The sequence below is a fragment of the Pan paniscus genome, chromosome 1, assembly GCF_029289425.2.
Source record: "Pan paniscus chromosome 1, NHGRI_mPanPan1-v2.0_pri, whole genome shotgun sequence".
Classification (NCBI taxonomy): Eukaryota; Metazoa; Chordata; class Mammalia; order Primates; family Hominidae; genus Pan; species Pan paniscus.
In genome coordinates, this window is record NC_073249.2 from 209,706,254 (window position 1) to 209,841,541 (window position 135,288).

A 135,288-nucleotide genomic window follows, 5' to 3' on the forward strand; every position below is an offset into this window, starting at 1 on the left:
ATTGTTTCCCACCAACATGCAGAGAGGTAGAGGCTTTTTATCAGTCTTTAAAAAAAATGAAAGTCTCCTTTCTTGTCTTTTCAGATAATGTACAACGGCCAGCCAATTACCAAAATGGCCTGTGGGGCTGAATTCAGTATGATAATGGACTGCAAAGGAAACCTCTATTCCTTTGGGTGCCCTGAATATGGTCAGCTGGGTATGGAAGTACATTTTTTAAAAGCTTTGTAATCTAACTGTATATATTCAGAACTAGAGATCAGTGTGGGGCTGCACACACGTGTTAGAAATGTGGGTAATTGATCTCAGATAATAGCCTTTGTCCGTTAAGTGGATCTCATGTTCAGCAGAACAGCGCGTCCTCATTCACAGGATTATGGAGTATTGCAACACTGCCTCAATGGAAAAGTTGGGACTGGAGTCCGACAAAAGATTTCTTTTTTTCTGATTGGGGAATTCATTTATATAAAGGGATTTCAAAGTTAAAAAAAAAAAATCAGACCACCTTCATTCAATTTCACATTTAAAGATTATGCCTTTATTGAAAATGAGAAAATTACGCAAAATGAACGTTGTTCTGGAAACCCTGGCCTGGGCGATTATTTCGGGTTGCCACGTGAGGAGCCCTGGTGGACCCCCTCCCCGTGCGTCATCCCTAGCCAGAATCTAGTTGTCCAGAAACTTGTTTCTTCGATCTCATTGGTGGAAAAGGAGAATTCAGGCATCAGTTCTCAGTTAGTGGGGGGAGTGTCTTCCGACCTGATGGTCTCCGTTCTCCTTCCGGTCGGACCCTAAGTGCGGTTCCCTGAAGTGCGCTTCCCGGTTGTGGCTCTGCCTCCACTCCAGCCCCTCTGGGGAGGCCTCCGCGAGGTGTGGCGCGGGCGCCCTCTGCTGGCCGCGCGCGCTCCTGCAGCCGCAGCGCCTGGCAGATGGAAAAGGTAAAAATAGCGCCGAGCCCGCTGGCCTTAGCCTCGGGGAACAGTGACTTTGTGAAACTAAATATACTTCAAGTCAGAAGTGAATAAGAGAGAACAGCCCCTTACGCACATTTCACATTTCGCGTTGGTTGCCGGGGCGGAGCCCGAGACAGTTGGAGAGCGGTTTCCATGGCCACAGCCCTGCTGCGGTGCCCAGCAGCGGTCCGCTTCCTGCCACGTGCGCGCTCCTGCTGCCTTGGCCTCCCCTCTGCAGCCCGGCAAGTCGATTTTCCGTCAGGAAGCATGACATGCTGTTGGTGATAAAAACGGCTCACTTTCATGGAGCAGTGACTGTGTGTGCCAGGCACCATGTAAGCACTTTGTACAAATTCGCAAGTGCTCAGTTACACTCAACTTGCAGGTAGTTTGGAAATCGGCTTGATTTGTAGCTACAGAATCGCTTATTCTCAGCGTATTACTTGCTTTAAGGCAGGTGTTTGTTTCGTTGTCCAAATCCAGATAGATCACTTTTAGAATGAACCTAAATCCAACTATGGCCGTGTCTCATCCACACACACTCATGCCTTGTGCCCCCTTTTTTGCAGTGCACTGAACTGGGCTGGGCAACGCCAAGATAAGAAAGACGGAGTCTCCCTCTATCACCCGGGCTGGAGTGCAGTGGTGTGATCTCAGTTCACTGCAACCTCCACCTCCTTGGTTCAAGCAATTCTCCTGCCTCAGTCTCCCGAGTAGTTGGGACTACAGGCGCCCGCTGCCACACCCAGCTAACTTTTTTTGTATTTTTAGTAGAGACGGGGTTTCACCATGTTGACCAGGCTGGTCTCAAACGCTTGATCTCAAGTGATCTACCCGCCTCGGCCTCCCAAAGTGTTGGGATTACAGGCATGAGCCACCGTGCCCAGCCATGCCATTTAACTTTATTTTAAAGAGCTGTCACCCCTCTAGAGGGACAGGGAAGCCCGCTGTTCGATGTTTTCTGGAGTAGCTTCTGTCCTGTACTTCTGGAGAAAGCAGATGTGTGCAGCTCTTTAAAGGAGGTGGAAAAAGCAGTCACCAAATGTGCCTCCTCTCCTGTCTGGGAGTTGTGTCTGTTCAGTATCCACTGTGTCGATAGCAAATAAAAGGACTCTAATCATTTGTTGACTGCCTTGCTGAAACCTTGTCCAGAAGAGTGCAAGTGTTTAAAAATACCATTTTTGTGAGAAAAGTAATGACATATCCGGAAGCGCATTCTATTTACTATGATGCTCTTACATTCATCGTAGCCTAGAAGGTGGGGGAATTTCTTAGTGGGGACCCTCAGACTTTTATTGTTTTTTTTGATACGGAGTCTTGCTCTGTCACCAGGCTAGAGTGCAGTGGCGTGATCTCGGGTCACTGCACCCTCCGCCTCCCGGGTTCAAGCAATTCTCCTGCCTCAGCCTCCTGAGTAGCTGGGACTACAGGCGTGCGCCACCACACCTGGCTAATTTTTGTATTTTTGGTAGAGACGGGGTTTCACCATGTTGGCCAGGATGGTCTCAATCTCTTGACCTCGTGATCCGCCGACCTCAGCCTCCCAAAGTGCTGGGATTACAGGCGTGAGCCACCGCGCCCGGCCAAGACCCTCAGACTCTTAAATGGACAGATGTTCCACTGGAAGGGATTATGTCAACAGTAGAGAACTGCTGTCATAAGACAGTGATAGTGAGCAGAGACCATGCCACCGCACTCCAGCCTGGGCGACAGAGCGAGACTCCGTCTCAAAAAAAAAAAAAAAAAAAATAGAACCTGCTTATGAGATGAGTGTTATAAGGCGCCCTGTAAACAAGCCCAGGAGTTTTATTGTGTGTAGCGTAGTTGTGATTCCAGGGTGCAGTTGCTCCTTGGTAACCTGGGGGATTGCTTCCAGTGCCCCCTGTGGTTACCAAGATCTTAAGATGCTCAAGTACCTTATATAAAATGGCATAGTATTTGCATGTAACCTATATACTTAAAATCATCTCTAGATTACTTCAGTACCTAATGTGATGTAAATGTTATGTAAGTAGTTCTACTGTATGGTCTTACTTGTATTGTTTGTATTATCTTTTTTTTTTTCCTTGTTTCCTCCTCCCCTCAGATATTTTTGGACCACAGTTGGTTGAACCTGTGGCCATGGAAGGCTGACTGTATTTAAATAGCACAGTGCTCAAAAACACACATACCAATAAGGGCTGAGGTGCACACCAGCGTGCCATATGGAGGGGGATTAGCCACAAGCCGGGGGCTAGTTTACAAACTGATAACAACAAATTTTTTTGTTTGTTTTTTTTGGAGACAGAATCTTGTTCTGTCGCCCAGGCTGGAGTGCAGTGGCATGATCTCTGCTCACTGCAACCTCCACCTCCCAGGTTCAAGCGATTCTTCTGCCTCAGCCTTCCCAAGTAGCTGGACTATAGGCGCCCACCACCACGCCCAGCTAATCTTTGTTTGTTTGTTTTTGTTTTTTTAAGTAGAGACAGGCCTTCACTGTGTTGGCCAGGCTGGTCTCAAACACCTCACTTCAGGTGATCCACCCACCTCGGCCTCCCAACGTGCTGGGATTCCAGGCGTGACCCACCATGCCCAACCAAACTGATGATCACAGTGTGGGAACAGGAGCAGTTTAAAACTATCAACTACTTAGCAGCCCTGCTGCTGCAGGTGGCTGCAGGAGCTTGGGTGTCTGGCGTGTTCACAGGACTGGAGCAGCCGGGCTCCTGGTGTGTGGTGTGCTGAGCTGGGTCTTTGCGAACCAGTCCCTGGGTCATTCAGAGTGTGGGAATTGCAGGCTTTAGCCACCCATAACCATACGTTTAGGTTACTGGTAATTCATAAAAACAGAGGCCTGGGATTGCGTGTGGAGCTTTTCTGTCTATTCTTGGCCTTTCAGGGGCTCCTTGTGGTCCCTCCAGTGGGGTAGAGATCTTACTTGATAGACCATTCCTTGATCAGCAGCTTCAACTTTTTTGACTGCAACCCATTGTACAAAATAAGTTTTCTTTTGCAACCCAATCTGAACATATAATACCTTACCTGGAATTGTTGTAACATGGTGCCATTATTATGTGTAGAGTATTCTTTGTCATTCTGTTCTATTCGTTTTTAAAAAATAACTGGTCTTAGCTCACAAAATTGATTTCACTGATCCACTCACTGTGCTGTGCCTCCGATTGGAAATGCTGCCTTTGTTGACCAACGTGTGCTGGTCTAAGGCCCAGAAGGGCCAGACTGGGGTGCTGCCGGGGCTCACTACAGACTCCGTGTGAGCACTGATGCGTCCCTTGTGCTTGTGCTGCTGCTGATGGCCGGCTCTGTGGTCTCTACAGGACACAACTCAGATGGGAAGTTCATCGCCCGAGCACAGCGGATAGAGTACGACTGTGAACTAGTTCCCCGGCGAGTGGCCATCTTCATTGAGAAGACGAAAGATGGACAGATTCTGCCTGTACCAAACGTGGTTGTACGAGACGTGGCCTGTGGCGCTAACCACACGGTGAGGCTCGGCTTTTCTCACTTCCTGAGAGTCGCACCAGGATGGAGGGGGTGTTTATGCTCAAGTTTCCTGACGCTTGGCTTTGGCTAGGAACTGATCCCAGGTAGACATCTGCTTGCTTCTTCAAGAGGGCTTTGCACCTTGGCCAAAGGGTCCTTGGTCCCAGGGCAGGGTTCCCTGTCACTGCCTCCTATGTTAACTTCTCCCGTGATTTAAATAGACACATCTTAAACACGTAGATGTTTTGCCGCCCTCACCTGCACCTTAAGGTAAGCACTTTCTGCTTTTGGCTTTTATCTAACATAACATCACAGACATCTTTCCAGGTCAGTAGATGGTGCCTCATACTGGGGATGTGAGTCGTTTTTAATCAGTAGGTTGTCCCCCCAACCCTTTTTTTTTTGGAGACAGTTTTGCTCTTGTTGCCCAGGCTGGAGTGCAATGGCGTGATCTCGGCTCACCACAGCTTCCACCTCCCAGGTTCAAGCAATTCTCCTGCCTCAGCCTCCCGAGTAGCTGGGATTACAGGCATGCGCCACCATGCCCCGGCTAGTTTTGTATTTTCAGTAGAGACAGGGTTTCTCCATGTTGGTCAGGCTGGTCTCAAACTCCTGACCTCAGGTGATCTGCCCACCTCGGCCTCTCAAAGTGCTGGGATTACAGGTGTGAGCCACCGCGCCTGGCCTAGGTTGTTTCTTTAAAGGTCACTTTAGATAAACTGCAGTGCAATCTTTTGTTTGTGTATCTTTTTTTTTTTTTTTTTTTATTTGAGGCGGAGTTTCACTTTTTCACCCAGGCTGGAATGCAGTGTTGAGATCTCAACTCACTGCAACCTCTGTCTTCCTGTTTCAAGCTATTCTCCTGCCTCAGCCTCCTGAGTAGCTGGGATTAGAGGCACCTGCCACCATTCCTGGCTAATTTTGTATTTTTAGTAGAGATGGGGTTTCACCATGTTGGCCAGGCTGGTCTCAAACTCCTGACCTCGTGATCCACCTGCCTCGGCCTCCCAAAGTGCTGGGATTACAGGTGTGAGCCACCGTGCCCGGCTGTTAGTGTATCTTTTAATTTTAATGGCCTTCCTGTGGTTCTTCTGTCTGAGAATGCCTAGGAGTCTCTTTGTTCTATGCTTTGTTGAAAAAGCCTGGGCTAGGATTCCAGAGATCAAGTTGGTCCTCCCCACTGAGTGGTCTCAGCTCACCACCTCCTTCCCTTGGAATCTTCTTGCCGATGAAGAATGCCCAGGGAATTGGGCTAGGACTAGGGTAGGAGATTTCAGTTCGTGCAAGTCCAAAAACTGATTTGTTTTGTCTGATGTAGTCAGGGGAAATAAAGTTGGCTCTTGTTTAGGGCCTTATAGGTCAAGTTTTTTAGTAAGTTGTAGATTCACATGGTTTAGACATGAAACATCAAAGAACTGAATTGGCATGTCAGAAGATGGGAAAACGAGACTGAAGAAGATAAATCTTAAACACTTGAAGTGTCTCTGAGTTCATTTCATCAGTGACCAGGTACAGGTTACCTCTGTACCTGTGGGTGAGGGAAGTCTAAAGAAAAACCCAGGCCGGGCGCAGTGGTTCATGTTTGTAATCACAGGACTTTGGGAGGCCAAGGTGGGCAGATCATTTGAGACCAGTCTGAGCAACATGGTGAGACCCCCATCTCTACAAAAAAAACCACAAAAATCAGCTGGGCATGGTGGTGCACACCCAAGTCCTAGCGACTTGGGAGGCTGAGGTAGGAGAATCACTTGAGCCCAGGAGGTGGAGGTTGTGGTGAGCCGTGATCGTGCCATTGCATTCCAGCCTAGGTAACAGAGCACGAGACCCTCTCGAGGGGGGGAAAAAAAACGAAAAATCCAGGAACAGGTAGGCCTTTTCTCTTCTGTTCTTTCTGCAATTGAATCTGTTTTTTTTGTTTTTTTGTTTTTTTTTGAGATGGAGTCTCATTCTGTCACCCAGGCTGGAGTGCAGTGACACTATCTCGGCTCACTGCAGCCTCCGCCTCCCAGGTTCAAGAGATTCTCCTGTCTCAGCCTCCTGAGTAGCTGGGATTACAGGTGCACACCACTGTGCCCAGCTAATTTTTTTGTATTTTAGTAGAGATGGGTTTCACCATGTTGCCCAGGCTGGTCTTGAATTCCTGAGTTCAGGCAATCCACCTGCCTCGGCCTCCCAACGTGCTAGGATTACAGGCATGAGCCACTGCGCCTGGCTGAATCTCTGTTGTAATGGGAATCAAATGATTGCTGAACTCTCAGGAGACATAGCCCTGTTGCTTCCGATTAAGGAAAGGGTTAAGACTTGTCACTTAAATAAATAGCACAAAACAGGATTGGAAAATGGAGTCCCTGGCGGAGAAAATAGCAAACTGGGCTTATTGAATGCATGCCATTTTGCTACACTTGCTCCTGTTGCCTCCTCCCCCACTGCTGGAGGCGGGAGGTAGAGGATCTTTCTGCTGGAGGCAGGCAAAGGATATTTCTTTGGTTTTTGGAGACAGGGTTTCACCATGTTGGCCAGGCTGGTTTCAAACTCCTGACCTCAAGTGATCCACCCGCCTTGGCCTCCCAAAGTGTTGGGATTAGATGTGAACCACCGTGCCCAGCTGGTAGGGGATCTTGAATGTTGCTGTTCCTTTGCCCTTAGCATTTGCACCAGGTTGTCTGCACAGAAACGATGACCCCTCTTGTTGCCTGTTGGAAGTCTGTTTGTTCCAACCCTGTGTTTTCTTTCCTTGCAGCTGGTCCTGGACTCCCAGAAGCGAGTCTTCTCCTGGGGCTTCGGTGGCTATGGCCGGCTGGGCCACGCAGAGCAGAAGGATGAGATGGTCCCCCGCCTGGTGAAGCTGTTTGACTTCCCTGGGCGTGGGGCTTCCCAGATCTATGCTGGTTACACCTGCTCCTTTGCTGTCAGTGAAGTGGGTTAGTGATCTCTGCCCCCTGGCTTATCAGTGCTCTGGTGCGGAACCGTGTAGCCATTGTCCTGTCCCTAGACCACGAACCCCAATTCTCTTTACCTCCCAGTGTTCTTTATTTTTTTGAGACAGGAACTCGTTGTGTTGTCCAGGCTGGTGTCGAACTCCTGGGCTCAAGCAGTCCTACCATCATAGCGTCCTGAGTAGCTGGGACTGCACGGGCACGCTACCACGCCCGGCTCCAGTTATCTTTTAGACAGAACACTTGTTTGCCATCCCGTCCTCTTTTCACCCTGATAATACTGAAGATGAGACTCAGCTCTCGATGTCTGGTCACGCTGGGAACATGTTTTGTCTTCCCTCAGGTGGTCTGTTTTTCTGGGGGGCCACCAACACCTCCCGTGAATCTACCATGTACCCAAAAGCAGTGCAGGACCTCTGTGGCTGGAGAATCCGGAGCCTGGCTTGTGGGTAGGTGGCCGCATCTCCTGTGGGTATGAGGTCTCTTCCTTTCTTGGGGGTGTCAGACACACCCATGGGGTGCCCCTCCCTGATAGGGCTCTGTTTCTGCTGCCTGTTGGGCTGTCCTCAGCAGGCCATCTGACACACTGAATCCCAGAGTCCGGGGGTACAGGAGGGGAGAGGGCCCATTCGCTGCTAGAACAGATGGCTGTTCCCTGTCTTGTGGGAAGAAAGTCATTTTGAAGGTTTCTGTTCAAAGAAATACACAAGCAGAGCTTGATGTGTTCCTACGCTGCAGGTTGAAAATTATACGTAGTTGGAAACATAGTAGGACTTGAGTTGCTCTGACACTGGGAAGACGACATTGTCTTGGCAGCAGTGGTTTGTAGTTAATTTCAGGACACCTGTTGAGTTAGCTAGCACTTCTTGCTGAGGAGTTGGATTTATCAGCTGGCAGGTGTGGGTGGAACAGTATGAGGGGCCTCTGTCGGCGTGGCTTTAATCTGTTGAAGCCTCTAGCCCTGCCCAAATCATTATGCATGAAGGCTGCTCCCTCTGGAACAGGCTTTCACTCTATCCTGATCTGGTCTCCTCTTCCCAAAGCGACCTCCCACTGAGAGAGAGCTGTGCAGGATGCACAGCAAGGTCCCTTGCCTTTGGCCCCTAGGCCTGTCTAAGGGCTTTGTTGTTTTGTTGAAGCGTTGAGTGGCCTGCATGGAACAATCTTAGGGTTGAGGAGAAACCTGTTGGCCCTGTTATTGTGTTTGCTACTTGGAATGAGTACGCCAAGGGAAAAGTGGCAGCTCACACTCATGCCCTTGAGCCATAGCTGCGTGGGTCCAGGTCTGGGGCTGCTGGCCCTGCAGTGACATCCTGCCTGTTTGCAGGAAGAGCAGCATCATTGTGGCCGCCGACGAGAGCACTATCAGCTGGGGTCCGTCACCGACCTTTGGGGAACTGGTAAGCTGTCACCTGTGCGGGTCAGGGGAAGTGGAGCCAGTCAGGGTGGCTCATGGCCTTTGGGTTCTCTCCACCTGTCTCCCAAAACACACAGAAGAAAAACATTTGGGATTTCCCCCTTGTTGTATTAAGGTTTGCAACACAATTGAGTCCCATGAGTTTTCAAGGACAATTCTGTGCTAGTCAGATAATTCTGAGTCATCTCTGCACATTTGTAAACTCTGAAAATTGGGACTTTTCAGATCCAGTTTCCCCTTGCATTTTGTAAACCACAGTTGGGTTATGGGAGGAAAAGGGCCTGTTTGTTCCCTCTCCCCTGGAGGCCTAAGTCAGTGGGAAACACAGTTGTGGGTGATTTGGGGACATTCTTCATTTTTCCAAATTGAGTTTAAACCTGTGTTTCTGTTGTTAATACCAGTTACTTGAGCGATGAGGTTAGAACTCATGGCCCTCAATTTCACACACGTGGCCTTCCGCAAACAAATGTCTTTCATTCTTAGGTCCTGGTGCTAGGTGAGTCTTCTTTTTTTTTTTTTTTTGAGATGGAGTTTCTCTGTCACCCAGGCTGGAGTGCAGTGGCGCGATCTTGGCTCACTGCACCCTCTGTCTCCCAGCTTCAGCCTCCTGAGTAGCTGGGACTATAGGCGTTTGCCACCACGCCCAGCTAATTTTTGTATTTTTGGTAGAGATGGGGTTTCAGCATGTTGGCCAGGCTGTCTTGAACTCCTGACCTTAGGTGATCCACCCGCCTCAACCTCCCAAAGTGCTGGGATTACAGGCGTGAGCCACCGCACCCGGCCAAGGCGGGTCTTTGAGTTTTTGTTAGGAAGACTAGCTTGGCTGTGGAGTGCATCCTGATCTGCTTACACTAGTCACGGTTTGATTCTCCGCTTAACTCTTGGTGGTCTTAGTTTTAGTCCCTTATTTCTTGTTAGAAGCACAGTCTGTCTCCCTCTCCTGCACTCTTGTGGTTGCAAGGTACTCTTGTGGTTGATGGAGAGGAGGGGAAGGAAGGGCATTCCTTGGTCTCTTGAGCTGTGGCTGGGATGGATGGTGAATGCACCTTTTTCTTGGGGCTCTGCACACCCTTGGAGTCTGGCTCAGATGCTCTGGTGGCCCGATTTGAAACATTGACAGGAAAGAGACAGAGCCTGGCCCAGTTTCTACAGATAGTTCTTAGAGGAGGAAGGATGTTTTCTGGGGCCTATCAGAAATAGACTTTGACCTTCTAAATATAAATTTTGAAGCTAGAGGGGAGCAAGGGAGACTTTTTGGGGAGCTTCTCAAGGGTGAGAAGTTGGCCTGGCACCTTGGAGGGAACATCTACTGTGTGGGAAGGCCCGAGGTGGGGCCTGGCAGGAGATGAAACCAGGGACATGTGGGCAGGCCTGGGCTGGGGAGGGAGGGTCCTCCTCTCCCGCCCTGTGGGACCCTCTGTTTTACCTGAGCCAGGGCCTTCAACCTTTCAATCGCCCAGCTCCACACCTTTGCACAAGACTCCCCCTTAGCTGCGCCAATTCGTCCAGTTCCTTCTACCTCTGGGAGGGAAACTGGTTCTCTGGTGCTATTGCTAATAGTCTCCCTGTCACGCTTAAGCCCTTTTATTTTGTTTTGTTTTGTTTTGGATGGTGATTATTCCACTCTGGATGGTGGAGGCATCAAGGGCATTTGGTCAGCCCGTGTTCTTGGTCGCTTTGGTCCTGAAGGGCTGCAGTTGCCATTCTTCCTGCACTCGTGGTGTCATCTCTTGTCACCAGTGCCATACTCCCCAGAAGGGACTTGTGCACACAGAAGTCCTGCAGGCTAGAGTTGGGCACCTTGGTCTTCCTTAGGTTAAGCGCTAGTCGCCTGCTGGCGGCACCTTTTGTGGATAAACTTGGATGATTCCACCTGGCCCTTGTGTGCAAGGGTGGCCGGGCTTGTCATGGGCCAGAGGGCATCATCACTGGCTTCTGGTTAGTGGGGGCCAGGAAATGTTGCCGTGATTCCCCACTTGTGGACTGAGCCACATGGATCCCCGATTGCGAACATCTTGTTTGCTTCGCCAGGGCTACGGGGACCACAAGCCCAAGTCTTCCACTGCAGCCCAGGAGGTGAAGACTCTGGATGGCATTTTCTCAGAGCAGGTGAGTGGGGGCAGCTGTGCCAGCTCGGGGACATGTCCGTGCCCAGTGGTATGTCACTCCTCATGATTTTGATCATCGCAGTCTGTTTGAGTTGTCTTGTTTACCATCTCAGCTGGCTTTCCTGGTGTCTCACGCTAAGATTTGTTTGAGAGGTAACAATCATCTGCAGGAGAGAGTGCACAGGGTTGCTGGCCAGGCTGGGTGGCTGTCCTCACCCTTGATGACAGATGGCACCAACTGGCCGCAGCAGATCCACTCTCGGGCGAGCACATCGCTCGCGTCTCCATCACACCCAGGACTCAGATCCACTGGGCTGGAGGCAGGTCCGCAGGTCCGCAGGTCCACGGAGTAGAGGCTGCGTGGCTGCAGGAGTCAGATGGCGGGGTGAGGCCCCTGCGGCTCAGTCAGCCAACCTGCTGGCCCTGTCTGCCAAGACACAGAGAGGGGTGGTGCACCTCACCCAGGCAGGATTGTGAGCCAGAGAAGAGGGGGGATGGAAGTGGAGCTGGAGCCATGTCCCCACCTGTCCCTGCTGATAAGAGGTGGCCCAGTGGGCTTCCTTCCAGCTGGGTCTCCCAGGGCAGCCTGGAAGGCTCTGATTGGCAGAGCATTGGTGGCAGTCACATGGAAACTAGCTGTCTTGGGCAGAGGGGCTTTTTGCAGTTTTCAAGGGCACTCTTGTTTTTCTCCATGCTGACCCGCTTTAGCAGCCCAGTTTCCAGAGTCTCTTCAACGCATTAATGAGCCCAGGCGCCTCAGGCACACCCAACGCTGATTTGTCCCCCCAGGTCGCCATGGGCTACTCACACTCCTTGGTGATAGCAAGAGATGAAAGTGAGACTGAGAAAGAGAAGATCAAGAAACTGCCAGAATACAACCCCCGAACCCTCTGATGCTCCCGGAGACGACTCCGACTCCACACCTCTCGCGGCAGCTGTCATTTCCATGTGCACTGGGACGGGAAGTCAAACGAGGAATTTAAAAAAGCAAAAGTTGACCGAAGGTGCATTTTTGTTTAGACTCCCTGAGGTTCCGTTTTACACATGATCCAACGTTAACTACCTTTTTTTCTGTATGCTTTCCAAAGTCCCTTTTTTTTCCCTTAATGTTGAATTAAAATACTTGCTCATAGTTGATTTACCATTCCTACAAAAGAGGCAGAAACTTTGAGCAATCTAGGTTTTTTTTTTTTAAGTTTTTTCTTTCTTCCTCTCCTGAATACACTCCCCAAAACACCCCTTTCCAGTTACAATTAGCATCGTGATCCAAGCAGATGCCACATGGAAGAGGAATCGCCATTTACTCAGAAAGAATGTCCCTTACAGGAACCGGCAGCAGCTAGGCAAAGTCACCGGCCCGCCTCCATCCAAAATCACGCTCGCGTGCTTCGGAAGCATCCGGGTCACTCCTTCTCCGCTTTTTCTTGCAGATGGGCCTAGGCCGGTGTCGGTTCTGTTTCTCCCCCTGGCTGCCTGTACGCCCACATCCTTCTGGCTGCGACATTATAGAATCGGCCGTGTCCCCCCTGGTGGGGGATTGGGGATCTGTGTTTAGCCATTTATATCTACTTTAGCTGTTAAAGAGGTCCAAATGAAAATCAGGTGATTGTGGAACCATGGGGACTTGGGGGTGGGGCAGAGGTGGGAACATTTGTATCAGTTGAGTCAGCTTGGTGGCTCCCTGTGGAGCCAGGGCTGAGCCTTGTCACACGCACTCGCCAATTATGAGATGGATCAGCCAGCAGTCAAGTGCATTCTCCAGTCCTTGCAAGAAGGATCAGCCCTTTCTGTGCCAGCCTCGATCGCCTTGTGCTTTGGTCTCTTTTTCTCCCCCGCCTGGATCCTGCCTTGCGCGGGCCGTCCTGTTGCTGAGACTCGGGGTACCGCTCTGCTGACCCAGCTCCCTTTAGTCACGTTTGCTTGGCTCTGGTACCAAATAGTTGGGATTACCGAAGAGTCCCCTTCCTTGCGTGTCAGCACGGATGCTGTGACTGCCACCTGCGTCCCCGTCAAGTGCCCGTGCCCGAGCTTGCCGCCGTGTGTGCTGCGCTGAGTGAGTTATGAGGTGCCTTTCCCGGAACCCTCCTCTCGCCTGGACCCAAGAGAGGCGACAGCTGTGGCTGGGGCTCTTGGTTTCCAGAGGGTCTGGACTGGTTTGGGTGCTTTAAAATAGATATTTAGTTCAGTGGTGCTTATGGGGGAGATGGGACTAGAACTTAAGTGTGAGACTTGGGTGGATGGGAAAGTTAAATATTGGTCTCTTCAAGTTTTTTTTTTTTCTTTTGCTATTGTTACCACTTGTCACTGTCTCCATGTTAAAATGCCAAAAATGATCTAGTTGTTGTTGCTTTTTTCCCTATTTTCCACCCCAGTCGCTCCTTACCGTGACTCCTGCCCTTGGAGGGCATGTAGCAGTGTCTGTCCTGCCAGTCCCAAGGCCCTGTGGGAGGAGACTGGCCTGCATCTCTCTAAGACTTAGTCTGACGCCACGCGCATCTCTTGTTCTGTGTTCAATCAGTAGTCCAGGGGAGAAGCTTCTGCTACTTCAGAGCTTTGCTAAACTAACCTAATTTGTCCAAATCACCCCAAAACCACCATCTCTGACTTAAGCTTCCATGCGACAGCCTGATCCGTTTCCCTGGACAGGTCTCTTTCCTGGAATGCAGCCCAGGCACCTGTGCTCCTGGCACCCTTGAGGTCTCTCCTTTGAGTCGTGGTCACCGAGAGGGTTGAGGACGCAGCACCCGAGGTCCCAGCCTTTGCAGGAGCCTCCCTGGGCTTAGCTGGACTTAGATCTTCGGTGGCCTCATGTAAACCTGGCAGCCAGCTCTTCTAGAACCCTAGCCCAGGGACTGGAGCAGGAAAGGGACCTTCAAAGTGAAGACTGCCTTGACCCGCAGCTCCTTCTGGCTTAGGTTGAAAAATGGGTTAAATCCTTTAAAACAAGGAGTTGTGGGGGAAGGGTGCCGTGCACTCCTAGAGAAAGGTACACAGTTGCCCGGTTGGGAATGTGCTTGGCGCTGACCCTGCGGGCATCTGACTGGTCTTCCAGCTCAGGAAAAAGAATTTGAAAGAGGCTTAGCGTGAAGGGGAATCAAAGAGGAGGTTGTGATTTGGTCGAAGGTGCCTGGTTTAGTGCTGTAATTGTCTTATTATTTTTTTTTATATATATATTTCTTGGAGTAAACATTTTAAATAAACAACATCATTGTCTACTGTCTTGGATTTTGCATTTCTTTTTCGGTTGGAACGGAGCTCTGTTTTTCTTAACTCCTTGTATGTGTACCTCCTAAGCCCTGGCACCCACAGAAGGTGGTGCCAGGAGACAGGTGACCCCAGGGGAGCTTCCAGGTTTAAACTGCACTGGTTGAAGTGAGTGGATCCCCCAACTCTGCCCCATGAAATGCTAGGGGAGTGGGACAGAGTCAGTACCTCAGTTGTCCAATTCAGAAGTGGAGTTCTTCGCATTTTCACTGGGGCTTTGAGAGGAAAAAATAAGTCATGGGAGGCATCCAGCATGGTGACTGCATGTGCACCCACTCCCCAGACTTCAGCAGGGGGCTCTGGTCAGGCCCCGGCCGTGGCTTCAGGCCAGTGCTGCTCTGTGCAGGCATTGTGGCCAACTGCCCACCAGAGGGCACCAGGAGGCTGGTCGTAGGTTCAGAGACCACGGACACTCTCCCTTCTAGGCTGCTGCTGAGTCTATACTGGGCAGAGTCCTAGACCAGACCCTTGCACAGGACACCGGCTCCCTGCAGCCGCAAAGGTGCCTGGGATCCCTGGAACCTCGAGTGCTGGCCACCTTGTGTTGACTGGCTGAATAGTGTCCAGACCAGCCCCTCCTGGCAGGCATTGGCCCAGTTTGGGAGAGGAGGAAACTGTCTCCCATGGCCTGTTAGCTGCAGAAGGAGCATGTGCACTGTTGCAGGACAGTCCAAATGTAAAACACGGTGTTTCCCCATCTCCCCCCTTGGCAGCTTGGAGCTTCCCATCAGATGCTCCTGCCCTGGAAGAGCCCCTGTGGGCAGGGAAGCCACTGCTGGGGCAGTGTCCCGGCTGACACACTGGCTGTCATGTATTGGGCACATGCTGCAAATTGAGTGTCGTGTGTCTCGCCCCTGACTCCTGCAGTCCACTCCGACAGTCTTTTTTGAGACTGAGTTTCTTTCACCCAGGCTGGAGTGCAGTGGCATAATCGCAGCTCACTGCAACCTCTGCCTCCTGGGTTCAAGCGATTCTCCTGCCTCAGCCTCCTGAGTAGCTGGGATTACAGGTGTCCACCACATGCCTGGCTAATTTTTGTATTTTTAGTAGAGATGGGGGTTTCACCATGTTGTCCAGGCTGGTCCCGAACTCCTGACCTCGTGATCCTCCCACCTTGGCCGCCTCCCAAAGTGCTGGGATTACAGGCATGAGCCACCGCGCTCGGTCTTGTATTTTTGAGATGGAGCTTTGCTCTGTCGCCCAGGCTGGAGTGCAGTGGTGTGATCTCTGCTTACTGCAACCTCTGCCTCCTGGGTTCAAGCAATTCTGCCTCGGCCTCCTGAGTAGCTGGGATTACAGGCAAGTGCCACCATGCCCTGCTAATTTTTGTATTTTTAGTAGAGACGGGGTTTCACCATGTTGGCCAGGCTGGTCTCAAACTGACCTCAAGTGATCTGCCCGCTTCAGCCTCCCAAAGTGCTGGGATTACAGGCGTGAGCCACCGTGCCCAGCCACACAGACAGTCTTGAAGGGAAGGCTGTTTTTTATTCCTGTGTTATAGAGGATAGTGGGGTGCAGAGAGAAAATGGCTTTGGCTGAGGGACACAGTGGGGCGGGTAGGAAGACCTGTGCCTGGAACCACAAAGATCCTAGTAACAAAGATGGCCTCCCCTGCTCCCCCAGCCTGCCCCTGGCTGAGGACAGGGAGCCCATGTGACCTGTGACCACCCTGGAGGGGCTGTCTTGAGAGCTTCGAGAACATCAGGAGACCTTCACCTGCCCTTCCAGGGGCAGCGTAGGTGGCCAATACAGAGCAGCTGGGGCCCGCCAGGCCTGTGGCTGGGGGATGGGAGAAGCCTCCTGAAGTCGGGGGGCAGAGAAGGCAGGCTCCCCACGGGGGGCTCTGGAGGTTTTTTTTTTTTTTTAATGTCCCCCAGGCTGGAGTGCAGTGTCACAATCTTGGCTCCCCGCAACCTCCTCCTCCCAGGTTCAAGTAATTCTCCTGCCTCAGTCTCCTGAATAGCTAAGATTACAGGCACAGGCCACCACACCCGGCTAATTTCTTTGTATTTTTAGTAGAGATGAGGTTTCACCATGTTGACCAGACTGGTCTTGAATTCTTGAACTCAGGTGATTCGTCCCACTACCTCGGCCTCCTGAAGTGCTAGGATTACAGGCATGAGCCACCGTGCCCGGCCTTTGGCTCTGGGGTTTTCTCACCTGCAAAGCTGCTGCCTCCTGCTACTGTCCTGCCCCGTCAAGCCAGCAGCCTTGCTGGCCAATGTCCTCCACACTAAGCGGCTCCTTAGGCTCCCAGGGAAGAGTGAAAAGGGCTGGAAGGATGGCGAATGGGGACTTGCCGGTTCCTACCCAGCCCTGCTTTGCCCCGAACACCTGCCCCAGCCCCACATTGAAGGGCGGGGACCTGCGGGAGCGTCACGCGGGATGGCCAAGCTGGAGGGTCTCAGGATCCAGCTTAGCTGGTGTTCACACCAGACAGTAGCAATGGAGCCCACTCTCCAGACTGGGAGGACTCAGTAGGCAGGGATGCAGGGATGCAGGGATGCAGGGATGCAGGGATGCAGGGAGGAGGGAAGGGGAGACAGGAACAGCCCCTTCAAGGCTTTGGAAGGGAAATGGGGGTCGCCCCCTGCTAAGAGCATTCTGGGCACTGAAGCAGCCTGGAGGGGAGAGGACTCGGTGCCTCTAAAGAACTAAAAGATGGCCTGTTGCAGGTTGGGAGGCACATGGGAGGGTTGGAATCTCCAAAACCTTCAGCTGCCCCCACACTGGGTCCCCAGCACTCTCCCACCCACCCCCCACCCTGCCAGCATTTCCTGTGATTTTTGTTCTTTTTTTTGAGACGAAGTCTCACTCTGTTGCCCAGGCTGGAGTGCGGTGGCATGATCTTGGAGCCTCTGCCTCCTGGGTTCAAGTGATTCTCTCAACTCAGCCACTCAGCCTCCCAGGTAGCTGGGATTACAGGTGCATGCCACAACGCCCCGACTAATTTTTGCATTTTTAGTAGAGACGGGGTTTCCCCATGTTGGCCAGGCTGGCCTTGAAGCCCTGGCCTCAAATGATCCACCTGCCTCAGCCTCCCAAAGTGCTGGGATTGCAGGCATGAGCCACTGCGCCTGGCCCCGTGTCTGCTATGCAGGCAATGGAGGGTTTTGTTTACTTCTACAGAGATGTGGTCTCCCAGCCTTCAGGAATGAGAGGTGCCACGTGTCTTTCTAGGGCTTTATGTAAATAACTCCAGTCCTCAGAACAACCTTGAGACAGGCACAACTCTTACCCACTTGCGCTGGTGAGGAAACTGAGGCACAGAGCCCACTTAGCTTGTTTTCTTGCCTTTGACCAGTACAGGGAGCATTTCCTCTCCTTCCCTACAGCAGTAGTGCAAGCATGGCGCCAAATGACCACTGACCTTTGCAGGGGAACACAGTGGGGAGGGATGGGGACTGGGGCCTGTTGGAGCACATCTTTGTCTAGAGGATGTGGCCAGTGAGTCTTCAGCCTCGGGCCCAGTGTGGTCAGGTCTAAAGACTTGGCAGCAGGAGCTGGAAATCCAGACTTTGAGTAAATTGTCAGTGCCTAACTTCTTAGAGACGTTTATAACACTGTGCAAGCCAAGTACACCCAGCTCTCTGCTGCAGGTGTCTGCTAACAGCCAGGGCTGGGAGGGTGCTTCTCCAGGTGCTATCAGGATGGTGCTGCCTAGGAGGTAACAGGAGAGAAGGGTGTCAAGCTGCCAAGATTTCCTGCAGGACCCTTAGGCAGGTGGGGCGGGAGGGGCCCAGGGCTGACTTGAAAAGCTCTGGATGAGGGTCTAGTTAGGGTCAGAGGAGGGACCAATTCATCCACCCTAAGGCAGCCCTTGGCAGAGGTGGGCAAGTTCCCTGGGAAAAGCCCATGGGGGTGGAAGAGTGGACCTTTTGTCCCCTTTCTGGCCCTAGGGCTTTCCTCTCCCCTTTTTCCCTAGAGATGGAGCCCCAGCCCTTGGGGTCCAGAGTCCTCTATTTCTTTTGGCTTTTCTAGACTATCTGAAAATGCAGATGAGCTCATCCATCCCTCCCCATATTTGAAGGCCTGGTCTGTGTCAGTCCCAGGCTGGTATAGGGGTCAGAGCCATGAATACAACAAGAGGTCTCTAGTGTAGTCCATAAACTCTGCACCACCATGGGCAGGTTAACAAGATGTTGTAAGATGTCCTGGGGTAGCTGGCACACCAGGGCGCAGCTCTTAGATAAAGACCCACATCTGATCCAGAGACCAGCCCTGCTGCCCCAACCCTGGCTTCTGCCTCGCTTCCTTAGGATGACCCTCCTCCACTGCCCCAGCAGCTGGCAGAGGCTGGCCAGGTCCTGCCTGCTGCCCACAGAGCCCCAGGTGTTAGGAAGGGGGCTAGTTTGAGGCCCAGCTCTGCCTTCAACTCCCTGTGGGACATGGACACAGGGCTCCCTTCTCAGGTTCTACCCTGAGGATTAGAGTGTCCTAGAGTCATCATCATCCAGGAGGAGCAGGGTGGGAGCCACAGCGCCAGTTAAAGCTTAACAGCATCCCTGTACCATTAACACAGGGGTGGTCAGATGGGAATACGTGGCTTTGGGCCCTGGAGGGGACATTTCAGGCTGAGGGTCAGCCCAGGTCCACCCCTGCTGTGCCTTCTCAAAGAGGCCACACCTACAGACCCAAGGAGACCAGAGCCTCCACTTGCCGAGGCCAGCTGCCTGCCGTGCATGGCACCACCCCCACCGTGGGCCTGCCCCCTCCAGGTCCTACCTACCAGTCCCAAGGGGGAGGCCCTCGACCTTCCTCTAGCCTGGGCCCTGGACTCTAGACCCAGCTTGTCCCAGTTGCTTAAACCAGAGCAGCATTTGGATAATCTTAAATCCATTTGGATAATCTAAGTCCATTTGGATAAGTCCAACCACTTCCTGCCACAGACATAATTTAGAGATGAGGGGAAGGACAGCAACTGATGTGGCCAAGTCTCTCCCCCCACACAAGCAGGCCAGCATGGCCATAGGTATCTCAGCTCAGCCTTGTCCTCAGTTGTCACTCATCCCCTCCCCAAACAAGGAGGTCACTGCCAAGATGCATTCACACCCACCAGCCCTTTATTGGCTATTTAGTAAACGTCACTTGGCTGAACACTTTTGCATCTTTTCCCCACAGGGGTTCAAGCTGGCGGCATTTGCCATCCTACTGGGTCCGAGGGTCGGTCGGGGCAGACAGGGAAGAAAGGGTTCTGTTGCCTGGACTCTCCAGCCTCCTCTACTGGGCAAAGAATCATGCTGTTGCATGGTGACAGTGGGCCATCCATGCTGGGGCAGAGCTGGCAGCTCCAGGGCCCGGGTCTAAGGTACCATCTTCCACCATTTGAAGGCAAAGGGCACCCGGCGGATGTTGGCACAGGCACAGATGTCTCCGACCTCTGTCAGGTAACAGTCAAAGTCATTGATGAAGGTGCACTTGAAGCCCAGGGGCTCCAGCAAGCAGCAAATCTTTTCTTCCAGGCAGCAGGTCCCCTTGATTTGGGGCCCAAAAGGCTTGGGGATCCCCAGGTTCTTGCCCATCACAATCATCCGCAACTGTTAGAAAGACAGGGTGGGTGAGGCCCGGACAGGGATCAGAGGCCTGAAAGCCAGCCGCTCACCTGCCTCTCTGCGGTCAGGCCAGACCAGGCATAGCAGGCAGGCAGCCGCCTCCTCCAGGTCAGTGAAACCCAGCTCACTTTTGCTTAGCCCTACAATGGCTGTTTCTCAACAGCCAGATAAAATCCTGCCTGGCCAAGGTCTGGGATTGTCAACTTCTCTAGTTTCTATGTTTCGATTATTCTGGCCTCTTATCATCTGGATACAACACATGGCTGCTGCCTCCACTGGAACACTCTCCCCACCCCCGCTTTGTCAGTTGACTGCTGCACATCTTTTGTATCTCAACTCCTCCTCAAAGCAGCTTCTTACCGTTACTCACCCCTGCCAGACTACACTGAGCTGATCAAGTTAGAAGACACCCATGTACAAGTGGAGCATGCAGGGCCTGTGTCCCTAGGACCCAGGGAAGAGGTCAGCAAGTGTTTAGAGAATTGGGGCACTCAAATGCCTCAGTTCGTTTTACACACCTATATAAGGGGTCAGTTGTTACATGAGAAAGTTCAGATGTGAGCCACAGTCGGCATAGGCTTGGTGAAGCCAGGACCTCTTGTACTCACAGCCCCACTCTTGACTATAACTTCTGGTTTAGAATAAGTAGGAACAGAATTAAAAAAAAAAAAAAAAAAACCAAAAAAAAACCAGTTTTGCTTTTGTTGCCCAGGCTGGAGTGCAACAGGGTGATCTCAGCTCACTGCAACCTCCACCTCCCGGGTTCAAGTGATTCTCCTGCCTCAGCCTCCTGAGTAGCTGGGATGACAGGCATGCACCACTACACCTGGCTAACTTTGTGTTTTTGGTAAAGACAGAGTTTCTCCATGTTAGGCTTGTCTCGCAGTCCTGACCTCAGGTGATCTGGCTGCCTGGGCCTCCCAAAGTGCTGGGATTACAGGTGTGAGACACCACGCCCAGCCCCAGAATGTTTTTTTTTTTTTTTTTTTTTGGTTTGGTTTATCAGACAAGGTCTTGGTTTGTTACCCAGGCTAGAGTGCAGTGGCTCATTGCAGCCTCCACCTCCGGGGCTCAAGAAATTGTCCTGCCTCAGCCTCCTGAGTGGCTGAGACTACAGGCATGTGGCACCACACCCAGCATTTGTTTTTTTTTGTTTTGTTTTTTTGGGAGAGAGTCTTGCTCTGTTGCCCAGGCTGGAGTCCAGTGGTGCGATCTTGGCTCACTACAACCTCCGCCTCCTGGGTTCAAGGGATCCTCCTGCCTCAGCCTCTGATTAGCTGGGATTATAGGCATGCACCCACCACACCCAGCTAGTTTTTTGTATTCTTACTAGAGAGAGTTTCAACTATGTTGGCCGGGCTGGTCTCGAACTTCAGACTTCAAGCGATCCACCCACCTCAGCCTCCCAAAGTGCTGAGATTACAGGCATGAGCCACTGTGCCCTGGCCCCAGCTTTTTTTTTTCTTTTCTTTTTTTTAAAGTTGCAGGGTCTCACTATGTTGCCCTAGCTGGTCTCCAACTCCTGAGTTCAAGTGATCGTCCCACCTCAGCCTCCCAACGTACTAGAACTACAGGTGAGCCACCACGACCAGCCAAGCAGAATAAATATTAGAGACGGAGTTTCAGTCTCGTTGCCCAGGCTGGAGTGCAATGGAGTGATCTAGGCTCAATGCAACCTCTGTCTCCCGGGTTCAAGCAATTCTCCTGTCTCTGCCTCCTGAGGAGCTGGGATTACAGGCATGTGCTACCACACCCAACTAATTTTGTATTTTTAAGAGACAGGGTTTCTTCATGTTGGTCAGGCTGGTCTCAAACTCCCGACCTCAGGTGATCCACCTGCCTCGGCCTCCCAAAGTGTTGGGATTACAGGCATGAGCCACTGCACCTGGCCTAGAATGTTATTTTAAGGGCTGATGTACCTCCATGTATCAGACACTGCTGCCCTGGACCCTGGAGATAGCGGACAGGAAGACCCACCCTGAGGTAGCTTGCTCAAGGCCTCGCTGCTGGCAGATGTGCGGCAACCTCGACTCTGGGTTGCATAGCACCCCATCCGAAGTGGGCCTCACAGGTTCATCCTTTTAGACTGGGGGCGCAGCTCACTGAGGCTCCTAAAGCACCTGGCCCAGGGCCTGGCCCATAGTAACTGCCTGGGGAACCTCCAAGCCTTCAGGCCCTGTACACTTGCTCTCTGGGTGGGGCGTCCCTAACCGAGATGGGGGAGAAGGGGTCTCCCTCCCATTTCCTCATAGGTACCATTATCTGCTGTCCACCATCTCTGCAGTCCAGCACAGTGAGGTGGCAGCCAGTGTTGCCTGGACAGGCCCTCCCCCACCCAGGGATGCCCAGTCGCCCCTCACCAGGTCAGGGAAGTATGGCCTCGCGAAGGACCTCTTGGGCTGCTGGTCAGAGGGGATGTTAGTCAGCTTCTCCAAGCAGAACAGCTGGGGAATCTCGATGATGTCCTGTTCCACCAGGCCCAGCTCCGTCTTCAGGATGTCACGGTTCAGGTGAATGCACTTCTGTGGGGGGGGTGGGGGTGGGGGCGGGGGAGCAAGGAGAGCTCATCAGGAATTAAAACCAGTTTCCTTCCATACTGAAGGTAGGTGATGGCCTGACACCACTACCATCCCCATCACTTGCTGTGTGCCAGGAGCCTCACACTTCATACCAGCCTTACGAAGTGGGCAGTTCCCTTTTCACATGGGGAAGTAGGGTCTCAGGAATAGCCTAGTCTTTAGTCCAGGATCCCATGGCTAGACAGCGTCTGGCACTTCTCAACCCAGACCAGCTGAGCCCAGTACCCGGGCATCTCCCTAGGTCTTGAAATAGGCCTCAGACATAACCCAACACACCTGTCTCCCTAGGTCTTGAAATAGGCTTCAGACACATACCCAACACACCTAAGCTGTCGCCAGGGGCTGGGAGATGCTGTCTTAGCCCCATGCCTGGCTGGCACCCACCCTGCTATGCCAGGGGGGCTGTTCTTGCAAAACAGGGTACCCATGCACTGTGCAGGGCATAGAACATTCCTTGGGAACATTCCTGGGAATGTTAAGGACCCAGTGAGAGAAGCAGTTTTGCTGACCATGCAACCTCAGCCAAGAAATTACCCTTCTCTGGGCCTAAGCTTCTCCTTCTACAAGCTGGGGAGACTCTGCTTCTTATAGCCAATGATTCACTTCTAAGATCTCTGAAGTTTGGTGACCCTGAACACCATCCTCGGGACTGCTGTGATGGGCCACTTCATCCAGAAAGCATTGAGTAGTCCCTCGTCTGAGTCTGATACTCAGCTTCTCGGAAGTGAGGAGCTGGCTTCTTCAAGGAGGCTGCTGAGCTATGTCATTTTCCGGGAAATGGACCCCAGGCAGCTTGAGTATAATGAGCAACACATGAACTTGGGAGTTCAGACTCATTTCCCCAAATGATTGTCCTGGGCTAGCGGTTTTACTGTGTGCCTCACTACCCTCATATGTAAGAGGTGTTTTACTTTATAGGGCTATCTGCAGGGTTTGTAGTGAGGTATCTCGCACAATGCTTGGGCCATCATTGGTTCTCAGCTAGGAACCTGGATAATCAGGGCTTTCCCAGCTTGGGGGAAAAGATCCAGCTGCATAGTCATAGCAAAGTAAACTCCCTCTGACAGTATCTGCAAGTAGTATCTGTCAACGGTCCCGACATGCCATGGCGCTCCTTCCTGCCCCTGTCCCACCCTGGGTCCTCAGCCATCTGACACCATAGAAAGCTGTGTTACCCACTTCCAGCCCTCTTCCAAGCATAAAGGTACATCGTGCTGTGTTTGACTCCAGAGACCTAACTCCTTACTCCTCTAGTCTCCCTACATTGGCATATGGCCAGCTCTAGCCCCAGAGCTGGGCCTGTATCAAGACCTGGAAGAAAGGGTGGTGGGCAGCTGCCCCCCCAACCCTTCACCCCTCAGGAGGGGTGGGTGGAAACCTTCCTGCAAGACCTGCGGCACCAGCTCTTTCTTGGGGATGGCCCCCTTCATGCTGGTCCTACCTCCACGTATTCATTCTGCTTCTTCAGGCTTTCATCAGCCAGAAGTTGGTCGATGGTTTTGGCTTCCCTTCCTGTAGGAAGAAGTGAGCAGCAAGCCTGCTGGTCAGGGAATGGCAGCACTGCCCAGAGCTGGGCACACTCGGGCCAGGCCCAGCCACCTGGGTGCATTCCTGGGCCAGTGACCATGGCGAGAAGACTGGCCTGTCTCCAGGGATCACACCCTCAGGTCCAATATCTTCCTTCTGGGGACTGACCAGGGTCTACACCAGAACTCCCAGGCAGGACTTACTGCCACTGGCCACTCTGTCCCCAGCATGAGGGGGAATAGCCTGTGCCAGGCTGAGAGACACAGCCTAGAGCTTCTTAAGATGACTTCAGGCCCTACTCCCCTTAGGCCAATACAACCTGGCATCTTCTGCCTGTAACCCTCTCCAGGTTACATTACCTTTGTTCCTCAATTGCCTGATCTTTGGGACAGGGATGCCCAATTCACTTGCCAGCTCTGAGGTGACAGTCTTTGTCATGTGGTTCATGCTCAGCAGATGTCACCTTCCATGGTGCTTCTATGACCAGGAGTTCCCGGGCCCCAACCCCAAAGACTGAGTACCCAGGAGGTGTGGAGCAGGGTGGAAATTCTACATTTTTAACAAGCTCCCAGGTGCGCTGGCCCTCAGATAACACTTTGGGTATTGAGGGTCTAGAAAAACCTAATACCCCCAAGCCCCTTTCTGGGTTCCTACAGCCTTTATTATTTTTTGAGATGGAGTCTTGCTCTGTGGCCCAGGCTGGAGTGCAATGGCACGATCTCAGCTCACCGCAACCTCCACCTCCCAGGTTAAAGCGATTCCCCTGCCTCAGCCTCCCGAGTAGCTGAGATTACAGGCATGCACCACCATGCCCAGCTAATTTTCGTATCTTTAGTAGAGATGGGCTTTCATCATGTTGGCCAGGCTGGTCTCGAACTTTTGGCCTCAGGTGATCTGCCCGCCTCAGCCTCCCAAAGTGCTGGGGTTACAGGTGTGAGCCACCATGCCCAGCCCACTCCCACAGCCTTTAGATCAGAAGTGCAATGGCACCAGCCACACCACCTCTGCTTGTCCACCTGTGTGTTTCCTTAATGTAACCAGGAGACCCACAAAGTCCCAGTCCCTAGATACTTAATCCAACATGCCCTGAATAAATCCAGGCACTAGCATTGTTAACACCCATTTTCCCCCCACTTGGGGCCACCTATGTACTAAGTGAGTCCCCTTCAAATACATCCAAACAGCCTCTAGGCCATCCCAGAACATCTGGTCTACTTGTGTTGTAGTACCACTAGAGCAGCCCAGAAATAAGACGTTCTAATATGGCAATTCCAACAGCTTTTGTGCTTCCCTGGCATCCTTTACACCAAGCGTGACAGAATGGCTATGTAGAAAGGACCCCTGGAAAAAGACCCCAGTTCTGTTCTGTGGAAAGGGAGTTCCCTTACCATTAGACAGGAGCTGATCTGCTCTAAGCTCATCAAACAGAAGAGCGTCGCCATAGCCTTCCTTCTGTTTCTCTCGGAACAGTTTATAGCAGGCACTGGGGCTGGCCAGGAGCAGCAGGAAGCCCTGGGAAACAGAACTGGGGTCAGAAGCTAGCTTTCTCAGCTGGACATGGTGGCTCATATCTGTAATCCCAGCACTTTGGAGGCCGAGGCAGGCAGATCCTCTGAGGTCAGAAGTTCGAGACCAGCCTGGCCAACATAGTGAAATTCCATCTCTACTAAAAATACAAAAATGAGCCAGGTGTGGTGGCATGTGTCTGTAATCCCAGCTACTCAGGAGGCTGAGGCAGGAGAATTGCTTGAGTCCGGGAGGCAGTGGTTGCAGTGAGCGGAGATCACGCCACTGCACTCCAGCCTGGGTGACAGAGCAAGACTCTCAAAAAACAAACAAACAAAAAAAAACAAGAAAAAGCCAGCTTTCTCTCCAGAATCTTCCAAGATTCCCCAACAGAAGACAAGGGTCAGATGTCCCTTCTCCAGACCCCAGAGCAGACCTTTTTGCCCTCATTCTTGTCATCTGTGGGGATGAAGCACATGAACTCATCCACGTGGCCAGTCATTAGCCAATCTGAGTAGAGCTCCACCGGCGCTTGGACCTGCTGGGCATAGAGGAAGTCTCGGAGGGTCTTACTCATGGCCCGGCCCTCTGCGCTAGAAGGAAGATGGAAAGAACAGCTCTTGAGCCAGTGTGGCCCAGGCTGGTCACCCGCCACTTGGTGTCATGCTGCCTCCAGGGAGCTGGCCTCTGACCGTGGTGTGAAAGAGGCCGGTCCATAGCGGATGTGTTGGTTACGAATCCCTTACTCTGACCCCACTCAGAACGGAGCCTAGTGTTTCTAGACAGACAAGCCCGGGCACAAGTATCATTTTGTATTTATGGCCACCAAGAAATCCAACCACATATCTCTTGGAAATGACATCCTGGTGGACCAAATTTCACTTGTTTCAGTTTAAACCCTGGAATCAAAGAATAAATGGTTTATTCTCATCTTTAGTCTCCCACGTGAATCAAAAGCTCAAATGTCTGCAGTTTAAGAAATGGTCCACAGTGCGTGACCTGCTGAGGTGCTATGGGAAGCAGGTGGGGCCAGGGGAACGACCATGGTCCCTTCCTTTCATTTGGAGGCGTCTGGCTTTGTGGCTCACCTGGGGTAAAAGCTGCTGCCAATGAGGACTCTGCCCAGCGGGTACTCTTTCCCTTCGACCTTGACAGGTGGGGACACCATCAGGTTCCCAATGGAATCCATGCTGGCCACTTTATGGTCCTCAGTGTCCTGGATCATGTAGCCAATACCAGGGCTCTGGGGAGAGACCCAGCCGGGGAAGGGGTGTTAGTAGGGGATGGCTTTAGGCCCTAGTCTTATCCCTAAATCCAGGCTCTCAGGTAGACTTCCACGTACCCTCCCCCCAGAGGCCACCTGGGCCCTCTCCCCACTTGGTGCCCCATCATTTCTAGGCAGGCCCCAGGCCTGAGAGATTGGACTGAGCTCAGATTAGCCAAACCAAGTTCCACACCAGTGAGTACTTCATGGGGAACTCATCGAGATCGGCGGCCTGAGGTGTGTCGAGGATCAAGGACGTTGTCTTGTGGGGAGCCTGGGTGTAGCAGAAGGCCATCTCATCCTGGAATGGAGAGGAAGACAGATTGTTTGCCAGGCACACATCTCCCCGAACCCCATTTACGGAAAAGGTACGGTAAGAACCCCCTTCCTTCCTGCCAACTCCTGCTCAACCCTCAACACCCAGCTCAGATATCGCCCCTTCTTGAAGGCTTTCCGATCCCTCTTCTCCCCTACCCTTCAGGTTTAAGACTTGAGCATCCATGGCCAGGTGTGGTGGCTCACGCCTGCAATCCCAGCACTTTGGGTGGCCAAGGTGGGTGGATCACTTGAGCCTAGGAATTCAAGACCAGCCTGGGAAACATGGTGAGACCATCTACTTAAAACAAAACCAAAAAGTTAGCCAGGCATGGTGGCTCATGCCTGTAATCCCAGCTACTCAGGAGGAGGCAGAGGCTGCAGTGGAGCTGAGATCGCGCCACTGCACTCCAGTCTGGGCGAAAAAGACTTGAGCATCCAGATTCTTCCTTTCTTTTGTAAAGAATCCATTAACAAGCCCTACTGGCTTACATTCTGAGTCAGCTCTGCGCTGGTGCCACTCAGGAAGCCACCGTGTCTCCACCCTATGCCACTGTGATGCCTTCCAGTTTCGCTTCTATTCTTGCCTACTCTTAAGATCTGTTCCCTACATCTTAGCCAGAGGGGTCTTTTGAAAACCTGAACTATAACCTTTCATTCCCGATTCATGCTTTGAGTGTCTCTTGTTTGCCCTTAGCTTAAAAGGTACCTTAACCAGGAGGTAGCCCTGCCTTTCACCTTTGTTCACTGTGATCTGTCTGCATCAGCCTTCTTCAAGACCTCCAAGCACACCCCCAGATTTTTTTTTTCTTTTGAGACAGTCTCGCTCTGTCATCCAGGCTGGAGTGCAGTGGCATGATCTAGGTGCACTGCAACCTCCGCCTCCTGGGTTCAAGCGATTCTTCTGCCTCAGTGACCCGAGTAGGTGGGACTACAGGCGCGCGCCACCACGCCCGGCTGATTTTTGTATTTTTTAGTAGAGACAGTATTTTGCCATGTTTTCCAGGCTGTTTTAAAACTCCTGACCTCAAGTGATCAGCCTCCCAATGTGTTGGGATTACAGGCTTGAGCCACTGCACCCGGCCAGGAACTCCTTTTAATCCTGGCCACCCCTGCCCCAAATCTCTGCATGGCCAGCTCCTTGTTTCCTTAAGTTTCATTTGCAGATTTTCCCAACTATTCTTAAACTGCCTCATTTGGTCTAATGACTCACTGTATCATCTCATTCTCTAACTTTCATAGCACTTAAAAGTTCTATCCTTGCTAACATGGGACAGCATATGTTCCAGTTTATCTCTGGTGCTCAGGATGGTGTGCCTAGTATGTGATGATCACTCATCTGCAGAGGACAGAGCTCTAGAACTGAAGGCTGACCGGGGCTCTAGACTTGGTGCTGTGCCAGAGTCAGGCGGGACCCCAGGGCAGTGGCCCAGCTCTCACAGCCTTAGCCAAAGGTATCAGAGCCTTCCGGGGCCTGGGGGTTAGGGTTCTGTGGTCTTGAACACGTGTCCATTCTGGAATGGGAAGGAGGCTGGACTCTAACTATTCCTTAGTGGCCATGACTCAGGCAAATCCTCATCTGAGCCTCCACTGAAGTCCTAAGAACAGGGCCGCCCCTATCAAGGCTGTGGTCTTTAAGGTTAACCAGAAGCCTGTGAAGTTCCTCTTAGGTGGCACATGCTGAGTCTCCCCACCCCTCCCCCACAGGTGGGTTCCCAGGTGGGGTGTTACCTGGAGCCACCTGCCCAGGCGGTTGGGGTCCTCATAGACAGATGCCACCTGGCTGTTGCTCTTCTCACTCAGCTTCGTCACCGTGTCCACAAAACCCTGCAGCTGCAGCTCCCTGCCATGGGAAAGAAGCCAGTTCTGGGAAGGCTTTCAAAGGTCCCTTACTGGTTATGACCTCCTTGTGCCAAGAGAGGAAGAACACATCCTTCTCACCAGGAGAGGTTACATCCCTGCCTGTGAGGTCGACAGAGCAACCATCCCTGACCTCGGCACAAGCCAGAAGCTCAGAGCCCATCTTGTCTGATGCTACTCAGCTTTGCCCATGGCAGAGCCAGGTTGGGAAGTGCCAGTGGCGGCCCCTTCCCTGGTAGCCAAGGCCTGCTCTGTTTATACCCTTCGGTCACATTCTGCAAGTACCCTTCCTTTCGTTCTGTCACCCAGGCTGGAGTGCAGTGGCATGATCTGACTCACCGCAACCTCCACCTCCTGGGTTCAAGTGAGTCTCCGCCTCAGCTCCCCACAGTAGCTGGGACTATACGCCTGCCACCATGCGTGGTTGTCATTTTTATATGTGTGGCATGGGGTGGGTCTTGAGCCCTGGGGTCTTCAAGCCGTTGTGCACAGCATCAGGCTCACAGATCTACAGTGGCCATCCCTTCCTTGAAGGGAAACAGCAGTGTGTGAGGCTGATGTTAAGACCACTCATCTGGCCGGACACGGTGGCTCACGCCTGTAATCCCAGCACTTTGGGAGGCCGAGGCGGGCGGATCACCTGAGATTGGGAGTTTGAGACCATCCTGGCCAACATGGTGAAACCCCATCTCTACTAGAAATACAGAAATTAGCTGGGCGTGGCAGTGCATGCCTGTAATCCCAGCTACTCGGGAGGCTGAGGCAGGAGAATTGCTGGAACCCTGGAGGTGGAGGCTGCAGTGAGCCAAGATCACACCACTGCACTCCAGTCTGGGCAACAGAGCGAGACTCCATCTCAAAAAGAAAAAATAATAAATTATCTTAAACAAACAGAACAAACAGGCCCTCAAAAGTTGGAGGTCAGCAAGGCCCTAATATTGGGAGATATTGAAATTGGGACTGTAGTCCGGCTTCAGGTCCAAAGCTCATGTTGCTACTAATACAATACAGCAATGTAACTACTGGCATAGCACATTCATAGTATCTATGCTACTGCTCCAAAGAACCTATTTCTTGGGTCTATGCAAAGCCACAGGGAGCTACCAGCCTGACAAGGTCTAGAACAGTCTGACGCTTTTTGGGGGAAGGGTGTGTCGGCTCAGTCTTGCAGGTCATATGCAGCTATATGGGGTCAAACCATGCCTGAATATCACACTGTATGGAAGACTTGGGTTTCCTTGAAGAACAAGTAGATGCCTCCTGTGAGTTGGAAACCCGTCTTAAAATACTCGAGATACCACATCTCTCTGCTTTATGTCTTTTGTATCTGCCATCAGCAGAATCCCATCAGACTTTCTGAGATTTTACCTTCTCATCCTGAAGCCTGCTATTCCTCTGAGGACCACACTCCCCAGCAGCCCTCCCCTGGAAGAGCTGTCTGGCTTCTACACCCACGGAGCCTGGAAGAGGGGTAGAAGTTTTTTTTTTTTTTTTTTTTTTTTGAGATGGAATCTTATCTGTCACCCAGGCTGGAGTACAGTGGTGCGATCTTGGCTCACTGCAACCTCCGCCTTCTGGGTTCAAGAGATTCTCCTGCCTCAGCCTCCCGAGTAGCTGGGATTACTGGGGTGCACCACCATGCCCGGCTAATTGTTTTTTGTATTTTTAGTAGAGACGGGGTTTTACCATGTTGGCCAGGCTGGTCTTGAACTCCTGACCTCAGGTGATCCGCCCGCCTCAGCCTCCCAAAGTGCTGGGATTACAGGCATGAGCCACCACACCCAGCAATTTTATTTTTTGTTTTTGAGACAGTTTCGCTCTTGTTTCCCAGGCTGCGGTGCAGTGGGGCTATTTCAGCTCACTGCAACCTCTGTCTCCTGGGTTCAAGCGATTCTCCTGCCTCAGCTTCACTGAGTAGCTGGGATTACAGGCATGCACTACCACATCTGGCTAATTTTTGTATTTTTAGTGGAGACGGGGTTTTACCATGTTGGCCAGGCTGGTCTCGAACTTCTGACCCTCAGGTGATCCTCCTGCCTCGGCCTCCCAAAGTGCTGGGATTATAGGTGTGAGCCACCACACCGGCCACCTTTTCCTATTAGTGTTTCCCATCCCTGCTAGAGCATTCCATCAGCATTATCCTTTACCTCCTACCTTAAAAAAACAAAAAAGCCTTCACCTAAGGAATTTGCAATAAAGGGCAACATGGTGGTAGTAATCTGGAGGCGGCTGGTGTGGAGCGAGTGGGGCGGGGCTGTCCTACCTGTGGACCAATCCCAACTAAAGGCTGCTCCTGCCACCCTGGCTTGAGCCATGCTGTGTCTAGACTGGTCTTCCACCTTTTATCTGTACCTGACTTTCCATGTGGCCAGAGTGATCATGCAGACAGAACCCTCGGCTTCCCACTGGTTCTGCCTTCAGGATCCTTTCTCCTTTTCTCCCTAGGCATGTGGCTACATAGCTAGAGACTGTTCCTGGATTCCCTGAAGCCGGACGTGGCCCCATGTGTGTTCAGGATTTTGGCACGTGACAAGTGGTTCAGGAGACTTCCAGACCACTAGCAGCAACAATAGGTTGCAGTGCCCAAATCTTGGCTCTTTCTCCCTCCTGGGGCCCGGGCCTGGACCTAGGATGTGCGCACCCAGCCTCCAGAGAGGAGGCAGCCACCCCAGGGGAAAGCATAACAAGACTGAAAGGAACCAGGGCCCCTAAGTGGCAGTGGGCAAGCAGTACCATCTTCCTGCAGGCATCCAGGTGACAGAAAGCTTTCACCACTGTATTTAGAGTAGGTATGGCCCCAGCTACCTCACCCTAACACCCAGGGCCCACAGGGCTCTGCTCTTTTCACCCATCCCCACACCGCCCCTTCCTGGGCTCACACCTGTTCTCTGGCCCCGTAGGAGCTTCGTCATCCCTGGGATAGGTTCTCATCCTGACCTCTCCCTCTTCACCGTGCTTTAGAGCACTTGGTACTGTTTAAAACCATGCCGTTTGGCCCTCACATAATGGGGGGACTGTCTCATTCACTGTTCCATGCCCATTTTTGGGAATATTCAGGCATGTATTGGACTGTCTTGGGGCAGGTCCAGACAGCTCAGACAGAAGGGTTTCAACTCTCCTGGTGAGAGGTCCTAGTCATCTTCACCCACCCTGCCCTGCATATAGAAAGAAGAGGGTACCAGTTATGAGAACCGCCTGACACAGTCAGCCTGATGGTCTCTCACCTGCACAGGTAAACCTCCAGAGGCACCTGGGTACAGGGAATGAAGACGCAGGGAGCCACCCGGAACACCACCGTGTCTTTGTACAGCACAGTCTCTGGAATTGACTGCAACAAGACGAGGTCCTGTTAGCAACCTGCTTCCACATTTACTCGCTCCCCTCTTACCCCCAGGGTTCCGGCCGTTCAGCCCGGCCCCCAGCTGGGCCCCACCTGCCTTCTGCAGCTCTCCCCCAGCAAACCTCGAGCTCTGCCCAACTGTGGGAGATGGCTTTTCCCCCACTGGAGCATCCTAGTCTAAGGACCCATCTATTATGGGGACATACCGGGTCTTGAGACTCCTCCACCAGGGACACAGAGTAGGAGATGAGGCCTGAGAATTCGGCAGACGGGAATGCTATAGCTTCAACGTAGAAAGTCTCCTTCAAGTGGTTCCCGAGGAGGGCCAAGGTATAGGCGTGCTGGTCGGGCCCCAGCACCAACTCAAAGGTACTGGAGTTGTCTTCTAGGAGAGAAAGAAGGGATGGACCAGCCACTGAAGTAACCTGGTGCCGGTCACATTTGATGGTCAAGGTACCAGCTCATTCCTCATATCAGAGACAAGGCTGTGAGTTCCAGGAGGGCTGGAACTGAAATGGCTCAGCCATCCCCGTTTCTAGCATTCAGGTCTTGGTAGACAACCAGATATTCATACACAAGCAACGGCCAGTTATTCACCAGTATTCCTTGAAGACCTATTACACGCCAGGAGTTGGAGCTCAGGTGATGATGCCTTCAAGGCTCCTGCCTGGTGTGAAGCCTCAGGGTAGGTGGTTCTATATTTTGGCCCATGAATCCAACTCCTGCGATAATATCATAGAGTCCTAAAGGTGAGAAACTGTCCCAGGCTGGGCTCAGCAGCCTCATCTGAAAAAAATCACTTACTGATGCTAGAAAGGTCAGTGAGAACCATTTATTGGATGGATTATGCCTCCATCAAGTTTTCTGAAGAAACCAAGTGTTCTTATGATTATACATGTTAAGCCTGTCTCCTAGTTTTAGGTCATTAAATATAAAACCATGCACGGAAGAGATCAGAAGGAAGTTGACCACACGTGGTGGTTGTCGTTTGCTAATTAGATCCTAAACGTATTTTTGAGAGGGAGTCTTGCTCTGTTGCCCAGGCTGGAGTGTAGTGGCGTGATCTCAGCTCACTGCAAGCTTTGCCTCCTGGATTCTGGCCATTCTGCCTCAGCTTCCTGAGTAGCTGGAACTGCAGGCACCCACCACCACGCCTGGCTAATTTTTCGTATTTTTAGTAGAGACGGTGTTTCACCGTCTCGTTAGACAGGATTGGTCTCGATCTCCTGACCTCGTGATCTGCCTACCTCGGACCTCCCAAAGTGCTGGGATTACAGGCGTGAGCTACCACGCCTGGCCCCCGCTCTCCTTTTCTTTTTGGAGGTGGAGTCCTGCTCTGTTGAGCAGGCTAGAGTGCAGCAGCGCTATCTCGGCTCACTTCAACCTCCATCTCCTGGGTTCAAGCGATTCTTGTGCCTCAGCTTCCTAAGTAGCTGGGACTATAGGTGTGCACCACCATGCCCGGCTAGTTTTTTGTATTTTTAGTAGAGATGGGGTTTTACCACATTGCCCAGGCCAGTCTCCCACTCCTGAGCTCAGGCAATCCACCTGCCTCAGCCTCCCAAAGTGCTAGGATTACAGTCGTGAGCCACTGTGCCCAGCCCAAGTCCATCCATTTTCTAGGTCAGAAATGACCCTGACTTCTCCCACCTGGGTCACTCGAACTTCCTCTTTCCTGGCCTGTCCTCTTTATCTGTGCCCGATGTGGCAGCTGTAGGCCTGATGGCTGTTCCTGCTTAAGATTCCAGGTGACTTATTTCAGGGAATCCTAAGCTAGATTTACCTTGGCCACCAGAACCCCGAGAGATCCAGGAACTGTAGCATCCTCAGACCTTCTGCACGGCACTGCCAGCTGCCTCCATCTCCAGCTCCTCCAACGTGCCAGCAGATGGCTGCAGCTGCGGCCATGGCTGCCCCTGGTTAGGCACTGCCCTGGGTCCTCGGCCTCTTGCTCTGGGTTAGAGCCCCAGCAGCCCTCCCGATGGACTCTGCAGTTCTGCAGCAGCCCCTCCTTGGAGGCCCTGGGGATGCTGGTTACAGGCCCAGCCTCAGTCCTGCTGCTGGCTGTGAGGGAACTGGGCCCACCGGGACCACTCCTGTGCTAGTTCCTGCTTCTCATCTACCTAGATGCTTCACCAGCCCTGAGCCAGGCCTCATGGAAGACCAGACAAGGCAGTCTTCCCCCCCAGGAACCCCTGCAACTTCCCAGTGCAGACACAGCCCTCTTGACCTGCGATAGCATCAGCAGGCCCACGGCACCCAGCCCAAGAGCTGCCACACACCTAGGGCCTGCTCCTGTTCTGGGGACCTGGGCTCCCTGTGGCCATTCCACCCAAGGGTGATTCACCACCAGGCAGTGAGGGCGAGAGGGTCACAGTCTGTTTGCCACAATCCCCTACTGGCTGGCTCTCCTGTGGTTGACCTTCTGGGGGCCCCTCTCACAGATAGTTTGTTGTGAAGCATAGCTAACATTTCACTGTGGGCTATCTTTGCTAGGAGCTGTGGTAGGTGTTTCAGGCTCATGGGCTCACATCCTCAGGACCCTTTGAAGCAGGCATTTGTTGTCCCCATTAAACAGAAGCATGGGGGAGGCCAGAAGCCCTGCGACCCAGGTACACACAATAGCTGCCTCTACCTGGAAGGCCCTTCCTGCGCTCAGTCCTCACAGAGCTGCCCAGGAGGCCTTAGCTACCTCAAACTCTCCCTACCCACCCTGGGGGCATATTAAAGGGCTCCCTCCAGCCTCTGCTGGGTCCTCGACTGTCTGTCCATCTGTCGTATCAGGCTCTGAGAGCAGGTAACATGGTTTATTCTTCCAGAGCTGGATCCTCAGGGCACAGAGCAAATACTGATGATTTGAGCTGAGCTTTTTCCTACCTGCCATGTACTGCTGGACTTACAGGAAGGTGAGTACCCTTCTTGGTTCTTCACTGGCACTTCTAGGCCATTTCTCTATTCCTCAAGAATCCCAGTTCCTGTGAAGTGCTGGCCATCAGATAATGCCAGCTACCCCTTTCTTTTGGGGACGATGTCATCCTCTCCATCCTTCGTGGATTGTTCTAGCATACTTGCCCTCCACTGCTGTTGTGTCACTGGTATCTGACAATAGACTAGAACATCCAGACATTTTGATCTCTCTTCGACCTTATTTCAATGAACCTGGGTTCTATACCACCTTAGACATCCATTACAATGATCATAACCCAGACTAGATGCCACCTCCAAGGCAGACAATGCCTTCCGATCAGTTTTGCTCACCTATGCTCCCACCCCAGCGAGTCCCCAACCTCAGTCCCAGATCCTCCTACCGATCCCCACCCTCCATCCTCACTTCCCTTTGACGCTTCTCAGAGCTCAAAAACCCATCACTACATCCTCTCTTATACACACTGTCCACTCCCACACCTTTTTCTAGTTTGCTTTCCTGGAAAACCTCCATTCTGGTCACACCAGGTCTTTAAAGCTCACTCTTGCACCTGAGGAGCTGGAGAAAACCATCACACCAAAAGGCCTCATTTCAGGCTACGACCAGACCTCAGAGCAAGCCACCAACACTACTCAAACACTATCGTCTCATTCCTGTCCACAGACTCACCTGTATTCCATAGTCCTAAAGGTGATCCTCCTGCCTTGGCCTCCCAAAGTGCTGGGATTACAGGTGTGAGCCACCACGCCCAGCCTGTTTAGAACCTTGTCTTCTGGCTTTCTATTCCTCTGCAAACTTCTCAGATCTTCCTCTAGGATCCATTTCCCCACCCCTGTTGGATCAGTTCCATCTATACATCTGCCCGTGTACTACCAGCTTCAGACACGCTCGACTGCATGCTGGCCCCCGTAATTACCACCACACATCTCCCTTTACAGAGAATTCTTTCTGTGGCCTAGATTTACTGTGCCTCCCCATTTCAACCTGGCTTTTCACTGTTATTATCAGGGTCACTGATGACTGCCATTCTGAGGATTGTGACTTTACTATGGGCTTGGGCATCTTAGTCTATCCCACAGCATTTGCCAGGGTTGGCCACTGCCTTAACTTTGCCCAGACTGGAGTGCAGTGGTGCAATGTCGGCTCACTGCAGCCTCTGCCTCCCGGGTTCACATGATCCTCCCGCCTCAGTCTCCTGAGTAGCTAGGATTACAAGCTAACGCCACCACACCTAGCTAATTTTGGTATTTTTAGCAGATGGTTTTACCATGTTGGCCAGGCTGGTCTCAAACTCCTGACCTCAAGTGATCCACCAGTCTTGGACTCTCAAAGTGCTGGGATTAAGGCATGAACCACCACGCCTGGCCAGGCTTCTTTATAAAAATAATCTTATCTTAGAGACAAGGTCTCACTGTGTTGCCCAGGCTAGTCTCGAACTCCTGTGCCCAAGTAAGCCTCCTGCCTTGGCCTCCCAAAGTGCTGGGATTACAGGTGTGAGCCACCACACCCAGCCTGTTTCTAGAACCCTGTATTCTGGCTTTCTATTCCTCTGTAAACTTTTCAGACTCTTTTGCTATATCTTTTTGTGGTTCAAGCTTTAGCATGTTTCAGAGTCACCTGGAGGGCTTGTTAAAACATAACACGCTGTGTTGCCCTACCCTAGATTTTCGAGTAAGTTTTGTTTTGTTTTGTTTTTTTTGGAGACAGAGTCCCACTCTGTCACCTGGGCTGGAGTGCAGTGGTGCAACATCGGCTCACTGCAGCCTCTGCCTCCCAGGTTCACTCCTGCCTTGGTCTCCTGAGTAGTTGGGATTATAGGCATATGCCACAAAGCCCAGCTAGCTTTTGTATTTTTTAGTAGAGATGGGGTTTTGCCATGTTGGCCGGGCTGGTCTCGAACTCCTGACCTCAGGTGATCTGCCTGCCTTGGCCTCCCGAAGTGTTGGGATTATAGGCATAAGCTCCGTGCTCAGCCCCTAGATTGTTGAATAAGTTTTTTTTTTTTAATTATTTTTTTGAGTCTCACTCAGGCTGGAGTACAGTGGCATGATCTCGGCTCACTGCAACCTCTGCCTTTTGGGTTCAAGCAATTCTCCTGCCTCAGCCTCCCGAGTAGCTGGCGGGCATGCCCGCCACCATGCCCAGCTAATTTTTGTATTTTTAGTAGAGACAGGGTTTCGCCATGTTGGCCAGGCTGTTCTCGAACTCCTGACCTCAGGTGATCCATCTGCCTCAGCCTCCCAAAGTGTTGGGATTACAGGCATGAGCCACCACGCCCAGCCTGAATAAGCTTTTTCAATAAAGAAACCGGTAGTTCGCTATGATCCACATGATGAAGTATGGCATCCTTAGCAGGCTACATGAACTGGCGGACTCCAAGGCCTGCCTGGCCTAATCCACCTACTTCAGCATTGGTAGCCTCCCAGGGCCAGAGTAGCCCTTGTGGCCTGAACCAGACCTAGACCCCTGGGTTTCTTAGGCTCACTCCAGCTCACGTGTAAGATGGCCACGTCCAAGCTGTGCTACCTTTTCTGGCTAATCCCAGGCTACTTTGAAATCCAGCTGAGATCTATGGTCTGCAGAAGAGATGGAGTAGGAGACTGAGCCGAGGCCCCAGAGTGTAGACCAGGAAGTGGCAGGGGCACACTCTCCAATGCTGGCAACAAAGATGGTGCCCTCTGAGAAGAGGCACAGTATAGACCACAGAGCTCCCTGCATTGCCTAGCTGAAGCTAAGCATGGTTTACAAGACAAGGTAGCAGGTTGGGCCGGGTACAGTAGCTCGCACCTGTAATCCCAGCACTTTGGGAAGCCAAGGCAGGAGGATTGTTTGCATCCAGGAGTTTGAAACCAGTCTGGGCAGAGTGAGACCCCATCTCTACAAGAAAAGCGAATTAGCCAGTTGTGGTGGCACACACCTGTCATACCAGCTACTTGGGAGTCTGAGGTAGGAGGACTGCTTGAGTCCAGGAAGCTGAGTCTAGTCTATAGTGAGCTGTGATCACACTACTGCACTCCAGCCTGGGTGACAGAGCTAGATCTTGTCTCAAAGGGGAAAAACAAAACAAAACCCAAAGAAACCATGCTGGCATGTCCCTCCAGAAGCAGAGCTAGCTCTCATTGAGAGATTTAGAGGTACGCCAAGTACTGAGCCAGTTCAGGGAAGTCAAAAGATGCGCAAGGCTGTTTTGCTGGAGTCGGGCATGTGTACCTCCTAACCAGCCCTCCATCTATAGAATAGAGTATGCTACCTGCCTCCCAGAAGAGGAGGGCTGAAGATGGGCGGTGGATGGCATGGTGGCTGGGATGCAGGTGCTACCATGGCTGCCACTCTAGAGGTTTTGGCCTCAGATTTCTGGAAATTTAACATAGTGGATCTTGGTTTAGAGTGAAGATGGATTCTCCTGAGAGGAGTCATTGGGAGATGTGATCTACTCTGTGTAAGGCAATAGCTACTGTTTCAGCGGATATGTCTCTCTTCTCTTCTAGCCTGCAGGGAAGGCACAGCTGTCCCCATTTTACAAGTGGAGAAAGTGTCTTAGAGGTGCAATAACTCACCCATGTGTACAGATTTAGCCTATGGGGAAGGTGGCAGCCAGAGAATCCTAGAAACACAAGTACAGCCACAACAGCCTCTCATCTGCAGCTCTAGGTCTCCAGCAGGCTTCTGCTGGGGACCTTGCTGGGAGGAGGTGTGGGCACAACTTGCCTGGCACGTCGAGAGCAGGCAAAGCTGGAGCTGGCGCAAGAACACTCACTTTGGGGCCAGTAGACTCTCGCCTTCTTCGACTCTTCCTTGGAGGTATGGAGGACTAGCCGATATTTCGTTAAGATACAGCTGGGGCCTTGGACATTCAGAGTCATCTGGGACAGATTCGTTATTTCTGGGCAAAAGACAAAGCAAAGGTTAAGGAATGTCTGGAGGCCAGCACTTGGGGGGTGGAGGGAAGAGCAGTAGAGAGGGGCCGGGAGTTTGAACAGAGCACCAAGGACCCCCTGCCTTTTGCTAGGGCCCAGGCCCGAAGAATTACCATTTCACTGCTTGTTCTAGGTGGCTACAGGCAAGCTGCAAACCTCAGGGCCTCCTTTTGAGGGAGGATGGGATTTATCCCATGGTCCCCCACAAACAGAACAGGGCCTACCTCGATCAGTTCAGTGAAGGTTCACCTTGTTTCCAGTCTTGTTTCCAGTCTCAGTAGGAAACAAGACATTCCATTCTACTGCTAAGACCCAGAACCCTGGTCCCAACCACAAGTCAGGATCCAAGGTGAATTTTACCCAAGACAGTCCAAGGTTCCTGGCCCAGACTATGAGAGGCTTTTTAGAAAGCAGCGCATATACCCCTATTGTCTTCATTTAGTCTTGTCAACCAACTGATACAGTTGGGAGGCCAACTGCATCATCCCCATTTTACAAATAGGGAAACAAGATCAGGGAAGTTAGTGTGCTCAAGTTCACAGCTAGGAAATAAGTAACCACCCACACTCTTTGCATGGGGTCATGTGACTTCTCTTCCCAATTATACATCTACAACTCAGGACAAAAGATTTGATCAGCCCAGGCATGGGGACTGGGGAAGAGGGTGTGGGGGGTGGGGTGGAGAAAATTAGTCTGGAATCCATTTGCTGAGAAGCAGGGCAGCAAAGAGACCAAGAAGGAAAGGCAGAGACAGTCTGAGGTCCTACCCTCTGAAAAGATCACTTTCTTGGTTTTCTTGTCCTCAAGTTGCTGGCCCACATCAGCAGGGTTGCAATTCACAAGCAGGATGGCACCCCAACCGCTGGGACCCCAGATCCATTTTTTCTGCAAATGAGATGGGAACATTGGCTCAGGAAGGAGCCAAATAAATCTTCTGTTTCTCGGATGCACCTCATAGCAGAGGGGCCCAGCCAAGCCTTTCTCCAGGGTACAGGGACCCATGGAACAGGACTGGTGAGGTCAAGAATCTGTAGACACAGGAAGGTAATGTCAGGTAAGGAGGCTAAGAGGAAGAGAAAGAAGCGAGGTTCGGGGTTACCAGTTACTTACCTCATATTTCAGGGTCAGAGAATCAGGGACCGAGGCAAACTGGAAAAGAGACGTGCCACCTGGCAGCAGCGGCTAATCCTCTCATCTAGGAGACTCCACAACCAGGGTAGGACATGAGCCTAGAGTTGCCAGACATTCTAGTTTTTTTTTTAGTGAGCTAGAAATTTAATCAGTTCTGATCCCAGTACTTTGGGAGGCCGAGGCAGGTGGACCACTGGAGATCAGGAGTTCGAGACCATCCTGGCTAACACAGTGAAACCTCGTCTCTACTAAAAATACAAAAAAAAAATTAGCCAGGCATGGTGGCAGGCACCCATAGTCCCAGCTACTCGGGAGGCTGAGGCAGGAGAATGGCGTGAACCTGGGAGATGGAGCTTGCAGTGAGCTAAGATCGTGCCACTGCACTCCAGCCTGGGCAACAGAGCGAGACTCCGTCTCAAAAAAAAATTAGCCAGGTGTGGTGGCACACGCTTGTAACCCCAGCTGCTCAGGAGGCTGAGGCAGGAGAATTACTTGAACCTGGGAGGTGGAGGTTACAGTGAGCTAAGATCATGCCACTGCACTCCAGCCTGGGTAACAGAGGGAAACGCCATCAAAAACAACATCAAAAACAAAACAAAACAAAACAAAAAAATACCCCACAAAAGAAAAGGAATTTAATCAGCTCTGACTTGTACCGTGACAGTTTGATTTCCCCCCTCCCCTCCATGTATCTAATCCTTCAGCAATGTCACAGCAATTGGGCCAGACACGAGGAAGGTCAGATCAAGTGAGCCTGTGGGCAGATTTGGCTTACAAGGCCCCTTCCCTGCCCCCTTTTGCTGGCAGACTCACCTTAGCCTGTTTGTCACTTGACATCTCAACTTGCCCATTGCGGTAGATGTCTACCTCTAGAGAGACCTCTGAAACAGAAGAAAAGGGTGTCCCAGCCACCTTGGCCTGCCAGATGGAACCTCAAAGTTATAGGTTATCTCCTGTGGGGCTGCCCAAGGCTGGCATCAGGGCATCTAGCCTTTCTGCATGCTATCAGCTTAGAAGCAGAAACCATTCTCAAAGGTGACAGCTTCATATCAGCAAGTCTGGAGAGGCCCAAGTAGTCAAATGTCTATCCCAAACCTCCCAGGAACTCACAAAACAAGCCCATCATGGTCCTCTCATGCCATCTCATGCCTTTCGGCCTCTACCCAAGTGATTCTTACTTGCAAAGTCTACCTCTCTAGCCTTCTGGAAAGCTTTATGCTCCAAGACATAGGAAAGGCTTAATATGGCCGGGCACAGTGGCTCACTCCTATAATCCCAACACTTTGGGAGACTGAGGTGGATGGATCACTTAAGGTCAGGAGTTGGAGACCAGCCTGGGCAACATGGCGAAATCTCATCTCTACTAAAGATACAAAAATTAACTGGGCATGGTGGAGGGCACCTGTAGTCCCAGCCTCTTGGGAAGCCAAGGCAGGAGTGTCACTTGAGCTTGGGAGGTGGAGGTTGCAGTGAGCTGAGATCAGACCACCGTACTCTAGCCTGGGTGACAGAGCAAGATTCTGTCTCCAAAAAAAAAAAAAAAAAATTCAATACATGACAATTCTAAGCCCCTTTAAAACTTAAGGATTAGCTGGGCCTGGTGGCTCATGCCTGTAACCCCAGCACTTTGGGAGGCTGAGGCAGGCAGATCACCTGAGGTCAGGAGTTCAAGACCAGACTGAGCAACATGGCAAAACCTTGTCTCTATGAAAAATACAAAAATTAGCCAGGTGTGGTGGCAGGTGCCTGTAGTTCCAGCTACTCAGGAGGCTAAGGCAGGAGAATCACTTGAACCCAGGAGGTGGAGATTGCAGTGAGCAGAGATCGCACCACTCCACTCCAGCCTGGGTGACAGAGTGATGCTCCATCTCAAAAAACAAAAAAAACACACTTAAGGATCTAGGCTTTTGCCCAGGTACTGTCATAGGGACTGTCCCGCCTCCTTAGCATACCACCTCCCATCCCTTCCACCACACAAGGGACAACCACGTGGCTCCAGTGTGGTCTTTTGTTCACAGCTCATTATTTGACATGCTGATTCCCAACTGGAATATCAGGGCCACGAACGCAGGACTTGTTTGCTGTTACATCATCAGCACCTGACCAGCAGATGCTCAGGGACCAGATGCCCACTGCGAACTGGGCTGCCCCAGGTCCTAGGGATCTAGCAGCGTGCAAGACGGAGACCTCGTCTCCTTAGAGCTTACATGAGCACGTATGTGTGCACCAGGGGTGGGGCAAGCAGGTACATCATGTGTGATAGCAATAAGCACTGAGGGATATGGGAGAAGGAATGGAGCGAGGGTGTTTCAGTTTTAGATGATCAAGGGAGCCCAAGTTTACATTTGAAAAGAGACCTAAAGGAGGCAAGAAAATCTGGGTTAACATCTAGGGTAAGAGCCATTAGGGGAAATAGGAAGCCCAAGGCAGCAAGGCCAAGGGTTAGAGTGGCCAACAGGACCCACAGCAGAAGCAGCAGGATGACCCAGGGGGAAGATTCACAAGCGGTAAAGACAGAGGCAGTGCAGGGTTACTCGTGTAGTTTCGTGGGCAGCGACTTTGGCTTTAATCCAAGCAACGTGGAAGCAGTTGGAAGGCGTTATCCAATATTCCACTTAAAGATGTACCACTCTGGCTGCTGGATCAAGGCTAGAGGTCTTAGTCAGAAGGGCAAGAGTGCCAGCATGAACCCCACTGGGAGGTCTGGGCTGTGACCCAGGTGAGAGGATGGGGGCTCGAGCCGGAGTGAACACACTGGGAGTACGAGTTGCTGGATTCTGGCGAAACGTCAGGTAATGCTCACAAGATTCAGACTGCTGTGGGGTAAGAAGAATCAGGTGATGCCAAGGTTTACACTAGAAGGATGGAGCTACCGCCCACTGTGATGGAGGGACTACTAGAAAAACAGGTTTTCAGGAGTAGAGAGAATCCATTTGCATTTCAGACATCTGTCAGACACCGAAGCGATCATGCTGGGTAGGCAATATCCAAGTCGGGTTTGTGGGAGCAGCCTGCCCATAGGTGACATTAGAGTCACGTGACCAGCCTCCTGAGCCTGAGACACTTCACTGACTGGAAGCAGGGGGACAAAGGACTGAGAAGAGCTCCTCTGAGCTCCAAAGGGTTCTGAGAAGGAACAGGCAGGAGGAAAAATAAGTCGAACATCCCCGAAGCGTTCAAGTGTCTTAAGAGGGGATGACCAGCGGGTACGTGGCTCATGCCTGTAACTCCAGCACTTTGGGAGGCTGAGGCAGGAGGATCACTTGAGGCCAGGAGTTTGAGACCAGGCTGGGCAATATGGTAAAACCCTCTCTATGGGGGGAAAAAATAAAATAAAAAAATAAAGTCAGCTGGGCATGGTGGTGCGTGCCTGTAGTCCCAGCCACTCTGGAGATTGAGGTGGGAGGAGCCTGGGCAACACAGGGATACCTATGTCTGTATAAAAAATTAACCAAGTATGGTGGTATAACACCTATGGTCCAAGCCACTGGAGAGGCTGAGGTGAGAGGATCATTTGAGGCTGCAATGAGCCATGATCGTGTCTCTTCACTCCAGTTCAGCTTAGGCTACAGAGTGAGACTGTCTCAAAAACAAAAAACAAGACAAAACAAAACAAAAACACAAAAGAACCCACACAAACCAAAAACTTAGTGTTGTAGATGTTAGAGTTCTAAAAACTCCGTTGGTGGTAGGTGTCTAATTTGAGAAGATTCTAGAGAAATTGAGGACACAGATGGCTCCTCAGGAAGAGAGGTGGGAGAATAGACTTTAAAAGACAACCTAGGCCCAGCACAGTGGCTCACGCCTGTAATCCCAATGCTCTGGGAGGCTGAGGTGGGCGGATCACGAGGTCAGGAGATTGAGACCAGCCTGGCCAACACAGTGAAATCCCGTCTCCACTAAAAATACAAAAAAATTAGCCCACTAAAAATACAAAAAAAATTAGCCCACTAAAAATAAAAAAAAATTAGCCCACTAAAAATAAAAAAAAATTAGCCCACTAAAAATAAAAAAAAATTAGCCCACTAAAAATAAAAAAAAATTAGCCCACTAAAAATAAAAAAAAATTAGCCCACTAAAAATAAAAAAAAATTAGCCGGGCATGGTGGCGGGTACCTATATAGTCCCAGCTACTCGGGAGGCTGAGGCAGGAGAATGGTGTGAACCCGGGAGGCGGAATGGGCAGTGAGCCAAGATCGCGCCACTGCACTCCAGCCTGGGCAACAGAGCAAGACTCCATCTCAAACAAAAACAAACACCCTAGAATCAGGTTTAAGAGATGATGTGGCCAGGCACAGTGGCTCACGCTTGTAATCCCAGCACTTGGGGAGGCCAAGGCAGGTGGATCGCGAGGTCAGGAGTTTGAGACCAGCTTGGCCAATATGGTGAAAACCTGTCTCTACTAAAAATATGAAAATTAGCCAGGCATGGTGGCACACACCTATAGTCCCAGCTAATCTGGGGGCTGAGGTAGGAGAATCACTTGAACCTGGGAGGCAGAGGTTACAGTGAGCCGAGATCATGCCACTGTACTCCAGCCTGAGTGACAGTAAGACTCATCTCAAAAAAAAAAAAAAAAAAAAGTAGATGTTACAGAGCTTGTTCCTGAGCTGATGGGGGTGATCTAGAGGGCGGGGAAGGGTGGCAGCTTCTTACACTGGTAAGAATTGACAAAGGAATGTTCTTGAATAAGAAAGGATCTAGTGAGACAAGAAAGACTAACTTTGGACCAGATGTGTCAATTGTAACAAAGGAAGAAGGTAGGCACTAGACAGGCGTAGGTGGGTAGATGGCAGCGACACGGAAGTTCTGGCTGTTTCTATTCTCAGAATTAGGTTGGCAGTGCACGAAGATGGAGAAGCGACTGAGCGTCGCGGAGGGAGTGTGAGTGGGTATCTCAAATGAATCCATTTAGGAGTTTGTTCAGGAGTTCCTGGGGCCCACAGGAGGCATCTTGTTCCCTGGAGAACCCTTTTTGGCTCCTCCTACAATCCCACCCCTTCCCCAACCCCAGCGGTGAGTTGGGCCCCAGGCTCCCAGTTGGAGCAACACTCACCAATGCCAGTGAGGTACAGCACAGCTGTGCCCACGGGGGCATCCTCGTTGGGCCCATAGTATGTGACCGAGACCTGTGGAGACAGCATCCCGAACCCATAGGCAGTGTTGGACGGGAGGTGCCAGGAACAGAGCCCCAGGCCATGTGCCGAGTCTAGGCGTGGGATCTTGGTCTTGTGTTGTGGCTTCTGAAGTCTCACCTATGAGCTGGTGTGGGGCCACAGCCCTGCGCTTAGGGCTGAGTCAGTCCCCTAAGGACTTAGAACCTGCCATGACCCCCAACCCTAACCTTGTCGAGAGCCAGGCTTGCAACCACCTGTCCAGGTGAGAGCTGTATCCCTGATGGCGGGGTGATCAAGGGACTTAACCCAAAGGGATTTAAGAAACAGGCTGCCTGGCTCTAGAGCCCAAGCTTGAAACCACACTATACATCCTCCCTGCTAAACCCACCCTCCTGGGGTCCCATCTCCTACTCCATAAGGTGCACAGTGGGGAAACAGGCCTCTGGTGGCTTAAGCTGCTCACTAAGAAGGACACCCAGGTGAAGAAGCAGCGTTGGGACTCAGTCCCAACTGTGGGACTGTGTCCCACGCCAGCCTCTACTTTATGCTTTTAGAAAGAGACCTGCCCTCCAGCCACTGACCCTGACCACAAGGTCTTGGTCATGAACCAGAGACCCAACCATTGGCCGGAGAGCATGTGACAGATCCACCCCATCCTTAAATAGAAGCTTTAGTCCTCCAAGTTCAAGGTTCTTTGTTGGCCACTCCTGAGGGTCCTGGAGGCTGAGCCCTGGGCAGAGAATGGTTCTCAGGTAGTCTGGAGTTCCACTGGCACCCACTGTGGCCTCCGTTCTTATCTGAGATACCTTTTTTTGCAATGGAGTTTTGTTCTTGTTGCCCAGGCTGTAATGCAGTGGGACAATCTCAGCTTACTACAACCTCCACCACCTGGGTTCAAGCGATTCTCCAGCCTCAGCCTCCTGAGAACCTGAGATTACAGGCACCTGCCACCACACCTGGCTAATTTTTGTATTTTTAGTAGAGACAGCGTTTCACCATGTTGGCCAGGCTGGTCTCAAACTCCCGACCTCAGGTGATCTGCCCGTCTCAGCCTTCCAAAGTGCTGGGATTACAGGCGTGAGCCACCACACCTGGCCAGAGACACTCAGTTCCTACCTAAGTCCACTACTTGCCTCTCAGGGAGTTGCCTGCCCTGGGCACACAGCGCAGGTGGGTGTGTGTACCTACCCCTCTGCAGCAGACATCTCCAGTAGGTCCTGCAGGGTGTGGGGGGAGGGAGGGAGAGCTCTCCCAGTCCTGAACTGCTCCATCATGGTTCTCACCCCCAGCTCCACACTGGGTGCACCTGGAGAGCTTTAAACCAGCGGCCAGGATCCTAGCCCTGAGGTTCCATTGGTACCTCAGGTTTAATTGGTAGAGGGGGTGTGGCCTGGGTATTGATGTTATTAGCTCCCCAGTGGTTCTCACCTGCAACCAAGGTTGAACACTCCTGCCCTGAATGAGCCACCTGCTTCTACCACAGGAGAAGCTCCCCAACGTAGGCACCCCATTAAGGAGACAGCTTACCCAGGGGAGAGTACACCCTTGGGCTCGAGCTCAAATCCTGGGTCTATCCCACTCTAGGTAGGCTACTTAGGCTTAGACACAGCACTCTGTGCCTCAGTTTCCTCATATGTAAAGTGATGGTAGGCCAGGTGTGGTGGCTCATGCCTGTAATCCCAGCACTTTGGGAGGTGGAGGCAGGTAGATCACTTGAAGTCAGGAGTTTGAGACCAGCCTGGCCAACATAGTGAAACCCTGTCTCTACTAAAAATACAAAATTAGCCGGGCATGATGGTGGGTGCCTGTAGTCCCAGCAACTCGGGAAGCTGAGGCAGGAGAATTGCTTGAACCCGGGAAGTGGAGGTTGCAGTGAGCTGAGATTGTGCCATTGCACCCCAGTCTGGGCAACGAGTGTGAGACTCTCTCTCAAAAAAAATAATAATAAATGAAAATAAAAAATAAATCCCAGTTCTGCTGGTTGCTGACTTGGCAGGGCACCTTCGCTAGGTGCCTCCGTTTCTTTGTAAAATGGGGTCGTGGAGTGCCCACACCACTGGTCTGTTGCAGACACTGGATGAGATCAGACGTGCAAAACAACGTGTTTCCCAGGCTCGAATCACATCTGCAGCCAGGAGGAAGCCCCAGTGGCTGTGCTAGGTCCCACTCCTGGGAGATGCCCCTCACCTCTTCCCCTGAGGCTTACCTTATCCGCATCCATGGAAGGGCTGGGCGATGTCATCTTCACTGTGGCGTACGTGGGATCAGACAGGGGCCACCAGATGGTGGCGTCCTCTTTCTCAGAGATCACTGTGTTGGCCACATCGATCAAGACCCTCCCAGAGCCATGGATGGTGAAGCACTGGCACTTCTGGGGGGCACACCTGGTTTGCCCGGTAAGAGACACGCGTCAGGGCACACTCACCTTCTCAGCCTAGGAGATGACTGGCATGGGGGAGGGGACAGCTCCCAAATCCTCATTCTCCTTAGGGTGTTGAGGCAGAGTGGTCTGGGGTCCTTACTCCTACCCACCCCCTCCCAAAGGACCCCTGTGTTTGCTCTCTGACAGGCTCCAGCCCAAACCCCACCCCGCTACCAACACTGCAGAAGTTACCACAGCTACATCTTAGTAATAAGCACCCAATTCCCAAGAAGGGAGGAGCCACAAAGGATCCCCATAAAGAAAAAGATCAGGGCAAGGGACTCAGGAAGTCGTATTGTGACCCTGCTGAGTCACCTCCACCTGCAGGCTCCAGCATCTAGCAGTCTCCCTGGCCTACTCCTCACAGCCCCCTGAGGCCAGCGTCCCCATGGTTTCACAGATAGGGGAACAGAGAGGCCAAGGCACTTGCCTCACTAAGAGTCCATGGCAGCTGCTACAGGGCAGAGGCAGGATTTAAGTCAGAATTCTGCATGGTTGGAACTGGGAGGCCCCCCACTAGAGACCCAAGGCTTCCCAAGATGGGGCAGGATGGTGAGGCTAGAGAAGTAACCCCCAACTCCCAGATCAAGGGGACTGGGTCCCAGGCCTGCCTGCCTGTCTGCCACCTCTGGCAGAGCTCCCAGCATCTCACCCGCTGAGATCCAAGCAGATTTCTGTGCCCAACACACAAACGGCATGGACAGGGCTGTCCAGGGACAGGTGGACGATACTCTGGAAGGACATGGCTCGGCCCTCCACGCTGACCATCCTCAGGCTTGCACCGCAGCCCTCACTCAGCACAGCAACCTCAGACGCCCCAGGGCTCACCCTGCCCTTCCCTGTTATACAGTCCAGGCCTGTGCAGCCCACCCCCTTGTTAAGAAGGGGAGGGGTCAGCAGCTGCGCAGGTGTCACTGATTTTCCCTCTAAGAGCTTCCTGGTGGCTGAGAGTCTGGGGAGCAGGTGGCATCAGAACCCCTTCATCACCAATTTATCAGGCACCTCGTGCCTGCAGAGCTTCAGGCCAGGGGAGTCTGAGGCCGGTTGCTTAGGCATCTGTGGCCTTCAGCTGGGAAGAGGAGGGGCTCTGGGAAGTCGGTGCCTTGGAGTGATCAACTTGGCCATGTTGCTGGAGGACTCAGCTGGAAGCTGTCGGGGCAAATACCTGCAGAGGGCAGTTGGGAGGAGTTGATAGTAGCGGTCAGGATGGCAATGTGTGGCAGCATGCCCAGGCTCTGGGGTCTCAGTTCTAGGGTGTGTGTCTCCTGGAAATTGACGAAGGAGCTCGGCAAAGTGCTGGACTGGTGGTTTGGTTTTGTTTTTGAGACAGGGTCTCTACCACCCATGCTAGAGTGCAGTGGCGCAATCATAGCTCACTGCAGCCTCAACCTACCTGGCTCCAGTGATCCATCTCAGCCTCCCAAGTAGCTGGGACTACAGGTGTGCACCACCATGTCCAGCTGATTTTTGTATTTTTTGTAGAGACCAGGTTTTGCCATGTTGCCCAGGCTGGTCTCGAACTTCTTGATCCCAGAATCCTCCTATCTCGACCTGCCAAAGTGCTGGGATTACAGGCGTGAGCCACAGCGCCTGCCTAGACTAGGTGGTTATTAACCCTCTGGTGGTTTCAAAAATTATCAAGGGTGCTAGTTAACATTGCAAATTCCTGGGCCCAGAAGGTCTAGGGTGTGGTCCAGGAACGTGCATCCCAACTCCCAGTGATTAAGGTGAGCTCTTTGCTTACAGCTGTGTCGGCGGGGGTGGGGGCACAGCAAGTGTTAGTGGAATGAATACATCAAGCCAGGGTCATCAGCTGCTACTCATCTCAGCGGAGCCCACAGAGCAAAGAAATAGGAACTCTTGCTCTGGCACAAGGAACTTACATAACTGACTTTAAAATTGTGTTCATTTCATGTCTTAAGCTTGGGTTGAGTTTTTTGTTGTTGTTGTTGTTGTTTTTGAGACAGGGTCTCACTCCGTTACCCAGGCTGGAGTGAAGTGGCGTGATCATGGTTCACAGCCTTGACCTCCCAGGCTCAAGTGGTCTTCCCACCTCAGCCTCCTGAGCAGCTGGGACTACAGATGTGCACCACCATGCCCAGCTAATGGTTTTACATTTTTCCGCAGAGATGGGGTCTTGTTATGTTGCCCAGGCTGGGTCATGCTTACTCCTGAATAGGTACCACAGTCACATGATTCCAAGTTCAGAGTCTCCCTCCTGCCCTGTGCCTTACCCACCTGCAGGTGGAGGTAGTGACAGTGTTACCCGTTTCTTATATGTCTTTCCAAATAAATGTTATGCATGACCAAGTAAATATGTGTGTGTATCCTTTTCTTCTTCTCTTCCTCCTCCAATACTAGCATACAGTTAGATAAATTTGAAGGGGCTTTATGGTGAGAAAGGGAAGGACGTGGAGTCTATTTTAAGGTTAAGGGAAAAAGGCTTCTGCAGGTTCCTTCGAGGTTACATCTCGAGACTAAAGAGAAAAGTTGTAAAATGTGCTCAAAGTTAAGCTGCTTGGTTACAATTACAAACTTTTCAGTTCAGTGGAGATGCCCCTGGAAGCCCATTGGGTTATCTTTTTTGAGGAAGGACAAGGAGGTCATTTAGTCATTTGCTCCACTAGAATTGCTGAACACCTAATATGTCCGGGGCGCTTTTGCTCTTTTCTTCTCTCCTCCTACTACCGTCTTCTTATATAAACGGTAGTATGTGCCACCCAGTATTCCATACCTTGCCTCTTTCACTTCATAGTTATACTGGAGAGAAGTTCTTCATATCAGTACGTAAAAAGCAGCCTTACCCCTTTGTACAGCTGTGTATTTTACATAGGGTTGTACTGTAATATAAACATTTGTTTTCAGCCTTTGCTCTAATATGCACCCAGGTGTACCCAGCATAGGAGGTGGAGATGAGGTACTGAGTGAAGCCTGTTCGGTCAGCCAGGCTGGCTAAATTTGCAAGTTGCAGTAAAATATTCCCTCCCTGGAGGTTTTAAGCACTCAACATAACTCTCAAGGATGTCTCTGTTTTAGTTGCTCTTGGAGGCAGGGGGTTGGTCAGCAAGACCCCAAATGCCTCTCTGGTTGGATTGAAAGTGGCAAAATTAAGCAGGCAGGAAGCACTCAGCGTGCAGAGGCTCTGATGAGACTCATCCCAAAGGGCTCACCCACCCTCACGCACAAGCGGCCAGAGGCAGCTGGAGGGAGAAGACGGGTTGACTGGGGAGGGGTCGCTGAGGCCCAGTCCAGGCTCTGGGGTCTGGAGGAGGGCAGCCTGGAAGCTCTGACGTTCCCCACCCTGGGGCAGCCCTGCCTTGTGCCAGGGCTCTACAGAGCACAGTGAGGAAGGCTCCTCACCCAGCCTCGTGGACAGAGATGAAAGTGACTCAGACCCAGAGCACATCCTGCTCGCCTCCAGGGGCTTCCTATTCACCACTGAATCCCCAGCACCTGCAAAACAGCTCCAGACATAGTAGGTACTCAACAAGTTATTGTGGAGCAAATGACTAAATCACCTCCTTGTCCTCTCCCTAAGAAGATAATAACCCAGCCGGGCACGGTGGCTCAGGCCTGTAATCCCAGCACTTTGGGAGGCCAAGGCAGGTGGATCACCTGAGGTCCGGAGTTTGAGATCAGCCTGGTCAATATGGTGAAACCCGTCTACTAAAAATACAAAAATTAGCCAGGTGTGGTGCCTCACGCCTGTAATCCCAGCTACTCAGGAGGCTGAGGCAGGAGAATCGCTTGAGCTGGGAGATGGAGTTTGCAGCGAGCCGAGATAATGCCACTGTACTCCAGCCTGGCCGACAGAGCAAGATTCTATCTCAAAAAAAAAAAATAAATGAATAAAATAAAGATAATAACCCAATGGGCTTCCAGGGGTGTCTCCACTGAACCGAGGGGTTTGTGATTGTAACTGAGCAGCTTAACTTCAAATGCATTTTACAACTTTTTTTCCCTTTCTCTTTAGTCTCAAGAAGTAACCTTAAAGCAAACTGCAGAAGCCTTTTCCCTTAACCTTAAAATAGACTCCATGTCCCTCCCTTTCCCACCATAAAGCCCCTTCACATTTATCTAACTGTATGCTAGTATCTAATTATATGCTTGCTTAGAAATTCCAGGCCAGGTGTGATGGCTCACGCCTGTAATCCCAGAGCTTTGGGAGGCTGAGACGGAAGGATTCCTTGAGCCCAGGAGTTTGAGACCAGCCTGGGCAACATAATGAAACCCTGTCTCTAAATGATGATGATGATGATGATAAAAGAAGTTCCAGGGGCTAATCTTGAGACAGACCAAGCCTGGAGACCAGCTGCAGAATTCAAGAGATTACCTCCAGGCAGCTAGCCAACAACTCAGCACATTGCTGAAATGACGTCAGCCCGTGCTTTAGGGGGACTGAGACCCGAGTTAGCCATGGAAACAAGACACAGACCTTGTACTCCTCACAACTCCTGCACACCTCCTGTACCAAATTTCCTTTTTTTTTTTGAGACAGAGTCTTGCTCTGTCGCCTAGGATGGAGTGCAGTGGCACCATCTCGGCTCACTGCAACCTCTGTCTTCCAGGTTCAAGCGATTCTCCTGCCTCAACCTCCCAAGTAGCTGGGATTACAGGCGTCCACCACCACGCCCAGCTAATTTTTGTATTTTTAGTAGAGATGGGGTTTCACCATGTTGGTCAGGCTGGTCTCAAACTCCTGACCTCAGGTGATCCGCCCACGGTCTCTCAAAGTGCTGGGATTACAGGTGTGAGCCACCGCGCCCAGCCAGTTTCCCTTTTTAAACTCGCCTTCACCCCAGAAAGGCGAAGCGGTTGCTTTTGATGTGAATCCAACCACTTCCCCATTGCTAGTTTTGGTAAATAAAGTCACCTTCTACCATATTTTGCTCTTGTTTTTGGGCTCGAGCTCTCCAACTGGCATTGGCTGGACCTGCTTGGGTTACATGATCATAAAGTAACTTTGTATTGACTCCCGCACTCCTCACATGCTTATTCCATGCAGAAGTTCTCTCTCGGCAACTCAGGTTTGCTCATCATGCTCAACTCAGGTTTGCTCATCAGAAGTCCCATGGTCACTTGAGGTCACTGTGGTGGGCACTGTGGTGTGCCACCGCACCCCCCTTTAGGGGGAGGCACTCACGCCCCCAGCTGCTGCGAGTGCCGCAAGTCTCTCTTCTGGAATTGCCTTCTGTGCCTAGGAGCGGCCTAGTACCTGGTTGTGTCCCCATCTGGGGACAGCCACATCCAATGTGGGGGGACAAAGGCCAGGTTGCCTTGTCTGAATGCCGGACAACTCTGAGGCCCTTCCCCAGCCCCCAAGATACCCCGTGCATTGCCTGAAGCCTTGAGGCAACTGCATCCCAGTTCAGTGTCCCCCTCTGAGTCCCACACTCCCTCCCAGGTGCGCTTCCTGAAACACCCTCCCCCAGCACCCCCCATAAACCTCCTGCAGGCAAATCTCCATCTAAGAATCTGTTTCCAGGAACCAGACATAAAACATTCTCAATTCAGGAGTTGGAAAGTCGACTCCCACACAAAAGACTCAGTTTTGTAAAGGGGAATGTTCACCCTTTCCTATGAAGGCTTAATGCAGGTGCAAGGCTTAGAGCTGTGGAAAGGAAAGGAGGTGCCTGGCTTATTTCTTTCCTATTCTGCTGGCTGCAGCTGGCACGTGGTGATTTCCAACCTACAGTAGGTGGAATAATGGCACCCAAGAGAGATCAGGTCCTAATCTTCGGAACCTGTAAGTTGTCTCATATAGAAACAAAGAAAGAGTCTGTTTGCAGAGGTGAATGAAGATCTTGGGATGGGGAGATTGTCCTGGACTATGCGATGGGCTCCAAATATCATCACAAGTGTCCTTATAAGGGGGAGGCAGAGGGAGATTTGACACACACAGAAGAGAAAGCCATGTGACCAGGGAGGCAGAGATTGGCATGAGGCAGCCACTAGCTGAGGAAAGCTGGCAGAAGCTAGAAGAGAAACTCTCCTCCTAAAGCCTTTGGAGCTGGGATGGCCCTGCTGATACCTGAATTTCAGCCCAGTGAGACTGATTTTGATCTCCTGGTCTCTGGAACTGAGAGAGGGTCCATCTCTATTGTTTTAAGCCTTTTAGTTCGTGATGATTTGTAACAGCAGCTTCAGGAAACTCCTATGTGGTCTCTGGGGAAGGGAGAGGTGGGAGCAAGGCGAAAGGAACAGGGAAGTTTTTGTTTGATGGGCATGATCAGGGGATGGCTCTGTGCTCTAGAGGGATGGTAGCATTTTCTCTCCCGTGGGCTTCCCTGACTTCTCCAGAGACACCTCCCACCTGCAACCCATACGTGGCTGGGGTGACATCTGCGCATCTCCATGTCCCCTGATGCCAGGGGTGCCTTATCCACCAGCTTGTCTCTGAGTCCTTCCCCAGCCCTAGGAATCCAGCAAAATCTTCAGTTTTATCTGCTAAGTCCTGTTCGCTGCTCGAGGCAGCCCTATCTGCCAGGTTTGGGGCTAAACTCATACCAGCTTCCTCTGTCCCTGGCCCCCTTCTGGTCCACAGAAACACTCACATCCTTTGTTTCAGTACATTTGGGGCTGGGGGAGCAGCCGATTGTCTTCAGAGCAGTGTATTTTGACCCAGGTTTTATGGATCCACTTCTCCTTAGTGGGCAGGGCAGAGGCTTTTCAAAAAAAAATACAGTTTTTATTTATTTATTTAGAGACAGAGTCTTACTCTATGCCCAGGCTGGAGTGCAGTGGTACAATATTGGCTCACTGCAACCTCCGCCTCCTGGGTTCAAGCGATTCTCGTGCCTCAGCCTCCCGAGTAGCTGGGACTACAGGCAAACGCCACCACACCCAGCTAATTTTTGTACTTTTAGTAGAGATGGGGTTTCACCATGTTGGCCAGGCTGTCTCAAACTCCTAACCTCTGGTGATCTGCCTGCCTTGGCCTCCCAAAGTGCTGGGATTACAGGCGTGAGCCACTGTACCTGGCCCATCTTAACCATTTTTAAGTGTACAGTTCAACAGTGTTAAGTATATTTACATTGTTGTGAAACAGATCTCCAGAACTTTTACATCTTGCAAATCTGAAACTCTACACCCATTCAACAACTCCCTTCTTCTTGCTCCTCCAGTACCTGGCAACCACCATTCTACTTTTTTTTTTTTTTTTTTTTGAGACAGAGTCTTGCTCTGTTGCCCAGGCTGGAGTGTAGTGGGGCGATCTTGGCTCACTGCAACCTCCACCTCCCAGGCTCAAGTGATTCATGTGCCTCAGCCTCCTGAGTAGCTGAGATTACAGGCATGTGCACCCCACACCTGGCTAATCTTTCATATTTTTAGTAGAGATGGGGTTTCACTATCTTGACAAAGCTGGTCTCAAACTCCTGACCTCAAGTGATCCACTTGCCTCGGATTCCCAAAGTGCTGGGATTACAGGTGTGAGTCACCTGGCCCAGCCTCTACTTTCTGTTCCTGTGAATTTTTCTAGGTAACTCATGTAAGTGGAATCATACAGGATTTCTTTTTGTAACTGGCTTATTTCCCATAGCGTAATGTGCTCAAAGCATATTCATGTTGTAACATGTGACAAGATTTCCTTCCTTATTTTTGAGACTGGGTCTCACTCACTCTGTCACCCAGGCTGGAGTGCAGTGGCACAATCATGGCTCACTGCAGCTTTGACCTCCCTAGGCTCAGGTGATCCTCCCACGTCTGTCTCCCAAGTAGGTAGGACTATAGGTGTGCACCACCATGCCCAACTCTTTTTTTTTTTTTTTTTTTTGTAGAGATAAGGCTTTGCTGTGTTGTCCAGGCTGGTCTCAAATTGGTGGGCTCAAGCGATTTGCCCACTTTGGCCTCCCCAAATGCTGGGGTTACAGGTGTGCGCCACCGTGCCTGGCCTTCCTTCCTTCCTTTTTAAGGCTGAATAATATTCCATAGCCAGGGTGGACAGATTGCTTGAGCCTAAGAGTTTGAGATCAGCCTGGGCAACATGGTAAAACACCCCCTCTTAAAAAAAAAAAAGGAGATCTTGCTTTCAGATATTTACCCAGAAGTGGGATTGCAGGATCATATATCAGTTGTATTTCTAATTATTTTTAGGAACCTCTATACTTTTTTCCATAGCAGTTGTATCATTTCATTTTACAATCCCACCAATAGTGTACAAGGATTCCAATTTCTCAACATCCTCACCAACACTTTTTTTTTATAGTAACCATTCTAATGGGTGTGAGGTCACTGTGGCTTTGATTTACATTTCTCTGATGGTTAGTGATGGTAAGCATCTCTTCATGTGCTTTTTGGCCATTTGTATATCATCTTTGGAGAAATGTTATACTCGAGGGTTTACTTCCAGGCTTTCTATTCTATTCCATAGGTCTATTTGTCTTTATGAGCATGCCACACTGTTTTGATGACTGTAGCTTGTAGTATGTTTTGAAATCAGGAAGTGTGAAGGCAGAGGCTTTTGATATTCATCTTTTCCACCATCATATATTCTCCATGACCTACATGAAAATAACAGGATCCCTGGGTGTTCTCTGAATATCTTGGACCCTTTTGAGCCAATATCTGGTCTCAATTTTAATGATCTCAAGCCATCGAGTTTTATTTTCTACAGCGGAATCTGAGTCTTTATGTCGAAGCCATAAAAGGCAATATAAAAAAGAACACCGAGGAGATGAATTACTTCATTCCACAAAAATCCATCGCTATCAGTATGTAGGTGAATGCCCAGTTGTAGGTGAGTTTAAAGAGGGATATGCCCAGATTCTCAGCGGGGCTTACCCCTCCCCTGCTCCCTCCTCCTCCTCTTCTTGGAAAGGTCCCGTGGGAAACTCAGAACGAACTAGGATCATGCAAAATTTTATAGCCCAAATACATGTCTGGGAGCCAAAGACACACACAATAACGTGGCCTTCAGTGCAGCCTGTTAACACTTTTCAGTTTGTTTTGTGATAGTCAATTCAACCATGACAAATGAGTGAATGAATGAATGATACCAACAACATCTTGACCTCATGTACAAAGTGACTTAAAAAAACTTTATTGCAGCTTCTTAGAGCAGAACTGAGTGTGCAGTGCTAGGACCATGTTGGGATCTTCAGAGTGGGAAACTGGGACATCACAGGAGAAGAAAGCAAGCCACTGCTGGGAGGGCTGGCCGCCCCCAGGGAGCCACAATATTCACAAGAGCTCTTGCTTGCCACACTGCAGAGGACCCAGCGACATCTGGCCAGGAGGGAGAGGACGCCAGGGAAGATGGGCTCAGGGCACCATGTTCCACCACTTGAAGGAGAAGGGCTTTCTGCGCACGTTGGTGCCGCAGTGCACCTCCCCATGCCTGATGTGGTAGGTGAAGAAGTCGTTGATGAAGGTGCACTGGAGGCCCAGTGGCTCCAGCAGGGAACACACCTTCTCCTCCAGGCAGCAGCGGCCGTTGATGACGGGCCCGAAGGGCTTGGGGATGCCCAGGTGCTTCCCTAGCACCAGCATGTTCACCTGCAGAGAAGTGAGGGTTCAGGTCGCAGGCAGCAGCGGGCAGCCTGCAGTGCAATCCGAGCGGCCCCACCCTTCTCTGACCTTTAGAAATAATAGCCCCTCCAGGGGTGGTGGCTCAGACCTGTAGTCCCAGCACTTTGGGAGGCTGAGGCAGGAGGATCGCTTGAGCCCAAGAGTTTGAGACCAGCCTGGGCAACATGGTGAGACCCCATCTCTAAAAAAAGTATTTTTAAAAATTAGCTTGGCATGGTGGTGCGTGCCTGTGGTCCCAGCTACTTTGGAGGCTGAGGGAGGAGGATCACTTGAGCCCAGGAGGTCAAGGCTGCAGTGAGCTGTGATTGTGCCACTGCACTCCAGCCTGGCAGCTTGGGCGACAGAGCGAGACTCTACCTCAAAAATAAAAATTGATGGGTGTGGTGGCTCATGCCTGTAATCCCAGCACTTTGGGAGGCCTAGGCGAGTGGATCACCTGAGGTCAGGAGCTCGAGACCAGCTTGGCCAACATGGCGAAACCCCGTCTCTACTAAAAATACAAGAATGAGCCAGGTGTGCCTGTAATCCCAGCTACTTGGGAGGCTGAGGCAGGAGAATTGCTTGAACCCAGGAAGTGGAGGTTTCAGTGAGCCGAGATCATTCCAATACACTCCAGCCTGGGCGACAGAGCGAGACTGTCTCAAAAATTAAAACAAAATAAAAATAATAGCCCCACTTTACAAATGAGAAAACAGACCCAGACGTGGAAAATGGTTTGCCTAAGGCCACCCAGCTATACTTGGACTACAGCTATTAGACTCCAAGTTCCATACTCTTATTTATTTTAAATTTAAAAATTTAGATTTGGGGGTACATATGCATATTTATTACATGGGTATATTGATTACTGGTGGGCACTGGGCTTCTAGTGTATCCATTACCCAAACAATGAACATCGTACCCGATAGGTAATTTTCCAGCCCTCACCTCGCTCTCATTCTCTCCATTTTGGGGGTCCTCAGTGCCTATTATTTCCATCTCTGTGTCTATGTGTATCCACTGTTTAGCTTCTACCTATACGTGAGAACATGCAGTATTTGATTTTCTGTTTTAGTTCACTTAGGATAATGCCTCCAGCTCCATCAGGTTGCTGCAAAGGACATTATTTAATTTTTTTTTTTTTTTTTTTTTGAGACAGGGTCTTACTCTTCACCCAGGCTAGAGTTCAGTGGTGCGATCTCAGCTCACTGCAGTGTCCACCTCCTGGGCTCAAGCAATCATCCTGCCTCAGCAGATGCCATCATGCCTGGCTAATTTTTGTGTTTTTTGTAGAGACAGAGTTTCTCCATGTTGCTCAGGCTGGTCTTGAACTCCTGGACTCAAGCAATCCTCCCACCTAAGCCTCCCAAAGTGCTGGGATTACAGGTATGAGCCACCCCTCCTGGCTGATTTCGTTCTTTCTGATGCTGCCCATACTCTTAACACTACGTTCTCCTCCCCTACCTGTCACCTTCTGGTAAACTCTTTCTATTACTCAGGGCCCAGCTCAGATGGCAGCCCCTCTGTGAAACTGCCCATGAATCCCTGAGCTCTGGCAGTCACTCCTGCTCTGTGTTCCCATAACTCCCAGCACTGCGCCTTGCACGTAGTAGGCACTCAATAAACATCTGTTGACTAGACAGATAAATGACTGCCTCTGTTATGGCACTTTCCATATGTAAATAATGTATGTAAATGACTCTGCTTCCTCCATTAGATTGGCAGGCGGCCTGGTGAGGTGGGAAGGTGGGATTTTGGCTGTAGGCCTATGTGGGTTTGAATCCCAACTCTGCTATTCAATAGCTGTGTGGCCTTAGGCAAGTCATATCACCCCTCTGAACCTCATCAGCAAAATGAGCCCAACACATATCTCCGTTGCAATGACAATTAGGTAAGAACATGTAGGCACAGCACTGTGCTGGCACACAGTAGATGCACAGCCATTTTCCATGGGTCATGAGTCCTCAAGGGGGCATCTCATTCTTTGCCACCGCCTAGACACAGCCCATGCGTGCTAAGTGCCTCGTACTGTTCATCACTCCCTCTTCCCCGCCTCCCACAGCCAGCTCCTGGGAGAGAGTCTGGTCTCATGCTCAGACTCCCTCTGGGGACCTTGAACAGTGAAGGCACACAGTCAGCCCTCAGCGTTGCTGACTACCATAGCCGCGGGCGTCCACTTTCATTCCCGCACTGGGAAGCCTGGCTTGGCCAAACTGGAGGGAAACAAAACGCTTGGGGTCAATACTTTAATTCCTTTTGGCCAAGGAACCCTTTATTCTACACACAATCTTTTGCAGAATGTCAATGCAGAAACAGAAAATCTGAACCACTGGATTTGAGGCACCACCCCGGAGCCCCAGGTGGGGCTGGCACTGCCTAGGCTGAGTGGGAACCCAGTTTGAAAACCACTGTGGTAGGGCCTGCTGGCTCCTCCCTGAACTGTAACCCCCAGCTCCAGAAGAAGGGGGTGGCTGGGGTTCCCCAGTAGGACCGGGTGAAGTCTCTGCCTGGGTCTCGGGTATGCTCTGAAGAGAGGGAGGAATGGGGCCAAGGAATGGCAAAAACACAATGGATGATATCAAGACAGCACTTAGGGGCCACAGTGAACGCTCAAGACAAAGGTGGGACCACCCACAAGTGCAGCCTCCAGAAGGTGAATCCCACTCAGCCTAGGCAGTGCCAGCCCCACCTCCTCACAGAGGCCTTCCCGGACCCTCCAGTCTGAGGTGGTGCCCCCATGTGTGTCCCTGTTATGGTGCATAAGGCGACTTGAGGGTGTCTTGTTTGTTGGTTGACTCCCTAACCATCCCTCCATCCCCTGCACCACCCCGGAGCCCCAGGGAAGCTGCTAGGTGGGAAGGCAGCATGGTGGTTACGGCGTGGGGTTTGAAGCCAGAGCCCTGGCAGAAGCGACGATAGACTCTGACTCCTGGAATTGTTGTGAGATACCAGAAGGTGCTCTGGAAGTGGTACAGGGCCATGCAAGCCTGTATAGAGCACCCTTGGCATAAGTGACTCCATCTTAGAAAAAGACTCCATCTTACATTTCAAAAGGCACCATGCTAACAGGAACCAGATGTTTGCCTAATCAACAGAGACTGCACCCAACCAGATAGGGACATAAGCAGGCATACTCTATTACTATCAGTCCTCACCAGAGGACTCTGGCTATAAAAAGAGCAGGTCTTCACTAGCTCAAGATGACTGTCTTTTTTTTTTTTTTTTTTTCCCGAGACAAAGTCTCACTCTGTTACCCAGGCTGGAGTGCAATAGCATGATCTTGGCTCACTGCAACCTCCGTCTCCCAGGTTCAAGTGATTCTCCTGCTTCCGCCTCTCAAGTAGTTGGGATTACAGGCTCCTGCCAGGACACCTGTCTAATTTATGTATTTTTAGTAGAGATGGGGGTGTCACCATGTTAGCCAGGCTGGTGTCGAACTCCTGACCTCAAGTGATCCACCCACTCTGGCCAACTAAGGTGCTAGGATTACAGGCGTGAGCCACCGCACCCGGCCTCAAGATGACTGTCTTAACAGACACTGTCTTGCTGTCACTAGTGATTAGCACCTGGCACCCGCTGTTGAAGGCTCTGCCAAAATTACACTCTTCCTTGCAAGACGTTGATGTCCATTTAGATCAGCCCAGGACCCTCTCCTTGTCCACATCACTCTCCCTGGACTGGTTCACTGACCCCTTTTCCTATCCCCTTCTCTCTTGATGTTAAATATTGCTTTGTTTGGTATGAATGTTTCATCTGTAACATTTCTGTGTTGATTAAGTACACTACTATGTATGGTTTGCAGGACTGACTGACTTGTGGAGTGGCTTGAGCCTGTGTGCCCAGGGCTTTGCCCACCTGAGGACTGCCCCTGGGGAACTCCGTGTGGCTTGTGGATTTTATGATGGAAATAGCATCAGTAGAAGCCTGACCTTGTGGAAAGACACCAACGTGCATGGACCTGGTCACGTCTGACCTTGTACCACTCAGGACAAAGCTACAAACGGTTATGGAGAGGAGCCAAGCCCTCTGGGACCGCCCGGGTGCCCCACTGGCCTCTCGGGCTGAGCTACCTCCATGCCACACCCTGGGGTTTTAAAGCCGCCACCTCCTCACCATGTTGGGGAAAAAAGCTTCGGCCTTGGAGAACTCTTTGAGCTTGAAGAGCTGCGGGATGTCAATGATGTCACTCTCGGCCAGGCCCAGCTCCCGCTTCAGCAGCTCACGGTTCCAGTCGATGCATCTCTTGGGGAAGGGGCAGGGGCAGTGAGTGGGGGACTGCTGGCAGTCGGGGGGGTTGGGGGACAGTGTGGGGCTGAGGCCCCCTGCTGGAGGGAAGGACCTGGGACAGTGTCAGGAAGGCAGTGAAGGTGGCTGCCAGGCCTCCCTGCACAGAGGGGCCTCTGGCCAGTGCCCTCGGGGGACCCTGGGGCCTCCCATTCCCTCTGCTCCCTCAGCCTCTCCCAGTCTGCTTCTGCCCTTGCTTCTGTGTCTCTGTCTTCCAGCGCATCCTGAGACCCTGAGCCTCTGTGTGCCTCTAATCACTGGGAAAGTGGCTGAGCGGGGGACAGGGCGTCAGGTCTGCTGGGGTGTAGGCACCCAGGCTCCTACCTCCACAAATGAATTATGTTCTCTCAATGTCTTGTTTGACAGAATGTTCTTTATTTTCTGCTGTTTTTTTTCTGTCATGGAGAAAAGGAAAAAAAAGGCAAATGAACTTAGAGGTCGATTTCCCTCTTCCCAGCCAGTGCCAGGGGGGGACTCAGTGTTCCCATCTATAAAATGGAGTCAGTAATAATTCTTACCATACAGGTTTGCTGTGAGCATCTGCAAGTCAAATGTCTTTGATACAATATTTTAGCAGTATAAGTTCTCATTAAAAATGTTGTTCTCACCTCATTTAAATTCTTTTTAAAATATATTTTTATAGTGTAATTTTTTTTTTTTTTTTTTTTTTGAGACAGAGCCTTGCTCTGTCGCCCAGGCTGGAGTGCAGTAGTGCGATCTTGACTCACTGCAACCTCCACCTCCCGAGTTCAAGTGATTCTCCTGCCTCAGCCTCCCCAGTAGCTGGGATTACAGGTGCGCACCACTGCGCCCAGCTAATTTTTGTACTTTTAGTAAAGTCGGGGTTTCATCATGTTGGCCAGGCTGGTCTCAAACTCTTGACCTCAGGTGATCCACCCGCCTCAGCCTCCCAAAGTGCTAGGATTACAGGTGTGAGCCACCACACTTGGCCTAGTTTAATATTTTCTTGTTTTTTGTTTTTGTTTTTTTTTTGAGACGGAGTCTTGCTCTGTCACCCAGGCTAGAGTGCAGTGGCACATTCTTGGCTCACTGCAACCTCCACCTCCCGGGTTCGAGTGATTCTCCTGCCTCAGCCTCCCAAGTAGCTGGGATTACAGGCACCCACCACCACGCCCGGCTAATTTTTGTATTTTTAGTACACACGGGGTTTCACCATCTTGGCCTAGCTGGCCTCGAACTCCTGAACTCGTGATCCACCCGCCTCATCCTCCCAAAGTGCTAGGATTACAGGCATGAACCATCGCGCCCAGCCTAGTTTAGTGTATTCTAATAGCACACTTACAGGAACAGCACAGAAAACAGACAACATTAAAAATATCTACTTGCATGCAGGACAGACAGCTCAGAAAAGTATAGTGAATGGATGGAATGTACTGTGTGATAAAAATGCTACAAGTACCATTTAGTTGCTGTCAATAAGAAATTTCCTTGTTTTAAGCCAGGCGTGGTGGCTCATGCCTGTAACCCCAGCACTTTGGGAGGCCGAGGTGGGTGGATCACCAGGTCAGGAGTTCGAGACCAGCCTGGCCAGCATGGCAAAACCCCATCTCTACTAAAAATACAAAACATTAGCCAGGTGTGGTGGTGCACACCTGTAATCCCAGCTACTCGGAAGGCTGGGGCAGGAGAATCACTTGAACCCGGGATGCAGAGGCTGCAGAGAGTCGAGATCGCGCCATTGCACTCCAGCCTGGGCAATAGAGCAAAACTTTGTTTCAAAAGAAAAGAATGTCCAGAAAAATTCAACAGGTTTACTTATAATTATTATAAAGTTGAACCACTGAAACTTGTTCACTGGAACATTTTGCCTTGCATTAACGCTAAATTATCTTATCTCCAAAGAGATCCCATCGAGAGAGGAAGAAACAGGTCCGCCCTCTCCTGATGCCACGCAACATACTCAGATCTGAGGTAGAGCTCTCAGCCACAGAGGCATCTCAGCCCGGGGCCTGGCCCATGTCTGTGAGCTCTGCTGAAACAGTAATATTTCATCCGTGCTCCAGCTATACCAAACCTCCCCGAGGTCCTCACACACATCGTGCTTTCTCCTGCCTCTGAGCCGCCCCACCCCCTGTCCCTCTGCCTGTGGTATCTCTCTTCCTCTCATTTCCCTGCCCCGTTTGCCCAGCCAACCCCTACTTGCATGCTCCTGCTTGGCCTCTGCCTCCTCCAAGAAGCCTTCCCTGAGCTCCATCCACTCAGACACCCCTCAAAGCCCCTGTGTTGGAGCTGTTCTTTTGACTCACTTCCCCCTGGCCTGTGAGCCCACAGGGCAGCAAGCTGTTCTGCCCTGTTCATGCAGTCTCCCTAGCACTTGGCACAGTGCCTGGCACACAGTAGGTGCTCAGATGCTACCCTGTTGCCTGGATGATTCCCTCCAGGCAACAGCGGACTACGGGAAGCAGGAAGGTGCACAGACAGGAGAACAAGGCAGGGCCGACTTACTCTTGATCCCTTCGAACAGCAGGGCCTCCCCGTGGCCCTCATTCTGCTGCTCCTGGAACAGTTTGTAGCAGGACCTGGGGCTGGCCAGGAGCAGCCGGAAGCCCTGGAGGCAGAAACACTGGGGTTAGAAGTCAGCTTTGCCCCTGGAGCTCCCAACGAGGGTGGATCTGCTGAGGGTGGGAGTAGTGTGGACTTGGACCCAAGCTGGCCACCTCCTCTACTGCCATCCTAAGGGTGAAGGAAAAATAGACAAGTAAAGTTGCTCCCACCCCAGGCAGAGGGTCTACCCAGGAAGGAGGCATGGCTTCCTGAGGCAGCCCCCAAGACTGTACCTTCCTGTCGGGTGCAGGCACAAAGCTCAGGAACTCGTCCACGTGGCCCACGGACAGCCAGTCAGAATAGAGCTTCACAGGGGCCTGCACCTGCTGGGCACTGAGGAAGTCCTGCAGGGCCTGGTGCATCTGCCGGCTGTCATTGCTGTCGTGGCAGGGTTAAAGGGGTGTTATTGGCAGCAAGGGCTACAGGGAAGTCCCTGAAGGACAAGGGGCTTGGCAAAAAGGTCAGGGTTCTCCTTCAGCTGAGAAAGGGATGCAGGAGTCTAGAATGCCTTTATTTTATCCCCTAACATTTGAGAAATTAAGGAATTGTCATTCTAGTTTTATTGGGGGAAACTGAGGCACAGAGTCACTAAGGTAAATAGGACAGAGCTTAGCCTCAGAAAGCACTGCCTCTTGAGTTAGATGAGACGCTGGTATTCTGGGTACACATGGGGCTTAGAGCCAGTCTGACCTAAGTTGGTGATCTCTTGTTAGCCATGTGGCCTTGGGGACATTCCTTCACCTGTTTGAGCCTCAGTTTTCTCCTAAAAAAAAAATTAGTGTTGCAGTGCCTTGCTCTTCCTCATTTTTTTTTTTTTTTTTTGAGACAGAGTCTTGCTCTGTTGCCCAGGCTGGCGCAATCTCGGCTCACTACAACCTCCGCCTCCCGGGATCAAGCGATTCTCTTGCCTCGGCCTCCCGAGTAGCTGGGATTACAGGCATGCATCACCAGGCCCAGCTAATTTTTGCATTAGTAGAGACGGGGTTTCACCATGTTAGTCAGGCTGGTCTCGAACTCCTGACCTCAGGTAATCCACCTGCCTTGGCCTCCCAAAGTGCTGGGATTACAGGTGTGAGCCACTGTGCCCAGCCTCTTCTTCTTGTTCAATAGGTTCTAGCCATCCTGGCCTTGCACGCAGGCACTCATTCCTGCCTCAGGGCCTTTGCACATGCACTTTCATTTGCCAGGAACTCTCTGTCCCAGATCCCCATGTGGCCCTGTCCCTTCTGTCATTAGGCCTCAGTTCAAAAGCCCCTTCCCCAGAGAGGACCTCCCTGGTCACCCTAACAGTTCCTATTCCTCCCGTGCCCCTCTCTTTTGTTTTTGTCATTTGAAATTATCTTGTCTACTTTTCTATCATCTGTTTCCCTACTAGAGTAGTGGTAAGGACTTGTCTTTCATGTCCACGGCTGCATTCCCAGCTCCCAGAACATTCTGGATGCTCAGTAAATATTCACTGACTGAAAGAGGGTAAATGGCAGGGCTGGAATTGAACTTGGGTCTATGGGCTCCAAAGCCCGCATTCCTCACCCTGCGCTTGGATTCCTCTCACACTCCCTCAAGTCTGTTGGGCTGTCTAGAGTCGGAAGCAGGAAGGCAAAGCTTCCACTCTGGCCTCTGCTTTTCTACGGCATCCCTGGGTCCTGGCCGCCCCTTCCTGTTACTCCCCTCCTTACCTGGGATAACAGCTGTCCCCGAAGAGAATCCTGCCCAGCGGGTATTCCTTGCCCCTGACTGTGACTGGGGGGCTCACTTCCAGGTTCCCAAAGGAGTCCAGTCCACTGATACCCCCTGTTTGGGGCCCTCGAGTTACATAGCCAAAATCTGGACCCTGAGATAGGAGAAGGGAGTGCCAAGAGTTAGAGGAATGAGGTCCCTGGTGAAGGGTTGGGGAGTCCAAGTTTAGAGATGAACTTGGGCACAGGAAGTAACTCAGTACCGTCTGCAGCTGGTACATAGCAGGTGCTGTTATCATGTGTGGAAGGTTAAAGGAATGTTGAGTTCATTCAATGGACAAGAAAAGGGACTAGCATTTGTTGGGTCCCTAAAGCGTGCCAGCTGCTTGGTAAACCTTAACTTGGGCATAAAACAAATCTGTAAAACATCATTTTTTCCCCCTTAAGACAGAGTCCCACTCTGTTGCCCAGGTTGGAGTGCCGTGGCATGATCTCAGCTCACTGCAACCTCCGCCCCTGGTTCAAGGAATACTCCTCAGCCTCCTGAGTAGCTGGGACTACAGGCACGCCCCACCATGCCCAGCTAATTTTTGTATTTTTTTTTTTTTTAGTAGAGATGGGGTTTCACCATGTTGGCCAGTCTAGTCTCGGATTCCTGACCTCAAGTGATCCATCTGCCTCGACCTCCCAAAGTGCTGGGATTACAGGCATGAGCCCCCACGCCCAGTCACATTTATTCTCTTAAAATTCTGGAGGCCAGAAGTGTGAAATCAGTTTCACTGGGCTTAAGTCCAGGGATGGCAGAGCTGGTTCCTCCTGGAGGCCCTGAGGAAAGAATCTATTATATTTCCGTGTCTTTTTCAGCTTCTAATAGCCGCCTTGGCTGGCAGCCCCTTCTTCCACCTTCAAAGATATCCAGTCTCTGCTTCCATCATCACAGGCCCTCCCGCATTCCAGGATAAACCAGGATAATCACCCCATCACAAGATCCCTAATATAATTACATTCAGCAAAGTCCCTTTTACCATATAAGGAAACATCAGGTTCGGGGGGACTAGGATGTAGAGGGGCCATTATTCAGTCCACCGCCCATCTCCCCTGCCTCCCAGGAGAGGGTACATCTAGCCTTCTACACATAGATGGTCCATTCCCTGAGGCTTCATGGGGGCCATGAACTCCCTGAGAGTAGACGCCAAATTGTGTGCCCAGGTGTGAGTTTCTGGGAAGATGAGTAGGTCTTAAGGAGGTCTGTGGTCTCCAGATTTACTTCTTCACTGCAGTTTTGACCTCCTGGGCTCAAAGGATCCTCCCGTCTCAGTCGCCCGAGTAGCTGGGACCACAGGTGCATGCTATCACAACCTGGCTAATTTTTAAAGTTGTTTTTTCCTGTAGAGATGGGGTCTCACTATGTTGCCCAGGCTGGTCTCAAACTCCTGGGCTCAATCTTCCTGCCTCGGCTCCTAGAGTGTTGGGATTATAGGTGTGAGCTACTGCGCCTGGCCTGATTCCACAGATTTAACAATCACACTTCCAGTTCCTCTCTCCACTTCTCTCTAAAATCCAGACCAACCCGCTTCTCCCGCCCATCAAAGCTTTCCTTGTCCAGGTCTCCATGAACACATGGCCATATCCCAAGTGCAATGCGCGGGCCTCGCCTTCCCCTCAGAAGCCCCTGAATCAGGCGGTCACACCTGTGTTCTCCGCACACTTTCTGCACTTGGCTTTCAGGACACCGGGGGATCCTGGTTCACCTCCAACCTCACTTGCCCCTTCAGTCGTCCTGCCAAGTCTCATGGAATTCCGTTCCCGAGCCGACAACCCTCATGTTCGCATCTCTGGGCATCCCTTCCCTCCCAAACATCAGATGTGTATCCACTCTCACTTGACTTCCCATTCGGATGTTGACCAATTGTCTCCCACTTGCCCTAAACAGAACTTTGGGTCCCCTCTTCCCACCCCCTCATTCTCCATCAATCTGTTCCTCCTCCCACAGTCCTCCCCTCCCAGGGGATGGTGCCTGCCACCCACAGAGGTCACAGCCTTGCTGTCAGCTTTGGCTTGCCTCTCTCATAGCAGGGGTCAGAATGCCCTGCTGGCTCTGCCTTCCAGACATAGCCGGAATCTCATGGCTTCTCACCTCCTCTGGCCACACCCTGCCTGCACTCCCAGCATCCCTCACCTGCCCACTCCCTTCCCCCTTGCCTCTGCTCTCTTTACTCAACACATAGCAGGGCTTGTTCCCTTTTCTAACAAACCAGATCATAATCCTCCTCTGTTTAAGACCCTGTGATGATTCTCAGTTTCTAAACAAGCAGCCTTAACAGTAGCCAACAAGCCCAACCCCATCCGGTCATCCCGTCCCTTCCCCATCACCTCTGACCACAGCCTCTTCTACCGCCCCCCATCTCCTTCCATCACCTCCCTGACCACCTCTGCTACCACCTCCCATCTCTTCCCTGACCACCCCTCTTACCACCTCCCATCTCCTCCCTGACCGCCTCTCCTACCACCTCTCATCACCTCCCTGATTGCCTCTCCTACTGCCTCCCATCACCTCCCTGACCACCTCTGCTACCACCTCCCATCTCTTCCCTGACCACCCCTCCTACCACCTCCCATCTCCTCCCCGACCGCCTCTCCTACCACCTCCCATCACCTCTCTGATTGCCTCTCCTACTGCCTCCCATCACCTCTCTGACCACAGTCTCTCCTACCACCTCCCATCACCTCCCTGACTGCCTCTCTTCCCACCTCCCATCACCTCCCTGACTGCCTCTCCTACCACCTCCTATCACCTCCCTGGCCGCCTCTCCTCCCACCTCCCATCACCTCCCTGACCGCCTCTCCTACTGCCTCCCATCAGCTCCCTGACTGCCTTTTCTACCACCTCCTATCTCCTCTCTGACTGCCTCTCCTCCTGGTTGCTCTGCTCTACCCCTCCAGGCCCTCTTGCTGTTCTGGAACACTCAAGGCATGTTCCTGCCCCAGGGCCTTTGCACTGGCTGTTTCACTGCCTACAACACTCTTCACCCAGACACCTACTCACATGGCCAACTTGCTCACCTCCCTCAAGCATCTGCTGCAAGGTCAGCTTCTCCGTGAAGCCCACCCTGACCATCCTATTTAAGAACGCAATCTTTTTTTTTTTTTTTTTTTTGAGACCAGGTCTTACTCCTATTGCCCATGCCAGAATGCAGTGGTGTGATCACGGCTCACTGCAGCCTCACCCTTCAGGGTTCAAGGGTCCTCCCACCTCAGCCTCCTAAGTAGCTGGAACTATAGGCATGCACCACCATGCCTGGCTTATTTTTATTTTTAATTTTTTTTTTTGGTAGAGACAGGGTTTGACTATGGTGCCTAGGCTGGTCTCGAACTCCTGGGCTCAAGTAATCCACCAGCCTTGGCCTCCCAAAGTGCTGGGATTACTGGAATGAGCCACCAGACTCGGCTTTAAGAATGTAACCTAATCCACCTTCCCTACCACGCTGGCACCTATGAGCCCCTCCATTCCGCTCTACTCTGTCTTTCCCTGTAGCTCTTTTTTTTTTTTTTTTTTTTCCTCTGGGACAAGGTCTCATCTGTCACCCAGACTGGAGTGCAGAGGTGCAATCATGACTCGCTGCAGCCTTGACCTCCTGGGCTCAAGTGATCCTCCCACCTCAGCCTCTCTAGTAGTTGGGACTACAGGCATGTGTTACCATGCCTAGCTAATTGAAACAATTTTTTTTTTTTGTAGGGACAAGGTCTCATTATGTTGCCCAGTCTGGTCTCAAACTCCTGGGCTCAAACAATTCTCCCACCTTGGCCTTCCAAAGTGCTAGGATTACAGGTATGAGCCACCACACCTGGCACTTGTAGCTCTTAACATCCCCTTCTAAGGAACCATATAACTGCTTTGTTCTATTCATTGTCTGCTGTCTGTCTCTCTGGGCCAGAACATCCCCTCCGTGAGGTCAGGGACCTTGGTGTTGCTCCCTGTCATATCTCAAGTGCCTAGAACAAGGCCCCGCTGAGTATGTGTTCAAACAGTGTTTGATGAATGAATGTAAATTCATCCACATCACTGCCCTGGCTGTTGTTGTGAGAGGGGGTCAGTTATACAGCCTTCAGCCTTGGATTTCTGCAGGCAAATGAAGGCATATCCATAGTCTGCAGAAGTGGCCCCCCAAGAGTGGGCTGTGCGGGGGACGCTCATGGATGCCAGGTGATGCGGCCTGAGGCACAACGTTGGAAAGCTGTTGCCCTTCTCATTTTCCTCCAGTCTTTTCTGGTTCCTCAAAAATTCAAGTTTCAGTGATGCAAACACATCCTTGACACCTGCTAATCCCTCATTTTAACCACCAGAGAGCTGACCTCGAGCTCAGAGATGCTGCAGTCACTTGTAACGAGCTGGCTTTGGTAGCAGGATCTTGTTTCGTTCTGTTTAACTTCACAGTTGCCTTCTATCTGCAGGAAGTGCTGCTGGTTTCCCATTGACGGTGGTGATAGAAAATTTACTGACGATGCTTACGGGAAGAACAACCACTGTGTGTGAAGCTTCATGCCAGCTGCGCGATGGACAGCGTAAGGCATAACAGCCTCAGGCCCAGCAGCGCAGGCAACGAAAAGTAGATGAACGAGTCCATGATTTTAACAAAATACACTGAAGAAGTCAACAGGGGGCTGTAGTGGACAAGGCTAGGAGTTGGGGTGGGAGTAGGGATCCCTCTTTTAGCATCAGGGAAGGCCTCACTGAGTAGGGAATAGAAGCTGAAACCTGAAGGCTGAGAAGCAGCCAGCCCCGTGAACAGGGAACAGCACTGCAAGCAGAGGGAACGGCATATGCAAAGACCGTGAGGTGGGGAAACGTTAGGCAAGTTTGAAGAACAGGAAGGAGGCCAGTGGAGGTGGGGCTGGGTAAGGGACAGCGAGAGTGGCCTACAATGGTGCTGGAGAGGCAGGTGGGGCCAAAGCCTGGTGCTGAGTGTGACTTTTTCTCCAATTCTCTTCATTCTGAGTGATTTGGGTGTTTTTTTTGTTGTTTTTTCTTTTTCTTTCTTTTTTTTTTTTTTTTTTTGATACAGTCTTGCTCTGTCACCCAGGCTGGAGTGCAGTGGTGCAATCTCGGCTCACTGCAACCTCTGCCTCCTGGGTTCAAGGGATTCTCCTGCCTCAGCCTCTTGAGAAGATAGGATTACAGGCACACACCACCATGCCCAGCTAATTTTTGTATTTTTAGTAGAGACGGGATTTCGCCATGCTGGCCAGGCTGGTCTCGAACTTCTGACCTCAGGTGATCCATCCTCCTTGGCCTCCCAAACTGCTGGGATTACAGGTGTCAGCCACCACACCTGGCCTCATTCTGAGTGATTTGAGTTGGAATACGCAGATGTGCTTAGCTGAGGGACCAGTGCTGCCTGCCTTCATCCAAAGTTGTCTGTGGGAAAGGGGACAACAATGGTGCCGAGGTGTCCGTCTGTCTGTCCAGCAGGACTTGTGGCATCAGAAAATCTGGCCTTTGTTATACTTGGAGCATCAAAGTAGGAGACACAGCCACTGAACCAGGCAGGACTGAAAGCAGCGGAAAGAGGGCAAAGTCACGGTAGCAGCTGGCTGGTTCGCCCCAACGCTGCTGAAAGAGGATGAACTCGACCCCATGGCTGAGTACACACTGTGAATCCAACAGCATCTCTGCGTCTCCACTGCTCAGCGCACAGCTTGGCCAGGAGGAAGCGAGACTCGGGACAAGTTGTTGAGTTTAACTGAAGTTTCATTCTGAAGCCTTCTGTGTGGGCAGGGCCACTCTCCCTTCCCTTGGGGCACAGTACAGATGCTTGTCGGAAAGCCATTTGTCCTAGCAAACCTTGGACCCCACACTCCTTCCGTCGTTTTCCCTGGGCACCTTGAGCCAAGGGGCTGCCAGGACTCAGAGTGCAGGCCTGGGGTCTTCCTGGGAAAGCAGGGAGAGGGAGGCAGGGCGGGGAAAAGCATGCTCACCAAGCCGGACTGGCCGGGTTTGAATTCCAACTTCTCTACTCTGAGCCTCAGTTTCTTCTTCTATAAAATGGGCCTATTGATAGTATCTCCATAACAGTTTATCAAATTAAATGAGTCAGTGCAGGTAAAGAATGCAGCACTGGCTAACACACAACTCATGCTCAATAAATGCAACTATTATTATTATTATTGTTCTGTGCTGAGTTTGCCTCAACCTGCCAGGCTAGTCAAGCATGAGTCAGCAATACGTCACTTCCCACCTCCACATGGACAGCCTGTGGCTGATAAAGTCACACCCAGGAAATGACCACTGATCCACTGATCCCAAAACCCCCCACATCCCAGATGGAGCCCCTGAAGACCAAACACCACCCATAAGACAGAGCCTCCAGCTGGGCATTGGGAAAGATTCCAGCCCTGGCCCCACCTCCGCCTTGCAGCAAGAGCTTCTTCAAGAGCACAAGAAGGTCCAAGCCTGAGCCACCTCCTCGGCAGGGTTACCTGGAGATCAAGCTGAGCTCACGGGTGACAAGGGTTTGGGGAAATGAAGAGCCAGATCTTATCTTGCTAATAAAAAAATAACAAGCCCCACCTACATGCTCCCACTTCGGTAGGAATTCCACTTGCTTGCACTGGGCTACTCAGCTACAGGCACGGGTGGGGAAGGCAGGCTAAAAGGAGGGAGTCTCAAGACAAGAGGGTTTCGGCAGCTGTGCCCCCTCCCCACCCCATGCAGGTACCATCACGTGTTTGATGGGAAACTCCTTCAGGCCTCTGTTCCTTGGAGAGTCGAAGACCACGGGCAGCGTTTTGTGTGGGGCTTGGATGTAGCCGATCTCCATTTCATCCTGTGGGAGTGAGTGGAGAGGAGGCTGTTGCGCATGCTGCCTGGGTCTTGGTGCCCGACGCCAGGATGGGGGCATGAAACCATCCACTCACTCTCACCCTTGCAGTCAAGGGCACATTCCTATGGGATGTTTGATCTCAGAGAAGGGGCTCAGAAGCGGAGCTTATTGCCCCCTGTTTGCCCAGTGCACGAGAGGCCATGAGCCTGCAGGAGTGCCCTTCCCTCCTACTCCTGGTGGTGCCTGGGCCAGTGCTGGGGACCCCTGGTGAGCAAAACTGAGACCCCTCCTCAAGGTGAGAAAACAAGGGAGCCAGGCAGTGGGCACCAGGGTTAGGAGGTGATGGGGGGTGAGGGGTTGAGGGGTCTGTGGGGACACAGAGGAGGGGCTCCCGATGCAGCTAGGATGGGCCAGAGAAGACCTGTTGGCACCAGGGCTCGCGGCCTCCTCCCCAAAGGAGGGCAGATAAGACCCAGCCTGGGCCACTGGAGCAGCAGGAGGAGCACAGGGAGGTTTCAGAAATGAATCTGCTGAAAATTCCGCCTCTGCAGGCTTGTATTCTAGCAGGCAGGTGTGATGTTGGACATAATCACTATTATAAGTTACTATTAGGATGAACCAGATGAAAGTTCCACTCTTGCAAATCAAAAATGGCGCATATCAGCAATTTCACACAGGCCAACTTGGTATCAAAAAAATGGAATGGCAGCCAGGTGCAGTAACTCACGCCTGTAAGCCCAGCACTTTGGGAGGCTGAGGTGGGTGGATCACCTGAGGTCAGGAGTTCGAGACCAGCCTGACCAACACGGAGAAACCCCATCTCTACTAAAAATACAAAATTAGCCAGGCGTGGTGGCACATGCCTGTAATCACAGCTACTCAGGAGGCTGAGGCAGGAGAATCATTTGAACCCGGGAGGCAGAGGTTGTGATGAGCCGAGATCGAGCCATTGCACTCCAGCCTGGGCAACAAGAGTGAAAAAAAAAAAAAAAAGATGGAATGGCAAGAAAGGAAGAGAGGATGTTGTGTGGGGGTGAAAAGAAAGAGGGATGAATTCCTGCTGGGGATGACGGGGGAAATTTATGGACGAGGAGCATTTGTGCTGGGATTCACCGATATGGATTGGAGATGGGGGATGGGAATGGGGAGACGGGTCCAAGAGACAGCACCGCAGGGGTGCGGCATGGAAGGACGGGGTCCCAAGGCAAAGCAAGGCAGTGGTGGGGAGGGTCAGGGTGCTAGGCTGGATGAGGCCCAGTCTCAGTCCTTGGGGCACTCCTGGCATGATGGGGGAGTGGCACAGAAACAGAGACTGGTAATCATGTGTTTCCAGGCACAGTGGCAGGCTGGCCCCAGGGAAGGGAACCAGGCAGGCTGAGAGGGCCTGGAAACAGACTAAGCAGGAGGAGATGGGAGCCATGGAAAGTGCTGGAGCTGGGGTGTGACCTGCTTTGGTGGCTGGGCCCAAGATGGACAGCCTGGAGGGAGGACCACTTGAGGGGCTGGTTGAGCACCAATCTCCCGAGCTTCACGTCATTTCCCGAGGCCACCTGAGTGTTTTCAAGCAGGAAGGTGGCTTTCGTCTTGGTGACTGCAGTGGGCTTGCAGTGGCCCACAGCAAACGTCAGACGAATCACTTGCTCGAGCCTCCCGGCCCAAGGACCTCTCAGGTTCCTATCTCCCTGTCCATCTAAGGAAGGGTGGCCAGTGAGGCACCAGGCTGAACCCCAGGAGCCCGGGTCCCCCAAGTGTCTCTTGGCCCTCAGGGACATTCACCCTGCCTGCCCCACAGGGCACATACCTGCATCCACTGGTCATCCATGTTCTCCTCCTCAGGGCAGATAGTCAGCTTGCACTTGGCTTTCATGGCCAGAGTAGTCACTGACTTCAGGAAGTCCTCATTTTCAAAAATACTAGAGAGAGCAGAAAAGTAGCTCCTTAGTGCTCTGGATTTTGAAGCTCAGCCTGGAAGGATGGGGAGGGACACACGGGTGTTCAGGCATCACCTGTGGCCTGAACAGAGGTTCCTGGCATGTCTGGTCCATCTGCTCTTAGCAGCCATTAGCTCTTGGAATCCATCTAACAAGTTATGAGCCAGGAACTAGTGGGTACCCCTTCCACCCGTGTATTAGTCCGTTTTCACGCTGCTGATAAAGACATACTTGAGACTGGGAAGAAAAAGAGGTTTAATTGGACTTACAGTTCCACATGGCTGGGGAGGCCATGGCGGGAGGCAAAAGGCACTTCTTACATGGCGGTGGCAAGAGAAAATGAGGAAGAAGCAAAAGGAGAAACCCCTGATAAAACCATCAGAACTCATGAGACTTATTTACTATCACGAGAACAGTATGGGAGAAACTGCCACCATGATTCAAATTATCTCCCACTGGGTCCCTCCCACAACACTTGGGAATTATGAGAGTACATTTCAAGATGAGATTTGGGTGGGGACACAGAGCCAAAGCATATCATCCTGCCCCTGGCCCCTCCAAATCTCATATCCTCACATTTCAAAATCAATCATGCCTTCCCAACAGTCCCCCAAAGTCTTAACTCATTTCAGCATTAACCCAAAAGTTCACAATCCAAAATCTCATCTGAGACAGGGCAAGTCCCTTCCTCCTATGAGCCTGTAAAATCAAAAGCAAGCTAGTTACTTCCTAGATACAATGGGGGTACAGGTTTTGGGTAAATACAACCATTCCAAATGGGAGAAATTGGCCAAAACAAGGGGGTTACAGGGCCCATGCAAGTCCAAAATCCAGCAGGGCAGTCAAATTTTAAAGCTCCAAAATGATCTTTGACTCCAGGTCTCACATCCAGGTCATGCTGACACAAGAGGTGGGTTCCCATGGTCTTGGGCAGCTCCGCCCCTGTGGCTTTGCAGGGTATAGCCTCCCTCCTGGGAGGCCAGTTTCACAGGCTGGTGTTGAGTGTCTGTGGCTTTTCCAGGCACATTGTGCAAGCTGTCAGTGGATCTACCCTTCTGGAGTCTGGAGGACAGTGGCCCTCTTCTCACAACTCCACTACGTGGTGTCCCAGTAGGGACTCTGTGTGGGGGCTCCAAACCAACATTTCCCCTCTGCACTGCTGTAGCAGAGGTTTTCCATGAGAACCCCACCCCTGCAGCAAACTTCTGCCTGGGCATCTAGGCGTTTCCACACATCTTTGGAAATCAAGGCAGAGGTTCCCAAATCCCAATTCTTGACTACTGTGCACTTGCAGGCTCAACACCATGTGGAAACTGCCAAGGCTTGGGGCTTGCACCCTCTGAAGCCACGGCCTGAGCTCTATGCTGGCCCCTTTTAGCCATGGCTGGAGCAGCTGGGATGCAGGGCACCAAGTACCTAGGCTGCACATAGCATGGGGACGCTGGACCTGGCCTACGAAACCATTTTCTCCTAGGCCTCTGGGCCTGTGACGGGAGGGGCTGCCATGAAGACCTCTGACATGCCCTGGAGACATTTTCCCCATTGCCTTGTGGCTTAACATTAAGCTCCTTGTTACTTATGCAAATTTCTGCAGCTGGCTTGAATTTCTCCTAAGAAAATGAGATTTTCTTTTCGATTGCATTGTCAGGCTGCAACTTTTCTGAACTTTTATGCTCTGCTTCCCTTTTAAAACTGGATGCCTTTAACAGCACCCAAGTCACCTCTTGAATGCCTTGCTGCTTAGAAATTTCTTCTGCCAGATACCCTAAATCATCTCTCTCAAGTTCAAAGTTCCACAAATCTCTAGGGCAAGTACAAAATGCCACCAGTCTCTTTGCTAAAACATAACAAGAGTCACCTTTGCTCCAGTTCCCAACAAGTTCCTCATCTCCATCTGAGACCATCTCAGTCTGGATTTCATTGTTCATATCATTATCAGTATTTTTGTCAAAGCCATTCAACAAGTCTCTAGAAAGTTCCAAACTTTCCCACATTTTCCTGTCTTCCTCTGAGCCCTCCAAACCGTTCCAACCTCTGTCTGTTACCCAGTTCCAAAGTTGCTTCCACATTTTGGGTATCTTTTCAGCAACGCCCCCCTCTACTGGTATCAATTTACTGTATTAGTCCATTTTCACACTGCTGATAAAAACATACCTGAGACTAGGAAGGAAAAGAGGTTTAATTGGACTTACACTCCCACATGGCTGGGGACGCCACGGTGGGAGGCAAAAGGCACTTCTTACATGGTGGCGGCAAGAGAAAATGAGCAAGATGCAAAAGTGGAAACCCCTGATAAAACCATCAGATCTCATGAGACTTATTCACTACCATGAGAATGGTATGGGGCAAACCACCTCCATGATTCAAATTATCTCCCACCAGGTCCCTCCCAGAACACGTGGGAATTGTGGGAGTACAATTCAAGATAAGATTTGGGTGGAGACACAGAGCCAAACCGTATCAACCTGGGAGAAGACAGAATATGAGTTCACTGTTCAAGGTCATACCACCTGGAACAGTGCTGGGACTGGAATACAGTCCTCACTGGATTCCAGCCTGCATCCTGACCACATTACCCTCTTACTCTTCTGCCCCTGAAGGTATCAGAAGAGGGGAGGAGAGGGTCTCCTGAGACCCCAGAACACTTGTCAGGGGCTCTCAGACTGCAGGAAGATTGCCTGGGCCTCCCCAAAACGCAGATGGGCCCCATCCCCAGGGATAAGACCCAGCAGCTCACAGGCAGCCAGAAAGGTGCATTTTATTTAATTTTAATTTAATTTAATTTAATTTAATTTTTAATTTTTATTATTTTTAATTTTCTCGAGACGGAGTCTTGCTCTGTCGCCCAGGCTAGAGTGCAATGGTGCAATCTTGGTTCACTGCAACCTTGGCCTCCTGGGTTCAAGCAATTCTCCTGCCTCAGCCTCCCGAGTAGCTGGGATTACAGGCACATGCCACAACACCTGGCTAATTTTTTGTATTTTTAGTAGAGACGGGGTTTCACCATGTTGGCCAGGCTGGTTATTTTATTTTTGAGATGGAGTCTCGCTGTGTTGCCCAGGCTGGAGCGCAGTGGCGCAATCTCAGCTCACTGCAACCTCTGCCTCCAGGGTTCAAGCAATTCTCGTGCCTCGGCCTCCTGAGTAGCTGGATTACAGGCATACGCCACCACGCCTGGCCAATTTTTGTATTTTTTAGTAGAGACAGGGTTTCACCATGTTGGCTGGGCTGATCTCAAACTTCTGACCTTAAGTGATCCACCTGCCTCGGCCTCCCAAAGTGCTAGGATTACAGGCGTGAGCCACCGTGCCCAGCCCAGAAAGGTGCATTTTAAATGAGTTCCCAGGAGTTTCTGGTGCACAAGGTCCATGGGACACACTCTACAGGCCCCTGGGAGTTAACGTAGCCTCAGCTGCATCAGGGCAGGACAGAGGCAATGACAACAACAGTAGGGAACCTCCCTGCCTTTTTAGAGTCCCCAACAAGCAGCAAGCTCTCAGTGGGCAGGGGAGGGGTGACTGTTTTTCCCAACACACAGTGAGTGCTGCGGATGGAACTCAGGCTCTTTGTTGTCTGGACCCACCCCAGCACCCCAGGACCTCTCACCTGCACGCGTACACCTCCTGCGGGGGCTGGGTGTTGGGGGTCATGATCCAGGGCGCCACGCGGAAGACCACGCTGTCTTGGAACACCACAGCCTCGGGGAGCTCCTGCAGGGGAAGGGGTAAAGGGAAGGAGGGGCTGTCACCGCTGCCAGGGCCCAGCCCCTACCACTTCCTGCAGCTGTTTGGAGACCCCCTGCCCAGCTGGGCTCTGTACCCCTTTCCCCAGCCAGGCCACTGCCTGGAAGCCCAGGCCCCCGACGCAGGGCTGCCTTCTCGGCCTACCAGGTTGGACGTGTCCAGCAGGGAGATGGTGAGGGTAATGAGCCCTGGGAAGTCGGTGTCCGGGAAAGCGAGGGCCTCCACGTAGAAGTCCATGTTGTGCTTTCCACCGGGGACCATCAGGTAGTGAGAGGGCCACTTGGGACCCAAGACTACGCTGCACTTGGAGGACAGTTTGCCCCCTAGGAGAGAGGCAGGGGAGACTCAGGTCTGCGTCCCCACTTCTGAAGACCTTTCCTCCTCTCCTTAGTGCTCCCCAGAAGCCTTTCCCAGGGTCACCACATGCCACCATCAGAGAACCCCTTGCAGCCAAATCTGGCCAGTCCCCTTAGGAGAAAAGGACTGAAGTCCTAGCTGGGACGCTGCTCCCCGGCTGAAGTCCCAGAAGGGTGTGGCAGGGGTGCCTGAGCCATTCCAAACTTTACAGGAAGTCCAGTACACACCATTCCTTCACTCATTCCTGAGCATCTGCTCTAGCCAGATGTCAGCGGGGGACAGGGGCACAGCAGGGGACCAGGGAGACAGAGTCACTGTCCTCCTATCCTCACCCCCAGAGAGTGCACAGTCTTACGGGTGAGTAGGGAGAAGCAGAGATCATGAAAATAGCAGACAGCTGTGATAGAGGGAATCCCTGAGAACTTCCTGGAGGAGGTGATGCCTGGGTGGAGGCAATAAGTTGACCTGTCACCAAATCAGTGTCAGTTTAATCACTTTGAGAATGAAACAGCCTGGGTGTGGTGGCTTACGCCTGTAATCCCAGCACTTTGGGAGGCCGAGGCAGGAGGATCACAAGGTCAGGAGATCCAGACCAGCCTGGCCAACATGGTGAAAGCCCATCTCTACTAAAAACACAAAAAAATTAGCCAGGCATTGTGGTGGATGCCCATAATCACAGCTACTCGGGAGGCTGAGGCAGGAGAGTCGCTTGAACCCAGGAGGTGGAGGCTGCAGTGAGTTGAGATTGCACCACTGCACTCCAGCCTGGCGACAGAGAGAGACTCCATCTCAAAAAAAAAAAAAAAGAAAAAAGAAACAGAGGCTGGGCATGGTGTCTGTAATCCTAGTGCTTGGGGAGGCTGAGGCAAGTGGATCATTTGAGGTCAGGAGTTCGAGACCAGTCTGGCCAACCTGGTGAAATCCCATCTCTACTAAAAATACAAAAATTAGCTGGATGTGGTGGCACATGCTTGTAACCTCAGCTACTGGGGAGGCTGAGGCAGGAGAATCGCTGGAACCCAGGAGGTGGAGGTTGCAGTGAACCGAGATGGCACCACTGCACTCCAGCCGGGGCAACAGAGTGAGACTCTCTCAAAAAAAAAAATTAAAAAAAAAAAAAAGCTTGGAATAGACCAGGCAGAATGATCAGGATCAGAATGATTGTCAGGCCCGTGCAAAAAAAAAACCCTCCCATGGCGTTCTCCATCTCCTTCCATCCAGAAGCCAAAGTCGATATACGCCTACCTGACCTCCCCCTTCCCCTCTGCCCTGTCTCTTCCACCCTCAACCCCCACTTTAACCCTTGCACATTCCGCCCCAGCTGCACTAGCCTCCCTGCATTCCTCCAAACCACAGGCATGATCTCACCTCAGGGCCCACGCACTTGCCGTTCCCTCTGCCTGGAACGCCCTTCCCCTAGGTGTCTGCCTGGCTGTTCCTATACCTCCCTCTGCTCACGTGGCACCTCATGGGGGACACCTTCCCTGGCCACCCTCTCTCCACACACCCCGAACTCCACTCCTCACTCCACATCCCCTTCCCTGCCACATTCTTCTACATAGCATGTCACAGCGTTGGACACACTAGGTGTTTTATGTAATTATTTTACCTATAGTTCTCCCAGCCACTAAGATGAAAGCAACACGAGGGCAGGGACTTGGTCACAGTCATGGCTCTGTGCCCCGTGCCTGGGATCAACCTGGCACCTACTTAGTTGCAGGTGCTCGTGGGTCACTGAGAAGTTCCTGATGTCTCTGATTAGCAGGATGTTGCAGAACAAATGATTACATGCCACATGCTGTCAGCTTGCACTCAAAATCTATAACCAGGAGGTGTGTGTGTGTGTGTGTGTGCATGTGAGAGAGAGAGAGAGAAAAGCAGGGAGCAATAACAAGTCATTTTGTCTGTGTCCTCCAACTAGAAGGTAGTAGACGAGATGTCGTCTGTCTTGCCCACTGTTGTGTCTGCTGTTCTTAGAACTCGGCACATAGTAGGTGCTCAGGATTTGTCTGCCACACAGCTGTGTGACGGGATTGTGCCCCGTTGGCCAGGGCAGGAGGGGAACACAGATGGGGATGACTTACGTGTGGCCTGAAACACCCTCACTTTGTCCATCTCCGACCTGGCCACGTGGAGCACCAGTGTATGGTTGGTGAAGAAGTCCTTGGGGGTCTTCGTGCTCAGGGTCATCAGCGACATGTCCTGCAGGTCTGGGATGAGAAGGGCATTGCCTGAGTCACAGGCCCCTGAGACCACTGCTGGTTTCCCATAGCCACCTCACCTCCTGGTGGAGCCTCACACCCCACCACTCCCCTGAGACTTCCCTTTACCATGTTGCCTGGTTTTCTTTTCTTTGTGCTATTTTGAGTATTTAAATGATGGTTTTCATTTTGGAATGAGAGCTCATTAAGGTTTTGGTCTCCTCCCACTAGGATGAGCTGGGGATGTAACCTCAGCAAAGCGGGGACCACATTTATTAATATTTTGTTCCTTGCAACGTTCCCTGAATCTTGAACCTAGAAAGCCGAGAACTCCCTAGAACAATGACCAGCAGGCGGCAGGCTCTCGGCTGAGATTTGTGCAATGAACGAGTGAAAGGTTTCTGTGCTGGTCCTGAGCAAGAAGTGGGGTTTGTGAACCAACTTGAACAATAGCCAAGAAGGGGTAGAGGGTGGGGAGAGTGAAGAGATGGTTCCCGAGGGACTGACTGATAGCCAAGGGCTTAAAGGCTTTGCGGTCAATTTGGTTTGAATCTGGGATCTGGGTGGGCTTAGGAAACGGATTTCAGCTTTCTCTGCCTCTGTTTCCTCATCACTAAGACAGGGGCAAGAGTTGTACCCACCATAGAACGGTTGTGAAGATAAAGTGAGGTGATACACAGTGCTTATACCAGCTCTTGGCACGCCGGGAGTGCCCACAAAGGGCAGCTGTTGTGATTATTACTGCATGTCAGGCACTGTACAGAGGCTGTCCCCTGGCATCGGGCCAGGCCAACTACATGCAACTTGAAAATACATCCATTTCTGTGTTATTCTAAGAGCTCCCCAGGAAGGCCTGCCAGCCCGAGCCCCTTAGCACCTTCCTCCAGCGCAGGTGGATAATGTGTCCTCACTTCTTCAACCCCGGAGCCACCCCCTTAGCAGCCCAGAGGTTTGCCTGCAGAGATCCTGCATCCCCCACCATCCTCATGCCCCTAAACCTGCTCCGGTGTTGGGACGTCTGGGGTTCAAACCCCGAGTCTGCTACGTATCAGTGCTGTGACCTTGGGCAAATTGCTTAAGTTCCCCATGCCTTGGCTTTCCTATCTATAAAGGTTTGTGTTGGAAGATCAAATGAGTTAATCATTCCAAAGTGCTCAGAGTCGTGCCCGGCCTATGGCAGAGGTCTCAGGGGCTGCTCTGATATGAGTTTGGGAATGAAAAGCTTTCATTTCGAAGGATTTCAGGCTCCAGGTTTGACCTAAGAGCGTTTAGGTTGGGCAGCAGGGTGAGGCATGGAAACCAGGGCCTGTAGGAGGCATCAGGAGACAGCACTGGCCTCAGCTCTTCCCTGACCGCTGTGTGAGCTTGGGGAGGTCACTTGCCCCCCGAGGGCCTTTGCCCATTGCTTCACCTATAAAACAGATATGCCAACAAGAACATGCTTTCAATAACCCTTATGTCAGAGGGCCGTCACCAGGTTCAGGCTATGTGGGCAAAAGGGCTTTATAAAAAGCCCTTCCCGTTAGCTAGCAAATGCTCTTTACCTTCGCTGTTAAGCACTTCATCATCCTCGCAGTCCATGGCAGAAGATTCGAGATTGTCTCTGTCACAGTTCACCAGCAGGATGGCACCCTGTCCACAAGGGCCCCAGGTCCAGGTCCTCTGGACACCAGCAGGGAAGAGTCATGCTTAGACTAGCATAGAGCCCTCCAACTCTTGCAGGAGGCATAGCAACTCCCCATCACCTCTTTTTTTTAATTAATTTATTTATTTATTATTTTTTTGAGACGGAGTCTCCCTCTGCTGCCAGGCTGGAGTGCAGTGGCGTGATCTTGGCTCACTGCAACCTCCACCCCCCAGGTTCAAGTGATTCTCCTGCCTCAGCCTCCTGAGTAGCTGGTACTATAGGCGCGTGCCACCACACCTGGCTAATTTTTGTATTTCTAGTAGAGATGGGGTTTCACCATGTTGGCCAGGATGGCTCAATCTCTTGACCTCATGATCCATCCTCCTCGGCCTCCCAAAGTGCTGGGATTACAGGCATGAGCCACCACACCCGGCCCCCATCACTTCTTTAACCCAGTGCAGTTTACACATCTTGCTCCCACATCAATTAATTATTTGATCTCAGGAGTGGATTTTTGCCTTTTACTCCAAAAGTCACAACCAAATTCACCCAAAACACAATTCATCCATTTAAAAAAAGGAGCCCAAGACAGTCACATGGATTTTAACAGCTTTTAAGAAATGTTGGCTGGGCGCGGTGGCTCACACCTGTAATCCCAGCACTTTGGGAGGCTGAGGCAGGCAGATCACCTGAGGTCAGGAGTTCAAGACCAGCCTGGCCAACATGGCGAAACCCTGTCTCTACTAAAAATACAAAAATTAGCTGGGCGTGGAGGCGTGCACCTGTAATTGCAGCTACTCAGGAGGCTGAGGTAGGAGAATCGCTTGAACCTGGGAGGCGGAGGTTGCGGTGAACCGCCCCTGCACTCCAGCCTGGGAGACAGAGCATGACTCCATCTCAATAAATAAATAAATAAATAAAATGTTGAGCTTGACTCTCCAAATGCAGCTAAATATGTATGTCAAGATTCTAACCTAAATAGTTACTATTATGTGAACTCTTAATTACTCATTCAGCAAAGTGTGGTACTATTCTTAGCAGCCAGTTTATATCTGTCTAGAGATTAAAGCACATTAAGCAGCCCCACCCTGTAGGGATCTAATAGTGATGGCGCCTCCCTTCGCGGGAGAGCGTTTGCCCCCGGGAAATGGCTGCATTTCGGGAGGGATACAGGGACAGATTCTACTCCTAGAGTTGTAATTTTTCTTCCCACTTTTGCTGACCCCACAAAGGATCGTCATCTTTTTACAGGGCACAGCCCCCAGTGCACACCAGCATAAAATGGTGCAGGCAGCTCTGGGGTTTCAGGTTTACCTGCAGACTCTGGTTTAAGACAGCGTTCACCCGCCCTTTCTGCACATCCCATCATCTTGTCTTTCCACAACACACCCTCCCTCTCCCCACCTGGTTCCTTCCCGCCTCTCCCCCTGCCATTTCTTCCTTTCTCTGTTGTTCCCCCATGTAGACAGCTCTGCAGAAATCTCTCCCATATCAGCTATAGAGCATGGAGTAGGGAGTTTTTGAGCCAGAGTCGAGACCTGCCCACGAATTTCCTCTCTGCTGTGTATTAACCGGGTGACTCAGTAGCGTTTCCAGTTTGTAGGATAACACATCTGAACCCACAATTGGTGAAAATATGATTTTGTAAAATAGATGGGAAATACATAAGCCAAAATATTAATGGCGATGCTAATTTTCTTTCTTTTTTTAACAGTTAACACGGAATACGTGAGACAGACCAGCATTTGCCCCATCACCACAAGGGGGCGCCCGGGGAGAATCCAGTAGAACTAGGAAAGGAGCGTTTGGGTGAGCGGTACCTGATCTTTCACAGCTCTGGTTGGCTTCACTTTGCCGGTGCGGGTGATGTCTGCGCACAGGGAGATTTCTGAAATCCCATCAAGTAAGAGGAGAGGTTGGTGAGGGTCCGGGGTTGGGGCACCCAGCCTGGCCCCGAATGGGCAGGTCGTTTCCCCAGGGGACTGTGTGCACCCATAGTGGGAGCCCCTCTTCCCGTCCTTCAGAGGAGACACAGGTTCAAGACATCCCTCCTCCATGGCCCCCAGGAAGTCTGGCTACAGTTCGGACAGCAGGGCTGGGGCCTCTGACCACACCTGTTCCCCTTCAGCGGGGCCACAACTGTGATGTCCACCAGACCCTGCACGTCTGGCCACCCCCAGGGATTTTGGAAGGAATTCCCAACTACCACAATGAGAGGTTCGATGTGAAGCCTCTGCAGGCACACCCTGCCAGCCTCTCGAAAGACTCTGGCCCCAGCCCTCAGTGACCTTGGGGTGGGGGACCCAGCGGTGACACCAGCCCCACGGGCTCTTCATGACATGTGTTGTGACTGTATCTGGGGACAAATTGCAACCCTGAACATGCCCCCACTCTGTCCAAATGGCTTGGCTGAGAAAGCAAACATTTGTTTGTAAATCCTTCCTCCCTCATCCGAATATATGACTGCAAGGTCATTCCAATAAAATAGATCCGTGTGCCCCACAGCATGATATGGTGACCCTTGTCCCACATGAGACTGACCCAGATGACCTTCTAAACATATTCATAGCCATGTCTTAGTTAGGGCCGGGGAAGCATTGTCCTTTCATGGCCTGGACTTCCTGACTCCTTCGCTAACCAATTGCATGACCTTGGACAAGTCTGTTTAGCTCTTGTGCCTCAGTTTCCTCATCTGTAAAATGGGATGATAATAATAATACTAATTTCACTGGATTGCTGTAAGGATTAAATGTAAAGTCTTAGCACAGTGCCTGGCAATCGAGTAAGTGCTGTAGTATTATTACTTAAATATGCATTAATGAATGAAATGCATTAATGAAATGAAACCTGAAGATTCTATATGCTACATATTATACCTATATGTGTGTGTATATATATATTTTTTAGTTTTTGAGACTGGGTCTCACTCTGTCACCCAGGCTGGAGTGCAGTGGCACAATCATGTAGTCTTGACCTTCTGGGCTCGAGCAATCCTCCCACATCAGCCTCTTGAGTAGCTGGGACTACAGGCACATGCCACCATGCTCAGCTGTTTTTTTTTTTATTTTTTGTAGAGACAGGATCTCACTATGTTGCCCAGGCTGGTCTCAAACTCCTGGGCTCAAGCGATCCTCCTGCCTCCGCCTTCCAAAGCGCTGGGATTGCAGGTGTGAGCCACCATGTCTGGCTGCTACTTATATGTTTAATACACATAATGATACTAATCATGATGTTATTGTTCAAAATGAGGTCAAGTTTAAGGATGGATTTTATTTAAAGAAGAACATTACATAAATATGAGTATAGGTGGATCATTGATATGGCAGAAATGGTGAAGATGAGATATAAATAATGGAATTTGAGGAACACTATCTATATTCTTGTATAAGACAGTGTCATTATCTACTTTTTGTTATAGATATTTGAGGTATCAAAAAGGAATAGAGGGCCTGGCGCAGTGGTTCATGCCAGTAATCCCAGCACTTTGGGAGCCTGAGGCAGGCAGATCACCTGAGGTCAGAAGTTCAAGACCAGCCTGGCCAACATGGTGAAACTCCATCTCTACTAAAAATACAAAAATTAGCCAGGCGTGGTGGCAAGCGCCTGTAGTCCCAGCTACTAGGGACGCTGAAGCAGGAGGATCGCTTGAACCTGGGAGACGCAGGTTGCAGTGAGCCGAGATCATGCCATTGCACTCCAGCCTGGGTGACAGGGTGAGACTCCATCTCAAAAAAAAAAAAAATTAATGGAGATGCATATATTGAAAATCCATGTTCCTACTTCCTAACTTGAGAAGCAAAATGTTAAGATATAATTAAAATTCCCCGCACCACCACTGCCACATTGTATTTCTTTGTGGTTCACTGACTAAGGATGGAATATTTCGAACTCCCAGATGTCTGACTGGCTAGAAACCATACTTTTTCTCTACTCAGTCTAAAGTAAGCTCCAGGTGTAGTTTCTCCTACAGAGACATCCTGCAGGGATTAGGAGGTGGGCAGGGGATGAGACGGCACTCTAGGATCCTGGTTGTCACTTACCCACCCCGGTGAGGTAGAGTAGAGCTTTGACTGGTGGAGTCTTGGGTCCGTAGTATGAAATCTGAACCTATGGGAGAGCAGATCACTAATGACTTCTCTTAGTCATTCAACAAACACCCACTGGACCCCCTCCTATGTGCCGGCTCAGGGTAGGGCACTGGGGAGACAAAGTTGGGCAAGAACTGGTCCTAGCCTGTAAGGAGTGGCCCCATCCGATGGGAATGGAGGGAAAGCAAAAAGCTTGAATGACTGGTGCTACAGAAGAGCATCCTATGGGGGCCCAGCAATGGAGACACTCTGCCTGGCAGGGTCGTTTGTGAAGGAGTGTGCTTTGAGGTAGATCTGGGAAAGGGAGTAGGGGCCCAGCAGCTGGAGATGGGGCAGAAGAGGCGCTAGAGAGAGCTGATCATAAGCCACAGAACTGACTCTGGCAAGCAGAAGGGATCAAGGAAAGACCTGAAGAACCAGACCCTGGAAAGGCCGGGTCCTGGGGGATCTGGGGAGCAGGAGCTTTGAGTGGATGGAGGTTTCTTCAGGAAGAGATGAGAAAACACCAATCCACTGTGCCCAAGGTTCAGAAATCCTAGGAGAACACCTCGGATTGGCCAGAGGAGGGTGGAGCATCTGGGTTGACACATCCAAGCAAAATGGCGGTGGGGAGTTTCCAAAGCAGAGCCAAAGAGCTGCCACCAGAGGAAGAGGAGCTCCTGAGGGGCCACGTGGAGGTGCTCGGACCTGCCCTGTAGACAGTGGAAATCCAGGAAAACGCCACGGCCATCACTGCCTCTGCCTGGACCATGGTGTCAGCCTTCTGTCTGGTCTCCCTGCCTCCCACCCACTCCCTAGATCCTATCTACTTGCTAGGCCACAGCCATTGGGATCTTTCTAAAGTACAAATGCTGTCTTGTTATTCGCTGGCTGAAAACTTTTTGTTGGCTTCCTGTTGTTCACAGAAAATGAGGTCCCTGATACCAAACTCTTCAAACTGACTCCTTCACCTCCTGTTCCGTCTACCTTTCTTGCCATACAGAACTTCCTCAGTTTCCCCAACACGTGTCTCACCCTTTTCTCATCCAGAGAGTGCACACAGCCTGCCCCTCTGTGTCAAACTCTCTCCTCTCTCCTGCTCTTAGGTGGGTAGTTCGTGTCATCCTTCAGCTTGCTACTTCTTTCAGGAAGCCTTCCCTGACCACCCCCTCCCCAGCCTGCCTGGATAGTCAAGCTCTGTGTTCCCCCAGGGAGAAGCCTGCTTGGCTGGTTCTGCTGGGAATAAGTGGCTGTTGGCCCAGAGATCTGTGGGAACCCCAGAGGGTCCTGTTGAGCCCATCTGCAGGCAAAGGGGGTGTAGTAGGTGGAATGGTGGTCCCCAAAAAGATACATCCATATCCTAATCCCTGGAACTTGTCAATGTGATTTCATTTGGAAAAAAAGTCTTTGCAGATCTAAGTTGAGGATCTTGAGACCAGATGCGGTGGCTCACGCCTGTAATCCCAGCACTTTGGGAGGCCGAGGTGAGTGGATCACTTGAGGTCAGGAGTTTGAGACCAGCCTGACCAACATGGCGAAATCCCATCTCTACTAAAAAAAATACAAAAATTAGCTGGGCATGGTGGCGAGTGCCTGTAATCCCAGCTACTTGGGAGGCTGAGGTAGGAGAATCGTTTGAACCCAGGAGGCGGAGGTTGCAGTGAGCCGAGATTGCACCACTGCAGTCCAGCCTGGGCGACAGAGCGAGACTCTTGTCTCAAAAAAATAAAAAAGGATCTTGAGATGAGGAGATCACCCTGGACCATCCAGCTGGGCCCCAAATCCCATGGCAAGTGCCCTTATGAGAGAGGCAGAGGGGGATTCCACAGAGAAGGGGCAGAGGCGGTGCGACCACGGAAGCAGACTGGAGTGAGACAGCCACAGATCAGACTGTTGACAGCCCCCAGAAGCTGGAAGAGGCAAATAATTATTCTCCCCTGGAGCCTCCAGAAAAATCTGGCCCTGCTGGCGCCTTGACCTCAGACTTCTGAACCCCAGAACAGTGAGAGGATACATTTCTGTTGTTTTAAGCAAACCATGGTGATTTTCTTTCTTTTGTTTTTTTGAGACGGAGTTTTGCTCTTTCACCCAGGCTGGAGTGAAGTGGCGCAATCTTGGCTCACTGAAACCTCCCCCTCCCGGGTTCAAGCGATTCTCCTGCCTCAGCCTCCTGAGTAGCTGGGATTACAGGCGCTCGCCACTACGCCCAGCTAATTTTTGTATTTTTAATAGAGATGGGGTTTCACCGTGTTGGCCAGGCTGGTCTCAAACTCCTGACCTCAGGTGATCCACCCGCCTCGGCCTCCCAAAGTGCTGGGATTACAGGTGTGAGCCACTGTGCCCGGCCACCATGGTGATTTTCTATACCAGACACAGGAAACCGATCCAGGAGCATGGACCAGCATCCCTTGGGGCTACCAGTTTGTGGCCTCCATAGAACTCAGTATCATTTGCAATTGTTTGTTTACCAGTAGATTCTCTGACGCCACCATTCATAGGTTGTAAGCCCCATGAGGGCTGCACCCTCAGCTGTCTTATTCATTTCTGGATTCCCAGTGCCTGGCAGTGTCTAGCAGTGTCTGGCATGTGTTAGGTACTGACTAAAGGTTTGCTGAATAGAGTTTAATCTAAACCCTGACCTCCATGAACCCCTGGTAGCCGTATATTATTGTCCCCAAGGACACTATGGCTGGAAGAAGCCATCACGAGCTCTTCCACAGGGCAAGAGGCTCTGCCAGGCTGGTGCTGTGGATCATGGCAGGACAGAGTGTGTGTGGCTGCCCTGCTGAAGCCCATCCACACTGCCACCCCACAGCTATGACACTCACCTTCTGGTCGCCTGTGCTAACACTGGCCGCTTTCATTGTCAGGGTCACCTCTACCCCAGGGTCCAGGGGCCATGTGGAGGAACCTGTGGATTTCTTCTTGGCTGGAGGGCCATGGGCAATATCCACGACCACCCCTGGGGAGGCGTTGATGCTGAAGGATGTGCAGTCCTCAGGGGCAGAGCTGTGGACAAGACACATGGGAAAGCAGAGGATGCAGTGAGGAGGGGCTGGGCCAGCCATGGCTCTCCCAGCATTTCTCCTTGTGATGGTTAATATTAGGTGTCAGCTTGTTTGGACTGAAAGATGCGAAGTATTTTTTCTGGGTGTATCTGTGAGGGTGTTGCCAGAGGAGGTTGGCATTTGAGTCAGTGGACTGGGAGAGGAAGACCCACCCTCAGTATGGGTGGGCACCATCCAGTCGGCTGCCAGCAAGGCTACAACAAAAACAGGTGGAAGAGGTGGGATCACCTTGCTCACTGGGGCTTCTGGCTGCCTTCTTTCTCCAATGCTGGATGCTTCCTCCCACTCCTCCTGCCCTTAGACACTAGACTCCAGGTTCATTGGCTTTTCGACTCTGGGACTTGCTCCAGTGGCTTGCTAGGGGCTCTTGGGCCTTTGGCCACAGACTGAAGGCTGCATTGTTGGCTTCCTTGGTTTGAGGCTTTCAAATTCAGACTGAGCCACTGCCAGCTTCTCTCTTCCCCAGCTTGCAGATCGTGGGACTTTGCCTTGTGATCGTGTGAGCCAGTTCTCCCTAATAAACTCTCTCTCTCACACACACACCCTATTATTCTGTCCCTCTGGAGAACCCTGACTAATATACTCCTTTTCCCAACAGGTGTAAAAACCAAACAGCAGCCAGTGCTTACTCTGACCGTGGGGAGTAAGTACTGTAAGGTTGTCAGGAGGGAATGAGACTGACAGAAAGCGAATCCCCTGACCTGAAGGGTTTGCATTTGAACTAGAAAAATAGCAGAGGGATGGGCACACTAAAGGCTCCCACACACACAGATGTAGGCATGGAGGGGTGTGTCCACCCAGAGGTTTCCACCACGCCACTGTGCATACGCAGGATTGTGCATGTACAAAGCATCATAGACTTCTGCTTCTGGAATTGTGGCAGACCAGGTACTCTGAAGGACCTTCCTCTTAAGAAACAACCGGATCATGGATAAAATATACTTTTTAAAGTATTGCTGAACTCATGAGAAATAAGGTAAATCTCCCAGAATTAGCCTTCTTCATGTGCACACAAACACACACACATGCACATACACAGTGGTCAAAGTGAAGAACATCAAAGACAAAGAGAGGATCTTAAAGGCATTCAGAAAGGAAAGTCGGATTATCTAGGAGGAAATAACAATTCGATTGGAAGCAGACTTGTCAACAACAGTGACATCCAAAAAACAGTTGTGTCATCTCTTTATAGTATTTTGGGAAAATAGTTGACCCTTGAACAGCACAGGTTTGAACTGCGTGAGTCCACTTCTACTCTGATTTCCTTCCTCCTCTGCCACCCCTGAGACAGCAAGACCAACCCCTCTTCCTCCTCAGCCTACTCAACATGAAGACGAGGCTGAAGACCCTTATGATGATCCACTTCCACTTAATGAACAGTAAATGTATTTTCTCTTCCTTATGATTTTCTTTTCTTTAGCTTACTTTGTTGTAAGACCACAGTATATAATACATGTAACATACAAAATATCTGTTAATCAACTGTTTATGTTACTGGTAAGCCTCCCATCAACAGTAGTCTATTAGTAGTTAAGTTTTGGAGAGTCAAAGTTATACAAGATTTACTATTTTTTTTTTTTTTTTTGAGACGGAGTCTCACTCTGTCACCCAGGCTGGAGTGCAGTGGCGCGATCTCGGCTCACTGCAAGCTCCGCCTCCCGGGTTCACGCCATTCTCCTCCCTCAGCCTCCCGTATACAGAGATTTTCAACTACATTGGGGGTCAGCAGTCCTATCCGCAATGTTATTCAAGGGTCAATTGTAACTGTTAACCTAGAATTGTGCACTCGTACAAAAAATATCTTAATAAAGATATTTAAGATATTAATAAAATATTAATATTAATATTTTATTAATAAATTATATCTTAATATAATTTATTATATTAAGATATCTTAATAAATATCATAATAAAAATATCTTAATATAGATATTTTTGGATGAACAAAAACCGATATTTTAAAATCAGATTTTCACCAAGGCAATTTCTGAAGGCATAGTTTAGGATGGAGGTATCTGATGTCATAAGAATGGTCTGAAGTGCAACAAAGAATCGTGAACAAATAAAATGGTAAATATTTTGGTAAATCTAAACCAACATTGTATACAAAAAAGTCATAAAAACTGTGGGATAAAAAAGGCAAAATATAATTTAGCAGGAGGATGAGAGAGTTGAAGTATTTTGAGGTCCTTGATTAAAATGGGAATTAAGTTATTGTTTAACTCTAGATTTTTTAGAGTTAAACTTATTTTTTTTTTTTTAGAGACAGGGTCTCCCTTTGTCACCCAGGGTAGAGGACAGTGACGTGATCACAATTCACTGCAGCCTTGACCTCCTATGCTCAAGTGATCCTCGTGTCTCAGCCTCCCAAGTAGCAGGGACTACAGGTGCATGCCACCACACCCAGCTAATTTTTAAAATTTTTTGTAGAGACAGAGTCTCGCTATGTTACCCAGGCTGGTCTCAAACTCCTGGCCTCAAGCAATCCTTCTGCCTTGGTCTTCCAAAGTGTTGGGATTACAGGCATGAGCCACTGTGCCTGGCCTAAACTTTTATGTGCCTGGCCTATACTTTTAAAGGTCTTTGGCCGAGCACGGTGGCTCATGCCTATAATCCCAGCACTTTGGGAGGCCAAGGCAGGAGGATTGTTTGCCAGGAGTTTGAGACCAGCCTGGGCAACATAGGGAGATCCTGTCTCTACAAAAAATAAAACAATTAGCTGGGTATGGTGGCTTGTGCTTGTAGTCATGGATACTCAAAATGCTGAGGAAAGAGGATCACTTGAGTCCAGGAGGTCAAGGATGCAGTGAGCCATGATTCTGCACTCCACAACATCTGCACTCCATCCTGGGCAACAGAGTGAGAACCTGTCTTTAAGAAATAAAATAAATAAAGATATTCACCAAAATAATAGAAATAGCATTTATAAATTTCTACACATGGGAAAAATGCAATAATAAGAAAATGAATAGGAGAACTGCCTTCCAAAAAAGCAAGGAAAGAGAAAAGGCCACATAGGGAGAAATTGGACAAATAAAAATAAAAGATTGGTGAGAACAAATCCAAATATGTAAATAATCGCTTGTAATCCCAGCACTTTGGGAGGCTGAGGTGAGAGGATCACTTGAGGTTAGGAGTTTGAGACCAGCCTGGCCAACGTGGCAAAAGCCAGTCTCTACTAAAAAAAAATACAAAAATTAGCTGGGCATGGTTGTACATGCCTGTAATCTCAGCCACTTGGGAGGCTGAGGCAGGAGAATTGCTTGAACCCGAGAGGCAGAGGTTGCAGTAACCTGAGATCACGCCACTGTACTCCAGCCTGGGTGACAAAGCGAGACTCCATCTCAAAAAAAAAAAAAAGTAAATAATCAAAATAAATATAACAGGATTAATATTGCCAGTTAAAAGAGAGTTTTCATTAAATAAACAAAATCCAGTACTATACTGTTTATAAGAAACACATCTAAAATATAACGATCCAGAAAAGTTGAAAAATTTTTAAAAAGGAAAAAAGATACATTAAGCAAATGCTAACTCAAAGAGAGCTGGGATGGATATATTAATATCAGAAGAATGAATTATTAGACAAAACACATTGGTAACAATAGAGAGGATTACAACCTAATGATATACGGTTTAACTTACCTAGAAGATATTCTAAACTTGTATGCATCTAATAAGAGCCTCAACATATATAAAGCAAGGCTGGGCATGGTGGCTCATACCAACACATTGGGAGGCCAAGGTGGGCAGATCGCCTGAGCCCAGGAGTTTAAGACCAGCCTGAGCAATATGGTAAAACCCCATCTCTACAAAAAATACAAAATAATTAGCCAGGCACTGTGGCATGCACGTGTAGTCCTAGTTACTCAGGAGGCAGAGGTGGGAAGATCACTTGAGCCTGGGAGGCAGAGGTTGCAGTGAGCCAATATTGCACCACTGTACCCCAGCCTGGGTGACAGAGTGAGAGGGTGAGACTGTGTCTCAAAAAAAAAAAAAAAAAAAAAAGCATATAAGGCAAACATTAATAGAAATACATTCATAGGGAAAAGAAGTTGACAAAACCACCATCAGAGTTGAAGATTTCAACTCTTCTTTCTCAATCAACAATAGATTAAGCAGATAAAAATTAAGTAATGATACAGATTTTGCTAACATAATTAACAAAGTTGATTTAGTCGATATATATAGAATTGTGTATCCCACAAGTAGCAAATATACATTTTCCCAAGCAAAGCACACACGGGTCATGGGTCATTTAAAAAAGTGACTATGTAATTGGCCACAAAGCAAGTCAACGACAGTGTGACAAACATTAAAGCATAGGTAATATATGGGTAGCAGAGTCTCTGATCATAATGTAACTAAGTTAGAAGTCACTAGTATAAAGTATGTTTTTAAAAGCACCATACATTTGGAAATTTAAAACCAGACATCTCATTTACTTACAAGTCAAAGGACAATTAATAATGGAAATTAAGTAATAATACTTAGGACTGAGCAATAACTAAAATACTATTTTCAAAACTTTTGGGGAGATGTAAAAGTGATACTTTATGCCTTAAATGTTTATATTTTTAAAAAGAAAGTAAAAGCTGAAAATTAATAGAAAAAGAAAATGTAATGTAACATCCCAAAATAAAATAAAGTTGGAAGAAATCTGTGAAATAATAAAACAAATCAATAAAGCCAAAAGTTGGTTCTTAGAATAGACCAATAAAACTGACAAATCTCTGGCAACATTGATCAAGAGAAAAAATATTAGGAAAGCAAAAGAAATATTACTGAAGATAAAGCAGATTTTTTTTTTCTGTAGATAGTTGATAAAAGGTTAACAAAAGACCCACAGAGAACGTCCTGTTTGACAGGGAAAATGTGAAAACCTTCCCTTTAAAGTCAGAAACATGGGGCTGGGTGCAGTGGCTCATGCCTGTAATCCTAGAACTTTGGGAAGCTGAGGTGGGCAGATCCCATGAGGTCGGGAGTTGGAGACCAGCCTGGCCAACGTGGCGAAACCCTGTCTCTACTAAAAATACAAAAATTAACTGGGTAGTGCACGTCTGTAATCTCAGCTACTGGGGAGGCTGAGGCATGAGAATCGTTTGAACCTGGGAGGCAGAGGTTGCAGTGAGTCAAGATTGTGCCATTGCACTCCAGCCTGGGTAACAGAGTGAGACTCTGTTTAAAAAAAAAAAAAAAAATCAGGAACGTGGTAGGGATCAAAAAGTCACATCTTTTTAACATTGTGTGGATGATTCTAACCACTGCAGCAAGAGAAAAAAAGACATAAAGTAAAAGATATAAAGAGTGAAAAGTAAGAAAAAAACGCCAATATTGACAGAAAATACAGTTGTCTGCAAACTCCAAAAGAGTGAATTCAACTTTTTTAAAAATTAAAAATAAATAAAAAGACAAAAGTTTAATAAGGTGACTAATAAAGTAAAGAGGAAAAAATAAATTACATTTCTATACATCAGCAATAAATAGGAAACAAATATTTTTCTTTTTTTCTAGCAAACCATTTCTTTAAGAAGAAAACAATTTTTAAAAAACTGATATAATTTACAAAAGGAAAAAATACTGTAAAGTACCTAGGATAAATCTAGCAAAATGTGTAAGATTTTTATGAAGAAAATATTCAAACTTTATTGAAAGCCATTAGAGAAGATCCAAATAAATAGAAATACTATGTATATGGTTAGGAAGGCTTGTTGCCATAAAGGTATGAATTCTCTCCAATGGATTTATATATTCAATGGAATTTTAGGGTTTCTTATGGAACTTGACAAGTTGATTTTTAAATCTACACGAGAAATCCAGGAACTAAGTTGGTCAAGGTACTTGTAAAGGAAAGTAGTAAAAGGTGAGGCACTTTCTCAACCAGGTATAAGACTTACTATAAAGCCATGGAACTTAAGATGGGGTTTTAATGGCTCAGGCCAAGACAAAGGAAGGATAAAACTTAAAGGACATACAACTTGATCTATGACAGAAATAGGCTTGCAGATGGCTGGAGGTAGTAGAGACTATATCATAAATGTTGCTGGAGCAATTGCTCATTCATATAGAAAATACTAAATTGGAAAAATAATTAAATTGATCCCAGCCTCACACCATACACAAAAATCAGCTGGAGGGAGATAAAGACTTAAATGTGAAAGTCAGAACTTTGAATCTCTAAAAGAGGATACAGGATAACATATTTATGCTTTCTCTGAAACAAGACTCAAAACCAGTAAACCTGAAGGAAAAGATCAAAAAAATTCAACTAGATGTAAATAAATAGGCCAGGTGCAGTGGCTCACACCTTTAATCCCAGTGCTTTGGGAGGCCAAGGTGGGAAGATCACTTGAGCCAGGAGTTCAAGGCCAGCCAGGGCAACATAGTGAGACCCTGTTTCTATTTTTTAAAAAATTAACATCAATTTAAAAATTAAAAAAGAAAATAAATTCTGTTAATCAAAAGACAATATAAAGTAAAAAGACAAGCACAATGTAAGGAGAATATATTCACAAAATAAAACCAACAAAGGCTTAGCATGCAGACTATTTAAAGAACTTAGGCAAATCAACATGAAAACATGAAGAGGCATTTCACCTTACTAACAAGTAAGAGAATGAAAAGGTTAACACCATAAAGAAATAGGGTTTTATACCCACTCAATTGGTGAAAAATAACACTATAAATGACACGATTCAACAGAAACTCTAACACACTGCTTACTGGAGTGTGAAATTAACCATTTTGCAAAAACAAAAAAAAAACAAAAAAAACCCAACTTGGTGTTATTAGCCAACCCCAAACCCAGCAATTTGACTTCTAGGCAGATACTCTGGAGAATCTCTTTCATGTGTTCACTAGGAGACATGTTCAAGAAAGTTCAGAGCAGCCCTTTCTGTAATGTGAACAATGAAACATGGTCTAAATACCCACAAAAGAATAGCTAATAAATTATAGTGGATTCACAGTGGACAATCCCTAGAGAGGCAGAACTCCGTCCACATAAGGTCACAGAAACACTTAGGATTACATGTGTTTTTTGTTTGTTTGTTTTTTTGTTGTTGTTGTTGTTGTTGTTTGTTTGCTTGTTTTTTGAGGTGAGATCTCTGTTGCCCAGGCTGGAGTGTAGTGGTGTGATCTCAGCTCACTGCAACCTCTGCCTCCTGGGCTTAAGCTAGCCTCTCATCTCAGCCTCCCAAGTAGCCAGGACTACAGGCGTGCACCATCACGCCCAGCTGATTTTTGTATTTTTGTAGAGATGGGGTTTTGCCATGTCATGCAGGCTAGTCTTGAACCCCTAGACTTAAGTGATCTGCCGCCTTGGCCTCCCAAAGTGCTGGGATTACAGGCATGAATCACAGTACCTGGCTTAGGATTACATTTTCTATTTTTATCTTTGTATTGAATATTTGTCTCTATATTAAGAGTTATATGTATTCATTATAAAGAATTAGGAAACGACAGGAAAAGTATATGGTGGACAGACTTCTAAGATGGTCCCCAGTAATTCCCGTCTCTGCTGTTCATGCCCTTGTGTAATTCTTTCCCCTTGAGTGTGGGCTGGACCTACTGACTTCCTTCTAACCAACGGAAAATGGTAAAAGTGCTGGAATATCACTTCTGTCATAAGCTTACAATAGAATTCTCTCTCTGTCTCTCTCTCTGCCTCTCTCTCTGCCTGTCTCTTGCCTTGCTCACCTTGATGAAGCAAGCTGCCATTTTGTGAGCTATGGAGAGGCCAGCGTGGCAGGAAACTGAGGGAGGCTTCCAGCCAACAGCCAGGGAGGAACTGAGGTTCCAACACCCTGCAAGGCCCTGAATCCTACCAACAGCCATATGAGTGGGCTTGGAAGTGTCACCTTCCCTGGTGGAGCCTTAGCATGACTACGGCTCTACCAATACCTTGATTATGAGAAACCATGAAGCAGAGAACCCAGCTAAACCATACTGGATTGCTAACCTATAGAAATTATGATATAATAAATGTTATCATTTTGAGCCACTAAGTTTTGGGACAATTTGTTACACAGTATAGATAGCTAATACAGTATACCAGAAGAAAGAAGAAGTGGGAGGGGGAGAAGGGGAGAAAGAGAGAAAAAGAGAAAGAAGAAGGAAAGAAAGAAGGAAGGGAGGGAAGAAGACATAAATTGCCTAGAAGAAAATGAATCTTACCATTTACAGACTGTGAAAGGAAAATACATCTTGGGACCCCAAACTCACTAAGCCAAAGGGAAGAGTCCTGGGAACTGGGTCCCTCAAACCTGCCTCTCATGGTTCATAAATAAAATAACTATAAAGATAAAAAGCTACATACTTCCCTCACAATTGGCCCACAAGGAAATTCCCTGTGGGCCCCAAAGATCTTTACCCTAAAACAGTTCTGTTGAATTTCTCCCTAGCAATTGTACATTTATAGCTTATCTTTTTTTTTTTTTTTTTTGGGATGGAGTCTCACTCTGTCACCCAGGCTAGAGTGCAGTGGTGCAATCTCAGCTCACTGCAGCCTCCACCTCCCAGGTTCAAGCAATTCTCCTGTCTCAGCCTCCCAAGTAGCTGGGACTACAGGTGCATGCCACCACTCCCGGCTAATTTTTTGTATTTTTAGTAGAGATAGGGTTTCACCATATTGGTCAGGCTGGTCTCAAACTGCTGACCTCAGGTGATCCACCCGCCTTGGCCTCCCAAAGTGTTGGGATTACAGGCATGAGCCACCACGCCCGGCTGATAGCTTATCTTTACAGGTACAGGGCAAAGGACAGAGCTTATCTTTACAGGTACAGGACAAAGGACAGAACTCAAAGTCATCCCTCTGCTCCCCTGAGACAAATGCATATGTAATTGCTTCCTCTCCGCTATATTTATGTAATCTCATGTAAAAATGCAGATTCACTGAGCTAGATGAATGCATAAGTGACTACTCCTCTACCTTGCCTCACACGAAAATGGTGTTTTCAGTAAAAGGCTGATCAAAGACTCAAAAGGATGCAACTGTTTGTCTCTTATCCACCCACACATTAAAAAAATTTCTTCATCTTCTTCCATTATCCGCCCTTTCTCCTTTAAATATCCAAGGCCTCAAAATCATCTTCAGAGAAGGGCATGGACCTGCCTCCCAGACACGGGTCCTTAACTTTGGCAAATAAACCTTCTAAAATGATTGACACTCGTCTTGGTCATTTTCATTGATTTACAAGACAATCACTAACATTCTGATGTTGATCCTTCAGGAGATGGAATTTGACATAGCCTTTGAAGAACCTAAGAGGTCTGAAGTAGACAGAAGAGGAGATTTCATTCCATCTCCTGCCCACCCTGGCTTGGGCTCTCATTCTACCCTCACGAAGTCAATTTCACATTCTTAAATGACAGCAATTACTTACAGGCAATTTACTGTGCTCCAGGCACTGTTCACATTCTTTCCACACGTTAACTAATTCGGTTCTCACCACTAGCCTGTAAGGCGGGTACTGTTCATTTTACAGATGAGTAAACTGAGGCACAGAGAGGTGAAGTCACTTTCCCAAACTCAAGAGTTAGGTATATTGGATCTCTGCTTCATAAAGAGAGTGAGGGTGGGCCCTGGCCTGGCCCCCAGTGGTCCCCCGTGCTGCTCTCCCTGTGCTATGGTCAGACTGAATGGCCCACAGTTCCCTGCACCTGCCCCCCACTTTCTCATCTCCCGGGCTTTGCTTCTCACCTGCCCCTCATCTGGAGGGCTCTTCCTTCCCACATCCTTCTTGCAGAATCCAATCCAGCCCCGAAGGCCCATCTCAGTGGGTTCTCTGCCATTGAATCCTCCCTTTATCACTCCAACCAAAGGGGAATTCTTCGTCAAAATGAGATCAGCCCTCTGTGGTAGGCAGAACAATGGTCTCCCAAAGATGACCACACCCTAGTCCCCCAAACCTGCGAATATGTTACCTTACACAGAAAAGGAAACTTGCAAATGTGATTAAGTTAACGATCTTGAGATGGGGAGATTATCCTAGATTAGCCAGATGGGCCCAATGTAACCACAAGTGTCAGAGGCATTTGAACCAGAGCAACTCCATCTTGAATAGGGGTTGCGTAAAATAAGGCTGATATCTGCTGGGCTGCATTCCCAGTAAGTTAGGCATTCTAAGTCACAGGATGAGATAGGAGGTCAGCACAAGACACAGGTCATAAAGACCTTGCTGATAAAACAGGTGACAGTAAAGAAGCTGGCCAAACCCCACCAAAACCAAGATGATGACAAGAGTGACTTCTGGTTGTCCTTCCTCACTGCTCGTTATACACTAATTATAATACATTAGCATGCTAAAAGACACTCCCACCAGCGTCATGACAGTTTACGGATACTATGGCAACGCTTGGAAGTTACCCTATATGGTCTAAAAAGTGGAGGAACCCTCAGTTCAGGGAATTGCCCACCCTTTACCCTGAAAACTCATGAATAATCCTCCCCTTGTTTAGCATTTAATCAAGAAATAACCATAAAAATGGGCAACCAGCAGCCTTTGGGACTGCTCTGTCTATGGAGTAGCCATTCTTTTATTCCTTTGCATTCTTAATAAACTTGCTTTCACTTTATAGATTCACCTTGAATTCTTTCTTGGGCAAAATTCAAGAACCCTCTCTTGGGGTCTGGATTGGGACCACTTTCCAGTAATACAAAGGTCTTTATAAGAGGGAGGCAGGAGGGTCTGAGTCAGGGAAACTGTGGTGATGGCAGCAGAGATCAGAGCGATGCTGTTGCTGGAAGGGGCCACAAGCCAAGGAATGCGGGCACCTATAGAAGCTGCAAGGAATGGGTTCGCCCCTGGAGCTTCCAGAAGGAATGCAGCCTTGCCAACACCTTGATTTTAGCCAAGTAAGATTCATTTTTTGGACTTCTGATCTTGCAAACTGGAAGGTAATAAATTTGTGCTGTTTGAAGTCACTAAGTTTGTAGTGATTTGTTACAGCAGCAATGTGTTATATTAAGTTTACCCCACAGCTGCCTCCTTAGGTATTTTAAGTTCGGCTGAAAGGTTTTTTCGTGTATAGTAAACTGTAACTTAACTGGAGGTGTAAACAGCCCGTGACCTACTTTTATACCAAGCACTGTTTTGGCTGATCTCAGGCAGCCAACTGTTCAAACCATGTTCAAATGAGGCCGATGCCGAGCTGTAGTCAATCCAGCTGTTTCTGAGCCTCGCTTCTGTGCTCTGTGGGTCACTTTCGTTTTTCTGTCCGTAAATATTGTTCAACCATGTGGCAGCTCCTGAGTCTTTCTGAACCTATTCTGGTTTGGGTAAAGGGAGCTGCCTGATTCACTAATGGTTCTTTGCTCCACTAAGCTGTTAAATTTAATTTGTCTTGTGTTTCTTTTAACAAATAGGAAACTAATACACTCTCTGTCTTTGAATGTCTCTCTCTCTCTTTTTTTAAGCACAGTGCACTGCAACTCAACCTCCCAGGCTGAAGTGACCCTTCCACCTCAGCCTCCTGAGTAGCTGGGACCACAGGTACATGTCATCACCCCTGGCTAATTTTAAAATAATTATTGTTTGTAGAGATGGAGTTTCCTTATCTCCAGACTGGTCTTGAACTCCTGGGCTCAAGGGATCCTCCCATCTTGGCCTTCCAAAGTGCTGGGATTACAGACATGAGCCACCACGCCATGCCTCTGTCTCTCTCTTGATCCTAGGTAAAACCCTGTACTCTTGAGTGATATGATGGCTGAGGTCTGGAAAAGTGGCAGACAATCAAAAAAACACTTGAACCAAAATCAGCATCTTCCTAAGAAAAAGGAAGAAGCAAGGGGCATGTGGTAGTAGATTTTTTTAAAAGTTAGTATACTGGCCAGGCACGATGGCTTCCGCCTGTAATCCCAGCATTTTGGGAGGCTGAGGTGGGAGGACTGCTTTCTACCAGCCTGGGCAAAATAGCAAGACCCTGTCTCCACAAAAAGAAAAAAAAAAAGGCTGGGCGCAGTGGCTCCCGCCTGTAATCCCAGCACTTTGGGAGGCTGAGGCGGGTGGATCACAAGGTCAGGAGATCGAGACCATCCTGGCTAACATGGTGAAACCCCATCTCTATTAAAAATACAAAAAAAATTAGCCGGGCGTTGTGGCGGGTGCCTGTAGTCCCAGCTACTCGGGAGGCTGAGGCAAGAGAATGGCATGAACCCGGGAGGTGGAGTTTGCAGTGAGCCAAGATCGCGCCACTGCACTCCAGCCTGTGCGATAGAGCGAGACTCCATCTCAAAAAAAAAAAAAAGAAAAAAAATCAGCATGCCAATTTTCGCCTTGTGTGCATATGAACGGCAAAAGGTGAAAATATAAAAATGTTTTTTCAGAGCTCAGTCACGGGAAGTCTGATCAAGACATTAAGACACACTCAGCAGTCAGGTTATTCTCCCCGCCTCCGTTTGGGAGTTTGACATTTAGAATTTCTGTCATCCTCAGTGACATTTCGGTCTTGGCACCTTCTCCCGTCCTGACACTGTTGCCTGAGTTGGTGTTCACATGCCTGCAGCAGATGACAAGCTAGTCACCTTTCTCTGTGTGGCCATTAACCTTTGTTTTCACAATCATCCTATGAGTGAGCCATTGTTATTCTTTTACAGATGAGAAAACAGGTTCAGAGAGGCAAAGTGACGTGTCTGGGTGCTGGCTGATAATGGCAGGTCTGGGTCCTCTTGCAGCCCAGCCTGGTGCCATTCCTGCCACATCACGACTACCTCTTTTTCTGCATTGGTGCCACCCTGCTGTGCCCAGCATCCAGCACTTCCTAAAGACCAGTGCTTCCCAAAGTGTGGTCTTCGGAACAGCAGCATCTGCCTCACTGGGGAATTTGTTAAAAATGCAGATTCTTGGGCTCCACTCAGACTTACTGAGTTGGAAACTCTAGGAGTGGGGCCCAGAAGTGTGTGTTTTTTGTTTGTTTTGGTTTTTCTGAGAGGAAGTCTTGCTGGAATGCAGAGGCACAATCATGGCTCACGGCAGACTTGAACTCCTGGGCTCAAGCAATCCTCCGGCCTCAGCCTCCTGAGTAGCTGGGACTACAGGCACACACTACCACATCCAGCTAATTTAAAAAACATTTTTATAGAGATGAGAGTCTCAGTATGTTTCCCAGGCTGGTCTCGAACTCCTGGCCTCAAGTGATCCTCCTGCCTTGGCCTCCCAAAGTGCTGGGATTACAGGCGTAAGCCACAGTGCCCGGCGGCAATCTGTGTTTTAACAAGCTCTCCAGATGCTTTTGATACATACTTAAGTGTGAGAACCACTGCAAAGAAGATGCTAATACGAGTTTGCTGAATTACCCTGATTTTTGAGTGGAATCTGAGGGAACCATGCCATGATGCACAGGACAGAATAAATAAAGCATTATGATGGCCAGGCATGGTGGCTCAAGCCTGTAATCCCAGCACTTTGGGAGGCCGAGACGGGCAGATCACGAGGTCAGGGGTTCGAGACCAGCCTGGCCAACATGGTGAAACCCCGTCTCTACTAAAAATACAAAAAAATTAGCCAGGTGTGGTGGTGGGTGTCTGTAATCCCAGGTACTCAGGAGGCTGAGGCAGGAGAATTGCTTGAACCTGGGAGGTGGAGATTGCAGTGAGCCAAGATCTCACCATTGCACTCCAGCCTAGGCGACAAGAGCGAGACTCCATCGGCATTATGTCTGTGGCATGCATTGTTATTGCTATTTTCTTATGCAGAAAAGCCATACGCACAGCCAGGCATGGTGGCTCATGCCTGTAACCCTAGCACTTTGGGAAGCTGAGGCAGGTGGATTGCTTGAGTCCATAAGTTTGAGACCAGCCTGGGCAACATGGCTAAACCCCGTCTCTACAGGCATCTCCATGACAACTCTGCGACATAGGTACTATTGGAGTTCCCCTTCTACAAATGAAGAAACTGAGGCTGGAGAGAATGCATACACTGGTATCTGTTGAGAGCTACTGTGAGCCTGGCGTTCTACACACACTGTCTCATCGGCTGAACATTCACGGCAGCACTATGAGGTCTTGCTACTGTGAGGCAGGCATCCCTCTTCCCATTTCACAGATGAGCACACTGAGGCTCTGCCCCAGTCATGCAGTCCCACAGCTTCTACTGAATGCCCGGCTGAAATGCAGCTACAGATAGAAGCTGGGCGCGGGGCAGGGGAGACGGGTGGGGGGGTTGTTTTTGGGCAGGGGTGTTATTTTATTTATTTATTTATTTTAATTAATTAATTTATTTATTTATTTATTTATTTATTTTGAGACGGAGTCTCACTCTGTCGCCCAGGCTGGAGTGCAGTGGTGCGATCTTGGCTCACTGCAAGCTCCACCTCCCAGGTTCATGCCATTCTCCTGCCTCAGCCTCCCAAGTAGCTGGGACTACAGGTGCCCGCCACCAGGCCTGGCTAATTTTTTTGTATTTTTACTAGAGATGGGGTTTCACTGTGTTAGCCAGGATGGTCTCGATATCCTGACCTCGTGATCTGCCCACCTCAGCCTCCCAAAGTGCTGGGATTACAGGCGTGAGCCACCGCGCCTGGCTATTTATTTATTTTTGAGACAGAGTCTTGCTCTGTCACCCAGGCTGGAGTGCAGTGGTGTGATCTCGGCTCACAGCAACCTCCACCTCACAGGTTCAAATGATTCTCCTGCCTCAGCCTCCTTAGTAGCTGAGACTACAGACGTGTACCACCATGCCCAGCTAATTTTTGTATTTTTAGTAGAGACGGGGTTTCGCCATGTTGACCAGGCTGGTCTCAAACTTCTGGCCTCATGTGATCAGCCCACCTTGGCCTCCCAAAGTGTTGGGATTAAAGGCGTGAACCACTGCATCCAGCCAGGAGTGTTATCGACATAAATGGGACGATGGGGGTGGCAGCCTCCTCATCAGGAGGAGGAAAAGGCAGGGAGCCAGGCTGGTTTTGTTTTTGCTGGGCCATCTGGGTGGCGGCACCCTGTGGATAGGGGCCGAGAGAGGAGGGGTCAGGGCAGAGCTGTGGGTCATCAGGGAGGCAGCCAGGTTCAAGTGACAGGTGTAGCCCTGGGGGCTGTGAGGTCACCGTGGGTGGGGACTGGGGGTTGAGAGAGCAGCCCCTGAATGGGAACCCAGTGTAGGATCCCAGAATTTTCTCCAAAAATGGAAAGGAAGAATTCCTCTTTCCCAGGGCTACAAGGGAAGGTATGAGAAAAGGGCGTGGGTCACAGCAGGCACCGATTTTTAGAAAGTTTTCTTTTACTTGCTCCTCCCCTTCTCTCGCTCCTGTTGAACTCACACTGCAGTCTTTGACCAAAGGAGCCAGTGTTGGGGGTCCTCCCTGAAGGGCCATGGAAGCAAAAAACCATGTCCCAGTGGCCTGGGATGTAGGGGCTCCTGCGCTGTAAGGGATGGTAGTGGCTGATGTCAGGATGGTGGAATGTTTTTGAGTATGTTCTCTTTCTCTCCATCTCCCTCTCAATTTTTCTCTCTTTCCCTTTTATCCTCCACCTGCTCTTGTTGCAAAAAGATTTCATGATAACTGAGTGCCAAGTACGTCCCACACATTATAGGGGATGCAAAGAGGAATGACACCCTTCCTGCTCTCAACTTTCTTTCATTCACTCAACAAACACTTAAATAGCACCTCCTGTGTGACAGGCATAGTTTCCCTTAAAACACACACTCATTCCTTCATTCGTTCATTCAATCAATCAATCACCACACACTCACTCACCCCTCACTGTGTACCAGACCTTGTGCTGAGGACAAAGGTGGATGGGACAAGGTGGAAAATCTGGGGTTCCCTTGTGGACTCCCCCCAGTCCTCCTTGACAAGGACGTCATTCTACATCTGCTAAACTCAAGCCATGGCTGTCCCTGCCTGTCCCCTCAGCTCAGGTGGTGGCTTTCCCACCTGCTCCCAGCCTGGTTCCCATGCTGACGGGGGTGGGGAGCAGGATGGCTGGGTTGTCATCACCCCGGGTGGCACTGACCTGGGCCTCGGGGAGATTGCCAGGGTCAGTGTGAACGGAACATACGAATTCCCAACACACCACATACCACAGCAGGCCAGTCTGTCTACACCAGCCAGCCAGGGCACAGCATGTGCTTGTGGTTTTGCACTCAGCCATCACCAGCTGGTTGGAGCAGTTTGGGATCAGATACTCTCCTGCAGACCAGCTGGGGTGGAGTGGTTCAGCTGCCCGGGGGAAACGTCTCCCAGGCCAGGCCAGGAGCAGCAGGCAGCCTCGAAGGGAGTGAGAGAGGCAATGACCTTGGGCTGCTTCTGACAGGCTCTGTGACCTTGGCCTAGCCACTGACCTCTCCTGGGCCTCAGCTTCCTTCTCTGTAAAATGGGAATCATGTCGACCTGCTTCCTGGGTGGTTGCAAGGTTTGGAGGGCACGGCATGTGGTAACTGCTCCGTATGGGACGGCTACTAATAATAACAATAAATGAAGCAGCAGACAGCTCAGCCCAGGGGGCAGTTCCTGGCCAGGAGATGCCCCAGTGGCTCTGGTGCCTTTCTGCTCAGGTGCCTCCATTTATGATACACCTACCTGGCCGAACCAAAACTTAACCAAGGCTCTTGTTTCTCTGCCAAAGCCTGGAGGCTCATTCTCTCGGTTCTGTGTGCTGTTGTTTTCCTTCGTTCTCTCAAAGCCTCAGTGATAAGCCAGGCCTTCCAACTGCCTGGGCACTGTGGTCAGAGGATGGGGACAGGAGAGGGACACGCCATGTGTCTGGTCCACCAAGAAGATGAATAAGGGGCTCAAAAGACAATGGAGGCCGAGGGGCACACAGCAGGTGGACCGAGGGGCTAGGTCCGCCTCAGCCCTCTCTGTCCCATGTGGCTTCCTCAAGAGGGGAAGGGAGAAGGGCACAAACGGGTGGGTCTGGCACCTTTATAGCCACTCTCTCTGCTAGATGGGGAAACTGAGGCTCAGAGAGGTAAGGGCCAGCTGGGAACTGGGCCACTGGGATTTGATTCTAAGATGAGTGTGCTTCCTCTGGCTGTGTTCCAGATGTTCTCAGCTCCTAAACAAGGAACTTTCATAAACATCTGGGGGTTCACACCAGGTGTGTGCGTGCCCTCAAGCATGTGACCCACATGTGTTATCATAAGACCATCCAGAGCTGAATCTTCTTGTAACTTCCAATACCCTCCAACAGCCAGCACTGGGAACTTGAGCCCCAGACAGTGACATCATTCCTCCAACTCCAGCATCCGCCATCTCCTGACCAACCACCCCCATGAGGGTGGCATTCAGTGTCTGCCACTCTCACACACAGAGGCTCATGCAGTCCTCGCTGCTGTCAAAGGAAAATAAATCTCGGGACCCCAAACTCACTAAGCCAAAGGGAAAGTCAAGCTAGGAACTGGGTCATGCAAATCTGCCTCCCATTTTCTTTCTTTCTTTCCTTCTTTCCTTCTTTCCTTCCTTTACTTTTTTTTTTTTTTTTCTTTTGACAAGGTCTTGCACTGTCGCCCAGGCTGGAGTACCGTGGCATGATCTTGGCTCACTGCAGCCTCCGCCTCCCAGGTTCAAGCAATTCTCCTGCCTCAGCCTCCCGAGTAGCTGGGATTACAGGCATGCACCACCACGCCTGGCTAAGTTTTTGTATTTTTAGTAGAGATGGGGTTTCACCATGTTGGCTAGGCTGGTCTCGAACTCCTAACCTCAAGTGATCCGCCCACTTCAGCCTCCCAAAGTGTTGGGATTACAGGAATGAGCTACCACGCCTGGCACCATTGTTTCTTTCTTTTTTTTTTTTTGAGGCAGAGTCTCGCTCTGTCGCCTAGGCTGGAGGGCAGTGGTGCCATCTCTGCTCACTGCAACCTCCGCCTCCCAGGTTCAAGCGATTCTCTTGCCTCACCCTCGCGAGTAGCTGGGACTACAGGCGCACGCCACCATGCTCAGCTAATTTTTGTATTTTTAGTAGAGACAGGGTTTCACCATGTTGGCCAGGATGGTCTCCATCCCTTGACCTCATGATCTGCCCACCTCAGCCTCCTAAAGTGTTGGGATTACAGGCGTGAGCCACCATGCCCAGCCCCATTTTGTTTCTAAATAAGATAGCTACAAAGATTAAAAAAAAAAAGAAGCTACATATCTCCCTCACAATTTGCCGACAAGGAAATTCCTTGTGAGCCCTAAGATCTTTCCCGTGAACCAGTTCTGTTGAATTTCACCCTGACAATGTAAGTTAATAGCTTATCTTCACAGGCATGGAACAAAGGACAGAAATCAAAGTTATCCCTCTGCTTACCTGCAACAAATGCATATCTGATTTCTTCCCTTGCTCTATGTTTATCATTTGTGACAATATAGATTCACTGAGCTCAAGGCATAAGTGACTATTCCTCTCCCCACCTCACACGGAAAATGTATTCAGTGAAAGCTGATCAAAGTCTCAATGCAACCACTTACCTCTTATCTACCCATCTTTTTTTTCTTTCTTCCTCTTTGCCCCAATACCCACTTTTTTTTTTTTTTTTTTTTTTTTGAGGCGGAGTTTCACTCTTGTTGCCCAGGTTGGAGTGCAATGGTGCAATCTCGGCTCACTGCAACCTCCGCCTCCTGGGTTCAAGTGATTCTCTTGCCTCAGCTTCCTGATTAGCTGGGATTACAAGCGTCTGCCACCACGCCCGGCTAATTTTTGTATTTTTAGTAGAGATGGGGTTTCACCATGTTGTCCAGGCTGGTTTCAAACTCCTGACCTCAGGTGATCCACCCTCCTTGGTCTCCTAAAGTGCTGGGATTACAGGCGTGAGCCACCACATCCAGCCCAATTCCCACTCTTTTCCCTTTAAATATTGAAGTCCCAGACCCATTTAGGAAAAAGCACGGACTACAGATTTTTCCTGTTTCTGTATTCTTTTTCTGGGCACGTCCTTAACCTTGGAAATAAACCTCTGAAAATGATTGACACTCACTTTAGTCATTTTCTTTGATTTGCATTGGAAAGGGGACCCCTCTGCCAGACACTTTGTGTGCATTATATAATTCAATCTTCGCCGTAACCCAGGAAGGGGTGTTAATTTTCCCATTTTACAGATGGGTAAACCGAGGCTCAGAGAGACAAACAGACTTGTCCAGGCTCCCCACTGTCATGCCAACTGGTCTATTCAGAAGGAAACCCGGCTGGGCGCGGTGGCTCAAGCCTGTAATCCCAGCACTTTGGGAGGCCGAGGCGGGTGGATCACGAGGTCAGGAGATCGAGACCATCCTGGCTAACACGGTGAAACACCGTCTCTACTGAAAATACAAAAAAATTAGCCAGGCATGGTGGCAGGCGCCTGTAGTCCCAGCTACTAGGGAGGCTGAGGCAGGAGAATTGCGTGAACCCGGGAGGTGGAGCTTGCGGTGAGCCAAGATCTTGCCACTGCACTCCAGCCTGGGCTGGACAGAGCGAGACTCCGTTTAAAAAAAAAAAAAAGAAGAAGGAGACCCTGGGAGGAAGAAGAGAGACCATAGATGGCAGCTTCTGAATGCACACTGCCCTTTGCAGTTGGCACCTCCTGGACCCCCACCCCTTCTAGGCCTTTACCAAATCCTTTGGAAGTTGAATGAGCTCTGCCCACAGGGAGCAGTGCCCAGGGGAGTCCACTCCACAGCATTTGGAGGCAGGGTGTACTGCGAAGCAGGGTGGGTTTAGGGCCAGACAGTCCTGGCTTTGCCACCTTTAGCTTTTTTTTTTTTTTGAGACAGAGTCTCACTCTGTTGCCCTTGCTGGAGTGCAGTGGTGCAATCTTGCCTCACTGCAACCTCCACCTCCCAGGTTCAAGCAACTCTTGTGCCTCAGCCTCCTGAGTAGTTGAGATTACAGGCATGTGCCACTACTCCCATCTAATTTTTTTTTTTTTTTTGAGACGGAGTCTCACTGTGTTGCCCAGGCTGGAGTTCAGTGGCACAATCTGGGTTCACTGCAGCATCTGCCTCCTGGGTTCAAGCGATTCTCCTGCCTCAGCCTCCCAAGTAGCTGGGACTATAGCTGCGTGCTACCACGCCCGGCTAATTTTTGTATTTTTAGTAGAGACGGCGTTTCACCATGTTGGCCAGGATGGTCTCGATCTCCTGACCTTTTGATCCGCCTGCCTCGGCCTCCCAAAGTGCTGGGATTACAGATGTGAGCCATTGCGCCCGGTCTAATTTTTTTGTATTTTTAGTAGAGACGGGGTTTCCCCATGTTGGCCAGGCTGGTCTCGAAATTCTGACAAGTGATTTGCCCATCTTGGCCTCTCAAAGTGCTGGGATTACAGGCATAAGCCACCGTGCCCAGCTTGCCACCTTTAATTTATGTGACCCTCGGTTAGGTGTTTTTGCCTCTTTTTTTTGAGACAGAGTCTTACTCTGTCACCCAGGCTGGAGTGCACTAGCCCAATCTTGGCTCACTGCAACCTCTGCCTCCTGGGTTCCTGACTTTGGGGACAGAGAGAATGGCTTGAGCAAAGTTATAGAGGTATGCATATGAGGGGCGGAGGTGAGGAGGGAGTGGCCCTCCCACCTGTGTGGTTCAGGAAGAGGCTGATGGCTGCTCAGGAGATGGGAGGGAGGCGCTGTCTGGGGCTATGTTAAGAACAGATAAGAAGTGACAGGAAGGTCTGGAACGGAGACCCATGGGGAGAATGGAGGGTCCTAGAGTCAGGCTTCCTGGATTGAGTCCTGGCTCCCCTACTTATTAGCTGTGTGGCTTGAGGTGGGTTACTTAACTTCTTGGAGCCTCTGTTTCCTCTTCTGTAAAATGGGAATAACAACATTACCTGCCTCCCAAGGCCATTGAATGAGTTGAATGTAGGAAGTGTGATGTAAATATTAGCCATTGTTATGTGAGATGTTCAGGGGATAGAGTGACAGGCTCAATGTGTGGCTGAAGGAGGAGAAAAGAAGGATTTAGAGGCCCTTGTGAACTCCGGAGTCCCCATCCTTTCTGGGAGAAATGGGCAGTGCCTTCCTCTCTGCCCAACACTGACCAGCTGTCCACCCACCTCTCTAGGGCCAGAGGAAGCACTTGTGATCTTGATTACTACTCATGGACGCTGGGTAGAGGGCTAGCCTGGGCATGCTGGGAGAGGCCCTGGGCTAGCTTCAGCCCCTGTCATTTCCTCCACACCCATTCTCAGAGGAGTTGGGGGCGCCTCAAATGATGTCAGGTGATTTTCTTTTTCCTTTTCTCCCCAACTTCTTGGTCTCCTGCCTCCACCATGTGGCCCTGGGAGACCATCCCGACATTTCCTGCTGTTCTCTGGCTGCTGGGGCTCAGGCAGTAAGTGACACTTGCAAAGAAATGTCCCCAGCACTCCTATGGGCACCATTCTAGGGCCACTGATGCCCAGACTGGGATGGGGAAGCCAGGCGCAACCACTCCTATTCCTGACAACAGCAATTGTTGCAGGATAATTTAGGAATCAGAGAGACCGAGGGGTTGAGGAGGATTTATTATTTAGATTCACTGGCTCAGTCAGGCTAACATTTAAAAAGACTGAGCCCTGAACAAAGAGTTAAGTTATCTTTTAAGCATTTCATGGGGCGGGGGTAGATCTGTGCAGGGGGGAAGCATATTATAGAGGCAAGAAACAAAGACAGTTATTTAATTGAGACATGCATTATATTATTTTTTACTTTTTAAGGAAAAAAATTTTTTACAGCTTGAGTTTATCTGTCTAGTGACCTTGCAGCTGCACAGCTGGAGAAACAGGGTCTTTACAATGCCTGGAAAAAGAGGAGCAATAAGGCTCACTAGCCACAAAAAAACAGGCAGTTAATTTTTAAGGGACTCCAGCTCTTTTTTTTTTTTTTCCAGGGAAAATTGTTTTTTTTTTTTAACATAGAACTGAGTTTTTGCTTACACATTTTAAAATTTCTTTTAATTCCTGTTCTACAATAACAACAATGACCCTGCACACTCCCCGAGAGCATTCCTCAACTCTCTTGTTTAACCCAGACCCAAACTCTCTTGTTTAACACAGAGCATGGCACACAGCATTTGTTAAATGAGTAAATAAAAACTACCAAGGATGGGCCCACCACTGTGCTAAGTACTCAGCCAACATCTGCACATTTTTTCACATTGAATTCCTGTAACCAGCCCATGATGTGAGTATTATCCCCATTTCACAGATGAGGAAACTGAGGCTCAGTTGCCCAAGGCCTCCCTGCTAGCCAGCAGCAGGTCCAGGCTTCCTACCTCAGTCTCTGCCACGCCACAGAGCCCCGTTTCGCCATCCCCACCCATGCTATTACGCACCCACTGAGGGAGGCTTAGCTAAGAGATGTGGGGTAACAAACTGTGCTGTGAACCAGGAGGCCCAGGGGCTAACCTTACTTCCAGGGCACACTTGCTGTGTGACCTTGAGCAAGTCACAGACTCTCTGTAAGCTTCTGTTGCCTCGATGAAGACAGGGAGACGGATGGCCTGGTTTGCCCCATAATAATTTATCTGTGGTGTGTTCCTGGGGAATTTGCACTTGTACATGGCAAAGAACCCACAGCCATGAGACTGGCACTTCCCAGGGCTGCTGGGGTCTTCTCTCTCCAGCTACTCCCCTGGCAGTGGCTGCAGAGGCTGGAGCCTAGAGCCTGGGCCAAACACATGCTCCTGTGTCAGTAGAACTGGGTCATCCAGCATCTCCTGACCTGCCTCCAAAACCCCAGAAGGCCCCCCTCTTACCTGCAGATGTCAAGCTGAGTCAAGGTGCCCAGCACACACACGGCATGGGTTGGCTGCTCTGGGGCCACACGGATCAATGTCCCCTGGGCCATCGTCGGGCTAGCTCGTCCCTCTGGCTGTAGGAAGCCCCTGGGCTGGTTCCTTTATATCGCCCGGCAGAGGCCATGAGTCAGCACCTGCGGTCTGTGGCCCAGAGGCTCAACACCTCCCCACTCAGGTCAGGGGTGTGGGCTCTCAAAATCTCCTCTGCCCTGGGGCTGCCCCTCGGACCTCTAGATGGGTGTCAATGCTGGTACCAGTGGCAGGGTGGCTCTGTCAGTTTCTTGGGAAGGATGGATGGCTCAGAAAGCCTGGGGTGGAGAGTGGGGCTGAGGGGTTGGGTCCCGGTCTTCATGCCCACAGTCCCATCCCTGCCTAGAGGCCCTGAACACCTTGATCTATCCAATCTCACCTATGTCAAACAGGCATATCAGAGAGGAGAAGGTGGGAGAAGCGGGGAGATTTTAGGTAAGCAGTCACAGGCCGGGCTACACGTTCAAAGACCAACCAGGCTTGGGACAAGTCTCTCCACCTGGGCCACCCACATGACAGCTCACATTCTCTATGCCAGGCACATTTTCCTGCACTTCACATAGAATAGCTCATTACGACAAACCTGTGAACTAGATCATACCATTATCCCCTTATTTCACCCTCACAGCAGCCCTCTGAGGTTGGTGCCATTATTATACCCATTTTACAGAGGAGAAAACGGAGGTGCAGTTCTTCCACAGCTCGAGAGTGGTAGGGCCAGAATTGGAACCAAAGGTGTCCAGTTCCAGAGTGTGAGATTCATTAGCTGCCTGTCTATATGACACGTGCTTTCCAGACTGTATCACAGCTACATCTCGCTACAATACAAGGTATATATGGGCTTATTATTACAACCCATTTTACAGAAGGAAAATTGAGGCTCAGAGAGTAAAAGTGACTAGCTCTTGCCCAAGGTGCCAGAGCTAGAATGCGGCAGAGCTGGGAAGAGAAGATGAGCTTCCTGGCATGGAAGTTGATGTTCTCTGCATGCTCCAGGATACCTGCCTCTTGCCAGGGCCTCTGGGTGTCAGACCAGACAGTGCAGGTGTGGGCCACGCCTACCAGGGGGATGCCCATGTGGCCTCAGAGCTGTGGTTGCACCTGGGCCATTGGTGCCAGGCTCTGCCTTTAATGAGGCAACTAGGGGGTGGTGGATGGGTCCCAAGAAGGAGCACTCAAAGGGTGCATGCATGGGAGTCTGGTGTGAACATAGAGCATTTCGTGGGTTGGATATCTTGTGTTTGTTTTTTGTTTGCTTGCTTTGGCTTTGAAGCAAAGAATTTGCCTCATTAATTCAGAGTCAGGCTGTGGGATCAAACAGGCTTTAGTTCAAATCCTGCCTCATCTCAACATCCCCATGGAGTGGGTCCTACCAGGATGCCCAAGTGTAGATGAGACCACAAAGACTTAGAGAGATTGAGTGAGACCCCCAAGGTCTCATAAGCCCTACAGTGGGGATCTGGATTCAGACCACCTTCTCTGGGCTCAAAACTTATCTTCTGTACTAGCAGATGATGATGTGGCCAGGTCCGACGTTCTGACGCATCTACATGACTGCCTGCACACAGTGTTAATAAACCCAATTTCTCTGGCTGACCGCATGATTAGAACTAGTTTGAGCTTCTACTGGGAAGTGGCAGGAGGGAGCTGTCCATTGTTAGAGTTGGGAGGGCCCTTAGAGAACACCCAATCCAGTCCTCGTTTTGCAGAAGGGGAGACTGAAGCACAGAAAGGGAGTGGGACCTGCCCACGGTCACACAGCAAATCAGAGGGAGGGCTGGCCTCTACCCCAAGTCTTAGGTCTCTTGAGGTTGTTTTCTTCTGTTCCTTCTTTTCTTTCTTATTTTCTTCAGCAGTTTGGGGTTTAAATTTGCTGTGAACGAGCCACAAAGAGGACGAGCCCCAAAGCAGTTTTGTTAATTCAACAAATACTTACTGAGTGCCTATTGATGGCCAGGCACTGTTCCAGGCACCGTGGATACGCTGTGAACAAAATGGACAAAAATCCTGCCTTCATAGAGCCTTTTTGTTTGTTTGTTTTTGTTGGGAGAGAGACAGCCAGTAAGCAATAAATGCAGTAAGTGGATTCCATCGTATGTTAGTGGGGTAGAAAAAAAGGAAAAAGGACAGGGTAAGGGCCACCAGGAACACAGGGAGAAGGTTCCAGGTCAAGAGAACAGCGAGTGCAATCGGTACAAAGGCCCTGAGGCAGGGACATGCCTGGCGGGTTCAAGAAAGAGCAAAGAGGCCAGTGTGGCTGAAATGCAGTGAGGGAGGGGGAGAGCAGCCCAGGGCGGGGTGCGATCATATAGGGCCTTTCGGGCATCCTAAGAGCTTTGGCCTCTGCTCCAAGTAACGTGGGGAGCCTGGAGGACCGCGAACCAACTTGCTTGAACGTGATCACTCTGGCTGTGATGTGAGAACAGACTGTAGGGGACCCGGGAGGAGGCCAGGAGACCTGTGAGGTGGCCGCTGCACACAGGCCGGTGACAGGCGGTGGGGCTCAGGCTAGGGTGGTGGCAGTGGAGGAGGGGAGGATGGGTCAGGTTCTGGACATTTTGTGATGCAATACAGCCAATAGGAGTTGCAGAGGGACTGGATGAGGGGTGTTAAGAAAGACAGAGGGATGGAGGAGGACACCGCAGTTTGGAGCCTGAGGCCCTGGAGGGATGGGGCTGCCCGCGGCTAGGCAGGGAAGGCTGAGGGAAGGGCGGGGGGTGGGCATGGTGGAGATCAGGAGTTTGGTCCTGGCTTTGCCAAGTGTGATATGGTGTGATGATGCCCTGTAGGACGTTTGAACGCATGATTCCGGAGCTTAAGAGACAGGACCAGGCTGAAAAGGATAAAACAGTGAGATGTCAACATCTCCAGCTCCCCTAGGGAATGAGTGAGGATAGGGAAGAGAGAAGGCCGAGGGATGAACCCTGGGGTCCTCCACCAGAGACCCAGGGGAGTGATGAGGGAGAGGAGATGCAAAAGAGAATGCATGCTATTTGCAATTACACAGGGAGCAATGCAAAACTAGGTTTGTAACACACACACACACACACACACACACACACTCACACTGAGGGAAAACGGCTGCACTTTGGAAGCAAAGCCTCTTTGTAGAAACACACTTGGTCACTCACAGTGGAACAAGGGCCACGGGCTCTGTGATGGGCAGGGCTGAGGGCAGGAGCCGAGGGCAGTGGAATGAGAGGCCAACAGACTTGGGGCTGGCGCATGCCCCACCTGTGCCTGCAGCTCCAGCTGCATCCTGACATGGCTGCTCCCCTACTGTTGGACATGGGGGCTGTCTGCAAGTTTTCAGTGTCATAAACCATGCAGCGATGCATCACTTGTGCCTGTGTCTGTGGTTATTTGCAGGGATGTTGTAGATTCATCTTTGCCCCTCTTTAGTTTTTTGGCAGAGCGCTTCATTCTTTTCCTGAGATTTGCCACACCTTGTATTTAAATGCCCGTCCCCCAGCTAGCCTGAGAGCAAGGCCAGTGCCTAGACTTGTCACTCAACACTGGTGGCTTAACGCCGTGGCTGTTTGTGTTCCCAGCACCCAGCGCAGTACTTGACCCAGACAGGATCCTGTGAAGATCCCTGAGAACCCGGCCTGGCTGTTTCTTTTGCAGATGGCATTAACCCTTTCAGAGCCCAAAGGGGACCTTTGGGGTTGGGGAGTGAACTCTCTTATACATGGTGAGCGGCTCAGGATCCAGGCCAGAAACCCTGGAGGAAGAGGCCTCTCTTCCTGCTGAAAGGCAGAATCACCAGCCCAGCTCACGTAGAGGAAGCAAGGGTGTTCTGAGTGTTGCCAAATACCCTCTAGGCATTTGGGGCCCAGAGGGCTGAGGCCACCTGAGCTCCTGTCCCAGAGACTGGCTGGCTAGCCTGCTCCAGTTGATTGCAATGACATCATTTGGGGGAAAGGAATTAGGGTCAGAGGACTCTCCCAGTGGCTCTGTGTCTGGGTATAGTGCAGTGCTGTTCTTACAGCAGATGGCCTAGCTCTTGCTTCAGCATTATTCATGCATAAGTACAGTTCATTCCCAACACTGAGCTGTTCATTCAACAAATATTCACCAAATGCCTCCTAAGTGCCTGGCCCTCGCTTAGAAGCTAACCTAGGCTTTGTTTAACATAAATGTAGAAGCACCCAGGGTGATAATAGAGACCACCATCTATTAACGCCTGCTATGTGTTTACCTGTCACTAGGTCCTTGGGCTGTATTATTTCTAATTCTCACCATTAAGTGGGGCAACAGGTACAATCTCATTTCTACAGAAGAGTGAAGCACCAGGCTCAAGGTCACACGGCCTCTAGGGGGGTTTCAAATTTGGCTTCATCCAACATGCTATGCCCTGGTGTAGCCCTGACCTATGCCAGGTCCTAACATGCATCATCTCTAATCCTCACAGCAACCTTAACATCTCTCCCCATTTTCCAGATGAGGAAACCGAGTCTCAGAGGAGTTAGGTAACCACTCAAGGTTATGCAGAAGGAAGTGGTGACACTTGCGATTAATTTTGCATGGCCTAACTCCCAAGCCCCTGCATCCTCATCCACTCTAGGGCTATGCAGCTGCCCCCAGGCCAGGTCACTTGGCCAATGAGTTCTGAAGACCCTTCCAGCACAAAGAACCCTGGTCTCTCAGCCTCTCTGAATTCATGACTTCTAGCAGAACATTGGAGCATGTCTAGATCATCCAGGCTGGCTGAAACTAGAAAATCCCTCCTTCTGTGGATCATTTGAGGTCAGGAGTTCAAGACCAGCCTGACCAACATGGTGAAACCCTGTCTCTATTAAAAACACAAAAATTAGCTGGGCGTGGTGGCAGGCACCTGTAATCCCAGCTACTCGGGAGGCTGAGGCAGAAGAATCACTTGAACCCAGGAGGCAGAAGTTGCAGTGAGCCGAGATCATGCCATTGCACTCCAGCCTGGGTGACAGAGCAAGACTCCGTCTCAAAAAAAAAAAAAAAAAAAGAAAAGAAAGAAAATCCCTCCTCCTGCAAAGTGTTCATCCCGGAGCCCCCTGCCTGCTGTGTGTATTGCAGGGGCAGTCTTTTCTCCTCTCTGTTCACACAGCTCTTCCCTGCCCCCAGCATCTCTCCTTTCTCTCCCTTGCAGAATCCTTCTAGGTTCTGGAAGGATTCATGGGCACACAAGGGCATAATCATGACTCTAACATGCGCCAGGCCCTGCCCTGCACTGGAGCCCACTCATGTGAACAATACACTAACCCAATGAATGTCAGTCATTGACAGATGAGTAGCACATTAGGGGCAGAGACAGGAGATGGAGCCCAAATCTATCTGCATCAAAAGCCTGCAACCTTCCCCTCTGCCACCTTTGAGAAAAGGAAGGGGACCAGTCAGATGAAGGCAAATGTCTCTGCATTCCCTTTCTGGAACTGGCTCCTACCCAACCCTTGACACCAGGTGCTTACATTTCTTCTCTGGCACCCAGGATTTCTCCTGGGGACCAAGACCATGAGAATGTGAGTGACATGAAAGCATGGACTTTGCTTTGCTCACTGTTATCTCCCTAGTGCTTAGGACAGGGCCTAGCACAGAGTAGGTGCACAAGAAATACTGTATTTTACTGTATTTATGACACTATTTATTTTAAGATACATTCCTTTCTCTAGCATCATCTGTTGAAAAGACCCTCTTTCAACAAATTGAAATTGAATTGCTTTTGCATCTTTGTCAAAAATTGTATATGTTGGGCATACATGTGTGGGGCTATTTCCAGGTTCTATATTCAGTTCCATTGATCTGTGTCTGTTCCTCCAACAATACAACACAATCTTGATTACTGTAGCTATATGATAAATCTTAAAATTGGGTAGTATATTAGGCTCTTCCTGCCTTGCTATAAAGAAATACCTGAGACTGGGTAATTTATAAAGGAAAGAGGTTTCATTGGCTCATGGTTCTGCAGGCTTTACAGGAAGCATGGTGCTGGCATCCACTTGGCTTCTAGTGAAGCCTCAGGGAGCTTTCAGTCATGGTGGAAGGTGAAGCAGAATGCAGACACTTCACAGGACGAAAGCAGGAGCAAGAGAGAGAGCGAGCCTGGGGAAGTGCCACACACTTTTAAATGACCAGATCTCACGAGAACTCACTCGCTATCACAAAGACAGCACCAAGCCATGTGTTGGGGTGATCAGACCCAACACCAGGTCGTGGGGGCGACAAAGTCTGGCAGAGTCAAAGGAATGAGAAAAAGACCTTTTGAGAGAGCAAGTGGGACCAGGGGGCCATTGCGAGTGTGAAGGCTGAGAAGGCCCCGAGCTCTGGGAGCCCACGCTGTTTATTGGTGCTCAAACAAACTAACAGGTGGTGAGGATGCAAACAAACAGGTGGTGAGGATGTGGGGGTTGAAAGGAAACAGTGTATCAAGTGAATGAAAAACATATGGCTGCTTGAGATAATGGGAGTGCTAGAAGCAAGGAGCCAGCAAGTCTAGCAGACATGCAAGCCCTGCCTCAGCTTCTCTCCCAACACTCAGCTTTTCTCCCAACATGCCCCCCTTCTCTTTTTTGGGGGGGCACTCCCAGGCTGGAGTGCAGTGGTGTGATCTCGGCTCACTGCAACCTCTGCCTCCCGGGTTCAAGCGATTCTCCTGCCTCAGCCTCCTGAGTAGCTGGGATTACAGGCACTTGCCACCACGCCCAGCTAATTTTTTTTTTTTTTTTTTTTTGAGACGGAGTTTCACTCTTGTTGCCCAGGCTGGATTGCAATGGCACGATCTCAGCTCACTGCAACCTCCACCTCCCGGGTTCAAGCGATTCTCCTGCCTTAGCCTCCCAAGTAGCTGGGACTATAGACACCTGCCACCATGCATGGCTAATTTTTGTATTTTTAGTAGAGATGGGGTTTCACCATGTTGGCCGCCAGGGATTTTAATAAGAATTTAGACCCAAGCTGGCTCAATGTCCAAGACTTTTCCTCCACCACTGGACAGTTGGATGTGAAGGGCCCATAGCAACCATGTGAGAGAGGCTTTCTTGGTGCTAGTGACAACTGGTATCTGGCCCAGCCAGTGGAGAATAGGCTCAGAATCTGCTTTCCTCCCTGGGGAAAGGAGGCTTCCCCAGCTTGGCAGAGACTAAGTCAAAAGATAAATTTCTTCTATTTTGGGGGGAAACAACCAGCTCGTTATTTGGGAGTTTCAAGAAGACACCTCTCCCTGACAATGTTCAAAGTTCTTACCCTACCCACTGGAGGAGACTCAAAATGCCACCAGTTTTGGAACTTTGCTTTCTGGTGATGGAAACTCCACAAAGGAGACCTCATATTTTGCATGGTAGAATTAGTGAGTTCCATAGTTTCCTTTTAAAAAGTTTAGAAACCATTTCCCCCTCCTTACTATAAGTGGATGATAAGAAAAATGGTGGTGGAGGGGGATATGAGTTGAAGGAAATACAAAATAAAAATATCACCTGGTTTCAATCAGATAGTCATTTCCAGCATACAATTTTATTTCCTCCCATTTTTAACAGAATTTTAGATTTCATATCTTACAGGTTTTTTTTTTATTTTTTATTTTTTTTTTGGAGACGGACTCTTGCTCTGTCGCCCAGGCTGGAGTGCAGTGGCACGATCTCGGCTCACTGCAACCTCTGCCTCTTGGGTTCAAGCTATTCTACTGCCTCAGCCTCCCAAGTAGCTGGGATTACAGGCACCTGTCACCACGCCTGGCTAATTTTTGTATTTTTAGTAGAGATGGGGCTTTACCACGTTGGCCAGGCTGGTCTCGAACTCTTGACCTAAGGTGATCCACCCATCTTGGCCTCCCAAAGTGTTGGGATTACAGGCGCAAGCCACCACGCCCAGCCTTTTATATAGTTTTTGTTTTAACGTTTTCCAATTATTGTTTCAAAACTATTATTAATAGTAGCAATACTGATTTATTTTTTCCAGTTTTCTTGAGGTATCATTGACAAATAAAAAATTATATACATTTAAAGAGTATGAGGCCGTGCAAGGTGGCTTATACCTGTAGTCTCAGCACTTTGGGAGGCTGAAGTGGGTGGATCAACTGAGATCAGGAGTTTGAGACCAGCCTGGCCAACATAGTGAAACCCCATCTCTACTAAAAATACAAAAATTATCCCAGTGTGGTGGCACGCACTTGTAATCTCAGCTACTCGGGAGGCTGAGGCAGGAGAATTGCTGGAACCTGGGAAGCAGAGGTTGCAGTGAGCAGAGATCACACCACTGCACTCCAGCCTGGGAGACAGAGCGAGACTCCACCTCAGAAAAAATGAATAAATAAAAAAAAGTGTATGTTTTGTTATACACACACAGTTATTACAATCGAGCTGACATATCCATCACCTCACACAGTTATGTGTGTGAGTGTGTGTGTGTGTGTGTGTGAACACCTGAGATCTAATCTCATAACAAATTTCAAGTATAAGATATATTATTATTAACCATAGTCACCATGCTGTACATTAGCTTTCCGGAATTTATTCATCTTGCAATGGAAAGTTTTACCTTTTGACCAACATCTCCCATCTTCTCCTACCCCCATCCCCAGTAACCACCATTCTCGTCTCTGTTGCCATGCGTTCAACTTTTTAAAGATGCCAGTTATAAGTGAGAATATGCAGCATTTGTTTTTATGTGCCTAGCTTATTTCACCTGGATAATGTCCTTCCAGGTTCATCCACGTTGTCTCAAATGGCAGGGTTTTCTCCTGTTTTCAAAGGTTGAATAATATTCCTCTGTGTGTGTGTGTGTCGTGTGTGTGTGTATCACATTTTCTTTATCCAATCATCTGTTGATGGACACTTTAGGTTATTTCCATGTCTTGGCTACTGTTTTTTGTTTGTTTGTTTGTTTGTTTTTGTTGTTGTTGTTTTTTGAGATGGAGTCTCGCACTGTCGCCCTGGCTGGAGTGCAATGGTGAGATCTCGGCTCACTGCAACCTCCACCTCCACACCTGTCTAATTTTTGTATTTTTAGTAGAGATGGGGTCTCACTATGTTGGCCAGGATGGTCTCGAACTCCTAATCTCAAGTGATCTGCTTGCTTGGGCCTCCCAAAGTGCTGGGATTACAGGCATGAGCCACCACACCTGACCTTCCTTCTTTTTCCATACTTTAAAAACTTAAAAGATGCAGTCAAAGCAAATCATGCCTAATTTAAGCAAATCATTCCTAATTACCTATGGAAATTGTTCCATAGGTAATGATTACTACAACCACCATCACTTAGACCACTTCTACTTTCTTGTTTAGCTCTTTGTCATTTCATGGATCATTTTCTTCTGTAGCCATATTTTTTCACTTAACATGAAAGGTATTTGTCGCATTACCATAAAGACCTCAGAGGTTTCATATATTGCATCAAATGGAGGTACCGCAATTTTCCTACTCACTCCCATAGGTTTCTAACATTTTGACCAGCTTGATTCTGATTTTTTGCTATTATGAATCCCTAATAAAGATTTGTGTCTGATTAGAGTTACTTCTTTGTTTATTTTCCTAGAGATTGAACTCCTGATATTTGAAACTGTTTTCCAAAGGATGATCTCAAACCCCACCTCTGTATTTAACACACGAGGCTGCTCACTTCACCCTGGCCTGTCCAGAAACTTTCTTTTTTGTTTCTGTTTCTGCTATTTTGATGGTGGCATTTTATGTTCATTTAGTGCCTAATGAGATTAACAAATGTTCCCGGTATTTGTCATCAAGTTGTTGACGCTGTAGTTGTTATTATGTTAGAGCAATATTGGTCAGGAGAGATGTTGGCAGGGCTGGGGTAGAGGTGAGGGGCTAGAAGTGGGAGATGCTTAGTGCCAAAGCCGGGAAACTGGAGCGCTGCAGGCAGTTTGCAACCTCACAGATTCATCACTTTACTTTTTCTGGTTAGGACTGTGATTGCGTCCTTCCAACCGCAAATTGAAGGTTGAACCTGGAGCTATGTTCATGTAACACTGCCATAAAACTTGTACCTCAGGTTGGTTTAAAATAACTCTGACACCTCACATTCTCCTCTGTCAGGCTTGAGTGATTCTCTTTTCCAAAATTTATTTGTTCCGTGATTCACACCCAGCAGAAGTCATGAGGCGGGGCTGGATCATGCTGTCCCAAGGGTGTTGGCAGAGCTGCCTGTTCGGTTGGTGGTTGGTTCTTCTCTTCCCAGGTGCCTCGGACTTCACCAAGCTTTCCTTCTTGCTAAGCAGGGTTGCCCAGGCGTCTTCAGCTGCCTGTGGGTTTAGAATGAACATGTCTTTTGGCCCTATACTCCGGGGCCCAGAAGCCGTGATGGAGAAGAGTTAGGCATGGGGATGCTATATCTCCTCTTACTTCAGTGCTCTCATCCTATTTTTCACTAATCAGGGCCTCAAATGGCTGTAACATACTATTTGTGCACCCCACCTCCATTCAATTTCTTCGACGCTCACGTGTCAGGCCCTCTTTCCAGGTCTCAAGAAATTCAGGCCTCAATTTTTCTGGCATGTTCTGATTTCAAATATGCTGCCCCCAAATAATATTTCCTCAGGTACCTTTGTGCAGAGAATGGTAGGTCCTGATGTTCATGTTCCCAGCCAGTGACATTGACTATGGTGTGCTGAGCCCTCTGCAGGCTCCAGGCTGAGCTGCTGACATGTACCACCTCACGTAATTACTTTTTCTTTTTTAAGAGACGGAGTCTCGCTCTGTGCAGTGGCAAGCTGGAGTGCAGTGGCGCGATCTTGGCTCACTGCAGCCTCCGCCTCCTGGGTTCCAGCGATTCTTCTGCCTCAGCCTCCCGGGTAGCTAGGATTACAGGCACATGCTACCACACCTGGCTAACTTTTGTATTTTTAGTAAAGATGGGGTTTCATCATGTTGGCCAGGCTAGTCTCAAACTCCTGACCTCAGGTGATCCGCCCGCCTCGGCCTCCCAGAGTGCTGCGATTATAGGCATGAGGCACCGCACCTGGCCTCACATAATTCTTATCTCAACCCCATGAGGAAGGCATTATTGACCCCATTTTGTAGGCAAGGAAATAGGCTCAGAGAAGTGGAATGACTCAACCAAGATCACACAACTGTTAGTAAAATAAATCAGGACTTGAACCCAGATTTAGCTGATTGCAAAGCGTTAACCACAAGGTTTTGCTGGCCAAATACAGGGGGAGATAAAAGATCCCAGACCCTCTGATCTTCTGATTTAGATTCATTCAACAGACACCTGCTGAGCACCCCTCTGCTGAGCACCCCTCTGTCCTAGGCATCAGGGACACACAGAAACAGAACCAATAGAACATATAGATGTACAGATAGATAGATAGATAGATAGATATCTACATCTATATATGTTCATATATATGGAGTGGGAGAGAGACAGAATTCAAGGAATTGGCTCAGCTCACATGATTGTGGAGGCTGGCAAATCCAAAATCTGTTAAGTAGGCCAGCAGGCTGGAGACCAGGGAAGAGCTGATACTGCAGCTCAAGACAACAGGCGTAGAACTCCAACTCCCTCTTCCTTGCGGGGGTGTCAGTCTTTTTTCTTTGGAGGCTTTCAGCCAGTTGGATGAGGCCCACCACAATATGGAAGTCATCTGCTTTACTAGAAGTCTATTGATTTAAATGTAAATCTCAACTAAAACACACCTTCACAGCAACATCCAGACAGGTGTTTGACCAAATATCTGGGAACTGGTGGCCTGGCCAAGTTGACACAAAAAAATTAACCAGCACCAAACACATAGTTTAAGGCAGGGTTCCTAATCCTATGGGGTCATTTAGCCTTTTGAACATTTAAAGGAAGCACTCAAGATGCCCTTAGCTTTTCTTTTCTTGCATGTGGGAAAATGAGGCTCAGGTAGAAGCTGTAACTTTCCTAAAGCTACAGGCAAGTGGATGCAGAACGAAGGCAGGGGCTTCCTCTTCTGACTTCGGTTAGCGTTCTTCATCTTCTGGGAATTTCTTAGTTTGGGCTCCCCCAGAAGGCAACTCTGAGACAAGGATTTGTGTGCAAGAGGTTTATTTGGGAGGTGCAGGATACACTGGTAGACAGTGGGAAAGTGAGTCAGGGAAGGAAAGAAGCGAGTAAAGGGTCTGTTAATGACCTGGTTACCACCTGTGAGTAACTGAAGATCACCCCCCTGAGGAGTGCTAGAAAGTAGCGTGAAGCCCATGCCTCAGAGTTAGCCCAAGGAGCAAGGGAACTGGGGCATTTATACTCCCACTTCCTTTTGTCATTTGCTGAGGGCTGCTCCGGGTGGTATTAGTTCCCTGGCCATTTGGTCAGCAGGCTCTGGTGGTCAGAGAAGGCCTCAGGCAAACAGTACAGGTGCCGGCACTTGGAGGCCGGGTCTCTTTGAGCTGAAGGAGGGATTGTAGGAGGAGTGGGTGGGCACACATGGCATCTTCTACAGGCTAGGGGAGGCTTAACACTCCTTCAAGAAGCAGAAGACAGCTGGGAACACAATCCCCTGAAACATGCACATGGAATTTTCTGTGTACATTTGGATGGATTTATGGACCCCTGGACCCCACCTGGGGACCCAAGTTTAAGATTCTTGGCTTGAATCTTCCTCTGGTGACTGGTCCTTCCTCTTTCCCCCACGCCCATGCACCTGTGCTCCCTGGGAAATGGGCAAGACTTCATTGACACAGCTGCCACCCACCCACATGTGCCCAGGGACTTTTCCAGAGAGAGGCGGCTCAGTGATGGCATCCTGGTGTGGTCCCCACTGTGCAACAACCTGCTCTTCCCCACGCTTCCAGCAGCTGGCCCCCTGCCAACCCACCCGCAGCGCCCCCACCGTGGGTTGCTCAGTCCTCTGCAATCTGCCCACTGGAGGCCAGACCTCCTCTTTGTCCCGTCAGTGTGAACAGTGTGGAGTAACTGGATTAATTCACATACATATGCATTCATGATTGCCTTTGTATCTTTTAAAAATGTGCATCTTTTAAAATTGCAAAATATACATCTGGAGGAGTGTGTAAACATACGTGCATTTATGGGATAATACTAAATACCGTGTAAACACCACCCAGGTTAAGAAATAGAAAGTCTTTAGTACTCTTTTTTTTTTTTTTTTTTGAGACGGAGTCTTGCTCTATCGCCCAGGCTGGAGTGCAGTGGCACAATCTCGGCTCACTGCAAGCTCTGCCTCCCGGGTTCACACCATTCTTCTGCCTCAGCCTCCTGCGTAGCTGGGACTACAGGTTCCCACCACCACACCCGGCTAATTTTTTTGTATTTCTTAGTAGAGACGGGGTTTCACCATGTTAGCCAGGATGGTCTCGATCTCCTGACCTCGTGATCTGCCCGCCTCAGCCTCCCAAAGTGCTGGGATTACAGGCGTGAGCCACCTTTGGGGACATCTCCCTGACTACATCCCCCCGCCCCCAGAACTAACAGTTACGCGAACTTTTGTGATCATCATTCCCTTGCATTTATGGTTTGTACTTTATTGTCATTGTCGTTGTTTTAGAGACAGGGTCTTGCTCTGTCGCCCAGGCTGGAGGGCAGTAGTAGTGCAATCACAGCTCACTCCAGCCTTGCACTCCTGGACTCATCCTCCCAACTCAGCCTCCTGAGTAGCTGGGAGTACAGGCACACACCATCATGATCGCTAATTTATTTTATTTTATTCTTTGTAGAGACAGGGTCCCACTGTGTTGCCCACGCTGGCCTCAAACTCCCGGCTTCAAGTGATCCTCCCACGTTGGCCTCCCAAAGCGCTGAGATTAAGGGTCAAGTGCAGTGGTTACTGTTTAGTTTTGCCTGTTTTTGTCTTTATGTGAACGAAAGCACTTTATTCCTTTGTGACTTGCTTCTTTCGCTCAACATTGTGTTTGTGAAATTCATCCATGTTGATGTATGTTGGAGGCCAAAGGAGTGACGGTCGTGATCAACTCAGTATACCACTGGAGGCTGTGTGAGTAAACAGCAAGCTGTGCTCATGAAAGCAGGATGCTGGCAAACTGACAAACTGCGTCTGCCGCCCAGAAGGACTGCCAAGGGCAGTCACAACCCAGGCACAAGTGTTTCCTGTGATTAGGCGTAATTGAAGCCTGTTAGTAATGATGTGAACCTGTGATCAATTAAGCAGCTGACCAGTCATTGCCGCCTCCTCCCTGCTCTTTCTACCCAATAAATGAGAAGGGCTGTGGAAGCTCGGGGATTGCCTCTGCTCACGAGAAGCAGGGAGCTCTCTTCTTCTTCCCTGGTTCCCCTTCCTTTATAATAGTTTCTTTTGTCTTAGGTTTTCATTTCTACGTTCATCCCTTCGTTCAGTCTCGTAATGACGGTCTCAAGCAGTAACAGTAGTAGCTGCTGTAGTGATGGTCTCAAGCAGTAGCAGTGGCGGTCAGCCACAGATGTGTGAGTCATAAATTGTTCATCACTCTCTAATATTCCATTGTATGAATAGACAACAATTTAGTTATTTGTTCTACTGGTGATGGGCACTGTTTCTAGTTTTTGGATAACATGACCAATGTTGCTATGGTTATTCATGTCTCCTGGGGCAGAACTGCAAGGGTTTCTCTAGGTATTACCTAGGAGTCGAATTTCTCGCATTGGGTATAGGCATTTTCAACTTCACTGAATAGCACAAAACTGTTTTTCAGGGCTAATGCCAATTTCATTCCCATCAGCAATTGTGAGGGGTCTAGCTCTTCCACATCCTTGCTCCCGGTTCTATTTTGTATATTTATTTTTTTCCTAAGTGGTGAGCATGTAATAGTATACCACTGAGGTTTTAATTTGAATTTCCCTGATAACTAATTAGGTTGAATACCTTTTCTGTTGGATTGTTTATCTACTTCTTTTTCTTATGTTTATTGAATGGTAGGAGTTATTTGTACGTCTTAGATACTGGTTCACAAAGAACAAAATGATAAAAAGGAAAGAATGATAAATGTAACTATTTTAATATATTAAATATATGTAATATAATTAATATATTAAAAGTAAGAGCTTCTGGTTTTTAAAAGAGTAGAAATAACTGTGGTTAACAGAGTAGAAATATAAACCACAAACTGGGAGAAAATATGTTTGTAATACATGCAAACGACGAATGATCAGTATATAGGATTAATAAATAACTTCTATCATTCAATAATAAAATGTCTTGCCTTCTGTTTTGTGTAGTTGGTCTATTTGTCTCTGCATAAGTTCTATATTGTCTTAATTACTGTGGCTTTATAATAAGTCTTGATATCTGGTAGAGCAAGTTCTCTTATCTTTCATCTTCAAGGGTGACTTAGCTATTCTTGGCTCTTTGCACTTCTATATAAATTTTAGAATCACCTTATAAATGTCCTTCCCTTCCCTTCCCTCCCCTCCCCCATTCCCTTCCCTTCCCTCCCCTCCCCCATTCCCTTCCCTCCCCTCCCCCTCCCCTCCCCTCCCCTCCTCCATTCCCCTCCCCATTCCCCTCCCCTCCCCTCCCCTCCCCATTCCCCTCCCCTCCCTCATTTCCCTCCCCTCCCTCATTTCCCTCCCCTCCCCTCTCAAGTGCATGCTCTCACATGTGCACACACACATACACGCACCCTGTGGAGATTCTGACTGGATTTACACTGATTCGTAGGTCTTGCAGAGAACTGAAATCTTTTTAATATTGAGCCTTTCAATCTATGAATATGGCGTATCTCTCCATTAATTAGATCTCCTCTAATGTTTTTTCAATACAGTTGTATAGTATGCTCCATAAGGTTTTTGCACATCTTTTGTTAGATATGCTTTGTTTTTTACTTTTTGATGCTCTTATAAATGGCATATTTCAAATTTGCCATTTTCTATTTCTTTTTAGTATATAGAAATGTAGTTGGGCCAGGTGTGGTGACTCATACCTGTAATCCCAGCACTCTGGGAGACCAAGGCGGGAGGATTGCTTGAGGCCAGGAGTTTGCAATCAGCTGGGGCAACATGCGATATCCTGTCTCTACAAAAAAAAAAAAAAAAAAAAAAAAGCCAGGCATGGTGGCACACACCTGTAGTCCCAGCTACTTGGGAGACTTAGGTGGGGGAATCACTCGAGCCCAGGAGGTTGAGGCTACAGTACATTGTGACTGAGCCATTACATTCCAGCCTAGGTGACAGAGCAAGACCCTGTCCCACAAGAAAAAAAAATACAATTGATTTTTGTATATTGGTTTTATAGTGACAGCCTCGCTGAACCCTCTTATGAATTCTTCTACTTTGTAGATTCTTTTGGATTTTCTGTATATATAATCATTCCTTTCTAATCTTATAACTCAATGGCAAGAACCTTCTGTTCAATGCTGATGAACAGTTATGATAATGGGTATTCTTATTCTGATCCTAGAAGGAATGGTTTCAATACTTTATCATTAAGAATAATTTTTGATGTGAGTTTCTTATAGATCAGTAGTTCTCAAACTTCAGTGGCACTAGAATTACCTGAAGGGCTTATTGAAACACAGACTGCTGCTCCCCCAGCCTCCAGAGTTTCTGATTCAGAAGGTCTGGGTGGGCCTGAGGACTTCCATTTTGGACACGCTCCCTGGTAATGCTGATAATGCTAATGCTGGTCTGGGGACCACACTTTGAGAATCACTATTGTACCTTTTTTTTTCTGAGACAGAATCTTGCTCTGTCACCCAGGCTGCAGTGCAGTGGCGTGATCTTGGCTCACTGCAACCTCCGCCTCTTGAGTTCAAGCAATCCTCCTGTCTCAGCCTCCTGAGTAGCTGGGATTGCAGGCACGTGCCATCATGCCCCACTGATTTTTGTATTTTTAGTAGAGACAAGGTTTCACCATGTTGCCCAGGCTGGTCTTAAACTCCTGACCTCAAATGATCCACCCACCTCAGCCTCCCAAATTGCTGGGATTACAGGAGTGAGCTACCACACCCAGCCTATAGCTATTCTTTATGGGGTTAAAGAAGTTTCTTTTTATTCTTAAGTTTTGCTTAAAAATCATAAATGACGATTTTATTAACTTTTTTCTGATTTATTGAGATGATCATGTAAATTTTTTCTTTGATCTATTAACCTGTTGAATTGATTTTCTAAGATGAAACATGCATTCCTGGGATCAATTTATTCTGATCTGATATTGTATAATCTGATATTGTATCATTTTTGAATTGAGTTTGCTAATAGTTTTGTTTAGAATTTTTGCATTTATGGGTTTATTGTTATGTTCATAGGTTTTCTTTCTCATTCTGTTCTTGTCAAGCACAGTAGCAAACTCAGGTTACATGCTAAAAAAATAGAAGCTCTTACAGTTATTATTATGGCTTTACAATTGTACTTATCATACCATGTTGCTACTCTCCGTTTGCCCTGCTTCTCTACTAACCTATGAGCTTCCTAAAGGCAGATTCCATATCTGCTCACCCACTGCTGTATCCCCAGAATCTGCTGCTGAGCTGGACACATAGTAGGGAAAATTGTGCCCATGTAAAATAGGTGTGAGGATTAAGTAGCTACCCTGGAGAGGATGAAGAAGGCCCTAAGCTTGCTGGGGATAGAAAATGAAGAAATAAACATTTGTTAGGTTCTTACTGTCTGCCAGGTACTGCTCTAGTCCTCAAACAACCTGTGAAGGTAAGCATTATTCCCATTTTACAGATGAGCAAATGGAGGCTCAACCATAGGAAATCTCCCATTAAATTTGGTCTTGCAACTGCTTCTTGGCCTTTTGGCTAAGAGCAAATGTAGAATTTGCTCTTGCAAGGTGGTTGAGCACACTGACCACTCCACGTCCCTTTATAAAGGTCCATGTATGACAGGAATCATTTTGGCATGCTGCCTTCCTTCTGATAATGAGAATTAGGTGGTTGACTCTGGTTCCCTTCTTGCAAGGGCTGCTGGGAAACTCCAATCCTAATGATAGTTTGGTTCTCATGGTCATATATTTGTTTGTCCTTTTCCATGGGTTTTATTTTCTGGATTTTTTTTTCTGTTTTGGTGTATTATTATTATTATTATTTCAAGATAACCTATCCTGGGTTTAAGCGATTCTCCTGCCTCAGCCTCCTGAATAGCTGGGATTACAGGCGCCCGCCACCACGCCCGGCTAATTTTTGTATTTTTAGTAGAATGGGGTTTCACCATGTTTGCCAGGCTGGTCTCAAACTCCTGACCTTAACTGATCCACCTGCCTTAGCCTCCCAAGGTGCTGGGCTTACAGGCATGAGCCACCGTGTCTGGCCTTGGTGTCTTAATGTAAAAAAATTTTTTAAATCATCAGTTTGTTGAATGTACTCTTAATATATGTTGCCTCAAATCCCTAGAGGAATTTGGCAAAGGAATTAAAAAAAAAAAAAAAACCAGTAAGTAAATGTGCTAATTGAGCTGTCCAGTAGACTCCTGGGGAGCGTTAGTCACATAAACACTTCTGAATGATGCCCTGCCCAGCCCTGCTCAGGTCCCTGCTTGCTGGAGCACTGGAAACTGCCCAAGGCAGCTATAATTTCTGTGATTGAGATGTTCTGAGTTAAGATAATTGGCATTGAGATGCAGTTTCTCAGAATGCCAAGACTTATTTAAAGACCCAAGAAGAGTTCAAAAAAGAAACTATGGAGTTAGCTTTAGTGCTGGCTTCCAGCTCTTGAAAGACAGCATTGCTTCAGAGAGCCAGCTGAGCGGTAGTTAGTTTCCATCTGCTGGTCCAGGACAGACACATCCACCAAGCACCCACACCGGCAACGTTCAGCCTGGGTTTCTGAGTGTGCATTCCTTTCCAGGAACTCGGAAGGAGACCCTTGCCCCCTGACATCCTATCAGGAACCATCTCAAATCCTCACCACCAACATAACAATAAAATGCTGTGAACCAGGAGACCCAGGCATGGGGCCCAGAACTAGGGGGAAGCACTTGGGGGAAGAGGGATCCCAGCCCTTTTCTTGCCCGAAGCCTCGAAAAAACTTGCCCACTGCTTTGACTCATCTGTGAGTCCTGGGGGAGTGGCCACTGGCCCATCATGGTGGGCAAATGGGGGATACACGTACCTGCTTTGTTATCAAAGCTTTGCTGTAGCCAGGCTTTTGTTTGGTTTTGTTTTTTTAGATGGAGTCTCACTCTGTCGCCCAGGCTGGAGTGCAGTGGCACGACCTCGGCTCACTGCAACCTCCGCCTCCCAGGTTCAAGCGATTTTCTTGCCTCAGCCTTCCGAGTAGCTGGGACTACAGGTGCCCGCCACCACTATCAGCCAATTTTTGTGTTTTTAGTAGAGATGGGGTTTCACCATGTCGGCCAGGATGGTGTGGATCTCTTGACGTCATGATCCGCCTGCCTTGGCCTCCCAAAGTGCTGGGATTACAGGCATGAGCCACCACACCCAGACTACAGCCAGACTTTCTAAGTGTCCAGTTGTAACTTTCTAAAAACATATTTCTTACCAGGAAAAAGTGGGTGAGAGACTCCTTGGGTGGCAGTGCAGAAAAACCGAGCCTTCAGAGCCAAGCACACCTGTCTTTTTCATTTACTTGGGCAAGCTGCTTCAAGTTATGTCCTTCCCTGACAGATACCTGCTGTTTGTTGACTGCCAGACATGAGGCTGAGCTCCTCCCTGGACCACCTCTTAACGCTGTTCACAGTGGCTCCCTGAGATAGGTACCATTACTAGCCCCATCTTACCGACAAGGAAAGCAAAGTTCAGAGAGGTTAAGTAACCTCCCTAACGTCACACAGCTGACAAGTGGCAAAGCCAAGAAGCACACCCTGGTAGTCTGGCCTCAGAATCCATGCTTTCAACTATGCTGCAGCCATTGCCACTTACTGTCTGGGGAAACAGTACGTGCTCAATAAACATCTAATGAATTAATAGGAGTGTACTCGAGAGTTGGCTCCTGGTTCCACCTCCCATCTGCGAAGCTCTTATTTGTGGGCATTGGGCAGGTACAGGCTGGCAATCAGCCTCACCCTGCTTCCACATTGGCATCTCCTTTGCTTCATCACCACTGACAGGGAAGCGGGAAATATGGAAAGAGACATTTCTCCAAACAGCTTCATCAGTCACCCTTGATGGGCCCTTTTTTTCTGCTTATACTGACTCATTCATGTCTCTCCAGGAAACTACTCGCTGTGGCTGTTGATAAGCGGTTGAGACACAGGACTGCAGGATGAATGCGCTGGGAGTGGGATGAGAGGGCAGGCAGAGAGGAACCTACAGGGGCTAAGCCCAGCTCTGTATGGCCACAGCTAGGAGAGGAAGGCTGACTCTCAATCCCTAAGGATAAGATACCACAAAGTGAGCAGCAATCAAACTGGAGCTACAAACTGAAGGCTCAGACCTGGGATGCCTCCCTTGGGGAGAGATTTTTTTTTCCCTGGCCTGTTCTTTTTCTCTTCTGAGTCAGCAAAGAACTCCTTCTTCCTCTTCTACGGCATGGATTTGACTCTGGGAGGCGGCTGCCCAGCCGAGGACCACGTTACCGAGAGCCCCTTGCATCCAGATACGGCCACTGAGTTGTTCTTGCTGATGGACTGTAAGTGGAAGGCATGTGTGTCTCTTCTGGCCCGAGGTGATTAAGAAGCAGGTTTGCTTTCTCCGTCTTCTCTCTTCTCCTTTCTGCTGGCTTGAAGTCAACATCCAGGGTGATCTCGGAAGTCACATTTGGAAAACAGCAGAGCCTCTATTAGCCTGGGTCCCTGAGTGCCTGTGTGGAGCAGAGATCCCCCACCCCACCCTGATACACATGCATACTTACCATTCAGACCTGACCAACCTTAAAGTGTCAATACGAGCAAGAAATAAACATATACTGTGGCTGAGCCATTATACATGTTTTAGTCTATTTGTTAGAGCAGCTAGCCTACCTGAGTGTTTCCTCCAGACTGATCCTTTGCCTTTTTTCTCCATGGCACCACCATTCTCCTTGTTCATAAAGCCAGAAACCATCTAGATATATATTCTAGAGAGACTTGTGAATGTGCACACCAGGAACATCCCTAAGAATGTTGACAGCAGCATTGACTGTTACAGCAAAAAAAAAAAAAAAAAAAAAAAAAAGGAAATGACCTAAGTGTCTGTTGACAAAAGAGTATGAATAAATTGTATATAATAAATTCCATTCATCTGGCCAGGCAGTGGCTCACACCTGTAATCCCAGCACTTTGGGAGGCCAAGGCAGGTGGATTGCTTGAGCTCAGGAGTTCGAGACCAGCTTGGGCAACATAGTGAAACCCCGTCTCCACAAAAAATACAAAAATTAGTCATGTGTGGTGGCGCACGCCTCTAATCCCAGCTACTCGGGAAGCTGAGGTAGGGGGATGACTTAAGCTCAGGAGGCAGAGGTTGTAGTGAGTTGAGATCGTGCCACTGCACTTCAGCCTAGGTGACAGACCCAGACCTTGTCTCAAAATAATAATATAATAAATTCCATTCATAAAATGGAATGCTTTGTAGCAATAAGAAGGAATGAATTATGGTGACATACAACGTGAATGAAACTCACCAATACGGTGCTGAATGAAAGAAGAGAGTCACAGAACACCACCATTAACATGGCCCTATGAAAAAATTTCTAACAAGCAAAACTAAACAGTATGCAGTTCAGGGACACTCACATGGGGAAATTATAAAGAGGAGCGAAGGAATGATAAACGCAAATTTCAGATGAGCGCGAATCCTGGGTATGGGGGGAGTGGGAAGTGTCCCCCATAGGGTTGCAGAGGAGTTTGGAATGTTCCCTTTCTTAAAGAGAAGATGCTGAGTACACATGTTTTCTTTTTCTTTTTCTTTTTTGAGATGGAGTCTCACTCTGTCACCCAGGCTGGAGTGCAGTGGTGCGATCTCAGCTCGCTGCAAGCTCCGCCTCCCGGGTTCACACCATTCTCCTGCCTGAGCCTCCTGAGTAGCTGGGACTACAGGCATGAGCCACCACGCCCGACTAATTTTTTGTGTTTTTAGTAGAAATGGGATTTCACCGTGTTAGCCAGGATGATCTCGATCTCCTGACCTTGTGATCCACCCGCCTTGGCCTCCCAAAGTGCTGGGATTACAGGTGTGAGCCACCACGCCCAGCCAGAGTATACAGGTTTTCATTCCATAATTATTCTTTTAGTCATTCAGAAACATTATAAAAAATTTGTTTTGTATTAATGATTTACTTCATAATAAATCAATGAGTAAATAAATCTCAGACTCTGGGAGGGACTCTTGTCCCTGCCTTTTCCCTGTTCCCCACGTCCTGTCCAGTAAGCCCGTCGCTTCCGGTTTCCCCACAAAGAGTGAATTGAATGCGGTGGCTTCTCTTCGGCTGAACTAGCTGCCACCTTCTGACTTGTCTCCCTGCTCCCATCCCTCACCCCAAAATTTCATGCTAAGCTTTTCCCCATGCAGAGCTTTCTTTATTATTATTATTTTGAGATGGAATCTTGCTCTGTCTCACCCAAGCTGGAGTACAGTGGTGCGATCTCGGCTCACTGCAACCTCTGCCTCCCTGGTTCAAGAGATTCTCCCGCTTCAGTCTCCCAACTAGCTGGGATTACAGGTGCGAGCCACCACACCCAGCTAATTTTTTTTTTTTGAGACGGAATCTCACTTCATCACCAGGCTGGAGTGCAGTGGCACGATCTCAGCTCACTGCAACCTCTGCCTCCCAGGTTCAAGCAATTCTCCTGCCTCAGCCTCCAGAGTAGCTGGGACCACAGGCACATGCAACCACGCCCAGCTAATTTTTTGTATTTTTAGTAGAGATGGGGTTTCACCATATTAGCCAGGATGGTGTTGATCTCCTGATCTCGTGATCCGCCCACCTCGGCCTCCCAAAGTGCTGGGATTACAGGCGTGAGCCACCACGCCCAGCCAAATTTTTGTATTTTTAGTAAAGACAGGGTTTCGGCATGTTGGCCAGGCTGGTCTTGAACTCCTGACCTCAGGTGGTCTGCCCGCCTGGCCTTCCAAAGTGTTGCTGTGTCCTGGCTACACACCTGAGTCACCGAGTTGCTTTGTGTAACATCCCAATGTCCAGACAGAATCTCTGATGGTGGGGGCCTGGCCCTGCTAGGTTTTCATGAGAGCCTTCCAGGTGATTCTAATGTGTAGATGGGTTGAGAACCACTGGTGTGACTGGGTACAGAGGTCACGTGTCTAGGCTCAAATTTGTTTCCCCCACTTAATAGCTCTGTGACCAGGGCAAGCTCTTTCATGTGGCTGTGCCTCAGTTTCCCTGTCTATAAAGTGAGA

At 49.6% G+C, this 135,288-nt stretch overlaps 3 protein-coding genes across 5 annotated transcripts in view; 1 reads left to right on the top strand and 2 right to left on the bottom strand.

The window, feature by feature from the left end:
* Nucleotides 1-14,114, top strand: part of RCC2 (regulator of chromosome condensation 2) — a 33,037-nt gene extending 18,923 nt beyond the window's left edge. For both annotated transcript variants that reach the window (XM_034956643.3, XM_034956649.3), the window contains exons 7-13: nt 85-199; nt 4,268-4,434; nt 7,174-7,354; nt 7,713-7,818; nt 8,697-8,769; nt 10,818-10,895; nt 11,684-14,114. In XM_034956643.3, coding sequence (XP_034812534.1) covers nt 85-199; nt 4,268-4,434; nt 7,174-7,354; nt 7,713-7,818; nt 8,697-8,769; nt 10,818-10,895; nt 11,684-11,788 — 825 coding nt within the window. In that variant the 3' untranslated portion in view covers nt 11,789-14,114. The remainder of the gene's footprint in view (nt 1-84; nt 200-4,267; nt 4,435-7,173; nt 7,355-7,712; nt 7,819-8,696; nt 8,770-10,817; nt 10,896-11,683) is intronic.
* A 5,086-nt stretch (nt 14,115-19,200) lies between these two features.
* Nucleotides 19,201-48,432, bottom strand: PADI6 (peptidyl arginine deiminase 6). The gene is made up of 16 exons (XM_034956627.3): nt 48,267-48,432; nt 47,399-47,576; nt 45,132-45,204; nt 40,889-40,956; nt 39,712-39,829; nt 38,785-38,910; nt 32,308-32,486; nt 31,986-32,089; nt 28,633-28,744; nt 26,780-26,887; nt 26,411-26,565; nt 25,759-25,915; nt 25,205-25,328; nt 23,731-23,801; nt 22,071-22,232; nt 19,201-19,695 (listed from the first exon to the last, which is right to left on the bottom strand). The coding sequence occupies exons 1-16, from the start codon at nt 48,380-48,382 to the stop codon at nt 19,462-19,464; spliced, it is 2,085 nt and encodes a 694-aa protein (XP_034812518.1). The 5' UTR covers nt 48,383-48,432; the 3' UTR covers nt 19,201-19,461.
* An 8,194-nt stretch (nt 48,433-56,626) lies between these two features.
* On the bottom strand, nt 56,627-112,180 carry PADI4 (peptidyl arginine deiminase 4). 2 transcript variants are annotated; one of them, XM_003814445.6, is made up of 16 exons: nt 112,089-112,180; nt 89,222-89,402; nt 86,367-86,433; nt 84,147-84,214; nt 82,244-82,361; nt 80,583-80,708; nt 78,286-78,464; nt 78,005-78,108; nt 74,269-74,380; nt 72,363-72,470; nt 65,647-65,801; nt 64,204-64,348; nt 63,872-63,974; nt 61,730-61,800; nt 61,235-61,363; nt 56,633-57,109 (listed from the first exon to the last, which is right to left on the bottom strand). In XM_003814445.6, exons 1-16 carry the CDS (start codon nt 112,178-112,180, stop codon nt 56,876-56,878), a joined length of 1,992 nt encoding a protein of 663 aa, XP_003814493.4. In that variant the 3' UTR covers nt 56,633-56,875. The 2 variants fall into 2 exon arrangements, with proteins under 2 accessions (XP_063457791.1, XP_003814493.4); XM_063601721.1 differs by lacking the exon at nt 112,089-112,180 and having other exon boundaries at nt 56,627-57,109.
* Between the last annotated feature and the right edge of the window lie 23,108 nt (nt 112,181-135,288).

Excerpts from the sequence above, each read along its gene's own strand:
- PADI6 (XM_034956627.3), bottom strand. The coding sequence starts at position 48,382 with ATGGTCAGCGTGGAGGGCCGAGCCATGTCCTTCCAGAGTATCGTCCAC. Across the intron at positions 40,957-45,131 it reads GCTGTACCTCACTGGCATTG|AGGTCTCTCTAGAGGTAGAC; the intron begins GTGAGTGTTGCT and ends CTTCTGTTTCAG. Across the intron at positions 25,916-26,410 it reads GGCAGCAGCTTTTACCCCAG|CGCAGAGGGCCGGGCCATGA; the intron begins GTGAGCCACAAA and ends TCTTCCTTCTAG.
- PADI4 (XM_003814445.6), bottom strand. The coding sequence starts at position 112,180 with ATGGCCCAGGGGACATTGATCCGTGTGGCCCCAGAGCAGCCAACCCAT. Across the intron at positions 82,362-84,146 it reads CCAGAGCTGTGAAAGATCAG|AGGACCTGGACCTGGGGCCC; the intron begins GTACCGCTCACC and ends GCTGGTGTCCAG. Across the intron at positions 64,349-65,646 it reads GGGGACAGCTGTTATCCCAG|CAATGACAGCCGGCAGATGC; the intron begins GTAAGGAGGGGA and ends CTGCCACGACAG.